Here is a 142669-nt window from a genome sequence, read left to right as displayed (position 1 = left end):
GTCTTACAGCCACTTGTTTAATGCTTCAGTTCAGTAAAAGAATACTGACCTCCTAACTAACTTGATCTTAAGGGTCAACACTTTCCAGATTTCCAGTTAATTAGATCATCTGATCTTTACAAAATAAGTACTTACTCCCTCCGTATTTTAATGTATGACGCCGTTGACTTTTTGATTAACGTTTGACCATTCGTCTTATTCAAAAAAGTTATGTAATTATCATTTATTTTATTGTCACTTGATTTATCATAAAATATTCTTTAAGTATGGCATAAATATTTTTGTATTTGCATAAAAATTTTAAATAAGACGAATGGTCAAACGTTGTTTAAAAAGTCAACGGCGTCATACATTAAAATACGGAGAGAGTATATGATTCTGAATATTGCAAAACAGGACATGAAGTATTTAGGGATACTACTGTACTCGAGGAAGAACTAAAAGTTGATGAAAACTAAGTTGTCATTACTGAGGAGTCAAAAAAAAAAAAACTAACACTTCTCTCTTTTTCGTTAAACAAAAGCTCCAGATATGATAAATGACAGTGTATGAAGTCTTTTACTCTATTTTTTCAGACAAAAACTCATTCTGGCAAATGAGTCTATTGTCTGAAACAACCTAAACTCAGATTCTCTCTTCTGTGTTTCCTTTTTGAGATACTTCATTTTCTTGGTATATGCTTAGAATCAAGGACAGAATCCTCAAATTACAAAACTATTCCCTTTTCCTGTGACACGATTTTGCAGTCCACACGAACAGGCCCATCTGGATATTGGGCCGTTTACAGGCCGTGTCCTTGAAGAGGCCGTGCTGGCGCGGCCCGGCCCGTTTTGGCACGAAGCAATGAAGCACGATGGGCCGTACGGCCCAAGTCACTTCTGACAGCAGCTGGCTATATATACAAAGGTAGCCGGAAACGCGTCTTCCCTTTTCCGTTTGAGCGGTCGAGTCGCAAATTCCCCATCCAAAACACCACTCTCCTCCTCCAGTCCAGTAAGCCCCTCTTCTCCTCCCTTCCCCCAATTCCATCCACTGCTCTCAAATCTCAATACTACTACTGTTCTATCGAATCGATTCGAAATCCACACCGCTACTACGGCTAATTACGCTCTCTTTCTTCTTCTCTCGCATCATGCCGCGATTTTCGAATTTCCCTAGATTTTTTCCGTCTCAAAGGTACCGATTTATTTTATTTTTTTTTCAATTTTTTGATCCTGATGATGCGTTAGATCTGTAGCACGCGCGTTCAATTCGTCTCTTGTTTTGAGGATTTGTGTTGCTTTTTGTGGGTTGGTGGTTTAGGATTTACGTTTTCTTTTATCTTGTTGGGGGTTTCTAGGGTTAGGGTTTTGGGATGGCGGATCGGCAGCAGTCGGAGGAGCCGGAGGAGCAGGTGGACCTGGAGGGGGACGACGACATCATGGACGACGACGACGGGTACCGCCGCCACCGCCGCGAGGACTCCGACGACCCGGAGGAGGAGGATCCCGATGAGAGGCAGGGGGAGGGCGACGGCCGTCGGGAAGACGCGGAAGGGCCGGGGGGTGCGGGTGGGGATCCCGCCGCGGGTGGCGAAGGAGGCGCCGATGTGATGGACAAGGTTGGCGGCGATGCCGGGCCCGAGGACGAGGAGGAGAAGAGGAAATGGGACGAGTTGCTCGCTCTGCCGCCTCAGGGCTCGGAGGTGTTCATCGGTGGTCTCCCACGTGACACCACCGAGGATGACCTCCATGAGCTATGCGAGGCGTTTGGCGAAATTTCTGAGGTATCTGAATGATCTAAGGCTTTTCCAGTAATTTTTGCATCCCTGTAACACATAGTGCAATAACCTGAAGCTCTGGATGACAACAGGTGAGGTTGATGAAGGATAAAGAGACGAAGGAGAACAAAGGATTCGCATTTGTCACCTTCACCGGCAAGGATGGGGCTCAGCGTGCTATTGAGGATCTGCATGACAAAGAACACAAGGTATTGTGGCTCTCTGGGTTGCCACAGAGGTTCTAATTGCATCACGTATGGTGCACTTATGTTGGATGGTATGGTCCGTGGTGCAGGGGAGGACACTGCGGTGCTCATTGTCACAGGCAAAGCACAGGCTATTTGTTGGCAATGTACCCAAGGGGTTGAGTGAGGACGAGCTGAGAAACATAATCCAGGGGAAGGGCCCAGGTGTTGTGAACATTGAGATGTTCAAGGTGTGTCTGTGATTTCATGGTTGTACTTTGCACTAGGAAGGCCCCGAATTTGCTAATTGAGACCTTGTTTTGGTCCTGCAGGATTTACATGATCCAAGCCGTAACCGTGGGTTCCTCTTTGTTGAGTATTATAACCATGCTTGTGCAGACTATGCCAAGCAGAAATTGTCAGCACCAAACTTTAAGGTTGATGGTAGCCAGTTGACCGTCAGCTGGGCTGAACCTAAGGGTTCATCATCATCAGATTCTTCTTCTGCAGCTGCCCAGGTATACACTGTAAATGAAAAGTCAGCGCTTTCTATGCTCAACGGATGCACTGCAGCTCTGCAAATTGAACTAGGGTCCCTTGGGAAAAAAAACTGTTTATATTGCTATTTTATTGGGGTAACTCACTTGTAAAAGAGGAATTGGATTTGTTTCTTTTGTGCCATAATTTGCTAAAGGAACTGGCAAATGATCAAAGAAACATGAAATATTTTGTAATTCTTATGTTAATCATTTCTCATTCACATTAGTTTTTGTTATCTGGAACTACTGATTACCATTGTTGAACCAAAATAACCATCATTTTATTGATGTATTTCCAGGATGCAGCTGCATCATGATTTTAGTTTCTACATGGCACTTTAAGGATTGTATAACTGACAACACTTTGTTGTATGTAGATTAAAGCAATCTGACACTTTGTTGTATGTAGATTAAAGCAATCTGAAATACTAGTTAGATTGAGTGTTTGACTTGGAAGTTATTCTACTCATTCAATACCACTGCCCGCTGGCTCAACCTGTGCAAGGTTGTTTCTGTTATGGATGGATTGTCCTATTCGTACAAGGCACCCTTAGCTTGTTGATTTTTTTATATTCATAGAGATAATTAGCTTGGAAATGTCATATAATTTTGTTTTGTTGAGCCCTAGGAACATTTGTCTGATTGGCCTTTTCTTTTACAGGTGAAGACTATATATGTGAAGAACTTACCAGAGAATGCTTCTAAAGAGAAGATTAAGGAGATCTTTGAAATTCATGGAGAGGTCACAAAAGTCGTTTTACCGCCTGCTAAGGCTGGGAATAAGAGAGATTTTGGGTTTGTTCATTTTGCTGAAAGATCAAGTGCATTGAAGGCAGTTAAAGGAAGCGAAAAGTATGAAATTGATGGTAATGTTTTCTCCATGTTGTTATCCTTTATCATTATTTATTAAACTTGATCTTAATCTAGGTAGGTGCTTTGTGTGGAAAGCAGATGTGATTTGATCATTTGCTGCAATGATTTTATGGGACCTTTGCAGTTACCACCACTACTCTGTATATTAGTAACTTCGAAATATGGTTGATTAGAAATAATCTTGTGCTAACTGAATCACAGGGCAAGTGCTGGAAGTATCCATGGCCAAGCCATTGGGAGACAAGAAGCCTGATCACTCGTTCAAGCCTGGAGGAGCTCCAAATTTTCCTCTTCCTCCTTATGGTGGCTACATGGGAGATCCATATGGTGCTTATGGTGGTGGTGGTCCTGGATTCAACCAGGTAAACCAAACTAAACCAAGTGGTGCTTATGGTAGGGTTGGTCCTAGTATACCTAAATACCAAACACATTCTGCGAGAAAATCCACATATAAATAGGTATAATACATATGTATAATCTTGTTGGGTCAAATGCTTCGTTCTCTGGCTCTTTTTGTCCATCCACTAAACCCTCAGTCCACAAAATGACCCATTCTTGAGCATCGCCACTTCAGCTACAGTCTGCCTATAAGGCCCAGTGGCCCACAATGCCCAACACCAAACCCTAGTTAACCAATATCCAGCATCTCTATTCCTCAATTCCCCATTTCCAGCTACCCAGCTGGCAGCATGGGTGCACGGTCACCCAGGCATGGCATGGTTACTGCGGTCCCAAGTGCCAAAGCTGACAGGTGCCCAGGGTGGCAGAACGTCGCATTTGCCAGGAGGAGCAGCTGAGCAAGTAGTGTGCCTGTTGCGCACTAGTTGATCTCTGGATCCTGTACAAGGACATGCAGGTAGATGGAGGAGCTAGCATGTGCGTCTTGATTCTAAATCCTAATCTTCTCTGTAATATGTGCATCTTGATTCGAAATTCGAAGTTTCTTTGTTGATACGTAAATGTGAAATCAAAGTATGGTACATTGTTTTTTTATGGAAAACTGTGGACTGTAGACACCAAAACAAAAATAGAAAGATCTGTAACCACATCAGGGCATGTTGTAAGAACACTAACATTGACCTGTGACGGTGTATCAAAGCAATCCAATAGACTGTTCACTTCACATGCTCCCTTGATTTGTATGTAGATGATGAAGTTCTTAGTGTTGTCTAATGATGATAAAGCATCATATTCTGAAGTTGTGAAAAATGCCTTGAGTCTGTTGAAGATTAGTCAACATATATTGATAGTCTGTTAATGTTCTTTTATACATGGATCATGATTTTTTTGCATGAACTTTCCATTTAGTTATTAGATACTACCTCCGTCCCAAAATATATCTATTTATAGCATAGTATCTTGTCCCAAAATGAAGCTATTTCTCCACCTACCTCCTCTCAACTAATTAATATCATTCTCCTTCACCCACTTTCTTTTTTCAATCTATCACAACCTTCCTCCAATCATTCCCATCTACTTTTTATTACTTGTGCCAACCTAAAAAAGCGCACATATGAGCTGTTTGTTAATTGTGGGGCTAAATTATACTCCCTCCATCCCAAATTATAGGGCGCCGCTGCCCCCTTTTTAAGGAAAATCAAACTTGGTTGCTTTTGACTAATAATCATACTAACCATATCTATACTAAGTATTATGCATGTTATATCACTAGATTTATATTTTGAAGTACTTCTATGTGATGCTAATTTCATATTTGTTGGGATCATAGAATGGAATAAAATACTAGTCAAAGTATATTATTGAAGACCGTGTAAAAAAAATATAGGCCTTATAATTTGGGACAGACGGAGTAGTTTTCTTTAATGATTTTGTAACACCTTTAAATTAAATTGCATTGTCATCTATTGTACATTGATTTTGGTAGTTCATATACTGTCCTTTTCCATGAAATATGCTTTAAGTAACTCTGAATACCCATGCTAGAAATCCTGCATCCACCACTGCATATTGACAATTTAGTCATTGTCTCTATCAACATTTTTGTTACAGCCTATGATATATGGTAGAGGACCAGCACCAGCTGGAATGAGGATGGTACCAATGGTGCTCCCTGACGGTCGTCTGGGATATGTTCTGTAAGATAATGCTGTCCTAGAGTCACAACTCACAAACAAGTCTTACCATACATCTTCATTTCCTAACAGTTCTGTTTGTAATGTCTTGACAGGCAACAACCAGGTGGAATCCCTCCTCCGCCCCCACCGCGTCGGGGTGACCGGAGGGATGGTGGCAGCAGAGGTGGCGAAGGGAGTCATGGCCGGCGATATCGCCCTTACTAGCTTTTTCGTTCCCTTGGTCCTGCCGCCATCCAGCCATCACGCAATGTGATGGATTTCTTAACCTAAAGAAACAAGATAGAAGCTTGTAACCCTGTTCCAGCATAACACCTGCAATTGCGCAAGACATGTACCGTCTTCTTTTTTCAGTTATATTTATCTGTCATGCATGTGGTGCTTGTGACTTGAAAACAGTGTCTTGAAGCTTTGTATCTCGCGGTGGCGTCTGTAGTGGTAAACCGATGGAATTGGAAAATTATCTGCAGACATACAGTTGGACCTGTCTACCTCTTTACATTTTTTTCCCCAATATGTTAATCTTGTGCCAGTTTTTTCGGTGGGTGCGTGATTTTGTAACCTCATCATTGCTGGTCTGTCCAGGACTCCAGGTAGAGCATTATGCTCCTGGGTGTGCTTGGCTGCTTGCCGAGATTGTCATGTGGGGATTGCATTGTGCACGGCGCCGTCGCAGAGTTCCGCCGACACAACCGTGACGAGGAATAGTAATCGGTTTAGTCTGTTCAGTTTAGGAGTTTGTTAGTCATCTTTATCTCTTGAGTTGTTAGGATTCTATCCCTTAGCTCCCTTATAAATTGTAAGCTGCTTTCGTTGGAAGTAATCAATCAAAGTTCAGATTAATCTAGTATCAGTTCCTGCCTTGCCGGTGCGGTGCCGAACACGGCTCCTCCGCGCCGACGAGGTCCAGGACCACGTTCTGTTACAGCCTTTAAATACTTCCTCCGTCGCAATCCTCCTTCCAATCTCCTCGTCCGTGACAACTTGGTATCAGATTTCTCTGGTTCCGTTCCCATGGCTTCCACTCAAGCACAGCTCGACGAAATCGCCAAGAACCTGACATCCATGGCGGCCCAAATCTCAGACTTGGCCAGGAAGATGAGCGTCCTCGAACCTTTGGTTCCCCTGGCGCCCAAGCTCAGCAGTTTGCCTGACCGCGTCACACAAGTCCAGGCGTCCGCGTTCGAGTACTCCGAGCAAGTCCGCGCCCTCAATCTGGCCGTCCAGCGCGTCGAGGCCAGCCATCGCTCGTCGCCCGTGCCAGAGACGTCGGGGTCCGCTACGCACGCGCCGCGCGGCGCTCCGCCACCCACCGGCGACAATGACAAGCAGTCGGGCGACGACTCCACCGTCGACAACAGTTTTCTTCCTCGTGCCAAGTTGGAGTTTCCAACTTACGACGGCAAAGGCGATCCGCTTCCCTGGCTGAATCGCTGTGAGACGTTCTTCCGTGGCCAGAAGACACCGGAGTCACGTCGCGTCTGGTATGCATCTTTGCATCTTCTCGGTGATGCTCAGTTATGGTACTACAGATTGTAACCCAATTCCGGCGAACCATCGTGGCAGCGCTTCGTCAAGTTGGTGCACACTCGCTTTGGGCCACCCATGACGGACAGCCCGCTCGGCGAACTCACGACACTTTGGCGCACCGGCACAGTGGACGACTACATCAATAGCTTCCTCGCCTTGGCTTGCCGCGACGCCAAACTATCCGAGAACCAGCAGGTGCAATTGTTCACGGCAGGCCTCGTCAATCCCCTCAAGACAGATGTAGCTCTCTGCCGGCCGAGTTCACTGGACGACACGATCATGCTCGCCCGGGCGTATGAGCAGCGGGTTCAACTCGGCACAACGGACCCCGTGCCGGCTCGCTCTGGCCGCACACCACGGCCTTCGCTCCCTGCCCTGCCGGCGCCCGTGTCCGCCGCATCTGCCGCGTCTACGGCGCCGGACGCCGCGTCATCGGCATCGACCAGCAAACAGCCCCTGGTGTCGGCTCTCCCTCGCAAGCGCTTGTCGCCGGCGGAGATGGCCCAACGCCGTTCCGAGGGCCTCTGCTACAACTGCGACGAGAAGTACGTGGCGGGACATCGTTGCAAGAAATCCTTCGTCGTCGAGGTCATCAGCTTCCCAGAGGAAGCTGAGGAGAACACCGACGGCGCATGCGCTCACGCTAGATGAGCCTAGCATCTCGCTGCATGCTCTGGCCGGCGTCCGCACGCCCACATTCAACACGATCAAGGTGCAGGCCCGCATCGGCGCAACGGACCTCGTCGCCCTCCTCGACTCCGGCTCCACACATAATTTTATCAGCGACGTTGCCGCCCGCCGCGCCCGTGTTCCCCTGGAACCGCGCCACGGCCTCAGCGTCGCAGTTGCAAACGGCGATCGCATCACCTCGCCAGGCTGTTTTCCGTCCCAGCGTGTCACCATCGGCGACCACACTTTCGTCATCGATTTCTACGCGCTTCCTCTCGGCGGCTACGACGTCGTCTTGGGTGCCCAATGGCTTGGCTCTCTCGGACCGACGCTCTGGGACTTCGCCAAGCAGTCCCTTGCCTTCGGCTCACCCAACAATCGCGTCATCTGGACCAGCATAGACGCACCTGCACCACCTCTCTAGGCGGCCACCATCGACGGCGCGACGGGCGAACTCATGTCCGAGCTGCTCGACAGCTTTCAGGACCTCTTCACCGAACCACAAGGCCTACCTTCTGAGCGCCATCTCTGCCATCGCATCCGCCTGGAACACGGCGTCTCAGCCGTCGCGGTGCGCCCGTACCGCTACGCCCACATCCAGAAAGATGAGTTGGAGCGCCAGTGCGACACGATGCTACAGCAAGGCGTGATCCGCCCGAGTTCGTCGGCGTTCTCCTCCCCGGCCCTACTGATCAAGAAAAGGAATGGCACGTGGAGGTTCTGCATCGACTACCGCGCCCTCAACGACAAGACCGTCAAAGACAAGTTCTCGATTCCGGTGGCTGAGGAGCTGTTCGACGAGCTGCGAGGCGCCAAGTTCTTCACCAAGCTTGACATGCGTTCCGGCTACCACCAAGTGCGGATGCACCCGGAGGACGTGCACAAGACGGCGTTCCGAACGCACCAAGGCCTATTTGAGTTCTTGGTCATGCCGTTCGGCTTGACGAATGCGTCGGCCACATTCCAGGCTTTCATGAACGACGTCCTCTTTCCGTTCCTCCGCCGGTTCGTGTTGGTTTTCTTTGACGATATATTAATTTACAGTTCGTCATGGTCGGAACACCTTCGCCACGTGCGCACCGTGTTGCAGACACTGCAGGATCACCAACTCCGCCTCAAGCGATCCAAGTGTGAGTTTGGCCTCTCCTCCATCTCGTACTTGGGACACGTTATCTCAAGCGCCGGCGTTGCCATGGACCGGAGCAAGATCCAGGCCGTCCTGGACTGGCCGCTGCCCAAAAATGCGTGCGCAGTTCGGGGCTTCCTCGGCTTGGCGGGCTACTACCGCCGTTTCATCCGCGACTCGGCACCATCGCCGCGCCCCTCACGACGCTACTGCGGAAGGAAGGCTTCCACTGGTCCGAGACAGTGGCATCGGCGTTTCGACAACTACAACACGCACTCACGGCAGCTCCAGTCCTCCAGCTCCCGGATTTCAACAAGGAGTTCATTGTGGAGTGCGACGCATCGAGCTCAGGTCCGGGCGCTGTGCTTCATCAAGGCGCCGGGCCGGTCGCATTCTTCAGCAAGACGATCGCGCCGCGCCACGCCAAGCTCGCCGCCTACGAACGCGAATTGATCGGCCTCGTCCAGGCGGTGCGTCATTGGCGGCCATACTTATTGGGGGCGCCGCTTCCTCTTAGACCAGCGCCTCTCCACCGTCCCTCAGCACCAGTGGGCTAGTAAGCTCCTCGGTTTTGACTTTGTCGTGGAATACAAGCCGGGCTCCACAAATGTGGTGGCGGACGTGCTTTCACGACGGGACGAACACTGTAACACCCTGAAAATTCGACCGACAAAAATCTAAACTCTAGAAATATGGGCCTTCAAAAACTTTTTAATAAATTGCATCATGCTGATTTTGTTCGATCATTTTATTTGATTTTGATTTCGAAGTTTATTAATCGTGAGTAAAGGATAGTTAATTAGAAATCAACCCTAAAAATAAATTGGTAAAATGAATATAAATTAAAAAAAAGGATTAGGTGGGGATAGAAGTAAATAAAATATTGTCGCGACCATATTTGGATCAATTGAATTTAAATACGATAATTAACCCTAATTAAGACTTCAAATAAATTATATAAATAATATATGAGTAATATTAATCTAGGGTGAATCCATTGGTTGGAATAACACACATGTTGAGTAAATGCATATATGCAAAAATTAGGAATTTTGGAATCAAATTTATATGGGAAATACACTAAAATCAGTTTAATAGAAAAAGAGCACTATTCATCGGCCGCCAGGTGTTCGACGTGGCCCTAGCCCAGCCCCTCCTCTACCCCTAGCCGCGCGCCGTCTCGTCGCCTCGCGCCGCGCGCCCGCCGCGTCGCGCCCCGCGCCGCCGTCGTTTCATTCTCTTCCCCCTTCCCCTCTCTTTCTTCCTCTCCACGCCCTATAAAAACCCCTTCCCTCCATCCCCAAGCCTCCCCACACCCATTCCCCATCTTTCCCCTCCCTCTCCCCTTCTCCACGCACCGCCGCCGTCGTGCCGCCGCGCCGCCGTCCTCGTGCTGTCGTGCCGCCGCTTTAGTGCCTCCGCGCCGCCGCCCAAGTGCGCCGCGCCGTGCGCCGTCGTCACCGCCGCCGTCGGTGAGCCGCTGCCCCCCCTGTTTGTTGCCGTGCCGCCGGGTAGAGAGAGAGAGCCGAGAGAGAGAGATGTAGGGAGAAGCCGAGGGAGAGAAGAAAGAAAGAAGGAGAGAAACCGAGAGGAAAGAAAGAGAGAGAGAAAAGAGAAAGAGGGAAAAAGAGGAGAGAGAGAAAAAGAAAAGAAAAAAAGAAAGGGAAGAAAAGAAAAATAAAAAGGAAATAAATAGGAAATTAGAGGGAGATTAGGGAAGTGTAGAAAATTTAAAATAACTAGAATTTGATTATAGGATTAATGAAAATATCGTTAGGTGAACTCCTACTATTTAAATACCTAAAGTACTAGAATTTGATTATAGAACTAATTATTTACGAATTAAACAATTAGATGAATCCTTATAGATTGCTATAGATCATTTTTAGTAATATCTATAGGAGATCAATTCGCGGTAATAATTTAGATGTAATTAAATAAATATAGGAATTATCATAAATTATTATAGATTATTTTTGGGTAATCCCTATAAGTAATCGATTAACGGTAGAAACTAGGGATTTTAGCCGTGTATCATATTTAGTCATTTAGTCATAGACTAAATTAGGTCTTATAATATTTCTAGGATTTCGTCCGTTTTTTAGCTCGCGATAGAAATTTCTAACCTATTATATGGATGTAATGCTCGGGTAGATTAAATTAAAAACTTATGACAACAAATATTTATACCCGCAAAATAGTTTAATTCGAAATTGGGTTTGCTTTAGTTCGCGAATAGTAAAATTAATATAAAGGAATTGACTTTCGCTTTCGACTTTCATTTGGATTTATTTGGGTTTTTATTTGAATTCTAACCGAATTCAAATCAATTTTCGCACGTAACTATAGAGCCCGAGGGAGCCGCGGATCCAGGCGAAGGTCAAGACCTACAAGATCTCGAGCAAGGCAAGTCATCACTATTCCTTGATCACGTTGATCCCAATTGTGAAATTAATTTTGTTTACAAATAAGATTGCATGCAATGATGAACATCCCACTTGTGATTATGCCATGCCTTGTTATTGTTTATCTTCAATTCCTTGTAACCATAATTACGTATGAGTCCCTAGTCAATTATGACACTTGCTTAGAGAATGCTATTCTAGAATCTTGCATATTCATATTTATCAAATGCTATATGCTTGGGCAATTACCTTTGGGAAGGTAATTGAGATGCGGCATGTGGAGGCATGAGCACCACATTGCCATGATAATGGTGACAAGAAAGGAATTAAAAACCTATGTTTTAGACCGGGGCGGATGGTGGATTTGGGTGGTATCCGGGAAAGGCTAGTACCGTCCCCGGTCAATTAAGGACCGAGCCATGAAGTTAAGCATGAAACGACCTCGTACAACCACATTTCTCGAATGGGGTTAGACCTAGCGGAGTAAATAGCCGAGCGGAGGCAGTATCCATGCATAGTGGTTTCTCATGTGTATGGCAGGGGCTCTACAATGGTGTCGCCATTGCTAGGACTGTCGTGTGTTGAGTTGAGCCTAGTTATAACTTAATTACATGGGTGTAAAACTTCCCTTCCCGGGTGCGCCAGAACTCCTCTCATTGCTAGAAACCGTGTACGCCTAGAGTGCATGAGGATGAAAAGTTCATGGAGCGGGTACTGCCAATGCGAGGTTATCGAAAGGCTTTGCCGTGACGCGTCTCATGTGTTGAGACAAGGCTCATGTGTTGGGCAGTCATGGAGTGTGGGTAAAGTGTACATCCACTGCAGTGTGAGTAAACCAAAACTATTCGAATAGCCGTGCTCGCGGTTATTGAGCACCGGGACATGTATTACACTTGGCTAGTCTCTGAATTCTTAACTTGTGTGGGATATGTTATTGCATGATGAAATTTCTATGCTGTTGGAGTCACTTCTTGAGATAGGGGAAAGTGGACGTCCTCAGAAAACCATAACGACTCAATGGCGGGAAGCTATCCTTGGGATCACAATGGATGGTGGACAGAACCGTCGTTGTTTAAATACAAACACTGGTACTAAAATTTGATCAGTCAATGCTAGGTCTTAAGTTTGTGAAAAGAATTATAAAACTTGCTTTGCACAAAAGAACCAAAGCCATCCTTTGAAATACCCCTATCATATGTATTGTTGATGTGGCGGCTTGTTGAGTACGGTTGGTACTCACCCTTGCAAATATAAAATTAATCAGAAGCGGGAGATGAAGCTTCGGAGAACCCCTATGCCTACTACCAGGAGGGAGAAGAAGACGATGGTGCCCAATAGGTCTTAGTACGGTCGTTGCCTGTGCAATGGCATGCCGCTGCCTAAATTCCGCTGCCTTATCTAAACTCTGCTTTTGGTTGTATTCCGGACCGCTCGGTCCGATGATTTAAGATAATGCCTGCGGGCTTATGTTGTAATAATTCGTACTAGACTCTCGTGTATGAGCATTTGGTATTTCAGCTATAAATTCGTGTGTACCAGACTACTTGATCCAGGGAAATTGTACGGTTTACACGATTGATTTCTGTTATAAAAATGGGGGTCCACAAACACTTGGCGGCGGCGTTTGCATTATCGGCACCCCAATTTTCTCTGTTCGACGAGCTGCGTCGTGAGGTGGCCGCCACACCTGCCCTAGTTGCCATCCGCGACGACATCGCCAAGGGGGTCAAACCGATGACCTGGGCGTTCACCGATGGCCTCATCACGTTCAAGGGGCGTGTCTTCGTGCCGCTGTCGTCGCCGTCACTGCCGGCCATCCTCAAGCTCGCGCACGGCAGGGGACATGAGGGCACGTAGAAGACTCTCTCTCGCCTTCGCGCGGACTTTCATATCGCGCGGGATAGGGCGACGGTGCAAGAGCATGTGCGCGCGTGCCTCACGTGCCAACGGAACAAGATAGAGCATCTTCAGCCAGCCGGCCTCCTGCAATCATTGCCGGTACCGTCAGCGGTCTGGGCTGACATTGCAATGGACTTCGTTGAGGGGCTTCCACGAGTTCGCGGCAAGACGGTCATTCTGACGGTGGTGGATCGCTTCTCCAAGTTTGCTCACTTCATTCCGTTGGCCCACCCGTACACGGCGACGGTCGGTTGCGGCCGCCTTCTTTGCGGAGATTGTTCGCCTGCACGGTGTGCCGCTGACCATCGTCAGCGATCGCGACTCTGTCTTCACCAGCACATTTTGGCGAGAGATCTTCCGGCTCGCTGGGGTTCAGCTGAATCTCTCCTCAGCTTTTCATCCCCAATCCGACGGCCAGTCCGAGGTGACAAATAAGATCATTGCCATGTACCTACATTGTCTCACTGGCGATCGTCCTCGACAGTGGCTTCGATGGCTGCCATGGGCAGAGTACTGCTACAACACGTCGTACCAATCGTCACTCCGGACGTCTCTGTTTCGTGTTGTCGACGAGCGCGAGCCGCCGACGCTTCGAGCTTACGAGCCGGGCTCCACAAGGTTGCCGGCGGTACAACAGGCGCTCCAAGAACGGGATGATTTTCTGCGCGCCATCCGTGATCGTTTGGAACAAGCTCAACAAACCTACAAGACAGCATATGATGGCAAGCACCGAGCGCTGGAGTTGGCAGTAGGCGCTTCGTTTGCTTCACTGACCAATTGCATCTCTAGCTGTCAAGAATCGCGGCATGTTGGGACCAAAGTTTTATGGGCCATATCAGATTACGCAGCGCATCGGATCAGTGGCCTATCGCCTGCGGCTGCCTCCAGGTGCTCGCTTACATGATGTTTTTCATGTTGGATTATTGATGCCTTTCCGTGGCGATCCGCCGGACCATGCGCCGCCCCTGCCTCCGACGCATCATGGTGATGTTTGTCTTCAACCTGCTTCTGTGTCGCAAAGTCGTTTGGCACGTGGGGTTCGAGAGGTTCTTGTTCAGTGGAAAGACAGGCCGGCGGCTGAGGCGTCCTGGGTCGGATTGGATGATTTTCATGCTCAGTATCCAGATTTTCAGCTCGCGGACGAGCTGCTTCTCCAGGGGGGAGAGATGTCATGTGGGGATTGCATTATGCACGGCGCCGTCGCAGAGTTCCGCCGACACAGCCGTAATGAGGAACAGTAATCGGTTTAGTCTCTGTTCAGTTTAGGAGTTTGTTAGTCATCTTTATCTCTCGAGTTGTTAGGATTCTATCCCTTAGCTCCCTTATAAATTGTAAGCTGCTTTCGTTGGAAGTAATCAATCAAAGTTCAGATTAATCTAGTATCAGTTCCTGCCTCGCCGGTGCGGTGCCGAACACCGCTCCTCCGCGCCGACGAGGTCCAGGACCATGTCCTGTTACAGCCTATAAATACTTCCTCCGTCGCAATCCTTCTTCCAATCTCCTCGTCTGTAACAGAGATTCGATGGACCGTTTGGATAATGGGAAAGGGAAATGATTTTTTACCTATGAAGGGGTTACTTTGAATACTACCCATCCATTTTCTCCAACTTATTTCATCATTGTCCTTCATTTAATCTCAATCACGCTCCTCATTTTCTATTATTTAAACATAGCCGAGGATATAAGATAAGCACTATCGTTATGTCCCATTTAAAGGGATTATAAGGGTTTAGTTGTGGGCCATTTAGAGAACGACTGCGTAGTAGAGAAATTTTAAGGCAATCGTTAATCAACAAGATGGTAAACAAAAGATTGCGACAAATTTATCAATCTAAACTCTTAAAGTGGCCTTTATACTGCTAATTTATTTATTGGGGGATACTACTAATTTATTGTTGGGGATGATTCACTTGTAAAAGAGGCATTGAATTTACTCCCTCTATCCCATAATATAAGAGATTTTGGATTGATGTGACACATCCTAGTAGTTCAGATTCATTATATTAGGATGTGTCACATCCACCTAAAATCTCTTATATTATGGGACAGAGAGAGTATTTCTTTCGTGCCATAATTTGCTAATGGAACTGGCAAATGATCAAAGAAACATGAAATATTTTGTATTTTTTATTAATCATGTCTCATTCACATTAAAGTTTTTATTATCCAGAACTACTGATTACCATTGTTGAACCAAAATAACCATCATTTTATTGATGTATTTCCAGGATGCAGCTGCATCATGATTTTAGTTTCTACATGGCACGTTAGGGAATGTATAACAGACTACACTTTGTTGTGTGGAAGTTAGTCTACTGATTCAATACCACTGTCCACTGGCTCAACCTGTGCAAGGTTGTTTCTGTTATGGATGGATTGTCCTATTCGTACAAGGCACCCTTCGCTTGTTGATTTTTTTTTATATTCATAGAGATAATTAGCTTTGAAATTTCATATCATTTTAATTTGTTTTGTTGTTCCCTAGGAACATTTGTCTGAATGGCCTTTTCTTTTACAGGTGAAAACTATATATGTGAAGAACTTACCAGACAATGCTTCTAAAGAGAAGATTAAGGAGATCTTTGAAATTCATGGAGAGGTCACAAAAGTCGTTTTACCGCCTGCTAAGGCAGGGAATAAGAGAGATTGTGGTCAAGTGCATTGAAGGCAGTTTAAGGAAGCGAAAAAAAATATATGAAATTGGCGTGTTGTAAGAACACCAACATTGACCTTTGATGGTGTATCAAAAGCAATCCCATACACCGTTCTCTTCACATACTCCCTTGATTTGTATGTAGATGAGGAAGTTCTTAGTGTTTGTCTAATGATAATAAAGCATCATATTCTGAAGAGAAAAATGCCTTGAGTGAGTCTCTTGAAGATTAGTCAAATTGATACTCTGTTAATGTTTTTTCAAACATGGATCATGATTTTTTGCATGAACTTTGCATTTAGTTATCAGATATCTAGTAAATTTGTGAGATATATATGCATTTGAGCTGTTTTCATCCGCGGGGCTAAATTATTGTTTTATTTAATTAATTTCTAGCATCTTTATATAAATTCTATGAAACATGATTTAATTAACTCCGAATACCCATGCTAGGAATCCTGAAGCCTCATCTTTTCGCTGATGCTTATCAGCTAAAATTTGAATTTTCAACCTTAAATTTGGAGTTGATTTTGAAATTTTCTCATTGAAGTTTATTTTTCAGCCTTTGTTTTTAGATTTGCTAAGAACACACATGTAAAAATTATATTCACAAATAATTCTTCGTTTGCAATTGCTTCGTCTGCATCTGCTACTGCATGTTGACATTGTAGTTGTTTCTATGGACATTTTTGTTACAGCCTATGATATATGGTAGAGGACCAGCACCAGCTGGAATGAGGATGGTACCAATGGTGCTCCCTGACGGTCGTCTGGGATATGTTCTGTAAGATAATCTCTGCTGCCCTAGAGTCGCAAACAAGTCTTACCATATACAATATCTTCATTTCCGTTCCCTTGGTGCCGCCAATCCAGCCATCACGCAATGTGATGGATTTGTTTAACTAATTATGAAACAAGATAAAAGCTTAGACGCTGTTCCAGCATAACACCTGCAATAGCCTAAGACATGTACCGTCGTCTTCTTTCAGTTATACTTATGTGTTACGCATGTGGTGCTTGTGAATTGAAAACAGTCGTGTTCAAGTTTTGTATCTCGCGGTCGCGGCAGCGTCTGTAGTGGTAAACCGATGGGATGGAAGAATTATCTGCATACAATTGGACCTACCTGCCAGTTTTTCTTCTTGTGATTTTGGGCTCATTGGTTGCTGATTATATAAGCAGTAAGCCAGTAACGGCTTATTTTTAGGGATAAAAAATGATTTGCAAGTAAAAATTACTACATGTGTCCTTAGTGTGACTTAAAAACCAAAGCTAAAAAATAAAACTACATTGAAAAACAAAACTTCAAAACCAACTTTAAAATCAAGTTTTGATAAGCCATAGGACGAATGATGAGGCTCCTTTTTACCCCATCATTGCTCGGAAAAAAATTACAAATATACTTATTTTTTCAATAATTTACCATTATATACATGCATAGAAAGGAATTGAAAAAAATATACCCTCCTGCCACGGTTCCGTAGCTCCAAAACGCGCGGTCCCGCGGGACGGTCCCGCAGATCCAAAACGCGGGACCGCTGACGGTCCCACGCGACCAAAACGCGGCACCGCGGCTAGAGCGAATTTATTATCCGATCGGACTGTTTAGTACTGTTTTAAACACTGTTTAGCACTGTTCATTAGGCAGTCCCGCAGACCCATTATTGTGCGGAACCGGCATGCAAACAGTGCCAACTAGTTTGTGAACAGTGTCAACACATTGATAAAAATGGCTGTTATGGCGCTGCCGCGTTTTGGTCACGCGTGACCGTCGTGGTCCCGCGTTTTGGATCTGTGGGACCGTCGTTTTCGTGTTTTAGAGCTGTGGGACCGTCGCAGGATGGGTATATTTTTACAAATCCTTACAATGCAGATATATAAACGTAAATTATTGAAAAAATAAGTATATTAGTAAATTTTTTTTCATCATTGCTCCTCTGTCCATGAAGAGTATTGTAGCGTGCTTGCCGATATGTAAGGCAATAGGTATAATTTTTGGTACAAACAAATTTGGTATAATTTTTTTAAGGCAATCAATCTGAATAAATAAACTTAAGTCGACCAACAAACATTTACATCGTCTCGTTTGACATTTAAAGTTGGTTTTGATTTTTTTCAAAAGAATGTGAAAAAATTGTGAATCTGAAGTCGGCGAGGCGCCTCCCCGTGAACCAACCACCGGTGCTCCACGGCGGCCTTTGCCGTCAGCCTCTTCCTGTCGCCATCTCATCAAAGGCAAGCAGCCGAAGGTTAACACACCGCCGCCGAGTCTGCACCCCTCGGGCCGCCCTCCCTCCGTGGAAGGCAAAGGAAATCACACATGAAGATGCATGGAGGCGGCGTGTCACGCCCAGAAATTCCCGAATAGAATTTCAAGCAGAATGTACATTAAAACCCTGTTCAGGACCGGCCAGGGTACACAAACGACAAAGTTGATATACAGATCCACGTTTTACAAACATTATAAAAGTCTTACATAAATGCAGCGGAAAATAAAAGATAACTGGAGCTAAGCCTTGACTTGGTTTGCAGCGGGAACACCACTCCACAGGCATCCTCGACGGCACGGACGAAGTCTACTCCTCGGAGAAACCACCATCGGACGCATACTTGAACTCTGAGGGTTGGGAGATAGAGCAAGAACTACCCACTGTACTCAGCAAGTCCTACCGGAATGGAGGGTATGATGCAAGGTATAACCAAAGGACAGCTAAAAGAGTTCATTTGTATAAAGCTAGCATTTATAAACAGTAATTGAAAGCAGTAAAACAGTTGTAATAATTAGCCAATATTAAACCAACCACTGCTCAACGCTACACCACGTTGAGATATGCCCAAACCACCACCTGAACTAATCAGTTCCATTAAACTTAACCGTGGACACGGCTATTCGAATAGTTTTACTATAATCAGAGATGTACAATTGTACCCATAAGACACAGCCCCACGACACGTTCCCATGCGTTGACATGCCACCACGACGTACTAGAAGGAGGCCGTGACAGGACTCTTCGCATAACCCCCTCTAACCAAGCACACCACACCTCAGGTTTCACCCCCACTCCTCGCAAGGCAGCGGGCAGTCCCCTCTCGTGCCTAGGTGAATCCGAAAGCCGCATAGGCCGTCGTAGGGCCCATCCGAACTCCATCACGCCCACCCTTGCCTGGATGCGTCAGCTAGAGGGAAGCTACACTACAAGCCCAGCCGTTGCCCATGCTGGCTTGTGGTAAGTACGAGGAATTTTTCCAGGGTTTCCCGCGAACCGGTCATTAATTGCCATGGGCGCATGATGGCGGGTGGTGCATGGTGCTAAGGCGAAGGAGAGCTCGGGAGCGGATGGCGAAAGAGGGAAAAAGGTGGAGGAGGAAGCGGTGGTGCTTTATATAGGGCTGGGGAGGTCGGACGTGGCCGAGAGAGGCGGGGAGTGGCCGGCGAAGTGGGGGAGGTGTGGAGAGAGGGAGAGAGAGGTGGGATTCGTTTTCGAATCCCAGCCATCTTGGACGTGGGTGCGGGCTGGAAAGTGGGGCGGCGGTTGCAGGGGAGTGCGGGGCGAGTGCGGGGAGTGGGCGACGTGCGTGGGCACGCGTGGGAGAGGCGGGCGGCGGCGGTTGCGGGCGCGGGCGGCGCCGGCCGGAGGTTGGGGATGGGCCTGACAGGTGGGCCCCACCTGTCAGTGTCTCGGAGGGAGGAGGGGGCGCGGGGCGGCAGCTAGGCCGCTTGTTGGGCCTCGGCCTCGGGCCGGCCCAGCTAGCGCGCGGGGAGGGGAGGGGAAATGGGCCGACGGCCCATTTAGGGAAAAAGGCGGGAAAACGAAAAAGAAAAAAGGAAAAGGATTTTCCAGGGGTTTAATAATTGCTTGTGCTCAATTTTAATTGGTTAAAATTATTTCTAGAGCTCTGAAAATTTCACTAAAAATCCTGTTAGCATATTTTGACATGTAGAACCCAAGAAAAAATCCACATACTATTTCCAATTATTAATTGCATTTATTAAATTAGGGTTTCTCTCTTGCCATTACTCAAACAATTTCTTGGGGTCATTTATTAAAATGATTTAGGCTTGGGAGAAGAACTTCAGGGTGTGACACGGCGATACCCTGAACCCTCTGATGGCTATTGCGGCTGCTGCTGCTGTTGGTACCATATATACACTTTGATTTTTTTCCTATGTTAAACTTCTTTAATTTTAATCAAATTTATAATGAAATATAGCAACACCTACAATACCAAATTGCTTTTATTAAATCTAGAATTGAATATAATTGGTTTTATTAAATTGGTTTATTTTGTGTTGAAAATGTTACTATATTTTTCTATAGATTTGATCAAATATATAGAAGTTTAACTTAGAAAAAAGTCAAAACATTAGAGGTAGTATAATGCTAGTGCCACCAATAATGATCATCGGACTCCAACCGTCGAACGCCACTCATGGTTGGGGAAGTCAACATTAAGTCATCCCGTGCTGCAAGGTGAGTAATGGCGATCTACCTGCCTTCTTAGTTCGATCTCTATGTTAACGTTCCTTCGTTAACGCTCACGCCTACATGTGGTGCTTGCTGGCAGTCATGCTGTGAGAAGTCTACATGGTATTGGTCTCCATGGTGATGATGTATATTGGATCTGTTCTTGCTGGACGTGCCCGTCGCTATGAAGTGGTCTGAATGTTTGCTCTCTTTGAGAGAATTTTGTAATAAGTGATTGTAGCTTATTTGAAGTAAAGGCAGGAATTTAATCCATTATCCAAAAAAATCACCTTATCATTTTCAAAACTATATTGACATCGAAATCGTAACCTAATCATGTGATTTTTTATAATATTAGTTTTTCTTGTTGCAATGTATGAGAAGATGAATGAGCGAAGGGTTGATGCAATGCACTCAAATTTTCTGGGAAAAATTTTCGCGAAAAGTTTTAGTTGTGCTCTTCTCGACTTTTCCTTTGAAGCAACCTTACTTTCTTTTAATCTCTTTTACTTTGGACCTAAATTTTATTTGTAAAGTTAAATGTTCTCTTTTAAATTTTATAAAATCCTTATTTATTTCAAACTTTATAAAACCCTCCTTTTTATTTCTTTCGACTTTTACAAAACCCCTCCATTTATTTCTCTAGCCTCTAACCGTTGCTCTGGGATATATTTCCTTTGGATCCTTTCCCAAACATCTCTAGAGTACATGAAATACCATCTCCCTAGAGTCAACACTTTTCCTTTAGAGCTTACCATTCTACCACCAATTCTGTTCATATAGAAAAATTCTTATGATTCCCCATCCACATTTATTTCCAAATCTAGATTTATTAAATGTTCTTACTTATTGATGGCGCGTGAATCACTGATATATCAGTGTTGTTAACACGTGGATCTATATTATTTTATCATTTTATCTAAAAATAAAGTAATGTAACTGCTATAAGAAATATATATCTAAGAAATTTCTTTACAAGCTGCAATCATATTTTTTATTTATGCAGTTTGTGTTTTCCCATGTAGGTACACCTGGAAACCAAGATTTGTGAATATCTTGAACACTAAATTATATAATTTACAAAGAAATCAAAACCAAAAAAATATAGAAATATAAAACACCAATTCTAAAGAAAATGAAAACATAGTTACCAAGCATTCTAGTTACAGATGGGAATTGAGATGGCACCTGCAAATCGCGCATCTGCACAAGTGGCTGAAAGTAAACTGTCGGGCTTTCCACCGTCGGAAACCTGATAGCCGAGGGTACCGTCGGCCATTCGCTAATTACTGACCACTGATCGCCGATGGGAAATTAGGCCGACGGTTTGCCATTGGTCACTAGTATTAATTACCGTGTGTTTTTGTGTATAGCCTACGGTTATCTCACACTAGGCCAAAAAAGTAAGAAATCTTGAAGTACTTGGTTCAGAGTCTCAATTATTTTTTTATATTATTTACTAATTCAAAATTTGGGGAGAAATTACCAAAATTGTCATGATTGTTATGTACCTATATCTAACAATAGAAAGAAAATAAGAAGAAAAATAGAAACGGCAAGCAAAATGGTCATTTGGCTACCATGGGGGATGAATAGTCATGGCAATATTATGTTATTTTCTTAAGTCGAATTCTCTTCGTAAAGCCATTTAACAACCTACGATTTTTCTGATCGTATGGAGAAAATTGTCTATAAAATCATCAATGCAGGATTGGATAAATAGTATTGATCAGGACAATATAATTTTCAGCAGACATTTCATTTGATGATGAAGCAAATATTAGTTAGCTTTGTAGCTTGTCAACAAACGATTTAGATCATTAGATATATAGTGTTTACTATACAAATAAAAAGCTTCTATACACATTCCAAGCTACTTTAGCTCTATGAAATTCTTGAATGTGATCGAAGTCGTGCATTACATGTATACAACAATATCTAACATGGTCCAAGTTCCACACTACAGAAAATAGATTACACAATCTTGTGCTACAACAAACTGCATCTCTGTCATAGCTAGAAAACATAGGTAGGAGATGCATGCTTGAAGACATAAAGTTATTTCAATCAATGGATACTAATTTATAGGATAGGTACGCTGCACATACCAGAAGATAGATTATATATATAGCTTATTTGCTTCACTTCCAGTTGTTGATCTATAGCTTGTAGAGTTCTTTGCGTTCTGGAGTGCATGTTGCAGAAAGACTCACACTACTATTTGTGCTAAAATCAGCACCAAAACTCGTAGGAGTTGTTTCAATACTAATCTCCTCATGGTGTCTAGGACTCAAATTATAGCTTCCTTGTCCATGCTTTCTGGCTCTTCGCAACATCACAAGTCGTTCTGCTACTTCCTTCATATCAGGTCGTTCTTCAACCTTTTCTTTTAGACACTCCATTGCCAACTTACCAATTTCTTCCAAGATAAAGATATCTTCTTCCACCGCGATCTCCTTATCAAACATTGCCCTCCCACTGTGTACTTCATCATAGGCCTTCTGGAACTCGATGATGAGGCTAAAGTTCTCGCCATATATAGTTGGCTTTCTACTAATGAGCTCTAGCAATACAACACCAAAACTATAAACATCACTTTTCTGCGTTAAACGACCAGTCTTATGGAATATTGGGTCTATGTATCCCATGCTCCCAACAACAAACATGGTGAAGTCTTTATCTACTGTAAGAAGCTTGGATGTCCCAAAGTCTGAGATCTTAGGGACGAACTTGTCTGTTAAAAGTATATTGGCAGGCTTGACATCACCATGTCGTATGGTACAATTTGTGGACGAGTGCATGTATTTTAGACCTTCTGCAGATTCAATTGCAATGTCCAAGCGTATGTCTAGTGTGAGAAGGAGTGAGCGATTGGCATCACCATGGAGAATGTCTTGCAGACTCCCATTAGCGGCAAACTCATACACTAACATTGGAACATCCACCTCCAAGCAACAACCCAATAGCTTGATAATGTTATTGTGCATCATTCGCGATTGTATTATAACTTCATTTGTGAAATCCTCCTTCCGAGCTTCATTTACCTCAATTGAAGTCTTCACTGCCACCATTGTATTATCTTCAAGCGTCCCTTTGAACACTTTACCAAAACCTCCTTGGCCAATAACGTGTGAATTGTTCTTTGTGATTTTCTTTAGATCATCTTTGGAGAAAATCATGATATTGTCCACTTTCTGTAGAATTGAACCACCATTCTTTTTGAAATACTCATTAATTTTTCTCTTTTGGAGCATCATTAGAGTAAAAAGTGCAGCAACTATCAGGAAAGAAAATCCCAGGCTTATGCCTACAAAGATCATAAGTTCTCATTAGCAACGATAACAAATACATTTGACTTGTGATTTTGTTGTTATCAACTTATAATAGAAAATAATAACGAATGCTCACTTGAGATGAATATATATTACTATATATCAACAGTGTAATGTTTATATATATTATGCATGTACGACTGACATGCAAAAGCTAAAGAATTGTTTTTTTTCCTACGAATGAAAAATATGAAAATAGTTAGGATATTTGTAACTCACTAAAGATCATATATGGTTACCAGGAACATATTCTATGTACACATGTTTCTCGTGCGCACCAACTAACAAATATCACGAAAAATTCTATAAAATTAAACATTTACTCCTATTAGTACTACACATATATATAAAGTCTCATATTCAAGTTCATTATATTTTAGCCGTAACAAAAAAAATCTGACAGTTTTCTAGGTAATTAAAAATGTGTCAGAATTTTGTCTTTTTTATTACGACCAAAATATAATGAATTTGAAGATAAAATTTCACATATAGGTGTAATATTATTCGAAGTATGTGTATAATGTTTTGTAGAATTTTCGTGGCATTTGCTAGTTGGTATGCACGGAGTGTGCATAGGATATGTTCCCGGTTACTAGTGCGAATACTTTGCTCCAGTTGATCCATTTGTCCATTGAAACTATCCAGGCATATTTGATAAAAACCCTAACGATATGTGAAAAAGCTTCCATATCCATTTCTGAAAATTTTGTGTATGAAAAAAAAAAATTCGAATGGTTCAGCTCCCTGCCTTTTCATTTCAACCAACCAATTAAAAAAACAACGGTGAATTGCATTTATCTATCGAACTTGGCTTAATTAATTTAGCATTTGTGTGCTCCACGCAGTCCTTTAATTTTAGAGGGCTGCTACAAAACGGGATCCCGTTACAACGGGATAGACATATTAACTATTCTCTTGCACGAGTATCACAGGTATCAGGTCCTAGGTATCATAGGTACCAGATAACAGGTATCGCAGGTATCGGGTACCATGTAGTTGATACCACAACATGTATCAGGTATATGTACTGTCTCATAGAAGAGTATCCCGTTACAACGGGATACCGTTGTCTAGGTTTTCTCTGTTAATTTTATCTATTTGCTACCATGGATGTTTCAGCCTTTTTTGGCCTATTCCAGCGGCAGCAACCCCAGCCCATCGCTGTCAACTCGGACGACAAGAAGGTGCTTAATTTCCTGGATGGATCCACTGACAGATATAGATGGCCAAAAGGCCCGAGGCCCGATGGCCCAGCCCATGGCACGGTATTTTGGCCCGGCCCAAGCACGGCACGGCCCGACGGAGGCCGGGCCCGTGCCGGCCCGGCCCGGCACGGCCGGGCCGGCCCGGCACGATGGGCCGGCAGCTAGGCCCGATACACAAAAAAATAGGGGAGTAAAAATAGACATTATATGCCATGAACGAAAGCATAGGGATCTAAAATAGACTTTTATTATCTATACATATGTCAGCCAAAGAGGAGGGACAGAAAATAGACTTATTTTAGCTATACACATGACAGCCCAAAGAGGAGGGACGGAAAATAGACTTATTTTAGCTATACAAATGAAATAGCCTAGAGAGGAGGGAAAAAAAATAGACTTATTTTAAAAAGGCCCGATGGGCCACCCATGCCTTCGGGCCAGCACGGCACGGCCCGACAGCTGGTAGGTCGTGCCTGGGCAGGAGGTGCAGCCCATGGGCGGGCCGTGCCGGCCCGATGGCTGCTGGGCCGTGCCCAGCCGTGCCTGGGCGGGGCCGTGCCGGGCGGGCCCTTTGGCCATCTATACTGATAGAGAACAAAGAGATACAGCTGACTTGTAGGGTTCACGAGGGGTAAGATAAACATTTCACACGTCTTGTCCACCGTGGGAGTGCAGGCTGGCATGCCATGCATGTCAGCAAAGAGTGAAAAATTACTTATCATAAAAGTAAAAAGTTTGGATTTTGGTTGAAATTGGAGATGATGTGACTGAAAAGTTGTGTGTATGACAAGTTGATATGATGAAAAAGGACTGAAATTTGGATCCAAACTTTAGATCTAAACACAGCCGTAGTATATGAGTTGTGACATTTTTTTTAAAGTGACAAACAGTTAAAATATTCCCCATATTAAATGTCATTGAAGTGCAGCTGGCATATTTTCCACTAATCCGCTGTTATAAGGGGCTGACACTGTTCTATCGAATGTGTTAATAATGTTTGACTGAACAAATGTCAGTTCTGCTCCTGACGTTTCTCTACAAGCAATCCCTCACTTTGGGGCAGGTGACATCCTAAAACGCTAATGCGAGATCTACATACGGCGGTATGGGGTACTTATTCTGAACGTATACATACAAAAAAAATTATACGTATATTATATGTGTATGAACTCCTATTTTTTTATACGCCCCAAATATATGTGTACGTGTGTGTATGTATGACAGCTCTAATCTACACCTCCTATAAAATTAAGTATTTGCAAACATATATTTATCATATGAATTTTGTTGTTTATGTTTCACTCGTTGATATATATGTAATGTTTTGTTGTAATATGTTTATATATTTCATTCCTCTTAAATAATGAGGTGAGTTGAAACATTTGCACACGTGATAGCATAATTTTCTATAAATTGTGAAACAATGGATAATTCTTTATCAAAGTATAATTGTGTGAGATCTTTCTAAAATGTTTTGATTATAACAAATATAATAATGTAATCAAATGGTAGATTGGTAGATTGGATATGCACTTTTCGATACAATATTATTTAAAATTTGATATAAAACAATGTATACGCATAAGAAAAGTGAAAAAAGAATGCATGATAGATAGGTCGGGTGGGCTCCATGCACAATGCACAACATCGGGCCGTGAGAAGCAGTGGCGAAGCCACCGAGGGTGCCAGGGTGGGCCTGGCACCCCCTATCCCCATGCGCTGCATGCAAACCTTCGGGTGATTAGCCATCTAATCAATACAATTCGCTCATTAATTAGTTGTCTATATCTAGCTATCCACCTGAGTTAATTGACATAGCTAAGGGATGTGGCTGCAAGTCTCCAAAACTAAAAAGGATGAATAGAAATGATGTCATGTCATTCAAGTACTGAGTAGTGTTGGTGCTATTTAGTGACATGGTTTAAAAATGATTCTTTTTATGCTACATTAAAGTATATTCGGACTCGGACATACACTCTCCATACTAAAATAAGTTTAATTTTATATATAAATCTAGAAGAACATGTTAAAATATATCCAAAATCATATCAACAATCATTTTATGTATATATTAATGCAAACGATCGACAAATAACTACAAAATTCAAAGTATAATCATACGAGGGGCGACTACGCATATTAGAGTGAACAAAAGGCGATTTGGTGAGGCCAATCTGCCACTCTGCAGGATCTGAGCCCAGCCGTGCTTACCATATATATGCAGGCTGGGTGGGCGTCCGATATAGTTTAATGCGGAGTCATCTCCAGATGTAAGCTAGGAGTTGAAATAGTTGACTACGTGAATTTACCGTTAGTTTCTTTTCAGGAATGACTATATTACACCTTCCTTGTACATCTCATAGAAAAAGATGCTCACTGTAGAGTATTGAATTAAACAATTTTGTTTTTCATTAATTGATTTTATATACTCCATTTGTTCACTAGTTCATGTTGTTTTGGGAATACATATACAGCCTGCCGCATAGTTTGATCTTGGCTCAATCTTTTCCATCCTCTTAATTAGGGTTTTGCTTTAATTATTCCTTTTATGCTCTTAGTTTTCTACTTTTGAATAAACATTGAACAAAAGCGTTAAGCCGCATGAATTAAATGGATATATCAAGTATAGTCTTGCGAGTATATATATGCAAGGGAGCATCTTTAATTTAGTACACCGTTTTCAACAAATTATTTTAGGCGTCTAGATATTTCAAATTTTAGAATGAAACAAAGTACTTTGGTTCCTCCTATAAAAGAAATACTTTGGTTGGAAGGCACATACCGAGAGCAATTTGTGCAGGTAGAGGGAACTTTTGGCTGCACTCGTCTATCTTGGGACCGCCTCCTCTAGGCTGGTAACCTGTGCGACATTTGCAGTGATAATCTCCTACGGTGTTTCTGCAGTCCCCGTGGCAGGGATATTCATCCGAGCGAGCGCACTCATCAATATCTGCATATATACTGTTCGATTCAATGGCGGGTGTACAAATAACTTAATTTGAATTTTTTTAAAAAAAATTGTATTGGTAAACAGACATAGATGGCATGACTAGCGTGGGATGCACAATAGTGCAAACTCAATACTCCCTCTATTTCATAATATAACACATTTTGATTTGGTATTATAAATGTTGCTATTTTTTTTAAACTAATTTTGTCAAACGTAAGAAAAGTTTGACTTTGAAAAAATTAACAAAAATACTATAAAATGGCAATACCGTTCAAACGATATAGTTGAAATCAGTATGTTAGGTAGGTATCATGATTTGATACTTATGAGATATCATGTTTGATACCCGATATCAAATCTAGTATTGTAGGTACCATACTGACGTTATTATAATACCCAGATATCAAAGTATGGTATCTATGAGTATCGTGTTTGGTACCTGTGGTACCTAAGATATCGTCAGCACATATGAGCTATTTCATTAGAACTGTGTAGCATTCGGTAGTAGGCCTAAAAAATTAAAATGTCTAACAATATGAAAGATAGCGAGTAGGAAAGAGTAGATTGTTTGTCTCGTGTACGTGTTCTTACCGTTGCAACCTCCGACTAGGTAGGGGTTGCCCTCGTAGCCTTTGCTGCACTTGCAGTAGTATCCTGGGCCATTGGTGGAGTTGACGCATTCGCTGTTGTCGCTCACACAGGCGTACTCAGGCGGCATCTTCTCCCTCACCTCCGGCGCAGGGCAGGACGATGATGCGGAGGAGTTGCCGCCGTCGCGGATCGCCCAGTCCAGCCACACCGGCTTGGTCCGGTTGAGGTCCTTTTGGAGATCTGACCTCTGGAAGTTGTATTCGTCCTTGGCGACGAGGAAGGCGTAGTTGCAGGGGTTGAAGTCCACCTGGAAATAGCGTGACCACTCGCCGAAGGTGACGACGTTGTCACTGAGGCCCGGCGAGATGTCGACATGGCAGCAGCCGATGCCGGCGCACATGCCGTCCTGCGCGCTCGACGAGTCGTTGCAATAGGAGACGCAGCCGGTGTAGTAGAGGCCGGCGTAAGGGCCTTTGCCATGACTGTCCCCGTTGTTCGTGTAGGCCATGGTGTTGCAGCCGAGGACGACGAACATGTTGCGCTTGTCGGAGATGCGGTACACGCCGTTGTTGTTGAGGTCTACCGCGCCGAAGAAACTCTCGGTGACGCTGTCGCTGGAGTTGTAGCACTGGTACGCCACCGGCAGCATCACCTTGACCTCCGGGATCGGCGCTACAAACAGGCTCTGCACATGGATGGTGCCATTGGCGGCGGCGAGGGTCGGCACCAACTCGCCGCTGCCGTTTCGGGTTCGGGTATCGCAGGCGATCTCGAAGCCCTTCCCATGGGAGCAGTTGGGGCCGATGCCGAACGGGTAGGGGATGCTGACGTCACCGCACCGTGTCTGGCAACCGGCGGCAGGCCGGCCGGAGATGCTCTCCGCGGCAGAAGCCAGAAGAATCAGCAGGTCTGCAAGTAGCCAGAATGCCATGAACGCATGTAAGTTGTACAACATTAACTGGGAACTTATTTCCTAGATATATGAGTAGGAGTAGCTGCAGCTCTTCCTTTAATTAGTTTCCCTTCAATAAGCTCCAATTGTCTGTGGCGCGTGTATTTATAGATAGCAGAGCTGTGTTTGTCCACCTGCTACGATCTACTCTTTCCCTCTTAAAATACTATATTATAGCTATATATATTTGGTATTCAAATTTTGTTTTATAATATAACTAATTCTTCACCTACCCGTTGATCTAATATAATTTTTTTTAAAACAAGTAACATGCTTTTTCAAAACAAGTAAAACAAATATGTGCACTCGAAAAACGAGGGAGGTGAAGTTGGGAAAGTGAACTTAAGAACGCAACATAAGTTCGAGGTTGAGGAGTACAAAAAAGTACCTAAGGTAGTAAGTGGTCAAACTGAAAGTATAGGCCAAAATACAGAGGTCCCATACTCCAATGGGAAGCATTGGTAAATAAATGTGTCCAAAATCTTAAAATTGCAGTTCGTTCTTATTTTTTTTAAAATTATAATTTCAAAATTAATTCCTTTTCCCATCAATAAGTAAGTACACGGTACACATGACCTCTACGCCGCTCGCTTGACTCGATCTTCGTGTACTTACTATACAAACTGCAGTCCGCACCCGTTCACCAGACTGGAGGTAGGAATGAGTACATATATACATTGAGAAATATTAGGAACTTAACTTTGAAGGGAAGAAGCATATGTATATGGATATATATAAATGAGAGATTTGCAAAATATATCAAGTCACTTGTTTTTTTATATCAGGCAAATACATTAGGGTTAATTGGATACATGCCAATAAAAATTTATCAGTTTCGAAATATGCCACTTGTATTCATGTATTTGGAAATATATCATTATAATTTTACACATATTTAAAAGATACCACTACTTACCCCTCGGATGCATTTCCAGAAAAAATTGGACCAAACTACCCCTTTTCCCTCTTCTTCTTTCTTCCCCTTTCTTCTTCCTCCTCTCTTCCTGCTTAGCAGCACGGCGGCAAGCAGCAGCAGCGGCGGAGCGTGAGCAGCGTGGTGGCAGAGCAAGAAGCACTAGTGGAGAAATGGTCTTTACCCCCAGTTCCTAACCCCCTATACTCCTGGTTTTGTAACCGAGAATAGGAATCCAGGACTAAAGATAGGAATCTTTAGTCCTGGGTGAAATAACCGGAACTAAAAATCCATCTTTAGTCCCTATTAGTATTACCAACCGGGACTACAGATATATAGGGTCACGTCCCAACTGTTTTATTTATTTATTGTTTTTTTGCTGCCTGTATCTATTTTCCTACCCAACCGGGACTAAAGATCAAAAAGTGACGTCAGGTCTTTTAACCGGGACTAAAGATATTTTTTAGTCCCGGTTCCTATTTAAACCGGGATTATTTTGGATTTTGGGCAACCGACCAAAGATGGTTTCTTCAGTAGTGAAGCAACGTGAAGAGAGAGGTAGAAGATAAGAGAAGAGAGAGGTAGAAGATGAGGGTATTTTCGTCCAATACATGCAAAATACGTATCTTAGAGGCACAACTGAGATTACAAACAAGTAGCAGTGGCATCGTTACAAATGCGTAAATTGTAATGGTATATTTTGAAACCAGCAAAATTTTAATGGCACAGATCTAATTAAGCTAATATATTACTACCCGGCTTTGTAAAAAGCCCAGAAGAAAATTAATAGGTTCTTACAGAATCTTACAAAAGTAGACAGCAATAAACAGGGTAACAAAAGGCTTCGCGACACTGGGGTCCCCAGCTTTCCATGAAAGGTGCAGACCATAAAAAAGTCCTAAAACGTAACCTCCCTCACTAACCACATCCTGTATAGGGGTGGAAACGAGCCGAGCAGAGCCGGCTCGGCTCGGCTCGTGAAAGCTTGGTACAAGGAAAGCTCGTCTTGGCTTGGCTCGCTACAAACAACGAGCTAAAAGTGCAGCTCGGCTCGGCTCGTTTATGGGCTCGAGCTAGCTTGGCAGGTCTAAGAGAAATGAAGCAACATTTTACCACATAGAATGTGTAATAAAGTGATATTTTTCTTTAATATGTCATCACAACACATAAATAGATAATATGACAATCAAAATTATCATTTTCAACAAATAAATAGTTAGAAAAGGTGTAAAACTTTTGCATATGACACTATTGTACTGAGCCAAGCGAGCTCACGAGCGGCTCGTGAGCCGGCTCGGGCTTGGCTCGTTTCGGAAACGAGCTAGGAAGGAGGCTTGGGCTTGGCTCGTTTGGCTTTCGAGCCGAGCCGAGCTATGTGAGCCTGAGCCAAGCCTGAGCCGAGCTCACGAGCCCAAGCTTTTTTCCACCCGTAATCATGTATATACGCAACTGGAACAGAAAACGACACACTCTCCCAAGCTACCCCAAGTCTTCGGTAGATTGTCAACCACCCGCAAACCGTCCAGAATGAGCATTACTTTCTCATGGAAATCATCCAAGTCAGCGCAGTTTTTTATTTTAGTAGCAGCCTCCATCTTTGCATCAGGGACAGAGACATGTACAGACAACTTGCAAAGGAGTTTTGATTAGTTTGTTTTCAAACACCCACTCATTCCTTGTAATCCATAAACCCCACAACATCCCAGCAAACAGTACCATACCCACTTGAGATTTCATTTTTGTTTTGATAGCTCTCATACCATCCCAGAAAGATAGAGAGACAGTATGTAAATTCAACACCATGGCAATTACATTCCAAGCAAAATGAGCCAAAGGACAAGTAAAAAGAACATGCCCTGTGCTTTCCTCATTTAAAGACAATTTACACTTCTTATCAAGTGACTTGTTAATCGCCACATGTAATAATCCATTATCAGATCATACTCAATGAGGGGTTTGCAAAATATATTACTCCCTCAGTTTTATATCATAAGCCGTTTTGATATTTTTTAAGTTAAAATTCTTTAGATTTGACTAAGCTTATAGAAAAACTTAGCGAAATCTACAACAACAAATTAGTTTCATTAAATAAAATAGCATTGAATATATTCTGATATTTTGTTTTTATGTTAAAAATATTGCCATATTTTCTTCACAGGCTTAATCAATTTTAAGAATGTTTGATATGAAAAAAAATAAAAAATAACTTATAATATGCAACAGAGGAGCGAGTATAGTCAATTATTTACTGCAGCTAGCTACCACACATGCACGAAGTGAAAATAATTAGTATGTTCCAGTTTTCATTAAGATACAAATTGTGTCCTAGTTTTTATTAACACACTTTTCAAACTAATAATCGGTACGTTCTGTGAAAAATATTTTATATAGAATTTGAGTTAAAATATTAAATATATCCATTTCATGAGTTTAAAATAATTAATCAAACATCAATGGTTTCCTCGTTTCGCGTGCCTAAGCTTAGTAGGACTGCCGAACGGGGCCATATGTTGCGATCAGAGTTAGGAAACGGAAAGCTACATACATGGCGTCGGGCCGTCGGCACGTACGGCTGCAATGTGGAAGGCCTCGGCAAAGTCGTCGTCGGAGGTCGTAAGGGCAAATTTCGCCGACGGAAATCGTCGTTGGTGGTGCCCGCATGCATGGCTGCATTATTAATATTGTACAATAGGAAAACTGCGACTGTTACGGTTATGCCATCTCAATGTCAAAGGGAAAAACTATACTAAAAAAAAATAGCACAACCCAGGTCGTCACAGTATACTACTCCATCAGTCGCATCCCTCCGTTCCAATTTAACAGCACTTATATGTTTGGGGCAATTTCGTTTCTACCCCTACTTTGATGTCTAATATTAATTTTACCCCTACTTTTTAGGGTTTTCGTTTTTACCCTCGCTTTTTTTAACTGAATGTTTGTTTTGCCCCTATTTTGGATGGTGAAGTTAACGGTGTTAAGTAATTGATAAAATAATGTTTATACCCTCTCATGCATGTTCATTAATTGTGTTTTTTCCCCCATTTTATACATGTAGCTTTGGAACTTTATTTTTGAGAGTATATTTTAAATTAGATGACGCACATTGACTAATATAACAATTTGGAAAAATTCTGAATTTGATGGAATTTTGACAAAATTTCAGCATTTTGATAGAACTTAAACAAAAATTTGACAACATTTTGTAAAATGTAATTATCTGTTCCCTTTAAATATTAGTCAATGTGCTTCATGTAATTTGAAATATACTCAAAAAAATAAAGTTCTAAAGCTACATGCATAAAATGGGGACAAAAACAATATTAATGAGCATACATGAGAGGGTATAAATGTCATTTTATCAATTACTTAACACCGTTAACTTCACCATCCAAAGTAGGGGCAAAACAAGCGTTCAGTTCAAAAAAGTGAGGGTAAAAACGAAAACTCTAAAAAGTAGGGGTAAAATCAATATTAGAGATCAGAGTAGGGGTAGAAACGAAATTTTCCCTATATGTTTTCATGGTCAATGTTTGTCTATCTGTTTTATTTGAAATTATTTTATTAATATTATTTTATTGTTATTAGATGGTAAAACATGAAAAGTATTTTATGTATGAGTGTATGACTTATCATTTTAAATTTTTTCATAAATTTTTCAAATAAGATGGATGATCAAATGTTGCACTTCAAATGGGACAGAGAGAGTACCTTGGTCATTGACTTTTGGACGTTAAATTCGTCTTACTCAAAAAGTTGGTAATTATTATTTATTTTAATGCGAATTGTTTTATCACTAAAAATACTTTAACACTACTGCATAAACACAAATAGGTGCCGGTTGAAAACCCCCGCACAGGTGCCGATTGGGAAACCGGCACATAGTAGGTGGTACTAATGAGAGAAATCAAAGGTAATGGTTCTAAAACCGGCATCTTTGAGGCCCCAAGACAAATAAAAAAAGCCGTTCGATGTAGCTCCCAATCACCCCTGAATCAATCAACTCGAACACAATCGCACAATCAACTTCCAAAAAAAATCATTATCCACATCAACAAAAAAAAATCCAAGAAAGATCCGGTTGCCGCACTTGAGCCACATCTCGGCCAGATCTAGCTGTGCTCGACGCCGTCGTCGTGGGAAGGTGAGGGGAGGGCGCCGCCGCCATGGGGTGGTAAGGAGGGCACCGTCGAGGAGAGGCGGGCGAGAGGAGGGGGGCAAGTCGATAAGGCCCCCTCTCGGCGTCTTTTGTGAGCTAAAAAAGTATCCTCGCTTGACTCGGTTTTTCCGTGTGTCAGTTTTCACCTATAATATAATATATTATAGGTGTCGTTTTTTTATTAACCGACGCCTATAACATATTAAATGTGTCAATTTTCTTATAAAACAGGAACCTAAAGTATAGGTGTCCGTTTTTCTCTAGAACCGGCACTTATAGTCGTACCTTTTTTTTTTGTATTTCAGCCTGCAAAGGTGGGAAAAACACTATAGGTGCCAGTTTTCGCTGGTTTTAGCTATTCCAGCACCTATAATGCCGACGTATATGTGTCCTTTTAGTAGTGTAAGCATGATTGATATCTTACACATTTGCACAAAACTTTTCAATAAAATGAATGGTTAATCATGTGTCTAAAAATCAACGGCATCATCTATTAAAGAACAGATGGAATAATTAACTACATGGGATCCCATGCATTGCTGCAGATGTTTTATATGACAATAGTAGAAATATAATTGTCAGGGTTCGGATAAGGCATATCTTCTATCCTAGGAGTCAAGAGATATACGGATATGGTATAATAAGGCATACCTTCTATCCTAGGAGTCAAGAGATATACGGATATAGTATATCCTCAAATATATGGAAATGATCCTATTGAGTTAAGGAAATTGATAAGTTCTTACGGAAATAATCGGAGATATCAGAGTCATACTCGGAGGGGATAATCTCTACGAATAGGAGATATCAGAGTCATACTCGGAGGGGATAAGGATGTTGTCATATCGTGTGGGGTCTGTTGTCTTCAAGTTCTACTTGGAGACCAAGATGATATGTGGTATAAATAGACACCCCAGAGAGGTACAGGGCACTGAATCTTAGTGCAAGACACCCACCACCACAAAATAAATCCAGAGGACTTTAAGCCAATTCGTCAATAGATCTCGTCGAAGTTCTCACGACAAGGATCTCGTCAGTAATCTCGAAGTTTTGTTGTTCTCTGTTGTACTCCGTGGTTTCTTCTATAATCCCATATAAACTAGATTAGGTATACTACCTTGCGAGTGGTCTGAACTAGTATAATTGTTGATATTTCTTAACGATATTACTAGAAATATAATTCCCAGTGCTGACACTAAAATATTCTTGGTATATTTATGGTTACAGATATGATCCGCAAGCACACGGATATTCTATTGTAGCATTTCACCTTGGAGTAATCTAAGGTATCGTATTTATTTAATTCCAAGGGAAGATTTGATAAGAGAGTACTATTCTAATAATTCATATATTACTTGTATAAACCAAAGTCTAAGCGTGGGTTAATCAATTCTGGGTACGATAAGGTTGACACAGAAGAAAGAACTAAGGATTACTCTGCTAAAATATAATATAAGCTAAGTGGAGAAAGAATAAGAAAATAATCATTCATATACTTCTAGTATATAGATATCAGTAATTTACACTTACTAGTATACAATCATGTAGCCAATACCCCCTAACTATGCCACCAGACACTTACTAGTATATAATCATGTAGCCAATACCCCCTAACTATGCCCTCCTGGTGTTTCGAGAGACCACCTCTGATTATCGAGTTCCTTACGACAATAAGTCATGGATATCTGATCGGAAATGAATACGGAGGAGTACCCATACCACGAAAATTTCTTAGGATTATATACGAATGTGGAGGAATACCCGTATTGAGTTGTCACCATCAGTGGCCCACCTCTACTGACCCGTGGCATATAAGCCCAAATAGTGAAATCTGATAATCTAAGCACCGCACTTACATTATTAAATACTACTCTACACCCTTGCGATCGATATAGAGCAATCATTTGCATGAACATTAAACCCACACCATTTGTTGACGACCAAATTTGGTAAATTGTGAACCAGGTTTGACATTGGGATCGAGGCGGATTCGAAAAAGAGATCGATTCGAAGAACATAGTATGCATCGGCTGCGAAGGCATCGGCTGGAGTCTGCATCAGCTGAGATGGATCGGACAGAGGATAGCCGATACAACCGATAGAGGTGATGCAGCCGATTCCGATGAAGATGGTTTCAAGGTTGTTTCTAGAATCGTTCAAAGTGCTTCATGAGGATTGCCACGATGGAGATAAAGCTCTCGGATAAGGCAATTGTATCTATTAATTAGGATATTTCATGTAATTTCCTTAGAGATATATTTGGGCAAAAGTCTGCCGCAAAGACTTATGGTATCTTAGAGTTTGTTAGAGATAAGTGTCATGTCCAGCAAGGACATATTTTGTAATCTCGGGTATAAATAGAACCTGAACCCATGTAATCAAACAACAATCGTTCAATACAATCTCCGCGCATCGCCACCCTTTTTACTTTCGTTTATTTCGACGAGTTCTTGCTTTCAGGTTGAGCTGCATCGGTTTCGATCTTCAACTAGAGGTAAAACTTGTCATGGCGGCTTGCGTTCTCGGGGTTAATGCTTCCATCTTTATGACACTTTAATCATGTTTATGTAATTCATCGAGTTATCATATGCATGTTGCAATCTATGTTAGTTGCGCTATATAACTTGTTATCGGCTGGTTTTTATTGTTAGGAAGCAATCGGTAGAGTTATGTTTTGTTATTAATTTAGATTGTATCGTGTATCTACCATCTCTTGTAGGTTTTCATCATCTTGCCTAGATTTCATACTTGTCTTTATGCTTAATGCTGCATCGGTTAGGTTCGATCTATTAAGTAATATCTATAATTATGATATTTGGCTTGTTTTATGATCATCGAAAGAGATAGTATCGGGTTATCAGCCGATCTTACCTGATTTAGCTTTTTATCCTATATGCTTAATTGATATGCTAAATCTGCCCTTTATATTAAGATCTTATCGCAATAAAGTATATTAGGCTTCTGTCTGATATATTCTATCTGTTTTAATATCTTAATATAGAGTGGTATCAGAGTATTAGCCGGTACATGCTAGATCTATCTGATCGGCTATGCTATAAGCATTTATAATATTTATGTTAATGTATACTTCGATCTAAGTGATTTATACTGTCTTGGCATGGCAACCGATCTATCCCAATCACTTGGTTTAAATATACATCGACAGAAGGATTTTATATAGTGTTAATATCTACAGCCGATTGAGTAGATTTAGTCTTATCTTGCTTATTTATAACTGCCGATTGATTCACATATGACATCGGCTCGAAGATAAATGATATGTCATCGGCGACTGGCCGATCGGCTATCGTTTATGGATTTAACCACGGTTTCTTTTGTCTTTCTTTCTTGTTGATTACAGGATCAAATCAACTGGCACGCTCACGAACCTAAAAGCAAGATTTTGGATCTGCACTGAAGTTAAGCAGATCTTCCCAGCCAGTGTGTGTTTTTTCGACTCAACATGCTTTTGGCACGCCGAGTGGGACCGATAAGTGACAACGATGTCAACAGAAAAGCAATCTCCGTCGTCGGCAAGCAAGCCGCCAATTCCTCCGAAAACCAAGCTTCCGAAACCTCCAGGAACTAATCTACCATCAACTGGGGTTGAGTCTGAGGTCAATGAGACAAACATTATTCCAATCACACTAGACAAACTGACGTCCGAACAGAGGCATGAGCTTGAACAGATGATGAGTAGCGTAAAGGACAAGTTCATGAACTCATTCAAGGAAACCCGCCAAGGGATAATTGTTCAGAAATACAAGCTGAAAGTGGTTGCTGCTGATGAAGTTGGCTCAAGCTCATCTCAAGGTGGTAAATGTGTTGTAGATGCCTTGGGTGACAAAGGTGACGGGCTTCAGGATGGTGTGGTTGAAGATCTTGGCGAAGATGGTGCTGAAGTGCAAGAAGAACCTCCTAGGTGCACCAATTTCCATGACCAAGTTGATTATGCGGTGCAACATGCCTTGATCAACCAATCTGGAGAGATCGTCAATACACTAACAAATATGTTCAAATCTGTGATGGTTGGCACGATAGCTGAACATCAGAACACAGGGCCAGTCTACTTGCCAAGTGGTGTCTTCCCAAATTACAGGAACTTGGTGATAGGTAACCAACAGAGTACTTCCAATGCACCACCAGTTCAGTCGACGGCAGCAGCTTCGACTCCGGCACCAGCTGCGCCATCATCGGTGCAAAGGCAGACAATTAATCCTCGTCTCTTTTCTAGAGAGCAACCGCAACATGCTGGTCAGAATATTAGTCGGCTGTCCCAAGACTAGATTGCCTCAATGTTCCTACCAACTCAGCCAACTGCCGGACCAGTGTTGTCGACGCCGACTCAACAGCAGACAGTTCAGCCGATTCAACAGTAGACGGTTTCGCCGATTCAACAACAAACGGTTCAGCCGATTCAGCAGCAGATGGTGCAGCTGATACCAACTGGGTTGAGAACACCTGATAATCGGCAAAGACAGCAGAATGTGGCTCAAGTTATTCCTGAGCACTTGGTACATAATGTACAACCAGATCAATCGGTTGCAGCCCAAGTTGTTCCTAAGCATTTGATGCATAATATACAGCCGAATTTCTAGAATTATCAAGAGGGTAACTTGAATTACCAATACCAACCTCCTTCGCCTCGCATCCAGTACCAACAAGGAGGATTACCTCAGCCCCAATATGTTCCTCAACTCAATCAGTTCGAGCCGATACAACAACAGGTGCAAGGAGTACCTCAACAGAGGCCATGGGCCGACTTGATTGCAGATGTCATGAGGGAACAGTTTAGACTTAAGCCAAAGAATACCGGAAATTTGTATCGGCACCCATACCCTGAGCGGTTTGAGAGGGTTCCACTGCCAAACCGATACAAAGTTCCCGATTTCTCAAAGTTCTCAAGACAGAACAATGTTTCGACATATGAACATGTCAGTCGATTCTTGGCTCAGTGTGGAGAGGCATCGGCGGTTGACGCTTTAAGGGTTCAGTTGTTTCCTTTGTCTTTGTCCGGATCAGCATTCACATGGTTTTCTTCATTGCCTTACAATTTTGTTCAAGGTTGGGTCGATTTGGAGAAGCAATTACATAGCTACTTCTACAGTGGGACCCATGAGATGAAGCTCTCCGATCTGGCAGCAGTTAGGCAGAGGCATGATGAAACCGCGCAAGATTACATCCAGAGGTTCAGAGAAACATATACAAAAGCTGATAAAATTTTTGACTTGCTAATTCGGGAGAAACATATACAACTTCCTGCTAGCCACATAATACCATCGGCTGACCTAAGCCTTGACTTGGATAGCAGCGGGAACACCACTCCACAGGCATCCTCGACGGCACGGACGAAGCCTACTCCTCGGAGAAACCACCATCGGACGCATAATCGAACTCTAAGGGTTGGGAGATAGAGCAAGAACTACCCACTGTACTCAGCAAGTCATACCGGAACAGAGGGTATGATGCAAGGTATAACCAAAGGAGGGCTAAAAGAGTTCATTTGTATAAAGCTAGCATTTATAAACAGTAGTTGAAAGCAGTAAAACATTTGTAATAATTAGCCAATATTAAACCAATCACTGCTCAACGCTACACCACGTTGAGACAAGCCCAAACCACCACCTGAACTAATCAGTTCCATTAAACTAATCTAGGGTGAGACTAATCACGGTGAATCTGGTTGACCGCCCATAACCGCGGGCACGGCTATTCGAATAGTTTTACTCTGATCAGAGGTGTGCAACTGTACCCACAAGACACAGCCCCACGACACGTTCCCGTGCGTCGACATGCCACCACGACATACCGGAAGGAGGCCGTGATAGGACCCTTCGCATAACCCCATCTAATCAAGCACACCACACCTCAGGTTTCACCCCCAGTCCTCGCAAGGCAGCGGGCAGTCCCTTCTCGTGCCTAAGTGAATCCGAAAGCGGCATAGGCCGTCGCAGGGCCCATCCGAACTCCATCACGCCCACCCTTGCCTGGATGCGTCAGCTAGAGGGAAGCTACACTACAAGCCCAGCCGTTGCCTATGCTGGCTTGTGGTAAGTACGAGGAATTCTTCCAGGGTTTCCCGCGAACCGGTCCTTAATTGCTATGGGCGCTACCATCAAAACCATGCACCCACAGCCCACCATTTAATATATTTTAATTAACCAACACCACAGCAGTGGCACTAATCCAACATCTGGAGTCTATGCATTAACGTAATTCCCCCATTGTGTACTAGTTGAACTAAGAATGGCTAAGCATTCCCTAATCCAACATCTAGTCATGTTACAACCCAAACTAGCAAAGCAACAGGATAACAAATGATATGGCTGAGACAGTAGGTAATCATCCCATTGTAACATTATAAAACGATGCAATATTTAAAGGAAAATAATAGAGCATTTGCAATATGGGATCAATATGTTCAAGTGACAAGCATGACTTGCCTTGCTCTGCGGCTGGAGGAACCTCGACGACTATTTCGAAGTACACCAGAGCGTCGGGAGAGCCGGAATCTATGCGACATACAAAGCAAACAATGCAAATAGGCTATAACACTACTGAAACAGAGAACAAAACCATTTTTAATGGATTCTTTGCATTTTCTTGATTTACTGAGACTTGAATGGGCTTAAACGGAGCACGGATGAATTTTCTATGATATTTAGAAGATTCACTATGTTTTTACTATAAAAAGAACACGAGTAGATCTGACGGCGAAGGCGGCGCATGGCCGAGAGCATGCGCGAGCGGCTTAAGCCAGCCCAGCGGTCCTGGCGAGCGGCGGCGCGGCGCTAGCGGCGGCGGCGCGAGGCCGCGACCGGCGGCGAGCGGCCGACGGTGGCGACGTGGCTAGGCGGCGCAGGAGAGAGGGGAAAAGGGGAGGGGTCTCACTGATGACGATCGACGACGGCGAGTGATGGAAAACGACAGCGACAGTTGGACGGGCTCCGGGGCAACCTAGGGAAACAACCGAGAGAGATTAGTGAGGGAGAGCGAGGCGGGCAAAATCGCCGGCCGAAGGCCGCGGCCATGGCGAGCTCACCGGCGCGCGGTGGAAAGCGGACTCCTACGGCGGAATTGGATGGGGAAGGGGTGGACGGCGTGGCCCGCGGGCTTGCGAACCCGACGACGGCGACGGTGAGGCTCGGCGACGGCTCTAGCGGCGACGATCGGCGGCCGAAGGTGGCTAAAGCGGCGGCGGCGGGTGGTGCACGGTGCTAGGGCGAAGGAGAGCTCGGGAGTGGATGACGAAAGAGGGAAAAAAGTGGAGGAGGAAGCGGTGGTGCTTTATATAGGTCTGGGGAGGTCGGACGTGGCCGAGAGAGGCAGGGAGTGGCCGGCGAAGTGGGGGAGGTGGAGAGAGAGGGAGAGTGGTGGGATTTGTTTTTGAATCCTAGCCATCTCGAACGTGGGCGCGGGCGGGAAAGTGGGGCGGCGGTTGCAGGGGAGTGCAGGGCGAGTGCGGGGAGTGGGTGACGTGCGCGGGCGGCGCCGGCCGAAGGTTGGGGGCGGGCCCGACAGGTGGGCCCCACCTGTCGGTGTCCCGGAGAGAGGAGGGGGCGCGGGGCGGCGGCTGGGCCACTTGCTGGGCAGAAAGGGGAGGGGAAATGGGCCGACGGCCCATTTAGGGAAAAAGGAGGGGAAAAAGAAAAAGAAAAAAGGATTTTCCAGGGGTTTAATAATTGCTTGTGCTCAATTTTAATTGGTTAAAATTATTTCTAGAGCTCTGAAAATTTCACTAAAAATCCTGTTAGCATATTTTGACATGTAGAACCCAAGAAAAATTCCACATGCTAATTCCGATTATTAATTGAATTTATTAAATTAGGGTTTCTCTCTTGCCATTACTCAAACAATTTATTGGGGTCATTTATTAATACGATTTAGGCTTGGGAGAAGAACTTTATGGTGTGACACGGCGATACCCTGAACCCTCTGATGGCTGCTGTGGCTGCTGCTGCTGTACCATATTATACACTTTGATTTTTTTTCCTATGTTAAACTTCTTTAATTTTAATCAAATTTATAACGAAATATAGCAACACCTACAACACCAAATTGCTTTTATTAAATCTAGCATTGAATATAATTGGTTTTATTAACTTGGTTTATTTTGTGTTGAAAATGCTACTATATTTTTCTATAGATTTGATCAAATATATAGAAGTTTAACTTAGAAAAAAGTCAAAACGTTAGAGGGAGTATAATGCTAGTGCCACCAATAATGATCATCGGACTCCAACCTTCGAACACCACTCATGGTTGGGGAAGTCAACATTAAGTCATCCCGTGCTGCAAGGTGAGTAATGGCGATCTACCTGCCTTCTTAGTTCGATCTCTATGTTAACGTTCCTTTGTTAACACTGATGCCTACATGTGGTGCCTGCCGACAGTCATGCTGTGAGAAGCCTACATGGTATTGGTCTCCATGGTGACGATGTATATTGGATCTATTCTTGCTGGACGTGCCCGTCGCTATGAAGTGGTCTGAATGTTTGCTCTCTCTGAGAGAATTTTGTAATAAGTGATTGTAGCTTATTTGAGATAAAGGCAGGAATTTAATTCATTATCCAAAAAAATCACCGCATCATCTTCAAAACTATATTGACATCGAAATCGTAACCTAATCATGTGATTTTTTCTATAATATTAGTTTTTCTTGTTGCAATGTATGAGAAGATGAATGAGCGAAGGGTTGATGCAATATACTCAAATTTTCAGGGAAAAATTTTCGCGAAAAGTTTTAGTTGTGCTCTTCTCGACTTTTCCTTTGAAGCAACCTTACTTTCTTTTAATCTCTTTTACTTTGGACCTAAATTTTATTTGTAAAGTTAAATGCTCTCTTTTAAATTTTATAAAATCCTTCTTTATTTCAAACTTTATAAAACCCTCCTTTTTATTTCTTTTGACTTTTACAAAACCCCTCCATTTATTTCTCTAGCCTCTAACCGTTGCTCTGGGATATATTTCCTTTGGATCCTTTCCCAAACATCTCTAGAGTACATGAAATACCATCTCCCTAGAGTCAACACTTCTCCTTTAGAGCTTACCATTCTACAACCAATTCTGTTCATATAGAAATTCTTATGTTTCTCCATCCACATTTATTTCCAAATCTAGATTTATTAAATGTTCTTCTGATTCTTCGTGAAAATACCAGAAGGACACCATTGATTCTTCCTGATTACATTGTCCTCTTGGCCATGATCTTGATTCACTGGACCCAATCTTTGATGAACAGAAACTCTTGTCTGCCTTAGTCGATTACCCCTATTATATGATCGGCTTGAGCTCTCAACGATATCACTGCACCCAGGGCAGTTTTCAATAGATGGCAATCTCATACCTTCATTCCAGCAGAATCTAAAGAACTCACAACCCCAATGGGGATCAAAACCATCATCGTATTCTTCATGATATTTGTCGATAATCTTAGCCGAATTCGCCTGAAAACCCCTTGCACGGACCCTATCGGCTATTTGGCCAGCTGTATGCACCATATTAACAGGAAAAGGGTTATCATCGACCTTCATCGGCTTTTTGGAATAATCAAACCTAATCTTGCCCCCCTCAATGGCCACTTGAATCTGCTGTCTAAAAACCTTGCAATCGTTAGTAGAATGAGACCTAGAATTATGCCATTTGCAATACCTCTTTTTGCCTAATTCTTCAGCCGATGGGATTGTATGACCAGCAGGAAGTTGAATTTGCTTCTCTCGGAGTAGCAGATCAAAGATCTTGTTAGCTTTAGTAATATCAAAGTCATACTTCTCCTCTTTTCCAGAACTTTTTACCCATTGGCATGGTATGACCTTTTTACTCCTCACCCATTCGGCTGCAGCTATTTCAGAATCATCCTCATCATCATCCGACCCATACATGTACAGACAAACATGATTAACCTTCTTAGAGCTTTTCCTAACTTCCGCAGACCTATGCTCATGCAAGGTTAGCTTCTGTATCAGTTGTGACAAGCTATCAAAGTCTTCAGACGAGAATTTCTCCCTAATCGGAGCAATCATACCCTGAAAGGCCAGATCGGCTAACTGGGCATCAGTTAAACTCAAGCTGAAGCATTTGTTCCTCATCTCCCTGAATCTCTGAATATACTCCTGCACAGGTTCATCATGCCGCTGCTTAATCGCTATCAAGTCAGATAATTTCATCTCATGAACCCCACCGTAGAAATAGCTGTGGAATTGCTTCTCCAAATCGGCCCAACTATTGATCGACCCATACAACAAAGAGGAAAACCAAGTAAAAGCCGATCCATATAAAGATAACCGGAATAACCTAACCTTCAGAGCGTCTACAGCCGATGCTTCACCACACTGAGCCAAGAATCGGCTAATGTGCTCATAAGTTGACACACCATCTTGTCCCGAAAATTTGGAGAAGTCTAGAACTTTGAACCAATTGGGAAGAGGAACTCTCTCAAACCACTCAGGGTAAGGCTGCCGATACAAACTTCCAGTCTCTTTTGGTTTAAGCCCAAACTGTTCCCTCATTACGTCAGCAATCACATTGGCCCACGGTTGTTGCTGAGCTGCCCCTTGTGACTGCTGTTGCATGGGCTCGAACTGACCGTATTGAGACGCAAACTGAGGTTGAGCCAATGCCCCTAGCTGATATTGGGCTTGCGGGGAAGGAGGCTGATATTGATAATTCAAGTTACCCCCTTGGTAATTATGAAGGTTCGGCTGGATATTGCGTACCAAGTGCTCAGGAATAACTTGAGGCATTACTGTGCCACCCGGCTGTACGTGGTGAACCAAATGTTCTGGGACAACTTGGTTTAAAAATTGTTGTACAGGCTGACCACCAGGCGTTGCAAACCCGGCCGATGCGCTTATTGAACCTTGGTGCTGGATCGGCTGAACGATTTGCTGTCTTAACAGCGTCTGCTGAATCGGCTGTAGGGGCTGCTGCCTTGGTGGTGTTTGCTGAATGGTTGCATGACCTGTTGCCGGATTGGTTGTACAACCTGCTGAATTGGGGGTGTCTGTTGAATCGGCTGCTGATGTATTGGATCAACAACAGATTGAGGTGGCAGAAACATGGCAGCAACCTGATCTTGGGTCAGCCGATTCACAACCTGCCCGCCATGCTGTGGCTGCTCTCTCATTAACAACCGAGGGTTCACCGGCTGGCCTGGCGCCATCGCTGATGAAGCAGGTAGGGGAGTTGTTGCCGGCGCCGTTGGCTAAGTTGTTGGTGCAACGGAGGTAACCGCCTGAGTAGATGGCTGAACATCGGTAATCAAAGACCGATAATTTGGGAAGACACCTCCTTGCAAATAAACCGGGCCTGCAGCCTGATGCTCAGCTATTGAACCATCGGCTATTGACTTCATCATGTTTGATAAGCTATTGACTAACACCCCAGACTGATTGATCAAAGCATGATGCACAGCGTAATCAACCCGATCTTGGAAGTTATTGAAAAAATCCTGTGCCACATCACTATTCTGATTAAGATTTCCTCCCTGCAGCCCCTGAGCACCATCACCTTGAACTCCATGCACCCCGTCACCTTGTACTCCATGGACTCCTTGAGAATTGTCGCCTTGATTTCCTAGAAAGCCGTCAGTAGCACCTTTGATACTCGGCTGAGCCGAGCCGTCTGGAGCTTGTTTCCCATCTCCATCCTTAAAAGAACTGGTCCCAGGATCATCAGCAACCACTTTTATTTTGTACTTCTAAACAAGTGTCCCCTTGCGGGTCTACATGAATGAGTTCAAGAACTAATCCCGTACTTGCTGCAACATTGCTTCAAACTCTTTCTTCTGCTCAGGTGTGAATTTTTCTGGATCGATCGGCACGACGTTTCCTTCATTGACGTCAGTCAATCCTAGCTTTAGCATCTTGTCCTTAACAAAGCCTGGGCTAGATGGTGGTGGTGGTTGTTTCTCGGCCATGAAGAAGAATTGTTGGCTGACTTCTTAAATGTCCCACCAGGCGTGCCAAAAGCGTGTTGACAGAAAACACGAAGCGTGGGAGATCTGCTTAACTCCAGTGCAGGTCCAAAGCTCGCCTTCGAATGTATGAGCGTGCCAGTTGATTTGATCCTGTAATCAACAAGAAATAGAAGCAAACAAACCGCGGTTAAATCTATAAATGATAGTTGATCGACTAGGTGCCGATGACATACCATTTATCTTTGAGCCGATGTCATATGTGAATCGATCGGCAGTTGTAAATAGACAATAAAGAACTAAATCTATTCGATCGGCTGTAGATATTTCCAATATATAGTTCTTATATCGATATATACTTAAATCAAGTGATTGGGATAGATCGGTCACTATGCCGAGACAGTATAAATCACTTAGATCGAAATATATATTAATAATAGGACTATGTATGTTTATAGCATAGCCGATTAGATAGATCTAGCATGTATCGGCTAATACTCCGATACTACTCTATATCAGGATATTAAAACAGGTATAATATATCAAACAAAGGCCTAATGTACTTAGATACAACAATATCTTGACATAAAGGGCATATTTAACATGTCAATGAAGCATATAGAGCAAATATAGTTAAATCAGATAAGATCGGCTGAAACTCTGATGCTACCCTAATCGGCAACCAGAAGGCAGGCTAGAGATTGATATTCTAAGCACGACTTAATAGATCAAACTCAACTGATGCAGCATTAAATATGAAAAGAAGAACAATATCTAGAAAATCAAGCCGCTGGAAGTTTCATAGAGTGGTAGATATCTTATATAATCTGAATCAACGTCAAAATCTAACCTAATCGGCTGCCCTCTTCGATAGATCTTAGCCGATTGTAGGTTAGATAGCGATATTGCCAGAGATTATGTAAGATATATGATAACTCGACGAATTACATAAACAAGATTAGAGTGTCATAAAGATGAAAGCACTAATCCCGAGAATACAAGCCGTCATAACAAGTTTTACCTCTTGTTGAAGATCGAAACCGATGCAGCTCAACCTGAAAGTAAGAACTCGTCGAAACAAAACTAAAGCAAAAGGGTGGCGATGCGCCGAAATTGTATTGAACATGTGTGTTAAAAGTTACATAGGGCTCGGGTCTATTTATACCCGAGAATTACAAGATATGTCCATAACGGACATGACTACTATCTCTAACAAACTCTAAGATACCATATGTCTTTGCGGCAGACTTTTGCCCAAGCGTATCTCTAAGGAGATTACATAAAACATCCTAATTAATAGATACAATTGCCTTCTCAGGACTCTATCCATGTGCGGCAATCACCTTGAAGCGCCTCAATTCAACCCAATATCATACATCAAGTTGCATTGTCGGAATCGGCTGTACCGGCTTACCTAGTCTGACTCAGACCCAGCCGATCCTAATCGTAGCCGATCTGGACTCCAGCCGATTCTTGCTCTGTTTCCGAACTCGATCTCCGCCTCCGCTTCGCTTCGATCTAATCTTCTTTCCTGACACCGATGATTCCAAATTTGGTTGTTAACACATCTTTATATAAATTCTATGAAACATGATTTAAGTAACTCCGAATACCAATGCTAGGAATCCTGAAGCCTCATCTTTTCGCTTATGCTTATCAGCCAAAATTTAAATTTTCAATCTTAAATTTAGAGTTGATTTTGAAATTTTCTCATTGAAGTTTATTTTTCAACCTTTGCTTTTAGATTTCTAAGAACACACATGTAAAAATTTTATTCACAAATATTTCTTCGTTTTCAAATGCTTTGTCTGCATCCGCCACTGCTGTTACATTGTATTTGTCTCTATGGACATTTTCGTTACAGCCCATGATATATGGTAGAGGACCAGCACCAGCTCGAATGATGGTACCAATGGTGCTCCCTGACGGTCGTCTGGGATATGTTCTGTAAGATAATCTCTGCTGCCCTAGAGTCGCAAACAAGTCTTACCATATACTCCCTCCGTCCCTAAATATTTGACGCCGTTGATTTTTTTAAGACATGTTTGACCGTTCGTCTTTTTCAAAAAATTTAAGTAATTATTAATTCTTTTCCTATCATTTAATTCATTGTTAAGTATACTTTTATGTATACATATAGTTTTACATACTTCACAAAAGTCACTACACCATGACCTGAAAGCTGCAACAGCTCATCTATCGGTAAATACCACCTTTAGCATCATCCTGTCTGTCGGTAGAGAGTTTTCCGACAGATTACGTGTATCAGGCGAAAGCCTGTCGGCAAAGGGCTTTTCCGACAGATAAATCTTTACCGACAGATGAACTGACCCCTATATTACCTTCAACGACAGACATGTCTAGCGACAGAAACATCTTTACCGACAGACGAGTTGATGAAAAAAGTAGATTTGCCGACACACTGTCTGACAGCAAGCTCTGCTACCATTAAAAAGAAAACTATTTCACATTATTGTCCATTACACCTGTTTACATGAGCATACCAATTTCAATAGCTAATGACATTCACAATGACAACCACCCTCAAATGTCTGATTCATTTCATTCATTCATTCATCATGTACATGACCAATTGACCATTCTCCTCAGCATTTTAACAGAGGATTGTGAATTAAAAAAAAAAAAGCTAAGAAAGAATTTGTACATTGACGATCCTAAGGGTGGCAAGTCCTTTTTGGCTTCACATAAATCACTTGATTAAGAGGTGATAAAATTGAACTAAGGAAAAACCAGAGGCAGTAGCACCACCCTTAGCAGTTCAGACCTAATCATATGCTACAGCCCCATATCCACCAAGGTTAAGGACACTATCCAGTATGAGGAATCTGAAAACAAGTGAGGTACATGCATTAGTTCTTGAACAGTGCATGTTAAGATAAGATTAAAGAAAAGGAAATACAAAAGCAATTAGTGTATAATCAGATGTTTGCTGCCCTCTAATAGTCATGGTTTGCAAAACCAATAGCCAAACAGCACAGCCTCCAATCCTAACCAAAGTCCAAAATAGCTAATCATACCAGAGTAGCTGTGCCAGTTAATCAGAGCATAGCAGATGCCGCAACTAGAACAGCATGCATGGGTAAAAAGCAGCACAGGTTGGCCAAACAAAATAGCGTATGTATACCGAGTAAATCAGAATTTATTCCCTCTTTAAACTCAGCTGTGAAATACTAGTTTGATCTTAAAAAACAAAGGGGCAACACATTAACTGGATGCACTGAACCTCATGTTCTTTTCATTCTGGATGGCAAATAAAGAATTTCCTTAACACAACAGTTTTCTTTTCATTGTGTATATTGCTAATTTACTAAAATCTATAAACTGAGGTGGCCTAGTAGTGCAATAAAAATGTGAATACATACTAGAAGATTCAAAAATACTAACCTGCCCACATTCAATGTCCTTTACACTACTATTCAATATTGCAGCAGGAAGCCTTAGATGATTAGATCACCTCATCATACAGGAACTAAAGATTATTATGCCCCCTTAAGACAAGACCGTCTAAATTGCAATACAGGAACTTAACATAAAGTATTTTGTCACAGAACATTAAGCAGCTAAAACATAGCTAAACAACAGAGACCACTCACTCCATCATAGCCCAAATTAAGATTTATCTTATCCAAATGCGTTTGCCACCATCACTTCTGGAATTTTTAGTGATCAAAGGAAAGTATAGAAACCGAGAATTATTATATGTTCAAGAAGCAAAACCACTGAGTACATGATGAAACAAGATCTACAGGAACTAACCTGCAAAGCATTTTTCTATATATATAATTTTGACAACGGAAATAGGAGTTTATTTCAGAGAAAAGAAGTGCTAAGATTTTCCGCACCTAATGATCAGTGATCTCAACTGGATGCATGCTCTTCAGAGGTACATAGATGGATTGCATTAATTAAAGTCCAATTTATTTCAGGCTAAGAAGATAAGGACACAAAATGGTAAAAGTGCAAATCAGTAAGTATAAAAATGCCAACTTGAATTAATATACTCATACCGAATTTCTGTAAAATACTTTAGTTTGCATATATTCAGAACATATGAAGTACTTGCATTCTCTGCATTTGTAAATGCCCCTAAAAGGATTGGAATGAACATTAATCCACAAATTTTATATACTTAATTTAGTAGTCTGAGTAAGTAATTATCCAAATTCTATAGTTCAACATATAAATTTTCTGCTGAGCTCAACACCTATAAGGTATGTTCAAGACTTCTAGTGGAGTAACATCCCTGTCTACGTTTCCTGATCAGGCAAGCAAAGATGACCGTGATGCACTATATATAGTCAAAATCTAAACTTTGTACAGGATTAACAAATTCTTGAATCAAGTTATATATCTTTCTTGAAAACTGATAACAAATGCATTTTGATCAGCAAAATAATTAAGTTAAAAAGATTTGTCAGAGTTATTTAAGATCCAAAGCAATGATAATTAATATACGAAACCTGTAAAGCTTGTATATTGAGGAGATGCGAGGGTCAGCGAGAATGAGTACCGCCGCAAAGGGGAAGTACAACAAGCCTGCCCACCCCTGGACGTGTGGCCCTCGCACCTGAGCATAAACGCATCAAACTAATCATGCTAGCTACTGCGCACAAAGTAAGAATGACTAATTAAAAGAAAATACCCGTTTATCACTGAAAATGGGGATCTGCAGGAGGACCATGCGGCGCTGGACGGATCCAGTCGCCCCAAGGTAGGGAACAGCCGGATCTGACAACCCCCATTCCCCTCCAATGTCGTGGCGGTTAGACCGACCAGGAGGATGGAGGAGACACCAGCTCCGGCGGCTGGCTATGGGAATGGAGTGCGGCGGCGCCGGCGCTGGCGCCTGATGACACAAGAGGGAGGGCAGCGCCAATAGCTAGATGGACGAGGGAGCCCGAATGGAGAGTGGAGACACGGCGATGGGAGAGCGGGCGTACGCGGGCGAGGGGGAGCCGGGGGAGAGCGAGCGGCGGCGCACGCCTGATTTTGCGAGGGCGAGATGCGAGAGCGGAGGAGGTGAGAGAAGTCTAGGGTTTGTCCGGAAGGGGATGAGAGATAAAGACCGGAGATTACTAAGCGCGCGCAGGGAAACGAAAATTTGGCCCCAGCCCGCGAACACATCTGATTTTTGGCCTGGCCTCCTCGCGCTCGCATAAACGGAGTTACCGACAGATAGTTAGTCCTAATTTATCAGTAACATTACCGACAGACTTTATGTCCTTATTTTTCTGAGAACTACCGACAGACCAGCTGTCACAATGCTTTCTCGACAGAACATATGACGTTGAATAGCAATATTTCCCAACAGATATCTGTCGCGAATTCTGGTACATGGTGTAGTGAGTTTTTAATAAGACAAATGGTTAAACATGTTTAAAAATGTCAACGGTGTCAAATATTTAGAGACGGAGGGAGTAATCTCTTCATTTCCATTCCCTTGATGCCGCAAATCCAGCCATCACGCAATGCGATGGATTTTTTTTAACTAATTATGAAACAAGATAGAAGCTTAGACGCTGGTCCAGCATAACACCTGCAATAGCCTAAGACATGTACCGTCGTTTTCTTTCAGTTATACTTATGTGCCATGCATGTGGTGCTTGTGAATTGAAAACAGTCGTGTTCAAGTTTTGTATCTCGCGGTCGCGGCAGCGTCTGTAGTGGTAAACCGATGGGATGAAAGAATTATCTGCAGACATACAGTTGGACCTACCTGCCAGTTTTTCTTCTTGTGATTTTGGGTCATTGGTTGCTGCTTATATAAGCCGTAACAGCTTATTTTTAGGGATAAAAAATGATTTGCAAGTAAAAATTACTACATGTGTCCTTAGTGATTTAAAAGCCAAAGCTGAAAAATAAAACTACATTGAAAAAAAAATCAAAAAACCAACTTTAAAATCAAATTTTAAAATTCAAGTTTTGATAAGCCATTAATTGGACGAATGATGACGCTCCTTTTTACCCCATCATTGCTCCTCTGTCCAGGAAGAGTATTGTAGCGTGCTTGCCAAGATGTAAGGCAATAGGATGGACGAATTTCTTCTGTTACAAACAAATTTGGTATAAAATTTTGAAGGCAATCAATCTGATTAAATAAACTTAAGTCGACCAACAACATTTAAATAGTCTCGTTTGACAGATTACAATGCTAATCAAAACAATGTGAAAAAATTGTGAATCTAAAATCAGGGAGGCGCCTCCCCGTCAACCACCGGTGCTCCACGACGTCCTTCGCCGTCAGCCTCTTCCCGTCATCATCTTGTCAAAGGCAAGCAGTCAAAGGTTAACAGCTGCCGCCGAGTCTGCACCCCTTGAACCGCCCTCCGCGGAAGGCAAAGGAAATCACATATGAAGATGCACGGAGGCGGTGATACCCTGAACCCTCTGATGGCTGTGGCTGCTGCTGTTGTACCATATTATACACTTTGATTTTTTTCCCTATGTTAAGCTTATTTAATTTTAATTAAATTTATAACGAAATATAGCAACACCTACAACACCAAATTGCTTTTATTAAATCTAGCATTGAATATAATTGGTTTTATTAAATTGGTTTATTTTATGTTGAAAATGTTACTATATTTTTCTATAGATTTGATCAAATATACATAAGTTTAACTTAGAAAAAAATTGAAAACGTTAGAGGGAGTATAATGCTAGTGCCACCAATAATGATCATCAGACTCCAACCGTCCAACGCCACTCATGGTTGGGGATGTCAACATTAAGTCATCCCGTGCTGCAAGGTGGGTTGTGGCGATCTACCTGCCTTCTTCGTTCGATCTCTATGTTAACGTTCCTTCATTAACGCTGACGCCTACATGTGGTGCCTGCTAGCAGTCATGCTGCGAGAAGTCTACATGGTGTTGGTCTGAGTGGTGACGATGTATATTGGATCTGTTATTGCCGGATGCGCCCGTCGCTATGACATGGTCTGAATGTTTGCTCTCTTTGAGAGAATTTTGTAATAAGTGGTTATAGCTTATTTGAAGTAAAGGCTTGAATTTATTCCATTATCCAAAAAATTCACCGCATCATCTTCAAAACTATATTGACATTGAAACGTAACCTAATCATGTGATTTTTTTAATTATTATATTAGTTTTTCTTGTTGCAATGTATGAGAAGATGAATAAGCGAAAGGTTGACTTGATACATTGTAATGCATGGGCATTTTTGCTGGTGTATGGGCCTGTTTGGCATGGCACCACCTCTTGCTCTAGCTCTTGCTCCAACTTGTCTTGGAGCTGGAGCCCAACCAAAAGGTTTCTGCTTGACAAAAAAAAAGGATCGGAGCTAACTAGAGTGCTCTTATAAAATAAACTAGAAAAGTTGAGCTAGGTTTAGGCTACTCCACAACTCCACTCTATATCCAACTCCTGAAGTTAAATTTAGGAGTTTAAGCCCAACCAAATGGGCCTATGTATAGAAATATAAAATATTTTGAGAACAAATGTTAGACATTTCCTTCTTGGCACATATTGGAACCCAATAATGCATAGGTGGCAAGCCAATCTATCTCTGTAAACTATGCAAGATTACACTAAAATCTTTGCAAGGATAATGACTTTTTTTACTTTAGATATAGCTAAGCAATGTTACAGTACATGCACATCAATGAAATATTTCCAAGCCACGTGCTACAATCAAAACAACCATAGACAATATATAACATGACCTGAGTTCCACACAACAACAATAGATTACACAGTTTTGTACTACAATACACAAAAATCGATTCAAATTACAGAAAACATAAATAGGAGATACATACTTGAAAAACACAATTTACTTTAAATGAAATGACACCGATTGATAACATTGATTATATCATGCCTACCACAAAATACATATTTTTGTTTGTAGCTCCTATCTTCCTATTGTCCACCTTCTAGTTAAGTGGAGTGGCTGGTGCAGAAAGCATCGCACTGCTTCTTGCACTGATGCTGGCACCAAAGTGCTTAGGAGTTCCCTCGATAGTAATCTACTCACAGTGTTGAGGACTTACACTATAATTTCCCTATCCACACTTCCTTGATCTTCTCAGCATAACAAATCGTTCTGCTACCTCCTTCATATCAGGTCGCTCTTCAACCTTTTCTTTCAAACACTCCATTGCCAACCTGCCAATTTCTTCTAGGATTAGGATATCTTCTTCATTTGCAATCTCCTTGTCGAACATTATCCTCCCACTGTTCTCTTGATCATAGGCATTTTGGAACTCAATGATGAGGCTACAATTTTCACCATATATTGTTGGCTTTCTACATATGAGCTCTAGCAGTACAACTCCAAAACTGTATACATCACTCTTTTGTGTTAAATGGCCGGTCTTATGGAATACTGGATCTATGTAGCCCATACTTCCTACAACAAACATGGTGAAATCTTTGTCTACATTAAGAAGCTTAGATGTTCCAAAATCTGAGATCTTGGGGATAAACTTATCTGTTAAAAGTATGTTGGCCGGCTTGACATCACCATGTCGTATGGTACGACTTGTTGATGAGTGCATGTACCTTAGACCTTCAGCTGATTCAATTGCGATGTCTAGGCGTAAGCCCAACGGGAGAGGGATGTTGGCATCACCATGGAGAATGTCTTGCAGATTCCCCTTAGCGGCAAACTCATACACCAACATTGGAACATCCACTTCCAAGCAACAACCCAAAAGCTTGATAATGTTATTATGCATCATTTGCGATTGGATGATCACTTCATTTGTGAAATCATCCTTTCGAGCTTCATTTACTTCGATTGACGTCTTCACTGCAACCGGAGTATTGTCTTCAAGAGTCCCTTTGTACACCTTACCAAAGCTTCCTTGACCAAGAACTTCTGAATTATTCTTTGTGATTTTCTTTAGCTCATCTTTGGTGAAAATCTTGATATTGTCCACTTTCTGTAGCACTGAACCACCATTCTTTTTGAAATATTCATTCATTTTTCGCTTTTTGTGCATCATTAGCGTGAAAAGAACAGCAACAATTAGGAAGGAAAATCCCAAAGTGATTCCTACGAAAGTTAAAAAAAACTTATTAGCAAACATAACAAATCCATATATGAGTTGCAGTATTATTTTTTAATAGAAATACTCCCTCTATCCCAAAATATAAGGCTCAACCACTCATAACACAAAGACCAAGAAATAATTTAATCACCTTCTTGATTGGATCACATCCATACATGCAAGCAATTTGATTGGAGGATTTAACGGTAGATGATTTAAAATAAACCAAATTTAAAGAACCAAGAGGTGATGGCTAATGTATGCAAGCCTTATATTGTGAGACATGGAAAAAAAGTGGTTGTGCCTTATATTTTGGGTAGAGGGAGTATGAATGAAGGCTCATTTTATTTGATAAATATTATTGTGAACAACTAATGTTATATTAATATTGGCGTGCACAATATATTGCTGTAACTAATCTTTAGTGCAGTTTCCTTACACAATATACAATTTTCTGTTTATGTTTCAAAATTTCTTGCATGTATTTTTTTTGAAAAGTCATTCTATGTGGCATTAGAGAGAAATCACTTACAAACAAAATAACAAAAATATTTTGTGTAGCACATGAAAGATGATTTGTATAAAAATATACAAACGATGCAGAAAAGTAGTCTATGTAAATAACAGACATATTATATTTTACAAAAAATAATAAAATGCAAAAAGCATGAAACTTATACACACTTATATTCTTATATCATGTGCTAGGAGGCTAATTTTTTAAAATTGTTGTTTTTCTTTAGTTTTTTCAATTAACTGTCAACCCTTATATTTTTAGGCATTATAAGAAATTCTTTGTTTGGTTGAATGGTATATTGTAGAAACAATTAAAAACATAGTCAATGGGAAATCATTGAATTGGTGTAAACTCAATGTGACATATATATAGTATATTATTTTATATTTTTTTAAAAAAATGCTGAGGTGCATATGTACCAAGGGCAAGCCTTGCTGCAAGAGGGAATTTTGCGCTGCACTCTTGTTTCTTGGGGCCTTCACCACTCCACTGGTATCCTACACGGCAGTGGCACTCATAATCCCCTGGGATGTTGTTGCAGACGCCGTAGCAGGGATATTTCTTCTTGTTGGACACATCACACTCGTTGATGTCTGTGCATATAAAAAGGATCATATATATTAGTCGTTAGATCAACTGTCACTAGTAAAAAAAAATCGTAGGCTTAGGCTTCTTTTTATTTTCTCTTGACAGGCAACTCAAAATGAAAATCACCTGTGTGAAGATGGCTTCGGCTGTCCAGGATTATAAACCACGTATAAAATATTTTTTAACTGGCAAATTCTTAGGAAACCGCCTATAAAAATTGTCGCTCTTCACGAAATCTACATTGAAACTTTTTTTCAACATTTTGGATAATACGTTTAGATCTATTTCTTTTACAAACTCTCAGATCTATTTTTGAAAACGAACTTTTGAGTATTTCAAACGATCTTGGATAAAGACATTCTATATTAAAATTGTAGAGCTTAACTAGATCTACAACTTTGTAGTAAATATCTTTATAAGCTCTAGTATCTATTTTTGTATAAGCAGTTCTTTAAGAAATCAAAATTTTAGAAATTTATAGATAATTCATTTTAAGTCCTATTGAGGTAAACTAAAGTTCTCCGAGATCGTTCTAGTACTTCTTATAGTAAAACTTAGTTAATATTTTTCTTAGAACATTTCTTTTAGTATGGTCATTCACTAATGTCACGTTAGATAACATACCAACTCATATAGAGGTAAATGATAAGTAAACAATTATACTAACAGAAATATAAATAAAAAAATATTGTAAGGGTCATATATAACTTTGGTTCACCTCATTTGAACTTAAAATGAACTTTCCATAAATCTTTAAAGTTTAGACATTTTCATAGAATTACAAGTTTTTTCAGATGGGCTTCCTACATAAATGTCATTTTTTGGCAATTCTTATATGGAAAGGCACGCAAAAATTAACTTTTGAGGCGGTTCTCTTGAAAATACCACCCTTAAAAATAATAGCACTACTACAATAGGAAAGGAGTAGTATCTTGATATATATGAAGTCGTATGATGAAAATCTTTTTATGAAAATTGGAGAGCTCTACAACTATATAGTTGAATGTTTTTTCATTCGAGACTTTTTACGGGTCCTGATATTCGTTACAAAATCTCAAATCTATTGTTGAATAAACAAACTTTTATGTTTTTAAATGAACTCAGATGGAGCTGTGCTCTATATCGAAATTGTAGAGCTCAATGTGATCTACAAGTTTGTGGTTGATAAATTTTCCTTTTGATATCATTTATAGTGCAATTTATATATTACAAGTTTTAGAGGGGCGAAGTCAAAAGAATAAGCATCTCTCCCGCATGCACAAAGTTCTTTATAGGTGAGATGGTAAGGACGCTACTTGAAGAACAGGTTCCCGTTCAAATCCTATATATCACACACACGCAAAATTACGCAACTTGTGAAACTTGCAACACACGGCCGTGTATATATAGATGCTTACTAAAATACACAATACGTTTTTTCACTTTTTTTGCGCCTACATCAAATAGTGAAAAGATCAAATGAAACCTGGTAAAAAAAAATTAGTTAATGAATTTAAACACCAACAGGGTTGGTGCACACAACGAAAGGTAAAAATAAAATGGTGGCACTATATATTTAGCAAAACTGTTAACTAGGAGTAATAAAATAAAAACATTAATCTTACCCTTGCAACCTTGGTCCTTGTCGACGTAGGGGTTACCATCGTAGCCTTGCTTGCACTTGCAGTAGTATCCGGGACCGTTGGTGGAGTTGACGCACTCGCTGTTGTCGCTCATACACGCGTACCCAGCCGGTTTCTTCTCCTGCACCTCCAGTGGAGGGCAGGTAACGGAGTCGCGGATGGCCCAGTCCAGCCACACCGGCATGGTTCGGTTGAGGTCCATCTTGAGGTCGGCGCTACGGAACTCGTACTCGTTCTTGTCGACGAGGAAGGAGTAGTCGCAGGGGCTGAAGTCTACCTGGAAGCCACGCTTCCAGGGCCCGAAGGAGACAACGTTGTCACTGAGGCCCGGCGAGATGTCGATGTGGCAGCAGCCGACGCCGGCGCACATGCTGTCCCGCGCGCTCGACGAGTCGTTACAGTAGGAGACGCAGCCGGTGTAGTAGAGGCCGGCGTAAGGGCCTTTGCCGCCGCTGTTCCCGTTCTGGGTGTAGGACAGGGTGTTGCACCCAATCACGACGAACATGTTGCGGCTGTCGGAGATGCGGTACACGCCTGTGTTGTTGAGGTCTACCTCGCCGTAGAACGAGTCGGTGATGCTGTTGTTGGAGTAGTAGCACTGGTACGCCACCGGCAGCATCACCTTGACCTCCGGGATCGGCGCTACCAACAGGCTCTGCACATGGATGGTGCCATTGGCGGCGGCAAGGGTCGGCACCATCTCGCCGCTGTCGTTTCGGGGATTGCATGCGATCTCAAATCCCTTTCCGCGAGAGCAATTGGGGCCGATGCCGAACGGGTAGGGAATGTCGATGTCGCCGCACCTAGCCTGGCAACTGGCAGCAGGCTGGCCGGCGACGCTCTCGGCGGCGGAAGCTAGAAGAATCAGCAGGTCTGCAAGTAGCCAGAATGCCATGGACGCATGTAAGTTGTACAACATTAACTAGCTAGGAATTTATTTTCCTAGATGAGTAGGAGTAGCTGCCTCTTCCTTTAGTTTCCTTCAATAAGCTAGCTCCAATTGTCTGTGGCGCGTACGTATATTTATAGATAGCATGGAGCAGAGCTGTGTTTGTCCACCTGCTACGATCTACTCCCTCCCTCTTAAAATACTATTATAGCTATATTTGGTATTCAAATTTATTTTAAAATATAACTAATTCTTCACCTACCCACTCCTCTAAACGCATCAATCATCTTTCGTTTAATTTGTCAACCAACTTTCTCATCTCAACACTCATCCCTATTCGATTCTAGTACACACTTCTTAATCTCAACATAAAATTCCAAAGGTTGCTATATTTTAAAATGGAAGGAATATACTAATCTACTTCTACTTCTATCTCATAATATAAGATAGTGGTAGAGCCAAATAGATCATCTGGCACGGCTCATCAAGTTAATACCCTTAAGACATGGCTGCTAAAATATTTTGTGACATGCCGACCCACGTGCCAATGCCTGAGCCCAAACACAGCCCAATCAGATGGTAGGCCTTGCTGGCCCGGAATGGGTGTGATAGTGGCCTATAGGCTGGTCACGGCTTGTGAACACGTGCCACGGCTGAGGGAGCGAGAATAGCAGGAATGGAAGAGGGGCCAATGGCCGCACGAGTTGGTGTGTGTGGAGAAAAGAGAAAATAGTTGAAAGAAAGGAAAAGGTAAAGAAGTGAGAGGGGAAAATGGAAAAATAACATGGGAAAATAAGGAAAGATATGAAAGTATAGGAAATATAGCAGAAAATGGGGGAAAATATGGACATAGTAGGTTGTGCTAGGTGACACAAGGCCGTGCTAAAGTGTCAGCCTAACCACGATACAGCCCCCAACCTTTGTGCCCATGTTGTGTCGAGACTGGGCCAGCATAGCTAGACCTGGCTACTACTACACAAAAGGATTTTGGTGTCGATTGAGAGCTCTCTCTATAGGTGCCGGTTGTTTCAAACGGCACCTGCTAAGCGGCACTGATGAAACCCCAAGTCATTGATGTAAGTTTCACAACCGACATCTTTGATGTGCACGCGAGGCAAAAGAAAAATAGCTTGATGCATTAGATTGATTCGACTCGATGCTTTGAGCTCATAACTGAATCCGAAATCATCACAAATTTAATTCAAAAACTAAATCCTAATCCAATCGAAAATCACATGATCATTCCAAAATAAATCACAAGACAAGAGACAATCCAATCAGAAATCACAAAATAAATCACACATGAGATGAGAGGAGAGGCGAAAATTACAAAATAAATCTCACAGGAGATGAGAGGAGAGGGACGGGCGAGCGGGAGGCCACTGCCGCTCCTAGCCGAACCCCCTCCTTTCCTCCTCGCTGCTGTGGAGGTCCTGAGCTCGGGGGCCAAATCCCGCACCGCGGGGTTGCCGGTAACCAGCCACAGCGCCACGAAGATGCTGAGAGGGAGATGGAGAACGAAGACGACGACGGCAAGGCCGAGGAGGCATGGCGGAGACAGGTGGGAGGATGTAGCGGGTAGGGGTGGTAATGAGGAGGTAGGCGTGCGGCGACAGTAGGGGCGGGTGTGAGTGAGGCGGCGGGAGCAAGTGTGGAGGAGGAGGGAGGAGGAGGAGGAGGAGACGGAAGAGGAGGTGTGGTGATAAGGATGACTAGACAAGGGAGCAGATAAAGTCGTTCGGTGGCCGGTTTTTCTATAGGTGTAAATTTAAAAAAATAACAACACCTATATTAGTGCCTGTACTTTAAATTGAGACCTATAATATATTATAGTTGTCGGTTCTTTAAAAAATCGGCACTAACAATATAGGTGCATGTTTTTATTTAAAATCGACATCTATCTCTCCACAAAGGTATTTGTTCTAGCCGATGGCGCTATGCGGACCAGCCTTGGGTGAGAAAAACATTATTGATGTCGGTTTTAGTATTTTCTGTATATATAGTCTGTATATATAGTGCTGTTATTTTTTTTTGCATTTCGGTAGTAGTGGGCCTTTTGGCCACCTATGATACCAGGAATACTAGTTTTTTTGAAGAGAGATTAGGCTGCATTCGGGAGTGCTAGTTCCCAACCCTTCTCACCCGTTTTTCATGCGCACGCTTTTCAAACTGCTAAATGGTGTATTTTTTGCGAAAAATTTCTATACGAAAGTTGCTTAAAAAATCATATTAATCCACTTTTAAAAAAATTAGCAAATACTTAATTAATCATGTAATAATAGGTGGTTCGTTTTGCGTGCCGGGTCCTCCGAACACAGTCCCTTGAGCGACTACAATCGAGTACTGTTTGAACACATCAGTAAGATCGAAAGTCAGATCCTTACCCGCTTTTCTCTCCTGGTCAACACTTTATTTCTAAAATTAATTCTCAAGTGGATTTTTGTTCAGATTTTTTTTTCATACCGGTATTCACGTTAAACTCCTGTCCTACAATTTAACAACGGACCTACTTTTATTGCCTTTTTTCTATTAATTTTTGACCCCTTTGCCTTGAACAAGGCACCACCTTCAAGCAAATGAAGGATGTTAGAAGGTAGTGGAAGCAAGAGGAAGGTAGTGGAGGTCAGGTTGCACGCTAAGACTGTGTTCGGGAGGCACGTAAAACGACCTATACATTATGATTAGTAAAGTATTAGCTAAATAAAAATTGAAAAATAGATTAATATGTTTTTCAAAAACAACTTTTCTATATTTTTTCAAACAACACATCGTTTAGCAATTTGGAATATGTGCACGTAGAAAACAAGGGAGGTGAAGTTGGGAAAGTAAACTTATACCTTGTTTAGTTCCATTTTTTTTTCTAAAAACGTCACATCAAATCTTTGGACATATGTATGGAGTATTAAATATAGATAAAAAATCAATTGCACAGTTTGCATGGAAAGTGAGATGAATCTTTTGAGGCTAATTAGTCTATGATTAGCCATAAGTGCTACAGTAACTCACATGTGCTAATGACGGATAAATTAGGCATAATAATTCGTCTCGTGGTTACCAGGCGAGTTATAAAATTAGTTTTTTCATTCGTGTCAAAAAAAACCCCTTCCGACATCCGGTCAAACGTCCGATGTGACACCCAAAAATTTTCTTTTTGCGAACTAAAGACACCCTTAAGAACGCAACATATGTTGGAGGTTGAGAAGTATAAAAAAGTGCCTAAGGTAGTAAGGGGTCTAATTGAAAGTATAGGATAGAATAAAGAGGTCCAATGGGAAGCCTTGGTAAATAAATGTGTCCTATATCTTAAAACTGCAATTCGTTCTTATTTTTTAAAATTATAATTTCAAAATTAATTCCTTTTCCCATCAATAAGTACTTACTATGCAAATTGCAGTCTGCACCCGTTCACTAGACTGGAGGTAGGAATGACGTACATATATACATTGAGAAATATTAGGAATTTAACTTTGAAGGGAAGAAGCATATGTATATGGATATAAATAAACGAGAGATTTGCAAAATATATCAAGTCACTTGTTTTTGTATATCAGGCAAATATATTACCCGGCTTTGTAAAAAGCCCAGAAGAAAACAGGTTCTTACAGAGTCTTACAAAAGTAAACAGCTAAAACAGGGTAACAAAAGGCTTTGCGACACACTGGGGACATCCAGCTTTCTATGAAAGGTGCAGACCATCAAAAAGTACTAAAAGCCCCCTCACTAACCACATCATGTATATACACAACTGGGACAGAAAACGACACAAAGGGCCTGTTTATTTGGAAAAATATTTTACCCTTGCACGTCACATTGGATATACGGTATTTGAAGTATTAAATGCAGTCTAATAATAAAATAAATTATAGATTCCGTCAGGAAACTGCGAGCCGAATTTATTAAGCCTAATTAATCCGTCTTTAGTAAATGTTTACTTTAGCACCACATTATCAAATAATGACGCAATTAGGCTTAAAAGATTCATATCGCAATTTCCTGGTGAACTGTGTAATTGTATTTTTTTTTACATTTAATACTTTATGTATGTGTTCAAATATTCGATGTGACTATGTGAAAAATTTTGTTTGGGAACTAAACCATCCCAAACTCTCCTAAGCTACCCAAAGTCTTCTGGCAGATTGTCAACCGCGCGCCGGCAAACCATCCAGAATGAGCATGCTTTCTCATGGAAATCAGCGCAGTTTTTTCTTTTAGTAGCAGCCTCCATCTTTGCATCAGGGACAAAGACATGACAGACAACATGCAAAGGAGTTTTGATTAGTTTGTTTTCAAACACCCACTCATTCCTTGTTATCCATAGACCCCACAACATCCCAGCAAACACTACCATCCCCACTTGAGATTTCATTTTTGTTTTGATAGCTCTCATACCATCCCAGAAAGATAGATAGGGACAGTTACATTCCAAAAATAAATTCAACACCATGGCAATTACATTCCAAGCAAAATGAGCCAAAGGACAAGTAAAAAGAACATTCCCTGTGCTTTCCTCATTCAAAAGATAATATTGTCAAGTGACTTGTTAATCGCCACACGTAAGGTAATCCATTATCAGATCATACTCAACGAGGGGTCTGCAAAATATATTACTCTCTTAGTTTTATATCATAAGCCGTTTTATATTTTTAAGTTAATTTTTTTTAATTTGACTAAGCTTATAGAAAAACTTAGCGAAATCTACAACAACAAATTAATTTCATTAAATAATATATAACATTGAATATATTTTTATATTTTGTTTTTATAAATGTTTTAAAATATTGCCATATTTTTTTACAAGCTTAATCAAATTTAAAAATGTTTGATATGAAAAAATAAAAATAACTTATAATATGCAACTTATAATATGCAACAGAGGAGCGAGTATAGTCAATTATTTACTGCAGCTAGCTACCACACATGCAAGAAGTGAAAGTAGAGTACATAGGCCATGTTCTTTTCCTATTAAGATACAAATTTTGTCACAGTTTTCATTAACACACTTTTCAAACTAATAATCAGTACTATCCGTGAAATTATTTTCATTGAAATAGAGTTAAAATATCAAATAGATTCATTTCATGAGTTTAAAATAATTAATCAAACATCAATGGTTTCCTCGTTTCACGTGTCTAAGCTTAAGATTGTTGTAATTTAGATTATTGAACCAGATTACTATAAGCTGAATTATAATAGGCCGACATATAATAAGCTGTGAGCTGTTTGTTTTCCTGGATTATAAGCTGTTTGTTAGTTGTTAGCCACCCAATAATAAAAAAAGCATCTTTTGAGTGGATTAGATTATAGTAATTTGCTTTATAGATTATAATAATCTATCATAATATGTTATCGGTTTGTTTTAGCTTATTTCTAATAATTCAGATTATAATAACCCTAAGCTGAATTAAACAGTACTGTGAATCAAACAGTACTCTAGAAGTACTACCGAACGGGGCCATATGTTGCGATCAGAGTTTGGAAACGGAAAGCTACATACGTGGCGTCGGGCCGTCGGCACGTACGGCTGCAATGTGGAAGACCTCGGCAAATTACGGCTGCAATGTGGAAGTCGTCGTCGGAGCTCGTTAGGACAAATTTCGCCGACGGAAATCGTCGTTGGTGGTGCCCGCATGGCTGCATTATTAATTGTACTATATGCAAACTGCGACTGTTACGGTTTTGAATTGCCATATCAATGTCTTTGGGAAAAACTATACTATAAAAAAACGGCACAACCCAGGTCGTCGCAGTATACTACTCCCTCCGTCCTATCTTAAGTATTTTATATGTTTTCGTGACCAACATTTGACCGTTCATTTTATTTGAAATTTTTTTATTAATATTATTATTATTATTTGATCGTAAAACATGAATAATATTTTATGTATAACTTATTCTTTTTTTATAAATTTTTCAAATAAGACGGATGATCAAATGTTGGATAGAAACCCATAATTTTTTTTAATAAAATTTTCAAATACATCCCTGTTCTTTTCTCCAACAAAAGTTGGATTAACTTTTGGATACTCGTGGCACACTTTTCAAACCGTTAAACGGTGTATTTCGTGCGAAAACTTTCTATATGAAAGTTGTTTTAAAATATCAGATTAATCTATTTTTCAAGTTTATAATAATTAAAACTCAATTAATCACACGTTATTACCACCTCATTTTGCGTGAAACACTTAATCTTCATCTTCATCTTCATCTTCAGGAGATTCAAACACCACCTCAAAAAGTTGTTAAATTTGGACGTTAAATTTGTTTTACTCAAAAAGTTGCTAATTCTTATTTGTTTTATTGTGAATTGTTTTATGATTAAAAATACTTTTAACACTACTACAGAAACGCGAATAGGTGCCGGTTGGAAACCCCCCACACAGGTGCCGATCGGGAAAACCAGCACATAGTAGGTGGTACTAATGAGAGAAATCAAAGGTGTTGGTTCTATGTCCCAAGAATAATAAAAAAAAGGTGGCTCGATGCAGCTCCCAATCACCCCTGAATCGATCAACTTGAACACAATCGCACAATCAACTTTAAAAAAAAAATCATTATCCACATCAAAAAAAAATGCAAGAAAGATCTGGTCGTCGCACTTGAGCCACATAGGTCAGATCTAGCTGCGCTCGACGCCGTCGACGTGGGAAGGTGAGGGGAGGGTGCCGCCACCATGGGGAGGTGAGGGGGGGGGCGCCGTCGAGGAGAGGAGGGCGAGACGAGGTGGGGGGGGAGTCGATAAGGCCCCCTCTCGGCGTCCTGTGAGCTAAAAAGTATCCAGACTTGGCTCGGTTTTTTCGGGTGTCTTTTTCACCTATAGTATATTATAGGTGTGATTTTTTATTAACCGACACCTATAATATAATAAAGGTGTCAATTTTTTTTTAAAAAAGGGTTTTTCTCTACAACTGGCACTTATACTCGTACCATTTTTTGTACTTTCAGCCTGCGAAGGTGGGGAAAACACTATAGGTGCCGGTTTTCGCTGGTTTTAGCTATTCCAGCACCTATAATGCTGACTTGCATGTGTCCTTTTAGTAGTGTAAGCATGATTTATATCTTACACATTTCCACAAAACTTTTCAATAAGACAAATGGATAAACATGTGTCTAAAAATCAACGTCGTCATCTATTAAAGAATGGATGGAGTAATTAACTACACGGGATCTCACGCATTGCTGCAGATGTTTTATATGATAATAGTAGAAGTATATTTGCCGGCTATCAAGGGGGAGGCCGGGAAGTTTGAGGGTAGTAACTCCCCTCAACCTTCGGTCACTAAGCCAAGAGGATCTAGCGACTCCGTAGGGAGAATGAGGAGCTTAGGGAACGTGACACGGAGCGTAGGAGAGAAATAGCCGACCTTAGGAATGAATTTCAATTGCTTAGCCGTGCATTATGTTCCAAGGTCAAGCATGCCTTTAGGGAGATGGGGAAGGAGGAACTTTATTGTGCTAACTAGAGGCCTTCCCCCTCTCATTTTATCATGATAGGTGCATTAGTTTATTTTCATTTCAATTTTGCCTTACTCAATGTAATAAGGCACCTATCTCAGTTTTAATTCAATAAAAGTTTGGCACATTGGTGTTTACCCCAATGTTTGCCTTTCTATTTCCATTTTTTGTGTCCAAATAAAGTTGTAGGTTGAAAATAGGTGTGGGGGGAGACCTTTCGGACTCCTGACATGCAAATTCAGAAACTGCAGCCACATCTCTGAACCACTGAACATTTCCAAGCACTGCATAAAAATGCAGGTAAATTGGGCGTCCGAGTGGTTCGGCCGAACACCTGGTTCGACCAAACCCACACTAGCCCCAATTCCTGTCATTTTCTCCTGGAAGACAAGTTTGCACATCTACTTCCTCATTTTCTCCCCCAAATGCCTAGTACATGAGCAGAAAATTCAATGACAATATGTTCAAGCTTAATGAGAAGATAAAAATTCCAACTAATAGAATTTTCCTATGATTGATCTTGTACACATTTTATTCTTGACTAGACTTGTTACTTGTGAACAACTATCTATGTTAGGGAACCTTATGCATCTAAGTAGATGATAATTGAGATATAGTTGAGATGAAGGAAATTCTTGTGTTCTATCTCATGACAATTGGGGATTTGTTTTTAAAATCAAAAATTTATTTGGAACCTTACTCCTCATATGACTTTATTCCTACCCAACAAGGCCATACACCAAGCCATTAATGATGAACCTTATGCATGTGTATGACTACCTGTAATTATATTGAGCTTTACCAAATTTTTGTGACTCGTGTTAGATGTCTCTCATGCTCTCTCGATCAAGGTTGCACAACCACTATGTTATCCATATAAGATGCTAAGCTTCTACACTGGAAGTTGGCACCATTCCATCCATTTCGACTACCACTGAAAAAGAAAAACCAACTTTGATGAATAAATTCTCCATTCAATTTATCCCTTCTTCTCCTAAGAAAAATCCTTGGAAAAGAAAAAGAAAAGGAGGGAAAGGCATGGCTATTAAAAAAATATTTCTCTTCAAAAATATAGAGCAACATGGAAAAAAAAGAAAGAAAGAAAATGGCCATGCCCCCTCTACAATTATGAAGGAGAAAATTGGAGAAGCAGGTATAAATAAAGGAGAAGCATTTTCTTTATTTTCCATTTTTCCACACATATCATACACTTTCCACCCAAAAATTAGCGATCTTTGTTTCGAGAGTATGATCGATTATCTTCTTGAGTCCATGTATTTGATTTTGTAATATATATGATGAAGGTATGTTCCGAATTATGCCTACCAAACTCCACACATACAGCCTTTAGAATAAGGAATAATTTCAGCAAAATATGCCTTGGTAAGGATCCACAGACATTACAAAATATCCGAGTGATCGAGGGTAAGTCATTATGATGAGAAAAGCTGGTTTGGGAAAATTTATAAACCCCCAAAAGTCTGAAGTAGAATACGAGGAGGACCAGATTCAAGACTGTTCCATTTATCAATCACCCAGGATAGTAAGATAGCCACCGCTGAAGTTCACAGGTACAAGAATAGTTTTGAATAATTTATGTGCTTCTATTATATATTGGATAATTTTATTCTGAAATTTATCTCTAACCTTTACTCAAGGACGAGCAAAGAGCTAAGTGTGGGGAGTTTGTTGGCGGCTATTAAATGCCAAATTTATGCCGTCAATACCTGCATAAACAGAAAGAATAAAGTATCCAACATAGTGATTAGGTTTATTTCTAACATATTCCACGAGTGTTGGTGCATATGTGCCTGCAGGTAATAAACCGCCGAAGTTGGGATGAAAATCAGACTTAAGTGGAGGTGAAATCCTATCCATACAACGAGTGGGCCAATAACTACACAAAACATCAACAAATGGTCCTTCCACTCGAAGAAATAGATATGGGAGGCTGAGGAGGAGCAACAGGCCGAAAAGTGGGCCTATTGGGCCATACATGGGTTCGGCCGAACCACTCCCACAGCTGTCTGATATGCGGCTTGGCAGGGACAGTCCAGATGACTCCCTAATGGCGGTTGGAGGGTAGAATGGACATTTCACATCTTCACTTCACTCACACACTCCAAGCTTGAGCTGAATTATAAGAGGCTCTATTGTACTTTATTGTATACTAGATTAGAGAGAGAGTAGAGTAGAAGAAGTCAGAGGAGTTCCGGAATTGTCGGTAATCCTCTTCTTATTTCTTTTGCTTTGTTTAACTACTCTGATTATAATAGAAATATCTTTCGAGTAATTTAGTTTTGCTTGGTGAGAATTATCTCTTGGTTAGTTCCTAATCAGCGTACGAGATCATCGTTCACTATAATCCAGCAAAATATAGTGATTGCTTTAGTGTGTACCTAACATTAAAGTAAGTTATTAATTGCTTAGACGCTGTGTCTAGGTAGTTATTAATCGCTCCGTATCCCACAGTAGGTGTGGGGTGGGTGTAGAGGTGGTGACAGCCCTCAAGATCACTGAAGTCCTCCCTAACTAGGTACGTAGTAGAGCGATATCTGGGAGTAGTAAGCTGGCCAGTGCCCGAAGTATCGTATTAGGATTAAAGTTAAGCTTTCCATAGACACTGTTTCTCACCGGTGAATCCACTCTATCCTTTGCTTATCCTTAGCTTTATGTACTTGGACGTACCTGGTGAAGAGCCGACACAGACGTTCCCTGTGGAAATCGATACCTGAGAATACTCCTGGGTGAAGTGTTACATCGGTATATCTCTATAAGGTTAAGAAATACCAACATGGACCCAGTCATGTTCCCTGAAGCAGATTACTAGGTTGGACAGATACGATCTACAATAGCCAATCTAAACAATTCCTTCTTGGAGACAATTGGACCAACAACCTAGCGTCCTTCTTGTTCCCCATCTCAAGGAGAAGAGCAACATGGAGTTGGGAATGTCAATGTTGAAGATGTCCCTAGCGAACACCTGAGTTTAGACCCAGGCCGTAATCCCCATAATGCATTGCCAAGAAGACCAAGTTGGAAAACCCCACTTGCCGAGGTAATCGTGATCTTTGCGACCACTTGAACAGGCGGAGACGGGAATGACGAGAACAAGACGGACGTCGGCCATCACCAACGTTGTTCTCCACAACGATAACAGAACAGCGATGGCAATCATGAAGCTATCTAAATGAGGACCGAGACCGACTGGATTGGCAAAGCTGCAAGGACGAGAACAATCAAGGCTGGAGAAGTCAGGGTGACAATGGCCGAGGTCGAAAACACCACGATAACAACAGACGACGACGAGATTCACGTTCCCCCGGTTCTCGGAGAAATCAAGGACATTGGCATAGATCCAGAGGTCGTACTCCCGATTATAGTTATCCTTCGTTGTCTTCATCATCATCGATAGGTGGCTCTCGAAGGCCACGAGGACACCAACCACCTCTCGTACCTGGAGGAGGATGTAGATTAGCTAAGGTATCTACCACCTTGAAAATCAGTCAAAGGCTTGATTGTCTAGATGTTTATTTTCATACTTAGTGCTGCATCAATTGGGTTTGACCTACTAAGTCATGCTTAGAACCATGATTTCTAGCCTGCTTTTTGGTTGCCAATAAGGGTTTCATCGGGGTTTCAGCCGATAAGTTATCTAGACATTGCATCAGCTTATAAGGATTACATACAAGTTAGATTTAGCCGATCGCAACAAATGTTTCACTATTTATCTAATCGTTTCGATTTAATGACATCGGACCTCCAGCCGATGTATGCTTTAATCTTTGGATCAGTGCTTATCCTATCATGTCATTATTAGCCGATTAATTTCTACTAGATTATATTATTGTTTTATTACATTATCATCAGCCGATTGTCTTTATATCATTATTTTTTCAAGTATCAAAATATGCATTAGATATATAGCCGATTGTTCAAAACCGTATCGACATCAGCTCACATTGCTATATCGGCTTGTCAGCCGATCGGCTCTTTCTTGATCAATATATTTATCTATCTTGTCAGTTGTAGGATCAAACTGACCTGCACTGGAGTAAAGCAGATCTCCTAGGTCGTTGTGTTCGTCGATTTAAGTTCGCGCCAACACAGATCCGGCACCGTTGGCCAAGCACGGATTTTTCGTCAACAGTTTCATCCGAGAAGTTCTCCATCCAGAGTGGCTCACAAATCCAGTAATGTTTCGCAAGGCCAATGACAAGTAGAGAATGTGTGTGGATTTCATTGACCTCAATAAGGCGTGCCACAAGGATCACTTCCCTCTACCCCGCATTGATCAACTAGTGGACTCAATAGCTGGTTGTGAGCTATTTAGTTTTCTCGACGCTTACTCCGGCTATCACCAGATCAGTATGGCTAAAGAGGACAAGGAGAAGACAACATTCATCATGCCTTTCGATGTTTTTTGTTATACCAAGATGCCCTTCGAGCTAATCAGTGTAGGCAACATGTACCAGCGCGAGATTCAAGGGGCTCTTGGTGACCTGATCGGCCGAAATGTGGTGGCCTACGTCGACGACGTCGTGGTCAAAACAAAGACAAGCGACAAGCTGATTGACGACATGAGGGAAACATTCAACAATCTCCGACGACATCGACTGAAATTAAATCCGGAGAAGTGGACGTTTTTAGTACCATCAGGGAAGCTGCTTAGTTTCCTTGTCTCTAAGCGAGGTATTAAGGCAAACCTAGAGAAGATCAAGGCAATCGAGAACATGAATTCGCCCACAAGACTCAAGGAGGTACAGAAGCTAGCGGGATGAATGGTGGCACTAAGTCGATTCGTGGCTAGGATGGGAGAACGAGTACAACCTTTCTTCGCTTTACTTAAAAACCCGGACAAATTCGAGTGGACACAGGATGCCGAGAACACGTTCATCGCGCTCAAGTGGTACTTGTCCAACCCCTTGTAGTCGTTGCCCCTCAGCCAATGGAAGAGTTATTTCCTTATATTGCCGCCACACCCTATTCTGTTAGCACTGTCATCGTTGTCGAGAGGGATAAAGCACAACACCCGGTGTACTATGTCAACGAGGCCCTCCATGACGCCAAGGTCTGATATCCTCAAATACATAGACTGCTCTACGTTGTAATCATGACATTGCGGAAACTGCGCCACTACTTCCAGGCCCATAAAGTCACGGCCGTCTCTTCTTCCCCCCTACGTGCGTCGTGCCTGCCTGGCGCTGTCAAGGCCACATCTCTGGGTCATCCTGCAGCATGCCTACACATCGCCATCGGGCCTCGTCGTGCGTGCGGTGGTCGAGCATCGCCGTCGGGCCCCGCATCGACTTGTTGCTCTCCAGGTGCACGACGCACCTGCACCACTGCACGTCGCCGTCAGCCCCGCATCAACAACGGGATTTCACCGTTGATGTTGCTGCTGCTTCAAGCCGTGGTCTTCCAGCATCTTGCGAAGTTGCCGTCGAGGATGACGACTCGCTGGATATTGTCATCTCTGCTGCTTCACCTTGTTGGTTCCCACCATCCGCATGAAGTTGTTGCTGTAATGATGCCAGATCCTGCCGGCGTGGAAAGGGCAGCACGCCCGCTTCGTTGACTGAAACAATTAGCAAGCAGCTAGAAGAAATCTGGAGCAGCAAGCCGCTGAAAGAAATTTGGGATTTTTTTCCCCTTGTGTTTTCTGTTTTTTCTCTCTTGTTGATGCAGGTAAATGCAAATGATTTGTTTTATGGGATAGCTGGTTACATCGATTCTGGTTGGAGGACGGATCCAATGGTGCACTTGTGCCGAGAGATTTTTATCTTCATCATGGACATTTCTAGGTTAGACCAACCATCCAGAAGCCTATTAACATTTTTTTCATCTAACCTATAACCAAGCCAAGGGCATAACGGACATTTTCAAGCAAACTAACCAGTCAACTAAAGAACAACTAACGGTAGGGGTATAGAAGAGTTCAAGGTGAAAATTCGGAGGTATAGAAGAGATTGAGTATGATTCAAGGGTACAAAAGGGAATGATGAAATTTTTAGAGCATACAAGGGATTTTATCTATTATAAACCCATGGGTGTATGCATATTTGACAATGTAGATATAACAATATACCATGCACCTTTTGTAGTAATTTACATTTTCTGTATTATTTAATGTTAGGAACATATGGCATTTCGCGATGACGAACAGTTCCTCTTGGACGAGATCAATGAGAGTAGGCGTCAATACTGGGTGGATGAGGAGGGAAACGAGGACCCAAACCAATACATGAATGAGGAGAGGAGCGAAGAAGTAGACGAGGAGGGAAACGAGGATGAGCAACAGGACAACCAATCAAACATTGGATCGAAGAGGGTACGCGGACAATGGGGTCTCGCAAGGAAGGTCGAGGGGAGACGATTATAACAGCAGTTATAGCAGACGACGAACCAGTTGCCCCCGAAGATGCCGCAAGGAAGTTTGTGTCACACAGCGGTTGGGTCGTGAGGGCTCACGTGCCCATCAGTATACGGAATTGGCTCAAAACAAGGTCACACGACGATGTGGAAGAAACATATCTTCCAAATACAGAGAAGGACATGTTAGGGACCACCATGCTCGAGATCTTCACGATCCCTCAAGTAGAACAGAACAAAGTAAAGGATTGGACTCTAAAAAAGATGGCCCAACAACTCAACTGCTTCAAGAAAGATTTGTACAACAGATATATCCTGAAGGATCTAACACCAAATTTTGAAAAATCCCTAAACTGAGGGATCATTGAAAAATCCATGCCCCGTGGATGAAATCACGCAACAGACACCATGTTAGCTGCATATTCCCTTCAAGGACCTATCAATCAAGGTATGCTCATAGTTTGCACATCCTGCTTTGTAGCTTGCGAAAATTGGTGCATATGTTACTAACTAACCTCGTTTCTCGTGAAGATGGCGGAGGGCATAGCCATACAAGTCCAGCAAGACGCGATCCACCTCGATACTCAAAGATCGAGGTGGAGTGGGTCTGCTAAGGATTTGACGATCTTGAGCTGGACATCCCTATAGGAGATGGGTAGACAAATCTAGGAGAGATATCCCACGCCATCATATTATGGTGCAAGCGCTACATCGTGTTTCCCAGGTGAGCAGCGGCATCCATTCCCACCGCTGTAGCTTGAGAATCCTCGGACTCCACCATCTCCACTGTCTCCTCCGCAACTACGGTCTCCACCGCCACATCCATCTCCATTACAATCTTGGTCAATACCTTCTCCTCCGTCTTGTTGACAAAAAAATCCGCGCTTGGCCGATGGTATCTGATCTGTGTTAGCGCGAACTAAGTCGACGAACACAATGGCCTAGGAGATCTGCTTAGCTCTAGTGCAGGTCCTAAATATTGATGATATGCGGGCATGCCAGCCAGTTTGATCCTGCAACTGACAAGATAGATAAATATGTTGATCACTAAAGAGTCGCTTGGCTGACAAGCCGATGGGGCGATACCAGCCGATGTTGATAGGGTTTTGAACTGTCGGCTACATATCCAATGCATATTCTGATACTTGAGTAAATAATTATATAAAAACAGTCGGCTAATGATAATATAATAAGACAACGATGTAAACCGGTAGAAACCAATCGGCTAATAATGATATAATGGAATAAGCTCTGATCCAAAGGTTAAAACATACATCGACTGGAGCTCCGATGTCATTAAATCCAAACGATTTGATAATCAATGAAAATTTTGTTGTCATCGGCTAAATCCAACTTGTATATAATCCTTATGAGCCGAAGCAACGCCTAGATAACTCATCAGTTGAAACCCTGATGAAACCCTTATTGGCAATCAAAAAGCAAGCTAGAGATTATAGTTATAAGCATGACTTAGTAGGTCAAACCCAATTGATGCAGCACTAAGTATGAAAAGAAACATAATATCAATTCTTTGACTGATTTTCTGGGTGGTAGATACAATAGCTAATCTAGATCGACAAAACAATTTAGCCGATACTGGCAAAACCCTAGAAAAGATCTGACCGATATAAGTAAATTTAAATAATCGACTTAGATTAACTAAGATATATGATAAATAGGTAGGCAAATATATCAAATAAAGCACGGGCTTCAATTGGGAACTGTCCAGTTTCAGCCTGTGCTAATTTCCAGATTGCTGTACAGTAATGCATATTTGCAGGGACATGGACCTCTATTTCAGTTAGACAGAGGGACAAAGGGTTGCTACAATTTCAAAAGGTTCCCAATTACATAGCCAGGATGAAGAGCACTCTCTTAGTACTGCTATGAATAAAAGCAGGCCTTTTTCTTAAGAAGTTTTTTGCAAGTCTATATGACAGAAGACACACCTAAAAGTTACACTGATTTAGATGTTATGCGGGTGACTAAAACCAAGCACATGTGAGAAACTACCGTGGAAAAACACCATTGGATCCCCAAAGAAAAGGTTGTTCTCCTTCAATAAAATTAGTAAAAAAACATGACTGAAGTCATCAAGTGAAGATTGTTGTCAGCACAGTTATTTTGACTGGTTAGTTTTAATGTTCTTTTCCCTCGGTTTCTTACAATCCTCACAAGGTTTTCTCCAAGTAATGGCATCAATTATTTATCAGAGTTGGCACTGACCACTGACTGAATATATTAGAGATCCTCCCCTTCAGAACAAAAATCAAACATTTTCTATACCTTGACAGACAAAAAGACTAGATATAACAAACGAGGTTTATCAAACTTTTCTTTTTTGTATTATAGTATTATTTATATCAAAATTCCTGTTCCAACAAATGAATTCGGCTATGATCAGGACTTCAGAACTATCAATTCCAGCCTTATTGACATAGACTTTCTTTTCTCTAACTGAATACTTGTTTTGCTGAAGACTCACAAACCAACACTGACGAAACCATTATTTATTGAACTGTCGACTTGTTTGCTCCGGCAGGACCTCAAGCAACTCGCCGATCAGCAAAAAAACTCTATTCTGACAAATGGAACCTATTGGCTGAAACAACCCATATACTAGTTCATATACATAGGTCACACTGTTCTTTTTATTTCTTTGTCAACGTTTCCCTCTGAATGTTTGCATGACAAACCAATAATCCTATTCCTTTAATTCCCCTCTGTTTTTCCTTTCTTCCTTTTTATTTTGAACATAAGTTTTTTCCTGCTATATGCTCACAAACTGAAGGGAGGATGAAAGGACACAATCCATAACTACTGAACCAGTACTTCGATTGAAGATTAACAAGCAAGCACATGAGGATGAGGCCGGACTCAACATGCTAATAATTAATGAAACAAACATGGCCTTGAATTTGTTTCAAATTTATTTGAGCATGCTTAATACTACACAAGTATGCTTGCAATGCTGCTATTTGCAGCGAGCACACGGTATTCTTTAGTAAAAGGCGAAAGAATAGTTCGCTCTGTGCCCACTGCGCAGCTGCCTATGCTTGCAATGAATAAACAGAAGAATAAGATTCCCCTGATTGCAATTCCAATGTACTAATGCAATCACCAATCCTGAGACTATCGATTCTAATATTCTATGCTAGTCCAATGCCTATATTACAAAATGCAGAGTACTCTGCGTTCTTCTACCTTTTCTGCCAAAACACTGATTCTGACAAATGATTTCTACTGTGTGCATTATGGAACTACCCAAATACATGTCTTCTACTCGTCATTTTCCCTTCTTTTGGAGGTCACTATGTTTTTCATTTTAACACTCCTATGTACTGAAAGATCAAGGACAGAATCCACAAACTACAAAACTAGTCCCTTTTCTGAAGATGAAAAAACAAGCAGTCATGAAACAAGATTCAACAAGCTGATAAAGCTGATAATTTGTAGGCCTTGAATTGTTATGTACAAATTGAATAGCATTACATAAATATAAATACGATTGTAATGAATAATCAGAAGAATATAAGATCACAGAGTACATCAGTCCTAACACAAGTGTTAGAGTGCGTAGGCCTGACCCACCAACCGTGGGCCACCCAGGTTACATTGGACCTGCTCCACAACTTTAGGTTTTTAGCCTACACAACCCAAAAGACTAGTTTGATGGGTGAAGACCACCCCCACCTTTTAAGTCGTGCTCCCCCGTCATCAAATACCGATGTGGGACTAAAGCCAACAACAAGACTCTGACTAATCATCAGTGCAAAGTTACACACAGACTGACTACCTTGTTCAGTCCTCCAATTCTAACCTAACCAAACAGAGGCACGAAGACGGCGAATTCTGCTTTCTTGGTCGCGCGCCAAGATGAACGAGTATTTTACTCTTTTGTTTCTTTGAGAGGGAAGTATTTTTACTCGGGTTGACGTCTGAGTGGGCCGTGTCCGTGCAGTGCGGCCCATTTGGCCACCACTGTCACTCTTATTTGTGCTCCCTTGTGGGCTTGCTTGTGGCTCACTGTCAGCATCCTTAACTTGTCCAACCTCCCCAATTTTGAATAATTCTTTTGTAACTTTGTCTTAGGATTCTCTGGTGCTTTTTTTTTTTTTGGCATATGCTAATACATGACCATAGATGGAAGTACTGTTAGCCTTAAGTAGTCGAAGAAACAAATTGCCCTTTTCAGTTCTTCGATATTTTACTTGCTAGTGTCTATCATTTCATCGTAGTGGTCTGTAATTTGCAGAGCACCTATTCCTTATGTTCTTTTTGGTTGTCTACCATTTTTTTGTGCCTCATTATACGCTTGTGTTGTTAGTCTTTCCTGGTGATGGTCTATAACTTATCCTTCTTAGGTGCCTTATCGAACGATGATGAAATGATTAAGTTTTTTTTTTCCAGTTTATGTTTCAAAACTTCTGCCCTGGCAAATTAATTAGTATGCCATTTTTGTTTGGTACTGACAGTTCCTGTGCAGGAATTGGCAGTTTATTACTTCCTTCGTTTCACAATGTAAGTCATTTTAGCATTTTTCACATTCATATTGGTATTAATGAATCTAGATAGATATATATGTCTAGATTCATTAATATCACTATGAATGTGGGAAATGTTAAAATGACTTATATTGTGAAACGGAGGGAGTATCTTTCAACAAAGTTGCATAAACATCAAATGCAGGTTCTTTGCTCTTGTATTCCGGTGATGTAGTCCATCGGTCCATGTGAAATATCATCATCGAGATACTAATAAATTTGAGATTAACTAGTTAATACCTCATCTGTTTCACGCTATAAGATGTTTTGGTTTTTAATAGATTCGTACATGAATCCATGTATGTGTTTCATATATTTGTTCAAATTTATATAGTATGTTAGTAAATCTAAAAAAGATAGTGGCGGACGCATGATTTCGATTGTGGGGGTACAGACCTACAAAAGCATCGTCCAGTGAGAAAAAAATGAAGTGCTAACATGGATTACTAGTGCAAATAAAAATGATTATTATAGAAAATAAAAAAATAACTAAGAAAAAAATTATAATACTATTGGAAAGCATGATTTTGTGCGTAAGAATAGGTGTTTTGAACTATCAGACAATATTATACTTGTTAAATAACAGTAGATTGTTAAAAAAAAATTGGGGGTACAACTGTACCCCCATGTCCTACCGTAGGTCCGCCACTGAAAAAAGGAATGGAGATGCCAAAATGTTTTACTCCCCCAGTCCTAGAATATAGCAACCTAGAACCGGATGGGACGGTATCCTAGTACTATGAATCTAGATTCGTAGTAGTAGGATACATCCTATTCGGTACTAGGTTGTTATATTCTGGGACGGAGGGAGTATAATGTGAAACAGAGAGTATTTTCCAATTGATTTGGTTCCAGATGTACTACATGGTTGTTATTTGCTTCAGTTTTTTTATGGTATTAACCTGCTAATATTTTCCAATTGTCCTGGTTCCAGGATTTTAAGTACTTCCAGGATTTTAAGTACTACGTTGCCTCAATTTGTTTTATGGTATTAAGTCGAACCCAGTCTATGTCATCTGAGTTTATTCATCAGTTATTTTGTGTCTAGTATACCTGGACTTTGTTCTTTCCCCTTGTCTGTTTGTTTCTTTATTTCTTTTTATCATATTTACCTCAAATGTGATGACACACTGGTGGATAGTGACATAATGGCTTCTGTCTTATCTTGGTATTTCCTGATCTTCTGTTCTGTTTAATACATTTTGTTACCATGGATTTGGGAGGCAGAACCTGTTTTGGCCTAATTTATGAGAGGCTACTGATCCCAGTTTGGTTTTGTAGATCACCTCGTACACAAACAGGAGATCGACGTCATTGTTGCAGGGAGCTTTTGGTAAGATTCAGCATGATTCAGATATGATTTTTACTAAATCGTATTCGTTCTGTGTTTTCTTTAATGGATCTAAACTGATCAAATTAGACTTGCATGCACTCTGACATGACAAAGTCATTTGGGTCCATTGAACAACAAGGGCATGTGGAGCAATTAAGAAGTATATAAGGACTTTTAGGAAAAATCAGATTTAGTTCTGTAAAAAAAGGGCATAAAATCTGATCTAAAGACACCCTAAAACAAATGAAATCAAACTACAAACCATAAACAAATCAACCAATTTTTTTTTTAACAATATTGTGTTTGTTCAGAATCCAGATGGCTCATTTAATTAATGGCAACGATATGATGCATCTGCTCCATCAATTCGCTTGTCACAGCCAATCCATGGGACCATTCTTTATATAATTATACATATAGGTTCATTGCTCAATTAAGGATAAACAGTCGCCTAAAAACATTTATAATTAGTTGATCCTGACTTGGTTTTGCTGTTTCATCAATCTGTTCGGCGCCTTATATATATATTCACCTAACACGAGGCTGCATGTGCTTTTGCTTTTCTGCATATATAATCTGGACCTATATATATATATATATATATATATATATATATATATATATATATATGGCTATTAAATTCATGGTGAAAGGCGACAATCTGATTAAGGCAACACAATGCAAATTTTGATAGCAACTCCTTCTCCTGCTTCAATGCCATTCATTGCAAGCTGCCAATACGCAGCAATTCTTGGTTGGTTCATGCAGAAGTGGATTATTGGTTGCATGGATACATCTGTCGTGCGCTCTCTTCCAAATACTAACACGTTCGTGCTTTCCAACTGATCGGACCATATAATATCATTAGAAATTTGTTATTTTAATGAATTGAGAAAAATGGATCCTAAGATGGTTAGGTAAACGCGAAGGAGCGAGACCATGCCCACACGCATGATAGGGGAGAGGATAGGAGGAGGACTATGCTTAAACATTGACAGAAGTAGAGATGTACAGTTTTAAACAGTTTACTACTATATCATGTTGTAAAGTTAGATATTGTCTCTATATTTCCACGTCATTATCACTAAGAATTATACTGTAGACAACTCATGTACAGCAATAAACATAATTAGCAAATAATTCAGGTTGACTTAATTAATACATAGTACTACTTGTGCTAGCTAGCAATTAATTCGGGAAGATATATACTCCATCCGCTTTTAAATATTTAACGACATTGACTTTTTTAAATATGTTTGATTGTTCGTCACTGGTAGAGAAACAATCTTTGGTCGGTTGACCCAAATCCACAATAGTCCCGGTTCCATTAAAAACTGGGACTAAAAATCATTTTTAGTCCCGGTTAATAAGAGGAAAATCTTTAGTCCCGATTGTTGTTACCAACCGGGACTAAAAATCATCTATAGTCCCGGTTGGTAACTCCAACCAAGACTAAAGTTCATTTGTACTCCCGGTTGATTCCATGTCAGGCCGTGTCAGGGCCCTAGGATCTTTAGTCCCGGTTAGTAACACCAACCGGGACTAAAAACCTATTAGTCCCGGTTGGTGTTACTAACCGGGAATAAAAATCAAAACACACTATATAATCCCTAGTACCGATCCCCTCTTCCCGTCCACACAGCAAACTCCTGTCTCTATCTCTTTTTTTCCTCTTTAACTTCTTATCTCTTTCCTTATCTCTAACTCCCCTCCTCTCCTTCATTTTTTCTTTCATCCACAGTGCAGAAGCGTGCAGGCGCCCGGCGCAGCGGCGGCGGCGGCGGGTGGCCGGAGCGGAGGCGGCGACGCGGGGGACGGCGCGGAGGCGGCCTGCGTGGCGGCGGCTGCGGGCGGCCGGCGCGGCGGCGCGGGAGGCCGCGCGGCGGCTACGGTGGGCGGCCGGCGCGGCGGCGCCGGGGGACCGCGCGGCGGCTGCGGTGGGCGGCCGGCGCGGAGGCGGCGCGGGGGGCCGCTCGGCGGCGACCGGCGCGGCGCCGGCGGCGGGCGGCGGCGGCGCGGCGCCGGCCGGCCGACGCGGAGGGGAGGAGGGGAGGCGGCAGTGGCCGCCGGCCGGATTTTTTTCTTTTTTTTTTGAGATGTGAATCTGTGATGTATTTTTGTGTGAGATATGAATCTGTGATGAATTTTTTAGAACCCTGTGATGTAATTTTTTTTAAGAGTTTGTGATGTATTTGGAGATGATTTGTTTGAGGATTTGAGGATTTGGAGATGTTCTGTGATATGTGATGATTTCGATATGGGAGGGGATGGTGTGAAATCAATATTCAATATTAAAAGCAGAAAAAAAAAAAGAAAAAAACTTTAGTCCCGGTTGGTAACACCAACCGGGATTGATTTTTAGTCCCGGTTATTTGAACCAGGACTAAAGATAGCGATCTTTAGTCCCGGATTCGTAGTCCCGGTTGGAAAACCGGAACTAAGGGGGGTTACGAACCGGGACTAAAAAGCATTTCTCCACCAGTGCGTCTTATTCAAAAAATTTAAGTAATTATTGATTCTTTTCCTATCATATGATTTATTTTTAAATATACTTTTATGTATACATATAGTTTTACATATTTCACAAAAGTTTTTTCATAAGACGAACGGTCAAACATGTTTAAAAATGTCAACGGCGTCAAATATTTAGGGACGGAGGAAGTATATGCCATTATGTCAGCAGAAATGCAATCTGTCACTGCGTGAAAATTGAATAAATTGTTGCTGTACATGCCACTAGCTCTACCAGTTGGGCCCATTTTTTATAGCATCCCAATTACTAGTCATTTTTATTTATCCAGTTAAAAATCTGACAGGTGAGAATTGAATTGACTGAAGAGTCTCAATTAATCAACTGTAGTTCAGATTCTCATATATAGTTTCACTGTTTAAGTGTGGTCACTCCTGTAGCTGGACCTTTCTGAATAATGTATAGGCCGAGCAGTATATGGATCATCTGAGTTAATCTGTCTGTCATTGCAATAGGAATTATATTTTGGCAGTGTTTGAATCTTCTAAAGATGAAGATGAATATGAAGATAAAGATTAAGTGTTTTACGCAAAACGAGGTGATAATAACGTGCGACTAATTAGGTTTTAATTATTACAAACTTAAAAAATGGATTAATATGATACTTTAGAACAACTTTCATATATATAGTTTACGTACGAACTGATATATAAATGGATTCGGAAATAGATTCGGAACTAAAATGGATTTGAATAAGTTTAACAGTTTGAAAAGCGTGCCACGAAAATCTAAATTTTCATTCACCTGTTACAGAAGAATCTAAATTTTATTGTCTGCTTGAATTCTTGATGCATGATTGGCATGGGAGTAGATAGGGAAGTCATGTAGAGGATCAACTTGATGCTTGGTTCGTTGTGGAGTTTAGTTCGATGGCTAGCTAAGGGAGGTGAACCAGTACTCGTTTAGTTAGATGGCGCTAAGGGAGGTGAACCATTACTCGTAGATGAACAGTAAGTGCAGACAGAGCATTGAAATTGATATCAGAATTGCCAGAAGAATGAGATCTTGGCCACCTTAGTGAAAAAATATTAGAAGTCTTTAAAAAATGTAAATAAATGTGAAAATTGTTCTACTATTTCATAAGTATGCATATGTTTAGTGTTTGCTGGTAGAATCCATGTCACTCTGTTGAATTAGAATGTTCATGAAATTAGGATGCGTACTGTATAAATGGAGTAGAACTTGACAAACTCCAAACTATAGGACAAGAGAGAGAAGTCTAGGAAAATACATAAGATTCTACGCTGTGTTAGGAGCCTGCCGTAGATATTTCATGAATTTCCATGTTAAGTTGCTTCCCCTCTTAAACTGAACAACCCAGCCAATTCCAGAATTCTCATGAACATGCATTTACTAACTTTTTAAAATATGGAGTCTATATAAAATTTTAATTGTTGAATTCTTGTTTGAGGTTTGTTGGTTTTACTATTCACTGCTATGAAAAATATTGTTTTTAAGATATGCTGAAATTAATTTAGAATTTAAATAACGGGTTTTATGTGCTACAATCCATAATTCGGTGGCTTTCTACATTGAACGCAAAATATATAATATAGGGTTTTATGAAATTTATCCAATAAAACCGTTGACAAATGTCTTACTTCAAAAAAAATGCCATTGATGAACATAACTTTCTAAAAATATCATCGTACGAACCAACTTGTCCTAAAAATGCCATCGCCGTTCGTGTTACACAAATTTCTTTTTTTGAAATACCCAAATTGCCCTCGGTACAAACTGCCCACCATTTAAGCCTCCCAATCCTCACATGAGACCCACGTGTCATTTTCATCTTCTTCCTCTACTCTCCCTTCACTCCTCTATACCCCATCTCATATTCTCTCTCCACATCTCCCCCTCTACAAGCCTGTCTGCCGCGCGATGTGCCTCCCATCATCTCATATTCTCTCTCCACCTCTCCCCCTCTACAAGCCTGTCTTGCCGCGCGATGTGCCTCCCACCAGATGGGATGCACACCTTTGGCAGTGCTCAAAAACTTGTGCCAAAATTATTGGAAGTGAATGTTGTCATGAACTTTATTTGGTAAATTTTTAAGGTTTTTCTCATGTGCAGTTTTCTGTGAAAAAAATAATTTCACTTAAAATGGCAAACCGTACATGAATGTTTTTTCCTGGGGGCTTGGGTTGTGTGTGTGAATGTATACCAAGCGCTCAAGCAGAGAAACCAATGGTGCCTACTCTGCTATGACAGGCAAGCACCACCTGCACGAATTGTTTTAGGTTACAACCAACTTTTATTTCTAAAACTTAGTAATTTTTAGACTAGTATAGATTTTTTTTAGCCTTGCCTTTTTAAACCACTATGAATATATAGGTATATATGTCCTCCCTAAAATTAGGCTGTGTTCGATACCATGAGTTGGGAAACCAAATCCTCCGCACGAAAAACGGAGCGGTCCATTAGCACGTGATTAATTAAGTATTAGCTAATTTTTTTTTCAAAAATGGATCAATATGATTTTGTTAAGCAACTTTCGTACAGAAACTTTTTTTAAAAAACGCATCGTTTAGCAGTTTCAAAAGCATGCACGTGGAATACGGGAGAGAGGGGCTGGGAACCCCTCATCCGAACGCAGCCTGGTTGCTTCAGGCACATATCACGGCTTATAATAACCACTACCAAGCTAGTAGATTCTAAGAATCAAAAGATAATCATTTTCTCTGATTAATAAAATTTTGTTTTCATGAATGATAACCCTTGAGGGACTATTCATACGAGTTACCCCAATGTTTATACCCTGGACATGTAAAGGATTTGCCAATATAATATAATGGTACAGTTCTATGTTAAGGGGATGAGCCAAGTTTGTCTTGCAGCAATATTGGAGGTTTTGGCCATCCGTCCCAACTACGAGTCTACGCTGGGGCCCTATTTGGTGGAACTTCTGCTGCAAACGCTCCTAGGAATTTTTTTTTGACCCATCTAAATAGTTTAAATTCTAAACTTAGACTTTGACACTCATCGGTACATAAAAAACCGTTTGTTTAGGTGGTCCATAATTTATATATATGGATGTTTTTCCACCTGCCTATAACCAATAACCCGTGAAAATCAATCATTTAAACAGGAGCAAAGTCAGTCACCCGTGAATAAATATTTTCACGGCTGGTTTTTTTAGAGTTGCCAATAAAAATGAATCTCCAGTTTTTGATTTTTAGGTGCAAACAAAATAAAAAATCATTTCGAATTTTAGTTCGCATTTGTATATACACATTCATACGATTAGGCATCAAAATATAGTAGCCTAGTACTAGCTGGTGTCTAATCAAGTATCCCGTTACTATATTTTGAAACAGATGGAGTATAACCTTTTCCTCCCTTATTTCAGTCTGCTTGACAAACTTGACTGTAATGCACCAGTAAATTTGAGTTATCCAAAAGTACCAGTGAAATATATATTCCCCTACAGTCGAACTGTTTGGGAGAAGAATAAGTAAGGTTCATTGCTGATCCAACAGATGAGTATGAACATGCATCAAAACAAAGCGTCAACTTGGAGCCACAGAATTTGATGAAACAATATAGAATTCAAGTCGAATCACATTGTTCATCAAAATTTCAGAAATAGCAGCCTTCCTACTGTCACGCCTAGAAATTCACGAACCAGAATTCCCAAAGCGGAATGTGCATAAAAACCCTGTCCATGACCGGCCAAGGTACACAAATGACAAAGTTGATACACAGATTCACGTCTTACAAGTATTATTAAAAGTCTTATATATGTAGCGGAAAATTAAAGTGAGCTAAACTATATAACTTGATGCTCGCAGCGTGGCGACTCCACTCCACGGACATCCTTGACAGCAGTTATGAACCTACTCCTTCGAGTAATCGTCTTCCAAAAGTACACTGGTTCTGTGGTTGGGAAGAATAGAAAGACCGAGTACTTGCTCACTTGAAATTTTTACATTTTGGTCCTTTTTGTAAACTTATTTTACAAATGGACCCTTGGAAAAACTTAAATCGAAAATGGTCCTTTTTAGGCACCAGAGTGGCTGGCGCCGTCCCCAAACATGGCGGCGCCAGCCACCATGGTGTCGCGCCCATGCCACTGTGGCAGTAGGGTGTCGTCGTCGTGCTGACTAGGCCAAGGGGGGCGCCAGCCACCTTGGCGCCGCCCCTTATAACACGGCGCTAGCATGGCTGGCGCACCCCTCCACACCCTTCTCCCCCCCACCTTCTTCCTCCGGCCGACGGCTGGCGCCGCACAGTGGCGGGCCCACTTCAATTCATGGGTATTCAAATGAATACCCAAAATTTTTGCACAAAAAATACATATATGAAGTATATATTCCATATGTATATATAGGAAAAAAGAAAAAAAATACTTATACCCATTCAAAAATCAAAAGAAGCCCAAACTGAACCCTCCCACCACCCAGCATTTCAGGCCCATTGGCCCAATAGCAAAGAAAAGCCCACTTCCTTTCTAACCCTATCTCTTCTCCTCACCTCCCTTCCCATCCCCTTCCCATTCCCAGCCGCCACGCCAGCCGCCGCCAGCTCGCTAGGCCGACGCACGCACCGTCGCCGCGCCACGGCGCCAGCCCGGCTTCGGCCGTCGCCCGCGGCGGCGCGGCCCACCGCCCGCCCGCCGACGCCGCCTCGACGCCTCCTGGCTCTTGCCCAGCTGCGGAGCTGCCCAACTTGTCTCCTCCCATCCTCGACAGCAGTCAGCAAGACAGCAACCGAGCAACGGTGAGTCGGTGAGCCGGTGAGGAAATACTAGGATATCGATTAATGAATTATGAGGATTGAGGATATTGCTTGAATGCTTGAATGAGGATATTGCTTCAATGCTTGAATGACTAATGAGGATATTATTGTTTGAATGCTTCTTCAGACTGAACTGAAGTGTATTGATTATTTGAATGATTGCAAGAAGCAAGATGGGGCCAGAATATTTGAATGATTGCTTGGTTACATTCATTGAAAGAGATTTCTTCTTGCAAGTTAAGAATGAAGACATGATCAATCATTTTCAAAATATCAAGAAACGAAAAGTTCTCTCTAAATTGTAAGATTTTTTTTATCATTTTGCCATTTTATGTGCTCTATAAATTTGATTTGTTTTGTCAATAATAGTTTAGTAATGTACTCTAATATGCTTAACGCATTCAATTTATGGTCAATTCTATCTATTTATGACTTTATAAAATCATGCTTATACCGTTACATATTATACAACTATTAGACCTTGGGTTAGAAAATTTTTTCTCTTACAATTTCGAATACCCAAGTTGAAAAACCTGGGCCCGCCCCTGGCGCCGCGGCGCCAGGGTGGCTGGCGCCGCCCCCCTCCACCCCCCGCCCTAATTCGAAAAAGTGTGGCTTCTTTGAGACCACACTCCTAATTTCTGTTGGAGTGGCCCAAATACAAGGAGAAGGATTTTAATCACCCGAGTGAACGTCCACCTGTTCATCACATGTCAACTAAATAGTTCTGAAAAAATTGATAAAAAGGTAGATTAATATGTAATGCATCACTTCACAAATATGCAAGTTTAAATTTGACTTATGCGCAAGTTATAAAAAAATAACGTATTAAACTTTAATTAGTATACGTTTATTTGCAGTCAAATTTATTATTTTTATTTTTGTTACAATTTGCAGAAGCCAAATTTATACTAGCATGTTAATTTATAGAGTAATATATTCATGTCATTTGTTTAAAAAGATTTTATAATCATTTAGTCGATATAAATTAAACAATTCGGCGTTCACCCGTAGCTTAAAAAGTTTTCCCAAATAGTACAACGGTAAATTTAGTGTGTTTTAGTCCATGTATCGAAGCAGCTTTTCTGGGTTCCAATATGGTAAACATATTATTTTACACTTAATTGACCAAAAAAAAAAGTTCAGATTTCCATGCAGGCCCTAAATTCTGGTCACAACCGTCTTGCCACCGCTGCCATGACTTATCGTAAGATCAAGTACCGTACGTTTCTCTCGGCCGAGCCCAGTAGCTTGAATCAAGCTAAGGTGAATGCTAAATGGTGAATAATCAGTCGTCCCACCAAATCTGGCTAAATGTAAATAAATTATTTTACCATATATAATTTCATTTGGGAGAGAAAAATATGCAAATAGTACAAACATCCCTGCTGATGCCCGATAATCAAGTACAAATTACACTCCTGTGCTGAGCAGGATCATCATCTGCGGCATGATCAAACATGCTAATGTCCATCCAATGCAGATCATATTCATCAATTCTTCGCCGGAGGGCTCGGGTTGTGGTACTCAGGCGCAGGCTGCGGCTTGGGCTCTGGCTTGGGCTCCGGCTTGGGCTCTGGCTTGGGCGGCACGGGCTTCTTGTGGAAGTGATCGAAGAAGTGCTTCTCCTTCTTGTGGATGTGGTCGAGGAATGGGTGCTCCGGCTCAGGCTTGGGCTTGGGTGGCTCCGGTTTTGGCTCTGGCTTGGGTGGCACCGGCTTCTTGTGGAAGTGGTCTATGATCTTCTTCTTGATGGGACCGCAGATGGTCGCCGATGCGCACAACGCTGATGGGTAGTGGGTCTGGCCGGCGACGGCGATAAAGGTGCCCTCTGACATTGGCACGATCTTGGATGGCTCTTGTCCGGGGCATGGCTCGTTGGTCGCGCCATGGAGCTGTGCGACGCAGTCGGAGCTGTGGAGGTCGGCGTCGAGGGGGATGCTGAAGACGCCGGTACCGTCGAGCTTTCCGGTGGCCTTGCTCTCGTACTCACCATTGCCGTTCTTGCACTTGATCGCCACCTGGAGGTCTGAATAAAAGAATTCCAAATAATATTGTCAATCACTTGTAATTAGCTATATCTTTCTGATCCTGATGGTGTATAGCTGATCAGCTCAGTGAATTCCAGATAAATTGTTACGTACTCTTGAAAGCATCCTCAGCTTTCATGTTCTTCCTGGTGCAGTCGGCGCACTTGGCCGTGCCGACGACGACCGACGCCGCCTCTCCGCCGACGGCGACCGCCATCAAGACGGCACAAACGCCGAGGAGAACTAGTCCTCGAGGAGCACCTGCCATTGCTGAGCTAACCCTAGCTTAGCTCTGTGTAGCTATTGCTGATGTGTAGAGATGGATGAAGTGAAAGGTGAGGCAACGCGTGGTTTATATAGGCGATCAATATACACAGCTTGCATTGTTGATCGATCCAACTATGATCTACCAGCTATGAGCAAATTAAAAAGACCAAGTTGGCGCCGTATTTGTAGATGGGCGAATTGATGCCGTCCAAACTGAATGATCTGATCACTCAGTAGTAAATCTGTGAAAGGATATGGTATAACTTAATACAATAAATCTGGACATGATGATATTCAGATTCGTTATACTAGACTATGTAACTGTAAAATTAAAGGTGTTTTTGATTGTTATTCTGTGATGAACAATTGGCATCGGAGATTATTGGTTTTGATATTTAGAATTTATTCACGAAGTGGTTTAGGAGATGATTGGATTTCACAGGTAAATCTACAGGTACTGCTGGAATAGGTCCGGTCAGACCAGGCATGTGCTACCGGTCAGACCGGCGTGTATCGCGCAGTCAGACCGGTGCAGCCCGCGGTCTGACCGGCGGACTCTGTGTCGGTTTCGGTTTCGGGTTGTTTGTTTGGATATCCGTGATTGTTTCATGATTATGGCTTCTAGATGGATACTATACGTATGTAATACTGTTGTTTGCTACTAATGAGTCAAGGTTGGAGATAGCTTGGTCTCGGAATATGATTTCTTTGTTTGTTCTATGTGTAGGTGACTCGGATGGCAGGAGAGTATTTGCGGTGATGGACTAAGAGTCGGCTTGGGGATAAGACGACGTCCGTGGTGGTCAGAGATCATACGGGATACTACGGCTAGAGTTCAATACACATGGTTGGTGAAGATTCCATATGGTATACGATGGAGGTATTGTGTGTGTATGGAATGCGGAGTCGAATTTGAAAGGAGTCCAAATTTGGTATGAGTGGTTATGTAAAGTTTGTTTCTTGTACTAGAGGGTTTCCTAAGTTGTATAGGACTTCTAGTATGAGTTTGTAAACACAGAGAGAATCAATAAAGTAGTCACCCACTTTAAGAGTTCTTCGATTTGTATTTCACCGGATTTCGGCGGTCTAACTAGCGACACACCGGCGGTCAGACCGGCGGCATCACGGCGGTCAGACCAGCGGCGTAAAGGCGGTCAGACCGGCGGCGTAAAGGCGATCTCAGGGCGGTCAGACCGATCGTTCTACACCGGTTGGACCGACGGCACAGGCGCGGTCAGACCGGCTGGACAACTGCGGTCAGACCGATCTCCGTCGAATTTGGGGGTCATTTTTATTTCCGCTAAAAGTTTCGGTTTTTTGGTATACCAACCATTCACCCCCTTTGGTTGGCTTAGGCCCTGTTTGATTCAGCTTAGGATTATTATAATCTAGATTATTAGGAGTAAGCTAAAACAAACAAGTAGATTATTATGCTAGATTATTATAATCTATAAGCCAGATTACTATAATCCAATAATCTCCTCTAGAGGAGCTTTTTCCAGATTATTAAGTGGCTAATGACCCACTACCCTTAGATGACTCTAATAATCTAGAGAAACAAACAACTCGTAGCTTATTTTATGTCAGCTTATTATAATCCTGCTTAGAGTAATCTGATTTAATAGTCTAGATTACAATAATTTTAAGCTGAAACAAACAGGACCTTAGTTGAGTAGCATCTTATATCTTAAGTTGGTTTGTCCTGAGACGAAGAGAATATAAATGATAATAACCTATCCATTAATGGCTGGCATACGTAGGATCCACGCACCGCTTTATGCATGCATGACAGCATGAATCATCGTTACAAGTACAATAATCGAACTGGTCCTAATGTAAACTACGGGTGAGAACTTATAACTTTGTGCAATGTGTACTGAGAGATGATTAATTGAATAGAAGTACCACATAACTACAGTGAGTAGTACATGTTATATCTGAAGTACTTTGCCAATGTCCTGCATTTTTTTATGGTCGGTTTTTTTTGTTTTACCCAGCATTTTTTGCCTTTTTTTCGTTCCGGTACGAATCGGACGTTTTTTTCCCTGTTTATCTTTCATGTTATTTTATGGGCGTTTTCTTTTTCCGTGTGATTTTTTTCGCCCTTTTTTAAATTACGGATTTTGAGGAGTAGAGATTAAAACCGAAACAAGAAATTAAAACCGACTCAAGCACGGATGACTTACCAAAATACCAGAAAAATATCTTCAATTTTATGATAGTAGAGATTATGATTATATTTTCAACAATCCAAAAACTTGACAGGTCTTTTTGGTAGTTGCCTTTGCTGCATCACTTAAACCTCATGCAATTGATGGTTCAAATTATAAGAGATAGAAGGCACGTGCACTATTGTGGTTGACGGCTATGCAATATTTCTTTGTTTCATAGGGCAAGACGATCGTACGGTCTCTCCCCTGTGGAGGAGGCTAAGTTCGAGTTCGCGAATTGCTTGTTCCGTGGAGCATAGATAAGTGTATTAGCCAACAAAAGAGTAGAAGTGTACATGCACATGCCTTCACGAAAGGATATGTGGGATGCACTTGAGGCCATGTTCGGAGTCTTCGATACTGGCAGTGAGTTGTATGTCATGAAACATTGCTATGAGTATAAGATCGTCGATGACCGTTCTATAGTAAAACAAGCTCATGAGTTTCAGGCACTACCAAAGGAACTTGAGAACAACATCTACGAGTTGCTAGACAAGTTTGTGATAGATGACATATTGGTTGGACTTTGCTACTTGTCTAAAACACATGAGGCAAGTGTTCAGTGTTATTGATCTCATTGCCTCTTTGGGTGTTGAGGAGAAGGTGATAGCAAAGAACAACCGCGACAAAAAGTTTGAGGGAGGTTTTAGCATTTGGTGCAGAAAAGGAATGCTCAAGCATCCCACAACAAGGCTACAACTAATTTTATGAAAAAAAGTCATATATGATATCAAACCCAAGGCTATAACCAATTTTAAAAAAAAAAGGCAAGAGAAAGGCAAAGGATAACTGCTTTGTGTGTGTGTGTTAAGTCGTCATTGGGCCAAGTATTGCCCTGATCGCAAGGTCAAAAAATCTGCAAACATGGTTATTAGCGATGGAGGAGTAACATCTTGGTATGGTAATTTTTTACCTACAGTTCGTTATGTATTTCATTCACCTAAGTGGTGGGTTGATACTGGTGGTTGTGTGTTGATATTTCCCTGTTTTATTTTTATCAGGTCAGGAGAGATTCCTCCTTGCTGATGCAGAACGGTTCGCATGTGTTGGCACGATCAATGTTTAAAATTTTAAACTTGTGTTTGAGTCCAATAAATGTGTCGTGTCTAAATATGAAACATTTGTTGCTAAAGGTTATGACAACGGAGGTTTGTACCGCTTTTCTGTGGATGACACATGTAATAATGTTGGATGACGCATGTAATAATGTTGTGAACTATGTGAGTAATGATGATGAGTCCAATGTTTGGCATTCACGTCTGTCATGTGAATTTTAGTTGCATGTTGTGCTTAGCTACAATGAGTTAATTAATTCCGAAATTCACTTTGGTAAAAGGTTCCAAATGCCATACTTAGCCTTACAAGGCATCAGAGACAAGAAATTTGGCACTGCTAGAAATTGGTCATTCTGATTTGTGCGAAATGTATGGTGTGTTGACTAAAGGGGAAAAAGAAATACTTCATGACACTTATAGATAATTGCATTAGATTTTGCAAAAGATGATGCATTGCATTACGTGAAAATGTATAAGGCTGAGGTAGAAAACCAACTTGAAAGAAAAGTTAAACGGTTGAGGTCTGATCGAGGTGGAGAGTATTTTTCAAATAAATTTACTTCTTTCTATGAAGAGTCTAAAATTATTCATGAGAGAACGACTCCCTTTTTTTCCTAGTCAAACGGGTTTGCCGAAAGAAAGAATCACACTCTAACTGAGTTTGGTGAATGACATGTTAGACATTGCAGGGCTTTCCAAGGAATGGTGGGGTGAGGCTATATTGACCGTGTGTCATGTGCTGAATAAATTCCTACTAAGAATAAAGAAGTAACACCGTTCGAGGAACTGGAAAGGAAAATGTCGAATCTCTCATACTTGCGCACATGGGAATGTTTGGCTAAGGTCAATGCGCCTATAGTCAAAAGGCACAAACTTGGACCAAAAACCATAAATTGTGTATTCCTTAGTTATGCTATCCACAGCGTGGGATAAAGATTCTTAATTGTAAATTCTGGAATACCTGATATGATTGTTGGTACAATTCTTGAGCCTAGAGATGCTACAATTTTTTAGAATGGATTTCCTAGAAATATGTACCTAGCACTTCTAGTCAAGAACTTATTTTATCCCCGAGTCTTTTGTGCCGATAGAACACGATGAACAACGCCTGTGGAAAAATCTTGAGGAGGATAACACTATAGCTACTCGAAAGAGTAAGAGATAAAGGACTGCAAAGTCTTTTGATGATGAATACATTGTATACCTTGTGGATGATACTCCAAGAACCATAGAAGAGGTATATTCATCTCGGTATATTCATCTCCTGATGCTGACTATTGGAAGGAAGCGCTATGCAGTGAGATGGACTCAATTACGTCTAATGGTACTTGCGAAGTTGTCGAGTGTCCATACGACTGCAAACCTATAGGATACAAATGAGTTCTCAAGAAAATAGTTTAGGCCTGATGGTACAATTGAAAAGTATAAGGCAGGACTTATGGCCAAGGGTTATACCCAAAAATAAGGCAATGATTTTTTTCGGCACTTATTCATCAGTTGCTCGCTTGACCACAATTTGAGTATTATTTGTTCTGGTAGCCTCTTATGGTCTTATCGTTCATCAGATGGACGTTGAAACAACTTTTCTTAATGGGGAGTTGGAGGAGGTGAGCTATATGGACCAGCCATACGGGTTTGTGACAGACAATGCATCGAGTGAGATGGGCTTGAGACATACTTGAGCTACACAATAGTGGTAACCTGTCCTATGTGATCAAAGATCTGGTAAATTAGGGTGGCGAAACATCCTATTAGGTAGCTGGGAGAAGAGACCTTAAAAAGGCTTCTTTCTTTGATGTAGTTCTCTCCTGGTCTGTATGGCAAGTTGGAGATACATTAATGTGATTGAGTGATTTTTCTTAAAGTAGAGATGTTGGCCTATAAAACATCTTAGAAGGAACACACCAATATGAGTCCGACTGCTAATCACAGCCTATAAAATTTGGCTGATCTCTAGATACTTATGGAAAAGCCAATAGTATGACTTAAATGCTCCAAATAGAGGGGATGCTAATGCCAGCCTAGTATCAGTTAAGGAATTGAGTAAAGCCTGACTGAACAAGACTGATAATTCAAGACATAATCCATTAATCAGTTGTGGTCAGGTGTAGTTCTTTTTCTGGGTGAAAGTTCAAGTTAACAGTCTCAACCAAAACACTGGTATAACAAACAAAAACAAAGCTGAGAACATTTTCTATGAGCCTTAAAATTCGGTGGGAATTGTTAGAATTAAATGATATCGGCCTAAAATTAAACCTAGTAATTCCAAAGGCCAACAATTAATGCTATGGGATTAATTAATACTACCTTGGAAACCAATGGAAAAAGACCTCATCTTAAATTGGCTGTTAACTGAGAGCACATATTTAGCAGTTGATATGGTGGTGGGACTGCACACGCGTGCGTGCAGTCACGCCGAGCCGGGGGAGGCCATGGCTGTGGAGGAGGCCGAGGAGAGTGTGCGAGCAAGAGAGCGAGGCGACAACGGCTGCATTCCTTCAGGATGTTTCATTTTTATGTGTAAAAACATAACTGACGGAGACTTGTTCTGTTGTAATGGGCGGAGCACTCAATCGAAATTAATCCCTCCCATAACGTCTCCCTCTCTCTCGTTATCCTCCAAGTATAGGCAGATCTCTCCTCTAGTTCTCCGTGAGACGACACACTCTATTCTTCTGTTTCTATGCAGCCTACGTGCACGGGTACTTGGGACACGCCTCCAGAACTCTGTCCACCTGAGTACCTGGATAGGTAGACGGACAATCAAGTTTTTAGGGAGCACTTTTTCACGCTACTGCTCTTGGCTTTGCATCCTATACGTCACGTTCTCTTTCCTCTACATAGATAACTTGGATCATGTCGATCAGTACTAAGAACGATGCCAGTGGAGAAGGGAACATTAGCAACAGAGGTAGAGGAGAGAACAGCGACGACAACAGAGGCAACACATCAACAATGACTCATCTGAAATCTGGAGCGGTCTTCAAATATAATGCTCTATTCAGTTTATTGCTAAACATGTTACTACATGCATGATGCTAGCTATTACTATTACATATTAATGTTTAGCACTACATTGGATCATCATTTCATTCACATGTCATGTTTACTGTCATGTTTTTTTATTAAAATATGTCGAATTATGACTATATTTTTAACATTTTTTTTAAATCAAACATCACCATATTAATTGTTTGTAGCTTTTTTTTAATAGTCGATCAAAGATAAAATTTATATAAATGAAGCATATGAAGTTATGTTGTCTACCTATCTACATATCTTGTTATTTCTACTATTATCATATAAAATTCTAAGAGTGAACACGCGTAATTTCTTACATCTAGGTTCATTGCTTAATTAAGAGTAAACATTAGCCTAAAATCGGGTATATAATTAGTTGAGCTCGAGGAGGTTTGGCTGTTTCATCAATCCGTTCGGCGCCAAATTCACCTAACACGAGGCTGCATGTGGTTTTGCTTAATTTCTGCACAATATTAATCTGATTAAGGCAATGCAATGGAAAGGTGATAGCAACCCTCCTGCTGCATGCTTGATTGAGTGACATTCATTGCAAGCTGCCAATACGCAGCAATTCTTGGTTGGTTCCTGCAGAAGTAGCTAGATTATTGGTTACATGGATACATCTGTACTGTCACTCTCTCTCTCTCTCTAGGTGCAGCAAGTATTGAACAGTTACCACTATATCATCATGTAAAGTTAGATGTTGTCTTTATGTTTTTGAACGTCATTATCCCTAACAATTATACGGTAGATAATGCTTCTAGACATTTTTAGATAATGAAAGCTTCATTAATTAAACTCAGTGAACTGAATCAAGATAGAACCGTAATGAGAGCACCTATCAGTCGAAACACACCCACGAGCTAGATATAAAAATCTAGGAAGTATAAGAAATATTGAGTAAGACTATCAATCCATGAAATAGATTGCCATCTTTAAAATAACTCCCGTAGACACATAGCAGTCAATACAACTTAAGGGGCCTCTTATGCAACAACATACGAAAATCGATTTTCACATACAGCCTCTTAAGGATCCGCCCAAAGTCTGAGTTACCTCCTCATTTCTCTCCTCAACACTTCAAAATTTTTCATCCCTATCCTTTCTCACTTCCTCTCCTCATTATTTCAACCTTATACTCTCCTCTCTTCTCACTCTCACCTCCTCTCCTCTCTAACTCACTGGCAAGCGGCGGCGGTGTTAGCGGCGCATGGTGGTGGCGGCGGGCGCTAGCGGGCGCAGCGCACAGTGGTGACGGATGGCACCTTGGCGGACGGCGTGGACGGATCCGCCTCCGCGGGCCCCGCGACTACCGGATCCGCTGCCACCGGGCCCTCAACAGACGGATCCGCGGGCATCGGCCCCGCGACGGCCTGCGGTGGACGGCGGATGGCTCCGGCTTCCTTGAGCGCTCAGGCGGCAGCTAGCGCGGCACACGACAGTGGCGAATGACACCTAGGGCGCGGGGGCAAGCGGCTCGGTGGACGACGGTGGACGGATCCACCTCTGCCAGCCCCACGACAGCCGGATTCGCGGGAGCCGGCCCCGCAATGGCTCGATCCACAGGCGCCCGATGGCCGGATCCGCGCCACGCCGCCTAGATTCTAGGGTTATGTTTATTTTTATTTTAATTTTTTTATTTTTATTTTACTTGTGAACGACATAAGCATCCGCACGCGAAAATTGGATTTTCGCGTGCAGGTGCACATCCCATACGTATAAATCAGATTTTTTTTCAAATCATTTGCGGCAGACAGGCCGACCTTCCGCATACGAGATTAGGTTTTGGGCCGTCTAGAAAAAAACCTTTTTGTACTGGTGACTAGCAGTTAATTCAGATTGATTTGGTACTACTGATACTAGCAATTCATTTAGGAAGCGATGTCAGCAGAAATCCAACCAGGCACAGCATGAAAATTTAATAAATTTTTGCTGTACAAGCCACTATCAGTTGGGCCCATTTTTCTAATATCCCAATTGCTATTTGGTAGGGTCATTTTTATTTGTCCAGTGAAAAATCTGACAGGTGAGAATTGAATTGGTTGAATAGTCCCAATTAATTAACTATAGTTCAGATTCCAGAGTTTCACTGTTGACTGTGGTCACTCCTGTATCTGGTCTTTTTTAGGCTGAGCAGTGTATGGATTGTCTGAGTTAATTTGTCTGTGATTATAATAGGAAGTACTTTACTGTCACCTTGAATTCTTGATGCGATGGGATTGGCATGGGAGTAGATAGGGAAGTCATGTAGAAGATCAACTTGATGCCTGGTTGATTTTGGGGGGGGGGGGTGGGGGGGGGGGTGGTGAGGGTATTAGAGATGGCTAGCTAGGGAGGTGAACCAGTACTTGTGGATAGCAAGTGTGGACAGCATTGAAATGGATGTCAGAATGCCAGAAGAATGAGATCTTGGCCACCTCGGTGAATGCATCAATCACCAGAGTTGACAAAAAGTTGCCAAATTGTGGAAGAAGTTAATGTCAACTGGCCATACCAGAGTTATTAAAAAAATGTGAAAGGTCTTACTGTGGAATTTGTTCTACTATTTCATATGCATATGTCTACTGCTGGTAGCCATGCATGTCACTGTTAAACAGTTGAACTAGAAATGTTCATGAAATCAGGATGCATGTATAACTGACTGGAGATCAATGTGTAAGACATAAAACTCTTGACAAATTCCAAATTATAGGACAATAACTAGCATGGGGGATTTTTTTGCTGTTCAATTTTTTGGTTACATTTTCTGGATTAGATGATTTTGTTTTTCATTCATTTTAACTAAAACTAAAAAATTATTAAAAAGAACTTATATAAGAGATACTAGTCTAGGAAAATCCATAGGTGCGCGTACTGTACATATATTTCATGAATTATTCATCTTAGGTTGGTTCGCTCTTAAAACTGAACTGAGGGGGAAACCAATGGGGGGTACGACAGACAGGCAAGACTTGTTAGTCAAATAGTTATAAGGGTAATAATATGATTGAAGTATGTACTTGGCAACTCATCAGTTTAACTCTCAATTTAAAAAAATTCAATTTATATTAGTATACATGTTTTTTTATCATTCTCTATGTTTCAGCCATAGCTTATAAATAAAAGTTAATTAAGCACCAAATTATTTTGGTTGCTTTTGGGCACGTAGCACGTTTTGTAAGCCGCAACCAAGCACATTCTAAGAATTAAAAGATACTACCAGCAACTAGATTACTTATGATGGCCAAAAATCACTAGGATAAAGCAAAAAAACGTCTCGAAAATTATTCGTGACGTATCAACATCAGGAAAATTCCGTCATTGGGACTAGTTTGTCAGATAAAAATAACTTTTTCTTTAACCAATGCTAACCTCTTACGATCCAATGGCTTTGGCTGATACAGTGAATAGTCCGCCACAACAGTACTGATTAAATATAAATAAATTATCTTACCATATATAACTGCATTTGATAGAGAAGAAATAGATACAAGTACAAATTAAAACTCCTGTCGATGAAAGCTAATGCATGACTTCGATCTCAAACTGTTATTATGCAGACAATCTGACAGGGGGCAGGACGGCATGATCAAACGTCCAGTGCGGATCATATTCATCAGTTCTTTGCCGGAGGGCTCGGGTTGTGGTACTCCGGCGCAGGCTGCGGCTTGGGCTCTGGCTTGGGCTCTGGCTTCGGCTCTGGCTTAGGTGGCACTGGCTTCTTGTGGAAGTGGTCGAAGAAGTGCTTCTCCTTCTTGTGGATATGGTCGAGGAAGGGGTGTTCCGGCTCAGGCTTCGGCTTGGGTGGCTCCGGCTTCGGCTCCGGCTTGGGTGGCACCGGCTTCTTGTGGAAGTGGTCTATGATCTTCTTCTTGATGGGACCGCAGATGGTCGCTGACGCGCACAACGCTGATGGGTAGTGTGTCTTGCCGGCAATGGCGACAAAGGTGCCCTCCGACATTGGCACGATCTTGGATGGCTCCTGACCAGGGCATGGCTCGTTGTTGGCGCTGTGGAGCTGAGCGATGCAGTCGGAGCTGTCAAGGTCGGCGTCGAGGGGGACGCTGAAAGCGCCGGTGCCATCGAGCTTTCCGGCAGCCTTGCTCTCGTACTCACCGTTGGTGTTCTTGCACTTGATCGCCACTTGGAGGTCTGCATAGTAAAATTCCAAATAGTATTGTGAATCACTTGTAACCAGCTGTATCTTTCTCTAGATGATGCAGTTTGCATCATGCATTGTGAAATATTACTATTTCTTTTTCATATTATAATTCGCTTTGAAATTATTTTTTTTAAGTTTGACTAAATTTATAGATAAAATAGCAATATCTAAGACATTAAATTAGCTTCATTAAATCCAATATTAAATATATTTTGATAAAGTTTTTAATAATATGTTTGTTTTAGGTTGAAAATGCTACTATTTTTCTATGAACTTAAAGAAATTTAACTTTTAAAAAAATCAAAACGACTTATAATACGAAACTACATAGGGAATACGTACTCTTGAAAGCATCCTCAGCTTTCATGTTCTTCCGGGTGCAGTCGGCGCACTTGGCCGTGCCGACGACAACCGACGCCGCCTCACCGCCGACGGCGACCGCCATCAAGACGGCACAAACGCCGAGGAGAACTAGTCCTCGAGGAGCACCTGCCATTGCTGAGCTAATCCTAGCTAGCTCTGTGTAGCTAAATATTGCTGATGTGTAGAGATGGATGAAGTGAAAGGTGAGGCAAACGCGCGGTTTATATAGGCATCGATGAATACAAACACAGCTTGCTTGCATTATTGATCCATCAATCGATGGATCGACCAGCTAGCTATGAGCAAAAAGGGCCAATTTGGCGCCGAATTTGCAGATGGGCGAATTAAGGCCGTCCAAACTGAATGATTTGATCACGTACGTCCAATCCTCTCTGCAGCCCAGCTACGAGAAAATAATGATCTATCCATCGGTTGGTATACGTAGGATCCACGCACCGCTTTATTTATGCATGCATGTGAAATCTTAACAGCAATAAGTACAATAATCGCACTGCGTCTTAATTAACTTCTTGTAAACTGAGTCTGAGAGATGATTAATTGATCAGGAGTACTACAATGAGCCGTACATCGTATCTGCAGTATATACTTTGCAAATGCATTGGATTGTTATTGGATTGGATCCTTTGAATATATGATCGCTTAACACATGCAAATTTAAAGGTAATTTATTGTCTGCATGTATATATGCACTTAGTACATATGTGCAGCACAAAGTACTGACAGATAAAGATTTTGAACATTTGAGATTAATTGACAAAGCAGGAAACATAATTAAGGGGTTTTTGGCAGAAGGAGACATGGAAAAAAAAAAGAGGACAGAGAAAATTCTTCTTTGATTGTGCGGTCGATCAGAATCTAGATTACAACTTATATATATTGATTGGGTATACGAAGTATGAGATTGTAAAAAAACAATATGTAATTACTTATTACAGATCCAATAGAAATTAACATTCATAGATGAGAAATGCCCGTAGGCTTATATTCCCTCATCAGCTAATTGATTTTAAAAAATAACTTCTATACTTTTGAGGCCTATGGCCATTTCTCATCTATGAATGTTAATTTTTGTTGGTTCTGTTATAAATATTTAGAGATGAATATCACTATAATTGGCAAATATAAGCATTGTACCATTGTGCATATGGGTTTCCTTTTCTTTTTTTACTAAAATATGACAACCAGACCATATTATGAGCCGAAACAAATTAAATGTGTTGTACTATGCATGTTTGTCAATTTTTTTGGCAAAATTGGTTAGATAGCATCAAAAGTTCACGTTTTTTTGTTTTATAGCACCGAATGATATCGGTTTACTTTAATAGCACCGAGTGATATCGGTTTATTTTAATAGCACCTAAAGTTCACCACATTCCCATTTTTAACACTTCCGTCAATTCTCGATCGTTTTCCGTCTGCCTTGATCGCTATTGACCCAGCCTATGAGGGGTAGAAACGTCATATCGCGTGCGTGACTGGGTCAATAGCGATCAAGGCGGACGGAAAACGATCGAGGATTGACGAAAGTGTTAAAAATAGGAACAGGGTGAACTTTAGGTGCTATTAAAGTGAACCGGTATCTTTCAGTGCTATAAAACCAAAAACGTGAACTTTCGATACTATATAACCAATTTTGCCTTTTTTTAATTCTTGTTATCTAGTCTTAGTTCTTAAAAGATAGAAAATTTCCAACATATACTAAATATTTAAACCAAAAGAATTAATGAATAGGCTTTCCTTGACAGCAGGTATATATATTTATTTTAATTTGAAGGATCCTAATTGATGTTATTAATTTGGGCAATATCAGGTGAATTAAACCACTGGTTGTGTGAAATCGTGGAAATTAATTAGCTACTTCATAGACTCTGGGCAGCCTTTTGAAACGATTCACAAAAATTCCCAGGTGTAGACGAGATCCTATCATACAACTAAAGAAGTAAATTCAATACATATGTACTTTATTTTTCGTTTGGAAGATAAGACATTCATAAATTGCAAAATTCACATATTGAAGTTAATTTGATTTTTTTTTCTGCACTGTAATGTTGCCTGTTTGTCAATGTGTCATCTTCCAATTGAAATCGAAGTGTGCCTTCAACTTCACAGACATATATACCTTCTGTATATAGTTACAACCCACTAAGCAAGAAAGCAACTAAAGCTTAACAAGGAAGCATACTAAGCATACCATAGTGTCCCATTAAACACATAAAACTCAACTTGCAAGTATGCTAAAATTCATTACATTCTAAACCTCAGCATATATACAAGCTCGCTAAATTATCATTTCTCCCATTATTTCAACTCAAACCAAATCTATTTATCATTTTTATAATATTTAACATATATTCATTTGGTATTCATCTATATATCGTGTAGTAAAACATAGAATGTCGTCTAGTATGTATGATAGTGATCCCCCATCATATGAGAGAACTGTTTCGGCAAATTTGATGGCACATATGACCCTTTGAGTCAATGATGTGTTATGGTAAATCGATCTTCAAATTCCCAATCAAAAGAGTGAAAAATCATCAAATCACCCAGTTTTTAAATTTTTTCCCGATCGAACTGCAATAATTTTCACTTATTAACAATTGATTTTGGCCCATTTTTCTAGCTATAATTAATGCATGAGCATATAATTAATTTAAAATATATTTAAATTCCATGCACGCCACTTTAATTTACAGGTAGGCTAGTACGTTTGAATCAATGCTTTCCCCATTTAAGGCTGGAGATCAAGGACAGCACACTCGCACTGCTTATTCTCGCTAGATGGCCAATAAATTCATAAACGTGCACAGCGAATCCAGAGTCAATATTTCATGTGAATTTATGTTTGTCCTTTGTGGTTAACTTCATTTAGGTAGAGAAATAAAAACAACAGGCAGATATTACAGTACACATCGTGCCCTGCTAATATGCATGCGATATCCAATAAATGAACCCGGTCACACTTTAAAAAAAAAACTCCTGCGGATGAAAGCTAGCAAGTACATTATATTTCAATGTATAATCTCACACGGGGGTAGAAAGCGTTATTCTGCGGACACACTGATATGGCACGAAATCATACAAGACCAAACGTAGATAATGTTTAGTGCTTCGCTGGTGGGCTAGGGTTGTGGTACTCAGGCGCTGGCTGTGGCTTGGGCTGTGGCTTGGGTTCCGACTTTGGCTCAGGCTTGGGTGGTACGGGCTTCTTGTGGAAGTGGTCAAAGAAGTCCTTCTCCTTCTTGTGGAAGTGGTCGAGGATGGGGTGCTCTGGCTCTGGCTTCGGCTTGGGCGGCTCTGGCTTGGGATCCGGCTTCGGTGGCACCGGCTTCTTATGGAAGTGGTCGATGATCTTCTTCTTGATGGGGCCGCAGATGGTCGCCGACGCACACAAAGCCGACGGATAGCTGGTCTTGCCAGCGACGGTGACAAAGGTGCCCTCCGACAATGGCACGATCTTGGATGGCTCTTGCCCGGGGCATGGCTCGTTGGTTGCGCTGTGGAGCTGGGCAATGCAGTCAGAGCTGTGAAGGTCGGTGTCGAGAGGGACGCTGAAAGCGCCGGAGCCGTCAAGCTTTCCAGCGGCCTTGCTCTCGTACTCGCCATTGCCGTTCTTGCACTTGATCGCCACCTGGAGATCTGCACAAAGAAATCCACAAATGATTTTAGAATTCTAGTTTTCTTTTGTTTTGCATTGGTATGTGTGGAACGTGTGAAAAATAAAATTATTTGGGAACGGAGGAAGTATAACGTAGCTAAGCTGCATGTAAGGTAAACTGCTACATACTCTTGAAAGCATCCTCGGCTTTCATGTTCTTCCGGGTGCAGTCGGCGCACTTGGCCGTGCCGATGACGACCGACGCCGCTTCGCCACTGACGGCGAGCACCATCAGGACGGCGCAAACGCCGAGGAGAACTAGTCCTCGAGGAGCACCTGCCATTCTGAGTTCTATATATGAATTAGAAGAGCTTGCTAACTCTGAATGGATGAAGAGAAAGACAGGTAACGCGCGATTTATATAGGCTTAGCCTCTCGTGCTCATCGATCATCATCGATGATCGATCAATAGTTGAATACAGCTCGACCGATCGATCGGTCGATGATCAGCAAAGCGGCTGTAAGTTGGCGCCGAATTTGCAGATGCTACGAATTAAGGCCGTCCAAACTGAATGATTTTGATCACGTACGTCCAATCTGGATCCTTGTCACATTCGATCACGACGTTGCCTAGGTACGACGCGGTTCTTCAGCCGGTTGGTACCTATACGCAGGATGCATACACCTTTCTATGCGGTGTCCACATGAATGCATTGTGATTAATTAGGAGTAATGTGATAGCATCTTTTTTTCGTCCTTGTAAAGTGCGCGTGACTTGCACTACCATGAACTCAACTAGCCTTGACAGCCAAAAACCATCAGCGAAATACAAGTGGACGTACCGAGCAAAGAAAATTTCAATTAACGAACAGTAGGTGCTTTTTCTTCCTTGGCCCATCTCAGTGATATGTAGGCTCTCGGCCCTTACTTGAATCGTCTTTATGTTCGTCCTCCCTATAGAAAGAAAGCGATTTTATGCCCTCCCGAAGGAAAACGTTGTTCTTCGGCTTGAGAAAGTTGCAGCATATGATAATTGGTGTGAGGAAAACGTTATTCTTCAGCTTGAGAAAGTTGCAGCATATGATAATTGGTGTGAGCCTTGAAGCTAGACAGCGAGATGTTTTACAATAGTCTTACTCTTAGTACAGATCAATATAGGCCTTTCATCTTTTTTAATTTAATGGTTCTCGTATCTATTTATACTACTGCCACTATTGGTACTAGAATTTTTTTATTAATTGTAGTAATGATAAATCAAGGTTTGAGATCTCACTTCGATCTACTAGTGATAATACTGATAGTGGTAATACAACCATCATAAAGGTGCACTTTTTTTATCTTAAATAATTGTTGGCCGTCCAATAATAGGATGTTTAGTGTTTGAGTTATTCTAGCTTTGTTAGGTCCCTTTTATCATTTTGTAATTTTTTGCATGTGGTTGTAATAATAGTGTGGTTGTGCTTTCTAAATGTATTGCAATATTGGCATGTTGTACTTTCTAAATGTATTGCATCCTTCATCTTTAATTCCACTTTACCCTGCTTCAATCATGATTTTTCACCATTCAAATCTTCTCACTTTAATTCCACCTTTATATTTTGGGACGGATGTACACTACTACAAAAAACATTTTTCCATGCGGTCGAAATGATTTTCCCGTGCAGAGGATTTGCCCGTCTGCACCCAAGTGTCTTGAAAAATCAATATTTTCGCGTGCGGGCAGCTCTACCGCACGGGATAATCAATTTCCCGTGCGGTCGTGTTAAGTGGACCGCACGAGATAATCGATTATCCCGTGTGGTCAAATTATACCGCCTGCACAGAACCGAAAAAACCAAAATTTTTTTTAAAAAAAGCGAAAATCGCCGCCGCCCGCCGGACCGCACGCACCCGGCCGTCGCCGAGCCCGCCACCGTCATCGCCGTCGAGCCCACCCGCCGCCGCCACAGTCGCGCCAAATCCGGGCAGGGGCCGCCCGCTCACCGCTGCTTCGCTGGTGTACCGTGGAAAGGGAGGCACGACGAGGACGACGACCGTGGAAAGGGGCCACCCGCTCGCCGCCACCTGCTCTCCGCCGCTGCCTTGATGACGCACGTGACGACGGCATCGTCGTCGAGGGACCCGAGCGACAACGTGCACGACGAGGATGACGACCAGGAGGAGGGTCCCACCATGGTTATCTTTGGACGGAGGAATAGACGAACGGACGACGACGCCTCCGCCTCGCTGCTCAGGACCTCGCTCGGTCGCCGCCTCACCCGGCCACCGCCATCGTCGGCCTGACAGAGGGGAAGGGGAGTAGGGGAGGGGGAGGACGAGTGGAAGGGGCCGCCACCGACGCCCGCTGTTGACGGAGGAGGGGAGGGGGAGGAGGAGGGGAAGCCGGGAAGGTGGGGAGGAGGTGGGAAGCCGGGAAGGCTGAGAAAGGAGATAAGGTAGAGAGAGAGGGGGGTGGTTGATGGAGAATAAAAGGGAAAAAGGAAGGGAGAGGATGTGAAAAATTTGAAGTGGGTGGGAGGGAAAGGTGGGAGGTATTTTCCTGTGTGGTCCACTTAAAAAGCCCGCATGCGAAAATCGATTTTTCTATACGGTCATCTTAAGTCGACCACACGGGATAATGACAATTATCCCGTGCGTTCGGATTAAGACGCCCGCACGGGAAAATGCATTTTTCCATGCGGGCGAGAACCCGGCGCCGGTCCCCCTATTTTTCCGTGCGGTTCCACTTACAGACCGCATGAAAACAAAAGGGGGCGGTGTCCAGGAGAATCTATCTTTGTAGTAGTGGTAGTAGTAATTTAGAATTACATTCTTTTCAGAACAAAATTTGAATGCTATGATTATATATAGGGACAATTTGCTTATATATATATTGTCTTTTGGACGAATGTAGCACGATATGAATGCAGTACATTTGGAAAGTGTTGCAATAAGTAGCCGATCACTGTAACTCACTGCTGAAACAGAGGTCAACCGCAGTTTACAAGGAGTTAAGACCCAGTTCGATTATTGTACTTAATTATTGTTATGATTCATTCATGCATAAAGCGGTGCGTAGATCCTACGTATACGTACCAACCGATCGATAGATTATTATGATGTCGTAGGTAAAGCTGCAGAGGCGACTATATTGGACGTACGTGATCAAATCATTCAGTTTGGACGGCCTTAATTCGCCCATCTGCAAATTCGGCGCCAAATTGGCCCTTTTTGCATTGCTCATAGCTAGCTGGTCGATCCATCGATTGATGTATCAATAATGCAAGCAAGCTGTGTTTGTATTCATCGATGCCTATATAAACCACGCGTTGCCTCACCTTTCACTTCATCCATCTCTACACATCAGCAATATTTAGCTACACAGAGCTATCTAGGATTAGCTGATCAGCAATGGCAGGTGCTCCTCGAGGACTAGTTCTCCTCGGCGTTTGTGCCGTCTTGATGGCGGTCGCCGTCGGCGGAGAGGCGGCGTCGGTGGTCGTCGGCACGGCCAAGTGCGCCGACTGCACCCGGAAGAACATGAAAGCTGAGGATGCTTTCAAGAGTACGTAACAATTTATTTGGAATTGATCATTGAGCTGATTTACATCGTCGATCGAGAGGAAGATACAGTTGATTACAAGTGATTGACAATATTATTTGGAATTCTTTTGTGCAGACCTCCAGGTGGCGATTAAGTGCAAGAACGGCAACGGCGAGTACGAGAGCAAGGCCACTGGAAAGCTCGACGGCACCGGTGCCTTCAGCGTCCCCCTTGACGCCGACCTCCACAGCTCCGACTGCATCGCTCAGCTCCACAGCGCCACCAACGAGCCATGCCCCGGCCAGGAGCCATCCAAGATCGTGCCAATGTCGGAGGGCACCTTTGCTGCCGTCGCCGGCAAGACCCACTACCGATCGGCGTTGTGCGCGTCCGTGACCATCTGCGGCCCAATCAAGAAGAAGATCATAGACCACTTCCACAAGAAGCCGGTGCCACCCAAGCCGGAGCCAAAGCCGGAGCCACCCAAGCCCAAGCCTGAGCCGGAGCACCCATTCCTCGACCACATCCACAAGAAGGAGAAGCACTTCTTCGACCACTTCCACAAGAAGCCCGTGCCACCCAAGCCTGAGCCTAAGCCCGAGCCCAAGCCGCAGCCTGCGCCAGAGTACCACAACCCTAGCCCTCCGGCGAATTAAGCAATGGAAGTTTGCATGCATGCATGGTTCGTTTGGTTAGTACGTTTGGTGTTGTTGCATATGATTTCCTGTCATGTCAGTTTGTCTGCAGAATAATGGTTTTCTTTGATGCATTAGCTTTTACTCACAAGTTTAATTTGTGTGTGTGTGTCTATTTGTTTGGTATCAGCAAGTAATTAATATAATCAGGGATGTGCATAATATATGTGCAACTTGTTTGATCTCAATTGTAAGGTACAATACTGTCTGATCCTGGCAAATCGTCTAACGTGGTTCCCTAATTGGAGACTAGCTATACAGTTAAAAAAAACTCTCTTTAAACTTTTGAACGTAACTACAATACGATTGTATACAATGTAATTACATTATAACTATAATATACTCCCTCCGTTTTTTAATAGATGACGCCGTTGACTTTTTCTCAAATGTTTGACCATTCGTCTTATTCAAAAATTTTATGCAAATGTATAGGATATAAATCACACTTAAAATACTATGAATGATAAAACAAATCATAACAAAATAAATTATAATTACGTAAAATTTTTGAATAAGACGAATGGTCAAACATGTGAGAAAAAGTCAACGGCGTCATCTATTAAAAAACGGAGGTAGTATATAATATATATGTCAATTCTCTATAAATTAACATAACTTTAATGTATATATATATAGTAAAAAACAGTGTGCGGAATGGGGGCTACCGTTGTGCGCCTGTAAGTACCCCGTGGCACAATTTCGATTCTCCATCACTAAGAGCCCGTTTAGGGCCTGTTTGGCACAGCTCCAGCTCCACCCCTCCTGGAGCTGGAGCTCAGCCAAACAGTTTCAGCTCCACCAAAACTGGGAGTGGAGTTGGGTGAAGCTCTCTCATAAAATATACTAGAGTTGTGGAGCTGGGTTTAGGGCCTGTTTGGTACAGCTCCAACTCCTAAAATTAACTCCAGGAGTTGAGTATGGAGTGGAGTTGTGGAGCTATCTAAACCTAGCTCCATAACTCTAGTATATTTTGTGAGAGAGCACCACCCGACTCCACTACCAGTTTTGGTGGAGCTGAAACTGTTTGGCTGAGCTCCAGCTCCAGGAGGAGTGGAGCTGGAGCTGTGCCAAACAGGCCCTTAGTCAGCTCCACAACTCCACTCCAGACTCAACTCATGGAATTAAATTTAGGAGTTGGAGCTGTAGAGCTCAACTCCTAAGGCCCTGTTTGGTACAGTTCCAACTCCTAAATTTAGCTCTAGGAGTTGGGTCTGGAGTGGAGTTGTGGAGCTGCCTAACAATTCTAGTTTATTTTGTGAGAGAGCTCCACCCAACTCCACTCCCAGTTTTGGTGGAGCTGAAACTGTTTGGCTGAGCTCCAGCTCCAGAAGGGGTAGAGCTGGAGTTGGAGCTGTGCCAAACAGGCCCTAAATTTAACTCTAGGAGTTGGGTCTGGAGTGGAGTTGTGGAGCTGCCTAGCTAAACCCAGCTTCCACATCTCTAGTTCATTTTGTGAGAGAGCTCCACCTAGCTCCACCTAGCTCTAGCTAGGCTAGACTCTAGCTCTAGAAGAGGTGGATCTGGAGCTGGAGCTATGCCAAACAGACCCTAAGCTAGAGCACAAAAAAATTTTACCACTCCTATCACGAATTTAAAAGTACGTCCGACGGATGAAAATTCAAACCACCAACCCCATGAGTTTAGTTTAAGAACGGATGATTTGAATTAGCCTCCGCTGATAATCCATTTCTAAAGACGGGACATGATAGGGGTCCTCCACCATACTATATATACAAGCACGTCGTTGAGGCAGTGTGAAGTAGGTGACCGAAAAGGCTCCTAGAAATTAAGGCCCACAAATTTTTCATATTTTAATCCATGCAAATGTGTTCCAATGTGCTTAAAAATTTTCACTCCTACTCCTCATTGAGGTAAAACAAGCTTGGTTTCTTCTGCTCCTGATTGCGCATCCAAGCTGATCATGGACAAAGTCCACCATCAATTTTTTTGACCTGGAAGTTCATAGCGAAAATTAATTTTGCTCTAAAATTTTTGTGGCATGTCCTTGGTGTAGCACATTAATTGATTTTGTTATTGCGATATCTACCTGTCTTCTTTTCATAAGAGAACAACCTGTAAATATTACCCCATTTTTATCACCTCTAAAAATGATTTTTTTAATCCATAGAAAAACCGCTGGTGGAAATAAAATGCCCCGTCTTTCAAAATAGATAGCGGTTGATAATCCTGAGGCGGCCTAAGCCATCCTCACAATTGAACTTACTTTTGGGGCGCCCTGTGAGAAGAGCATGGGGCATGTGAAAATCGTTTTATAAGCATTGCATGCCCATCTTGGCTGCATCAGGTGTGCAAGAGCAGGAGCATGATGAGACAAATATAGCCACCCCACCCCTCCTCTCCTCGCCTCTGCTCCCGTGTGGTGGCACCGGAGACGGCTCTCCTAGCTTCCGTGCTACGGCGGTGACAGAGGCAGCCACCCCGCCCTCCTCCTAGCTTCCTATATTTCTATGCGATGGCTCTAGAGTTGGCCTTACCGGCTCTCATGCATGCAATGGCTGATATAGATGGGGTGGGTACTCGCCACCGGAAGAGAAAGGGGGGATGCATCCAAAGTGAGGCTAACTTATCGGTCCCATTATTATATTGGAGAGTCTAACACATAGGCTGATGAAGTGAGCACCAAATCTCACTAGGCAAGATTGTAGGAGAGCTAGCCTGCATTTGAAAAACCACACGAGATATGTCTACTTGGGTGATCACTAGAATGTATGTGCGTGTTCACTAAAGCGATGTAAGTGTTGAGAGACGAGGAGACAAGGAGACGAAAAATAGGAAGAAAAAGAAGAGGAATGATAATTTTTTGGCTAGCAGTTTAATTAAAATATGATTTTTGCGAGAGATGAGTGGGAGATTCAAACTAATTTGCATTGGAATGGTAACTACAATATATACTCTGTATTTATTAGAGACAGGTCTAAATAGATCCCTCTTCGTTATATATATATTTCATTAGAAACAGGTAAGAACCACCTATGACATTCGAAACAAGTAAGATCTAACTATATATACTCACAGCCTAGCTAACAGGGTAGAGGCAATTTGAACCGATGATCCCAAAGCTGGAAATCAAGGACAACAAAAACGCACTGCTACATCTTGATGGATAATAAATTCATGAACATGGACAGCGAATCTGACAGACAAGATATTGTGTGTTAATTCATGCGAATTTATGTTTTCTTTCATGCATGGTTATATCTATCGCGATGTACACAAGATAAAACTGCTTTAGGCCGCCTTAGGAAGTAGTAGAAACTAGGCCTGTTCTCATCCTTTATTCCGTCTTTTTTCAATAGCACGCTTTTCGAATTGCTAAATAGTATATTAATCCATTGAAATTATCTATTTTACAAGTTTTTCTAGTTAATAATTAATTAGTCATACGTTAATAAGCTACCCGGTTTTACGTGCACAGAGGAGGAGATCCCAACCACTTTATCCGAATGCATACTTAGACACTTTTGTAAAGTATTTACTTTCATAAGAAACTAACCTTTCTTTGTCATGTAAAATATAAACAAACCGGCAAAATACTAAATATATAACTGACAAAGTTAACTTGAATTTTGGTGAAGCGATAGATCGATAACTACCCTCTATATTATATACTCCCTCCTTCCATTTAGGGCATATTCAATAGTAAAGACGAGTATGGTCTCTTAAACAATATAAGATTATTTAGAGACCGTGTCTTTACAGTAGTTAAGACGACAAGGCTTTAATCATTAACTCAGAAAATATTCCTTTTGTTAATATTCTTTCCATTTTTTTACCCTCATGCAACCATATTTCCATATTATAGTAATTAAGAGTCGTTGTTAAGACGTTGTTATGCATAACAACGATGTTTGTCTCTCCCTCTTTCTCTTTCTTCTATGTTAACAAGTATTACTAATTAGCAACGCTAAGAGAGCACTATTGATAACCATTGTACATGCCCTTATATATGATATTGGTTTGAACTAAGCAACGTCATATAACCAATTTCATATATAAATGGAAGGAGGGAGTACCAAATCTATTTATTATATACTAAAAGTCCATTAAACTTTCTACAAACACTCTCAAGCCGCCACATGGCACTCTATAAATACTCTCAAGTCGCCACGTGGCACTCTAATAAAATAGAGAAATCTAACCATTGATTTTCATTTAAATCGGTGGACCCATTATTTAACACCGTTAGATCCTCCCACCGTCCCCGCACGTAATGATTTTTATGCCATTTCTCTGTTTTCTTATCGAGATGCGCTTCGCTCTCCCACTAAAAAAACTGCACGAATTTTAAAGATAAGTCTAAGATTAGAAGGTGCTTAACAGTTTGAAAATCAATTAGAAAGGGTATGTTCGTCCTCGGAGATAATTAAATAATCTCGCATGTGATATCGGTTCCTTCGGCACCAGCGGCCAATACGCTACTACCGTTACTTGATCATAGCCCAGACCAAGAATGCAAATCAGAATATAACTGGAAGAAAAATTAACAATGAATAGGATCATCAATGGTCGCTTGATGGAGCATTCAACCTGATATATATATACGCACTCATATGGGGCACCATAGTGCCCGGGCACCATGCTATCTAATGCACAAAATCACTCAATTTTTTTAAAATTTTCAAATTGTGAGTATATACCTAGTTATAATAATTCGATTCATACTTATACCTATCAACAAAACAACTCAAATTTAACTTTATTTCACAGTCCATGATTACATACATATCTAATTATATGTATGGATGCTATATACCTATAATCAAAATCTAACAAAAACAAGTTAAAATTCAGTTCAAAATTGCTTTGAACTAGTTAGTAAAGTAGTTAATGTTAATACCTAAGTAATTGAAAAAGTTTCATACTCATTTGAATTGGGTATATACTCAATTTCAACAATATATATATATATATATATATATATATATATATATATATATATATATATATATATATATATATATATATATATATATATATATATATATATATATATATATATATATATATATATATATATATATCATCCATCCATCCTGCGGTTCCTGCTCCTCATCTCCTCATCTTAAATAATGAATTTAAGGCTATTAACTACCCAGGCCAAGATTAAAACTACCATTTCTAAATGAATTTAATCTGATCCTTTCATCTTATTTATAATACATACAGTTTTCCATGTGAAAGCATATCACAATTAAAATTAAAATTATCTTCATGGGAAAAAAACCCACAAATAGACATCATATGCATTAAAATCCATTAAACATCCTATAAATATTTCTAAACCGTTGTGTGGCACTCTAAATTATAGAAACATTCAATCACTGGTATCCACTTAAATCAATGGACACATTATTTTACGTCGTTATTATTTTTTTTCTTTTCGAAAAAACAACATCCCAAACTTTCTTCCCTTCCACTCCATCCCTATAGACATTAAAGCACATAAACGCTATGCTAAGCTACTATTTGTCCCGCTTAAATTATAGAAAATCCTAATAAATCCGAGAAAAAAATAAAACATTCGACCATCGGAACACATTAATTTAGGTTGTTAGATCAATCTTTTTTTAAGAAAAAAAACATCCCAACCCTCCCTCTCCATTCCCATCCCCCGTGTGCGGTGTGTTACTTTTCTATATTTTTTTTATTTCTTGACAATTAAAATTAAAATTATCTTAGTGGGCAAAGAGAAGACCACAAACGAACCTCCACCTATTAGGTATAGCCACCATATGTCTCTTATGATATGTTTGAACTATCACATTATTTGTTAAGTGAAATCAATAATTTAATAACCATATTGACTATATTTAAATGCTAACAAAAAAGTTACAATCTACAACCCGCATCCATATTGAGGCCTCCACTAAGTATAAGAAAATACTAAAATTTCTCACTAAAAATAAAAAATATCGCACCTTAATTTTTCACAAAACTGGTAGACCCATTACCTATATCCCGTTAGACATCTAACGACTTTCTATCGACTTAAATATTTTTTGCTCAACATGTATATAGGAGCTATTCATCCATACAATTTGATGTTGATGCTTTTATCAATAAATGATCTTTTTAGAGATAAATAAATAATCTTAAAATAATCATAGCATCTAAATTATATATGTGCTCTATGAAGTCACGTGGTCAGTTGAACATACCGATCGTACTAAGAACATTGGTGGAATCTTAACAGCGAAACAACCATGATGTTTCCATAGGAATATAAAGGGCAATTTTAGATAGTAATTAAAAGATCATGTATATTTCTTTCTTTTTTTTTTGTAAAACTTGCTCCGGTACATCGTGAATTCCTGACATCTAGCATAGAACAATAAACATGTTTTTGTTACATGACACTCCAATTTAGTGGTAATTTGCCAAAAAAAATACTACGACCTCTATTTTAAATTTTCTTACTTAATTAGAGAGATATAATTTAGAACAGATGTCTTTACCCCGTGCCAGGTTGCAGGATAAACCCAGTTATATTTTCATCCCAAATTGTAGATATCAAAGCATTTTAAGGATGCCTCATAGAGTGGAATTTCCCACAAAAAATAAAAGATGAAGATGAAAAGAAATGAAATGAAAATTGAACAAAATTTATCTAATACTAAATTTTTTTGCTGGGCTCAAAACCCATCTTAAATAGAAATATTCAAACATTTTGATAGGACTAATAAAATGAATATATCTAAAATTTCAAACAGAATCTAACAAAAAAAAATGGACATTCATAGTAAACACATCTATTGTTTCGACACAAAATTTTATTATTAATTAAAAACTACACGGTTTAAAGTAATTTTAGTTCAGAATTTATATGTTGCAAGGGTAATTAGAAGAAAAATCATAACCATCATTCAAAGTACATTAAGTAAGTTCAATTTTAGTTTAGGATAAAGTAAAAGAATATTTTTGATAGAAAGCCACCCACACATGGACATCCGTAATAAAGTTTCATGCATATTAAATAAGATGCCCGCGCATATGCGCGGGCTACCTTTCTAGTTTTGTAAAAAAATATCGTAACAGTTTGCATTACATTTGAGAAAGAAAATACACATATCATTCCCTTGAGGGATCGATTAATGGCTAGAACTCATCTTCCTTCGGCAGACACGCATGGATTGCGTAAAAAAAACTTCAAAACCATTTGCTAGGAGTAGATCCATACATGTGGGTGATAGTACTGAGGATCTTGTGGCGTTGTGCGTCTGCCAGCTTATTGATTTAGGCTAGGGAGATGTGACCACCACAAGAAAAGGTGACCAGGTATGTAAAAGGCTGTTACAACTAGAGTATATAAATACAAAGGTACAAATAAATGACTTTGGTAGAAAATAGATCCAAGAATATGACCTGATCGATCTATATATAAACTGACCCACAGATACCACAAACCGTACCTCCTTAAATCCTTAATTAATTACATAACCATAAGAGCATAATTCGATTTTTCATATTTATCACAGAAATTATGTTGCATTATAAAGACATTATTTAATTATTTAGTTATTTGGGCTTTTATACAAGGAAAAAGTATGAATTACCTCCTGAACTATTAAGCTAGTATGAATTACCCCATAAGCTACAAAACCAAATATTCTACACCCCAAACTTTTCATACCGAACAAATAACCCCCTAACTCAATCCAGAGCGACTTTAATCTACATGTCGCTTATGTGACAATCCAGTCAACCTAAAAAACAATAAGATTCAGTGGGCCCAATATTTTGGGTTGCGAACCGGGACTAAAATCCCCTCCCCCCCCCCCTCATCAAAAAGAAAAACAGTGAGGATGCATGCAGCCCAGCATAGGTAAGTGGTTTTTGTGACGGGTCTATATGTGCGCCCGACAGACAACACCTCTGACGAGCCCGCATATAGGCTCGTCACAAGTGACCTGTAACCTGTGACAGGTTAGTACTATGGCCGTTAGTGGCAAGTTTAACTTTCAGCTCTATACATGTTGTCTATCTAACCCGTTAAAGATGAAAAGTCAATCTCCAAAGGTTTTTTTTCACCCTGTCACTAATAGAAGCCACCAATGATAAATTCATTTTTAATCTCTCTCCACCCTTTCTCTTTCGATCTCTTTCTTGACCTCTCATCTCTCTCTCGAACTCTCGAACTCTCAGCCCACTCTCTTCCTGTCATCATCCTGTGGAGTTAGCGGATGACGATGTTTACGAAGGCGGTGCCGGCAGGTGCACGGAGCCGAAGGCGGTGATGGCATTGGCGTCGGCATCGGTGGGAGGTCGTGGTCGAAGGTGGAGGCGGCAGTAGATTTGGGACAAAACCAGAGCCTGCAGGTGCGTAGGGTCGGAGGCCGCGCCGGCACCTACGGGAACTCGGGGTGAAGGCTGCACTGCTTGGTGGTGGAGGGGAAGACAAAGATTGAAGCGGAGGGCGAGAAGTCCAAATCTGCCTAGCTCATCATCACCAGAAGGGGAGATGAGGAGGGAGGCGCACTGGGTGAAGGATGAGGCTGGGTGGAGGGCCGAGAGCTCGCCGACCTCGTCTTCTCCACCTCCGCTGTTAAATGTGTGATCCGAATTTTAGATCCACAATATATTTGGATTAGTTATCTAATAGGACTCTATTTTATAGGATTAGTTTCCTAGTATGACTCTAAGTCTTTCCCCCACTAGGACTTCTAGATTTCTCATATATATATCCCTTGTAAGCCGCACGGGGAGGGTGCGACAACCCAATGTATCCCCTGCGTTTGTATCCAATTCCTCTATAGTGATCATTGCTGGTCGGCGCCCGTGGTTTTTTCCCACAAGGGTTTTTCCATATAAAATTCGTGTCTCCGTTGTGCATCTATTTTTATAGCATTAGGGATCGATCTACTAATCACACAGCCACCGGTGTGATTTTTCGGATCGGAGTATCGATCTGATTGGCCTCGTCGTCGATGCCGCCGGGGAAGGAGCAGCAGCGCACGTCGCGGAGAATCGGCCACAGCAGCAACGCGTCGTCATCGTCGCAGAAATCAATTCGGTGAGATTGAATCACCGGTGAAGCAAACCCGAAGCGGTGTCGACCAGATCGATTTAAGCAGGTGCTCCAACACATCGATCTGAATCACGTCCATCAAGCAACGCAGGAGAAAATCAGAAGCAGCAGCAGGGTTGAAGCCATTGATCTATTCCGCACGCATCCCGAGGAAGGAGAAAAGTCCAAGCCTTCAGCAGCCTTCTCGGTTCTGTTCATGTGAATTAAATTTCACGTTGGAATTGTTACGTGCACACGCCCTTCGCACCAGGGATTTAAGCCTTGCATTGTTTTGGTTCTGTTCAGGGGGACACAAATTCACGTTCCAGATTGCTATATTCACAAGCCAGTCTACCAGGAGCTTCTGCACGGAGATCAACTTCGTTTTACGCACCCAGAGTGTTTCGCGTTTCTGCTAGGGTTTGACAAATTGTACCAGCAGATTCAGGATTTTATTTTTAAGGCGAGTTTGAAGTTTGATCTACTGCTTCTGGATTGAGATGTAATATTCTTGTTATGGCAAGTGAGGTTGCAAGTTGGCACATCTTTCATGGAGGAGGAGCTAATACTGTCGTGACCAGTTTATCAGCTGCGCATACATATTTCAGGACACACAAGCAAAGTCGTCGAGAGGGAGCTGCAAGGTTGCTGTCCAAATCACGTGGAGATGGTCAAATTTCCGGCGGAATTGCTATGTCCGTTTGCCCAGTATATCAGAAGGTTATAGGGAGATGTGGAGATCTAAGTACTTCGTTTTGAGCACATCAGTTTCGCGTTTCTACTAGGATTCCATAAATTAATGCCAGCAGATTCAGGATGTTATTCCCATGGCGAGTTTGAAGTTTGTGCATTAGTTTCGCGTCTCTGCTAGGTTCACACCGGTTTATACTAGTAGATTCAGGATCTATTCCCAATGCCTCTTCTGGATCAAGGGTGTTATGATTATAGTCCAAGTGACTATTTGGCGCACATTGATTTTATCATCATGAGGTTGTTTGGAGATTGAAGATTTTTATGCAACAAGGGAAATTCGTATCAAGGTGGAGATTGTTAAATATGTGATCCGAATTTTGGACCCACAATATATTCGGATTAGTTATCTAATAGGACTCTCCTTTATAGGATTAGTTTCCTAGTATGACTCTAAGTCTTTCCCCACTAGGACTCCTAGATTTCTCCTATATATATCCCTTGTAAGCTGCACGGAGAGGGTGTGACAGCGCAATGTATCCCCTGCGTTTGTATCCAATTCCTCTATAGTGATCATTGCCGGTCGGCGCCCGTGGTTTTCTCCCGCAAGGGTTTTTCCATGTAAAATTCGTGTCTCCGTTGTGCATTTATTTTCATAACATCCGCCATAATCTCCATCTTCGCGGTGGCTCCCGTGCTTTGGGCAGCCAGATCCGGCGGCCCCCAAGCTCAGGGTGGCCATCGGCTAGAACTTAGGAGCCGTTTGAGATATAGTTACCAAATACGGGCTAGAACTTAAAAGAGTCGTTTGAGAGATAGCATCCAATGACGGGCCAGAACTTAGGAGCTGTTTAGGAGATAGTTACCGGTGATGGGCCTTCACCTGTCAGAGGTGAGGTGGACTTACCACTAACCACTTATCTCTAACGAGGATAGTACCCATCACAAATGACCATTTGAGCCTGTCAGAGATGATATGGACCAGTCTAGTGAGTACATTTATTTCGATAGGTAAGTTGTGCATTCCTGTATAGCTCTGCCAAAGGGAACCATTGCACGTGCTTCCTTGCCGAGGTTGAATTCTTACGTATGCAAAATAATTTTGTACCACATTTTATCATCGCACTAGTCAAGTTATTATATCAGTACGCTTTTTTTAAAAAAGTTTTTGATGGATCGCACGTAGCTATTAAATCTTATATCGTGAGCATAATTTACGCCCTTTTTATTACTAAAGATATTAGGTTTCATTCGCCATAAAAGAAATATTTCTTTGTGTAGACGAATTAAAGTAATCTACCTGTACTGATCTTCTGATGTATACGTACGTACGTATCCGTCATTATTGTGCTATCAATTAGTCTCACCAATGGTACAGTTGGCAATTTCGGGGGGACCAAATCCCAAAATTTTTGAAAGTTCGAAGCAAATAAATAATATTTTTGAAATTGAGATTTGAACATATTTTAGCTAAATTTACTCGTAATAACTTTTGGCTAAATTCAAAGATTATGGGGTGAGTATAACTCAATTGGTTATGTTCTTTATAGTGTAATCAATCCACCCGAATTTTATTTGTACGTGACATCGTACTCGTTGATTGTGAGGTGTCTATTGAAACTTCGTCAATTTTAAGTTATGTCGGTTCGTTTTCTCAAATGAGAGAGTGTGTGTGCGCATCTTGTGTTTATAGTATGTTTCTAAAAAGGAAAAATCAAAGATTAGCTTAATTAGCCACAATTCTACCGGGACCCACCAAAGTGTGATTTGCGAACCCTGACCAGTACACTGATCGACTGTACATCTCCCTAAAGTCAAGCTAGCTGCCTATCATGTCAGAGAAGAACCACATTCCATATGCTTTCGTTCTAGTACAAGAAGAAACTGGAGAATTTTTCGCTTCATAATTTTAATTTTACTCACTATAATTCACTACGATCCACGGATCCAGCATTGATGACAAGCAGTGAATTCGGCGCGAAAGTTGGCAGCTCCATCGATCTACAGATCTACGTACTCTGTACCTTTCACCGCCCGCAGATCAAGTGAGCTGTATCATCAATTCAATTTATCAACATCCATGCACACAGTTGCAGCTAGCAGGCGATCGATCGATCGATCGATGAAGCCTATATAAACCCATGCATCTCCAAACCATCTTCTTCATCCATCACCTCACTCACCTAGCTCGATCAGATAGCTACTCTTTCCATCTCTCCACACAGTCCAGCAATGGCTGCAGCAGGTAGAGTGCTAGCTCTCCTCGCAGTCCTCATGGCGGTCGCCGCCCATGGCGAGGCGGCGTCGGTCGTCGTCGGCCTCGCCAAGTGCGGCGACTGCACCAGGAAGAACATGAAGGCCAAGGCCGCCTTCAAGGGTGCGTGATGATTAGATCGTGTCCCCGTTCTTTTTCGGATTATTTTTTATGTACGAATTATTCGTGCCATGTTTTTAAAATTGTAATTTCTTTTGAAAAAATTATACATCAGCATTACTTAGCATTACCTAGGTAACTTATTCTAAATTATTTATTACTCACTCCATGTCTAGATAAGTATAATTTTAACTAGTCAAACACACACATCTTAAGGAAAAGTTATAAGATTATTATGTCCTTTTATTAATACAGGGAAAAAACGAGAAGGGGTGAGAAAATAATTAGGAGGGAGTTTTATTGGGTCAATGGTTAAAAAAGAGAAAAATATATATAATAGTATTAAAAAGATCTAGTGGACCAATGTAATATTATACTCTTTTATGGACAAATTCTTATATCAAAACTACACTACGTTAAGGAAGAAGAAAGTACATTTATAATAATATATAATATATAATATCGAGGACAGCACATATCTCAGCTGGCAGGGAGCTGCCAGGAGAAGCGTGCTGGTTCGAATCCATTTGAACGCAGGTTTTCTCACTATTTTCTTAGTATTCCAAACATTTTCAAATAATAATATATAATATCAATTTGTCCCTCTAATCAATGCATCTTCTATCATTGTTCTATTGTTAGCTTATTAAGGCCCTGTTTGATTATCACTATTTTCTTAGTATTCTAAACATTTTCAAATAATAATATATAATATCAATTTGTCCCGCTAAGCAATGCATCTTCTATCATTGTTCAATTGTTAGCTTATTAAGGCCCTGTTTGATTCAGCTTAGGATTATTTGTTTGTTCTATTGTTAGTTTATTAAATTCAGCTTAGGATTATTAAATCAATACAGCCTACCTATCTTATTTGATTTGCCATTGTTTTTTTTTTTAGAAAAGGCAAGCTGCCAATTTCATTGAATAGAGGAGTAAACTGTACATTAAGTGAGATTTATATATATATTTGCGCGCAGGTCTCCGTGTGGCGATCAAGTGCAAGAACGGCGCCGACGGCGAGTACGAGACGAAGGCAGCCGGGAAGCTCGACGGCGCCGGCGCTTTCCGTGTGCCGCTCGCCGCCGACCTCCGCGGGGCCGACTGCGTGGCGCAACTCCACAGCGCGGCGCATAACAACGCGGCGTGCCCGGGGCAGGAGCCGTCGAGGGTCATGCAGCTGTCGGAGCGCACCTTCGTCGCCGTCGCCGGCAAGACCCACTATGTGTCGCCGGTGTGCGCGTCGGCGACCATCTGCGAGCCCATCAAGAAGCACTTCTTCGACCACTTCCACCACAACAAGCCGGCGCCCGCCGCACCGTCGACCAAGCCAGCGCCCAAGCCGCACCCCGACCAGCCGCCGCACCCTAAGCCGACGCCGACGTACGGAACACCGAGCCCGTACCACCCGCCGGCGAGGAACTAATTGAGCCGTCGATCGAGCTCACACATTATTATGATTCTTTTTAAATTTCTGCTCTGCGTTAGCTTAATGCCATTATGATATATTGTTGTCAAGGTTGGAGTAGCGCAGACAGCTTTGTGTTAGTTGATTTTGAGTTTCTTGGGTCGATCGAATAAGGTTTCAGGTTGATTTGTGAGGTTTGAGTCAATACAGGTGTGTTAGTATCAGGTAGATTTGTCTCAGGATTCGTTTGCTTGTTTGTTGGAATTAATTTAATTAATATGATATTTATTTGTGTATTTGTGTTCTTTCCACTTCGTAATAAGATCCCATAAATTAGTATTCACCCAATCTAGAACCGAATTAAAGACATTCTAATATTATGCACTAGGATGTGTTTAATTACTATGGTCGTACGTTGCTATACAAAGACTCAACTTGGCCCTATTAACTTCCAGAATTGCATAAGAGGTACAATTCCTGGGACGAAAAGGGGAAATCGTAATTTCCATGAAATTTTCTAATCCAGCTGATTTAAGGTCAACTTGAACAAATTTCCACTAAATTAATACATATTCAAGATATTTTTGCTAGATGCACTTCCTACAAGGACTTACTAGTAAACCCAAAAGTTTAGATATTTCCTGATTATACTGTACATGAGGATTGTTCTAAGCTGTTTCTTGTTTCTTGCTGAGCCTTAGGGAGAATAGCTACTTTATCACTAAACTTTCTCTGTAGGATCAGTTTAGTCTCTAACTTTTTAAATGGTTCAAAGAAATCCTTAACCTTTGTCATAAGGCCTAGAATAGTCCTTGGATCCACCAAAATCATCCTATGGATATGCCATGTCATTATTCATACAAAATCTATGATGAATTGTCTAATTTAGCCTTACATATATCATAGAAAAATAAATATAAGGGTGAATTAGACATAACCATAGGAAAAAAAATACTTCTTTTTTCACCCTTTTGAGGTATATTTTTACTCTTACATATACCATATATTTTTTTTAACTTTTTCCTTTTGTTTTTTATTTTCCTATGCATAAGGGTAAATTGGACAAATCATAAAGATTTTGCATAGGAAGGTGACATGGCATGTCCATGTGGCGATTTTGGTGGGACCAAGGACTATATTAGCTCACATGACAAATTTAAAGGACTTGTTTAGACAATATGAAAGATTAAGGACTAAAATGACCTAGGAGCGAAACTTTAGGGACCATATTAGCTATTCTCCCCTGAGCCTTACAGAGGTAGAGGGTGTAATAGCGTAGCTAACCAGCCCACCACTCAACCCAACCCAACCGTAGCCCAGTTCAAACCCTTGGGCCAATCCTATTGGGCTGTGCTCATATGTGCAAATGTGCACCGCTTATAACAGGAAAAAGAAAAAGTCTATCACTTCGGCATAAAACATGTTGAAGAGGGGAAAAATCATATAGCCTGAATGTTTCTCTCCATACTCCACATGGTATTTTACAACCCGACAAACTGAGATGTACAAACAAGAAACGAAATACCTTAACACAAATAATAATAGTTTAACCTAACAGTAAAAAGCATCTACTATTGGTAGGACATATTGCTAGCTTAAACTTTATTATTTTCGCACAAGTGAAAAACATTAAAACAAAGTACTAAAAAGGCATAAGATTGGAACTTTCAGATTCCATGCAAGGGTTGCTATAAAGCATAGGCACATTTTCAGACGGCTGAATAGAAACTACTATTACACTACAACTCAATATCTGACAAATTCTCAAGTCCAGCACTACCAATAATTCTAGGGGAAATTAGAAACTAACTTTCGTTGCATTTTCCCAGGTAAGTATAATGATAGCAAACAGTTTTCAAAGTGGTCCACTTCAATACAAATCAACTTCACTGTGTTTTCTTGGATTCTGCTTGGGGCTTCCAAAGACCAAGACGATACTTGTGAGCGAAACTCAAAATTAATTTCCTCTGCATCACAAGTATAAAAGAGAAATAAGAGAACTTAATAGATCCCCTAAAAATTATTTTCACATACCTCAACAAGGAACTCAGAACAGATAAAAAATAGTTGATAAATAAAGATACTGTTATCAAGATGATTCCACCAGCCTAATCCACAACCATGTTACAAGTATCGACTAGCTTAGGTGAGCACCCTACCTTTTAAGTTCCTGGGCGGGTGATCAACCTCAATATTAGTAGCAATGTTCAGAGTTTTACTTGAGATTTAAATAATAAAAAAATATGCTTGTGCTGTAGGTTAGGAGAAGCAATATTACCGACAAACCTACAAAGGTGTTCTATTTCCTAGAAAACATCATGACATGCTAATGAAGATTCCAGTCTCAATATGCTGGCAGCAAATAATTCAAAGGGATTGGCTTAAGGTATTAAAAAAAGGGACGTACTATATTTGATTTGACTGCTTTCTAAAGGAAACATAGTAAGTTTCCAAACAATGCATTAACAGCAGACAGCCAAGATCATCCTTAACTGGACAAATACAAATTGGAGAGAGAAGAAACTCAAGGAAGAAAGGAAGAATAAGAAACGGTAAAAACAGAGATCGGGAGGGAGACAAACATGGCAAGGAGATGTCTAACTCATCTCCAAATTTGTATACAGTTACTAGTTAGCCAATGTCTTCACATTGTCTGCAAAATGGGATCAGGTTCCCATTACTTAACAAAAGGAACTGAATATTTCCTTCAGCATGCAGGTCATAAGCCACATGTGTGTTCACTTCAGAATATCATGTAAAACTCAAATTGTATATTTCACAACCAAGAATCCAGCCTAAGTACAATGCAAAACCATGGAACTTTCTTGGCATCCAAATATTACAATTGTCTTGAAGGAAAATTTGTGTTATTTTGCACATCAAATTCTAGACACCTTAGCATTGTCAAATTCACTAAGGCATCTAAAAAAGCATTAAAAAATTGATTAATTTCATAGCTTAATTAAGTAAAAATGTATCGCTCTACGAAAAACATGGTTCGGAATACCACATCTCGCTGTTGAGTAATTCACTTGAAGTCATTCCCAATAACAAAAGGGTAATATATCAACATCTCAGATCAGAGAGGTAAGTTCCCTTCAAGTTCAAAGTATGAGACTATGCCAGAATTACTTAACTTTCACTACTTGGATGCTGAAACTTGACCAAACAAAAGAAAATTATCCACATAACACTTATCTATATTCCTTTAGAAAAAACATTAACACTGACATAGCTTATTAATCAAAAGAAAAAAGTTTAGTTTTAAAACATAAGGGTTTCCATGGTCAAATGCTTATCCAGAGCAGTCTAGAGAGAAATAAGCAACCTAGTACAATACTGATTCGTTCAAAGCCAAGAGTTAGATAACACACAGACAAAATTACCATCAGAAAACGTTAACCTCAAAGCATGCCGAATTACATAGCATTAGCTAATCTGTTAACTAAAAATAAGTTGAAATCCACTCAGATGAAATAACAAAAACATTCCTGAGAAAGCGACACTTATAGTTGTTAAGTGCCGAGTGCCGAAACCCCTGTGGTTTTTGTGCAACTTGGAACACAAAGCATATGATTCTGTGAAATTTGCTCAAAATTTAATCATGCATCCAACAATTTCTCAAACAAAAATGTAGGCATAATACAACGAGCCATTGTTATAAGCACACATATGGATCAGTTCGCTTCTATGAAACAAAAATAACGACGACATCTAATAACGGCAGCATCATACAACGAAATCTAACCAAAACATATAATCACATTCCGAAATGCTGAATAGCAGAGGAAACTAGCATAATCACAATCCGTTGCTCAATCTGCACATACAGAGATGAACCAAGAGGCTCGACTGAAGGAGATTACCTGCTTGCAGGGGATGCCGAGCTTCTTGAGCCGCAGAGTGCGGGCGTGGAGGAGGCTCTGGAGGTCGCCGCCGACCGCCTCCTCCACCTTGGCGGCGTGCGTCTCCACCCCCTTCCCGACCCCGTTCAGGAACTCCACCACGCCGACCTTGGCTGCCGCGCAGGAATCACGCTCCAAATCCAATTCAATCACCAAGAAAAGAAAGCACGGAAGAAAATCGGGGAGGGGGTATACCCACCTTGGTACGGATGCGCGTGGAAGGATCTCGCCGGAGCTCCGGCTCCGAGGCGGCGCAAATGAGACGCACACGCGAGGGCCATGGTGTGCGGCGGTTGGCGGTGGCGGCGGCGGCGGCGTTGGAGAGGCGCGAGGTGGACGAGGTGATCTGAGAAATGGGCCCCATGTGGCAGGCAGGCTGGCTGGCGTTCTGGAGTGGGCTGGGCTGCCTCGGTGGAATTCAGCCCAAAGCTGAGGGGAAAAAATGGGAATTTGTTTGTAACATTAGCCTATATATATATTTATGGGCGCCATAAATATAATTACTCCCTGATATATTTTAAAAAAAAGGGAAATTATAGCCCAACAGTTGTCCCGTACTACTTCCAATCCTATATAAATAGTTACGCTAACGCTTTAATATTATGAGAACATTGTTAAATATTGTTGGTGCCATTCTAATCACAATAATATATTTTACCAATTCAAATTGAACCTATAACAATAGTATGATACATTTGTAATGAATGTCTTAACCTTTGTGGACTATGGTTATCAAATAAATTGACACATGCATGAAAAGCTAACATATTAAAGTCATGAATAGAAATAAGTAAAGACTTTAATTTCTCAGTTACAGGAAGAGATAGTCATTTCTGTTCTAAACAATCCAACGGATGTCATGAACTACATGTGCGTTTCAAAAATGATCCAATGGTTAAGTTTTAAAGGGTGATGTGTCTCAATGCATGTTGAGCTTTTGGTCCCAAACAGAAGCCCCAAACTCTTCCAAAAAAAATCACTCATTCTCCTCTCCTTAAATCTCCTTCTCCACAAATCAAAGCGGCCATCGCTCCTAATCGCCGAGTTCGTACACTAGGAGGAGGTATATACTATGGTGAGGGAAAGAGGAGGATATGACTCCTATTATACTAGTATCAGTATAGAAATTATTCGGCTTTTCCTAGTGGACCGATTTTCGCTAAAAAAAACACTGATGTTGGGAGGGGTGGTTTTTTTAAATGGAGAGGTACTATGTGACCCTGAAATAATTGAGAAAAGAAAAGGAAGAAGAGCAGGAGTTGGGCCACGTTAAGATAATCGGGTCTTGGGTTGCTTTGTGTTGAGAAGCTAGCTAACGTGCATGCAGTAGCAGTTGTAGGGCAGCGAATGAAACAAGTCCACTTTGACTCCCTAAATATAGGTCCAATCTAATTTGTATCCTTAAAATGTAATATTAGATATCTTAACACCCCAACTATTAAAATTGGTGTAATTTCACTTGGTTTTGAGAGTAGTTTTTCTCATGTGGCACATTAACCTAGTCTAACCGACTAAGTCCGCATGTGAGGCCCGCCAGTTGTCCCTTCCTTTTCCTCCTTCGCTCTTCTCTGTTTATTTCTCCACTCCTCCCTTATGCGGCAGTTAGGAGAAGCCGATAGGATTCCCCACCGTCTTTTCAACAGATGGCAGCTAGCAAAAGCAAGGCGACATCAATGAAGGAGATGGATGGCAGACATCGCCAAGTGCCTCCTCTGCACGCACCGCCTCACCGCTTGGGCCAAGCTTTAATTTGCCACCGGGCGCCCACGTGGCTCGGGAAGGAAAAGATAGAGAGCGTCATGGAGTGGCCACGCTCCTCGTCATTGCTATGACTTTACTACACTACTACGAAAACTTTTTAGTGGCGGCCATTTTGGATTTTCGCTGGCGGAATTTGCAGTCGTCACAAAGCAAAGGCCAGCAAAAATCCATTTGGCTACTCATTTCCAAATTCAAACACAATACAAAATTATCATTAGCACAAATGTACACAGATCAAACATCACAACATGCACAGAACAAATGTACACAAATCAAACATCACAACATTCATCAGGAAACATGCAAAAAAAAAAAATTCGTGCCGTCGCCGGTCTCTTGTCGTCGCCACCTCACTGCCGCCGTGGGGAGGGAGGAGGCGCCGGATCCGCTCCCCGCCGCCCCCTCCCCCGCCGCCGTGTCGGTGTCGGCAGCAGATCCGGCCACCCCCGTCGTCGCGGCGGCCGGATCCGGCCTCCCCTGTCGTGGCAGCTACGGATCAGGCCTCCCCCAGCCGCCACCTCCAGGCCCCTTCGTCGTCGTCGCCCGCCGGCCTCCCCCGTCGTCGAGGAGGCGGATCCGGCCTCCCCCAACCGCCGCCGTCAGGCCCCTTCGTCGTCGTCGCCCGCCGGCCTGCCCCGTCGTCGAGGAGGCTGATCCGGCCTCCCCCGTCGTCGCGGCGGCCGGATCCGGCCTCCCTCGTCGTCGCGTGGCCCGCGGCGGAGAGGTGGAGGCCGTGCCCCGCCGCCGCTCCCGAGGCCCTCCCCGTTGAGCAGTGAGGCGGCGGAGCTGTGGCGACGGGAGCCGGCGGTAGGGAGGGAGGAGAAGGGAGAAGGGAGGGAGGAGAAGGGGGAGGAGAAGGATAAGGACGGAGTACTCAGCGCGGGCGGTGGATTTTTATTGGCCTCAATTTTTTTTGAAGCGGTCTTCGCTACCTGCCGAAAATCACGTTTTCGCTGGCGGACACCTAAGAGGTCCGCCTCGAAAAATAGAGTTTTTTTTATGGCGGACCTCTTAGCGTGGCCGCCAACGAAAGTCGGTTTTCGCTGGCGGTCCATGGCTCCCCACTCCTCGATATATTTTTGCTGTCGGTTTTCGCGTATGGCCGCCGGCTAAAATAATATGCCAACCGCATGAAAAATCATTTTTCTAGTAGTGCTTATAGGAACGGTGGCGGAAAAGAAAGGGGAGAGCACAGTGAAGATGCGGCAGGGCTGACGGTGCTCATGCTAGCTAAGCGGAGATGAACAACGCCGGTGATGAGGATTGAGGATGGGTCAAGGAAGAGAGTCGGGACTCACTAGTAGGTGGATGAGAAGCACCTGTATCACCCCTCCTTCCTTTCGCCTCCCGCTCCATGTCCTCGACCGCCGTAGGTGCCTCAGCGTCGAGCTCCATGACGGCGCAACCTTGCTGGCGGCGAGCTCTGGTGGTAGAGTTGGTAGTAGTGGCTCGTCGGGGAGTGGTGCTTGGAGTACTACCGCTCATCTACCACCTTCCGTCGCCCTACTACATCCCACCACTGCACTGTTGGCATTCTGCCACCGAGAGGAAATATTGGAGAGGGAGAGGAGTGGTAAAGGAAGAGAAGAAATAGAAGGGTCACTGACATGTGGGCCCCACATGCTAACTTAATTTGTTGGACTAGGTCAACATGCCACGTCAGCAATAACGGCTCTCAAAATTATCGAGGGAGTTAAATTACACTAGTTTTAATAGGTAAAGAGTCAAGACGTCTGCTATTGTGTTTTAGGAATACAAATCGGATTACCTATACTTGAGGGAGTCAAAGTGTACTTTACTCCCTAACAAATAGAGTAGCCAGGCTTTGGGCTAGCTTGGGCCAATTAGTGAGCAGCAGCAGTACATCGAGCAAAGCAATTAGCAGCACTGTAGCAAGCAATAATACGCCACCTCACCAAACTAGCTGGAGTAGTAGTTTATAAGGATAGATGCCCATTGACTAGCAATACCGAGTTTAATTTCAACTTTTTGTATGTGCGAAGTGGACGAAAGCACAGTCAATAGCTTACATGCATACAACGAATAACACATTAGATATGCCAAACAATAGAGATACAACACATACATCGTTCTCACATAAATCCATCGATCGATCTCTCACACAGTCACAGTACTCCTCTCACATCTCACAACTTTCATTTATTCTGCACCAACAAGCTGACCTGGGAAATCAACCATGCAAGAACCAAAAGAATTAACCATGCCATGAAATCAAACAAAAAAGCAAGTGTCGATATTGATGGAATGGACGAATTAATTAATTCAGCTGTGATATGCCGGCCGGAGGGCTGGGAGACGGCGCCGCAGCTCCGCCACCGTTCGCCGCGCCACCACCGTTCGCCGGCGTCGGCTTCGGCAACGGCGTCGGCTTGGGGCCTTGGGGTCTCTTGTGGAAGTAGTCGAAGAAGGGGCACAGGAACGCCGAGTTGCACTCCGCCGACGACGAGTAGCGCATCCTCTTGCCGGCGACGGCGACGAAGGTGTTAGCCTTATCACCGCCGTTGTCCGTTGTTGACGACAGCGGCACGATCTTGGACGGCTCCTGCCCGGGGCACGGCGTGCTGCTCTCCGCGCTGTGCAGCTGCGCAAAGCAGTCGGCGGCGCCGTGGAGGTCGTCGGCGGCGAGGGGCACGCTGAAGGCGCCGTCGCCGTCGAGGTCGCCGACGGCCTTGCTCTCGTACTCGCCGTCGCCGTTCCTGCACTTGATCGCCACCTGGAGACCTGAACATCACCAAACAATTAATCGACGACGGTGATATATCGATCGCAATTAATTATCGATGAACATATTATCAATTTATCATCATCATTATGATATATATACCCTTGAAAGCATCCTGCGCCTTCATGTTCTTCCTGGAGCAGCCACCGCACTTGGCCAAGCCGACGACGACCGCCGCCGCCGCCTCGCCGTCCGCCGCGGCGGTGACAGCCATCACGACGGCGGCGCAGACGACGACGGCGCCGAGGACTAGTGCTCGTGCTACCGCTGCCATTGCTGAATCGATCCTAGCAAACTCTACCGCTTCTACTCGTTGCTGATCAGTGGATGAGCAAGAAGCAGATCAACCATGCGTTTATATATGATCATGCAGACGAAGATCGATCGAGCAGAAGCTGGATACTAGTACACAATTAGCATTTGGCGCCGAATTTGCTGGTTTAAAATGAATTAATTAACGCCGTACATTATTTGATGATTTTGATCAGGAACCAGCTTAGCTGCATCGATCGATTAAGAAGAGTAGCATGCATGCACACGGGCACTGTGTACGTAATGCTTCCCATTGGTGGTGTTTAGCAAGCAAAGGTAAAGCTTTAATTAAGTACTCGCCTGTCTCTAGTTAGGTGAATGCAAAGCTAGTACTGTAGTACTAGTTTGTTTTTATGAAAAAGGGAAATAGTAATAGCTTGCTGCCTGCACAGCCAAAGTACTGCATGATTGAATTGTTCTTAATCTGTTTGTTTTCATTTGGCTTTTGGACCATTATTATATATATTACCAGGTTTTGTCTGTACATATAGATGTGATGTTAGGCTAGTTTGTTTTCTACAAACAAAAAAAATTATGTTATAGATATTTAATATCTCTTTAAGAGATACGCCTTTAACCATATGTTTCTATTTATTAGTATAATAATGATCTTGTAAATTATGAGATCAAAATTATACTAATAAATAAAAGAATTATGGCAAAAACCAGCCGTATCTAAGTGGTTGTTGAAAGAAGGGACACAAGTTTTTTAAGTGAAAAAGTTTCAAATGTATCTATAACATATAATTGAAACACAGTTACACCATAACAATACTATAACTATATTATAACTTTCATATAACTTGTCTATAAGTATTAAAAAAACATGTAAATTCACATACAAGTTAATTATATAGAGATTCATAGTTATAGTGTAACTACATTTTTTTTACCAGGTATAGTGTAACTACATTACAATTATACAATAGTTAGGATATAGTTACATTGTGGTTACATACAATTACACCGTAACAATACTATAACTACATTATAACTTTCATATAACTTGTATATAATTATTTAAAAAACTGCACCTAAATTCACATAGGTAGGTTGGATTGATGGGGACATCGGGTCCTCTGAGGGGAGAAGTATGTGACATACAGGGCCAATTAGGATATACCCTATGTTATCCATGAGAGCTATGTGTATGTTTACTACCACATTACTACCACATTACTAGTTTAGTAAGGGTAAAACCAACTTATAAGGGTTTGTCGCTCTAGCCATATCACTCTCGGGTTTACCCCTTTACACGAAACAATAACGGAACCGTAAGTGAGGTGGTATGTGTAAGTGGGTCGTCCATCCATCGGATGGCCTAGACTGCGTGGTTCTGTAGAGACAGTTGTTACACATCATTTGGATAAATAATTTACCAAAAGTCCATGATTGAACACAACCACACAGGTTCCAGGTTTCCAACTTCGAACTGATCAACCTATATTCCAACTTCGAACTGATCAACAATAGGTTGTAATTAAAGTACATAGGTTCATTATAATAATCCATACTTCAATACATCAACATTTAGCATAACTAGTAAAACTGCAAAGCAGAAAGGGCACATGTCCATCATTTTTCATCGAGCACAATTACATATAATAATTCATACTTCAATACATCAACATTCACTAGAACGGATACCCTCATCTCAATCGGGCGGTAAGCCCCTTCTCAATCGGGCATGACGTCCGTCACAGGCTAGAAGTCACTGATGTGAAGAGTTATCTCAATCGGGCAAACGGCCGTTACGGATGAATCTATCTCAATCGGGACCTAAGTAAAGCCCGTCACCGATAGCTTTGACCCAGACGACCAGTCAAACTATAGCCCGTCACAGATGACCTATCTCAATCGGGCCACAACTAGCGCCCATCACAGATGACCCTTATCTATGACGGGCACTAATTATAGCCCATCACAGATGATAGTTAATGCCCGTTACAGATGAGTATAATCCAAAAATAAATACATTTTATTTTTGGCTAGCCCTCACTCGTGGGAAGTGCAAACTTCTCGGTCGGTCACCCATCCCGAAATTGCTCTAGACTAAGCACGCTTAACATCAAAGGTCGGTCACCCATCCCCAAATTGTTCCAGACCAAGCAAGCTTAACATCAAAGTTCAAGCAAGCTTAACATCAAAGTTCTTTGGAGATTGGCTTCCGGAAAAGTAGTTGTAACTTATTGGTATGAGTATTCTATTAATCCTATTAAGCCCTATGCCAGGATATCAAATTGGGGTTATTAAATGATTTCAAATGGAAAAGTCACCAAAACCAAAGTTGTAAAACTCATCGAGGTGCAAAATTTTTATTTTGGTCATTTCTCCATCTGACTCTATTTAAACAATTTGAAATTTGAAATTCAAAGTTTGAAAAGTTCAAATAGAATTTTAGATCAGTGAACGACTTCAACTGAAAAAGCCATCAACAACAAAGGTGTATAACTCATCAAAATCTATAACTTTTATTTTGGTCATTTTTCTATATAACATTTTTTGAACCATTTGAATTTGAATTTGAAAATATGACAACTTCAAACAGCATTTTCAAATACTATATGATATCAACTTAAAAAGTCATCAACAACAAAGTTGAATAACTCATCAGGATCTAAAACTTTTATTTTGGTCATTTCTTCATACAACAAAGTGATAGTAACATTGTTCACAAAATTGACATATCTCTTATCTGATTCTTTTATAAACTATAACACATATATGTAAAATTTGTGAATAATATTACTAACATTTTGTCGGATGAAGAAATAACAAAAATAAAAGTTTTAGGTATTGATGAGTTATTCAACTTTGTTGTTGATGACTTTTTCAATTGAAATCATTTAGTATTTGAAAATGTTGTTTGAAGTTGTCATATTTTTAAATTCAAATTCAAACTGTTCAAAAAAAATATTATATTGAAAAATGACCAAACTAAAAGTTGTAAATCTTGATAAGTTATATAACTTTGTTGTTGAAATTTTTTCCATTTGAAATCATTTACTACCCGTAAAATTATTTTGACTCATAAAATGAATTATTATACTACACTTAATTATTTTGCTATAGTCAACTTACAAATATAAACATTTCATATGAAAAATAGAAAAATAGTCATCGGTGACGGGCTTTAGTTAATGCCCGATAGAGATTAAGTATATAGCCCGTCACTAATGAGTCATCTGTGACGGGCCTTGTGACGGGCCTAGTTGTTATCTCAAACGGGCCTCAAGTTGGTGCACGTCACGGATGATGGTCATCTGTGACGGGCCACAACTTGAGGCCCGTTTGAGATATGGAATGTTATTTCAATCGGGCCTAAAGTTGGTGCCCGTCACAGATGAAGATATGGAATGTTATCTCAATCGGGCCTAAACTACGGCCCGTCACTGATAGGTGTCATCCGTGACGGGCTTAAATTTTATGCCCATCTAATATGTCTGTGCGACCATATCTCAATCGGGCACTTTTCGGCCCGATTGAGATGACTTCCTTGTGACGGCCTGCTATTTCTAAGCATATTAGAGCCCGTCACAAATAGAAGGATCTATACTAGTGATTTAGAATAACTAGTAAAATTGCAAGGCAGAAAGGGCACATGTCCATCATTTTTCATCCAGCACAATTACACATAAATACAAGTAGCTTGACTGAAGCTAAAATAGAGTGAAGTTTAGAAGCAGCTTCACTTTCTCCCACCCCCCATGCACCCCTTCCCTTGTAAGTGTGCGGAGCCTTGTGCAAGCCCAGCTTGCACAGACAATGGCCTGGGCTCCACCAGCTGCACGCATCAATTCACCAGTGCCTAATTACCTTAGTAATCACTTTTCTTAGTCACCGGCAAGGCAGTACAATGCAACTAGTACAATCGCAAACTCGCTCAACACAAACTTTTAAAACAAATGTTCATATTGAAGTTATCTATGATCAAATTATATAGGCTTGTATATACCTCATTTGTTGTTAGACTTGCCCAGGCTCATGAAAATTTTTGAATCCGCCACTGCTTTTAACCTGCATGTAGAGAAATTAGTAAAGTGATATGTTGGATTTCTTTCTCTTTTGCTTTTTTGAAATGTTTCATATCGAAAGTGGAATACAGATTGCAGAGTATAATATATTGGGTCAAAATAAGAAACTTACTAGCTGTACATTGTTAATCTAAGTTGCTAAGTGCCTACATTGAATATAAACTATACTTATACTTACTAGTTTCTTGCCACCACACAATGGGGGAACTCCACTATTTCAATGTCATAATCTCCATCTTCTCCATGTAAAACCAGTCCAAAATAAGCAATTTATACAAAGACTTGACAAAGATAAGCAAAAAATAAGCATTACAATATATTACATACACAAGAAGGTGCAGTATTGTCATTTTTTGAGGTTCTTATCCAACTTGATGCATAAACCAAAGCATGAACCATGTCTCGCTTCAAAAAACTCCTGTAATAATCAAGAATTCTTCATCCAATGCTAAAAGTGGACTCTGATGATACAATACTAGCTGGAATAGTCAAGAACCTTCTTGCCTTGGACACAATAGGAAACCATGAGAGTGAGAAGGGGTCAAAAGGGGATCAAGAGCTAGGCTTTTGATGTTCTAGGGCCTTATAAGAATATGGGTTGTGACTTGCTGAGCTGTGGGCTACTCTAGCTCGTAAAACACACATTCCAGTTCGAGCTGGCACGTTACCCGTAACGAGCTAAAATACCAGCTCCATTTGCAGATCTAGGGGTGGTCCCAGGACCACCCAAAAAAATCCTAGCCCAATACATATATACACATGTGAAAAGAGAAAAAACAACCTAGAATACCTGGATATGGCAGTCAAGTGGCATATCCATATCAGATACGTGAACAGATATGGATACGTTTCCATATGTGCCGATACGTACGGGATACGTATCCAACAATTTCGTAATTTCCAAATAAATAAAACAAACCCTGATACGTCGCTGATACGTTTTACGCCCACCTCCGAATCCCTTTCCAAGCGCAGGGCTGCCGCCGCCAGACACAACACCCGCACCCATCGTGCATCATGCCCTGCCTGGCCGCCGGGGCCAAGACCGTCTTCCTTGTGCTCTCGCTCGAGGCACAGCATCCCCACACGATTACAGGCTTGTAGCGCCGCCGCCACCAATGCCGATGAACAGCGCGCTGCTACCACCAACGCCGATGAATGTAGCTCCACTGCAGTGATTCATTTAGCAGTCATCCGATGGATCTGAAATCTAAGTTTCAGAGCTAGTGCATCCATGCATCCAATGCTCCTATGTTGAGTTGTGATCCAAATTTGTTTGCACATAATAAAGGCCAGCTTCTGCTGGAGCGAAGCGGAGGCCGTTTGAAGCCGGAGGCTTGGGCCGGAGTGAAAAATATCTTCACTATTCGTTATCCTTTTAAGGTTTCACCTTCATATATATACCTCCTGTAAGCCACCATTTAGCGTCGTAACTTCACCCCGATATAATGAAGATATTTTGCTGGCTGGCGCCCGCAGTTTTTTTTCTCCTGCTTTGGGAGGGTTTTCCACGTTAAATCTAGTGTCTTCTGTGATTGATCTGTTGTTTTTTATCGTTTATTTGCCTATCGTTTCCTAACATCCTACCCTCGAAGAACTAGTGCAGCTGCTAGATAATAATGAAAAGAAGCCTCGGTGGATTGTGGCAGTCTGGCAGACAAGAGCGGGTATAGGAGAAAGCACATTGATTTTTCTGTGAATAATCAGCAGGTAGCAGTCCGCAAGTTTATTAATTTTTCTGTGAATGCATTGGTTTTCACAATATGTTAAGAGAGTTTATTAGTTTTTAATTTTTTATTACATATATAGACGTATCCCCGTATATATGTTTCTTGAAAAATGCCGTATCCCCGTATCGCGTATCCGTATATATCCTCGTATCCGGGTAACATAAAAAACAACTCCCAGTCACTGGTAGAGAAACCATCTTTGGTCGGTCGACCCAAATCCACAATAGTCCCGGTTCCATTAAAAACCGGGACTAAAAATGATTTTTCATTTTTAGTCCCGGTTTATGAGAGAAAGATCTTTAGTCCCAGTTGTTGTTACCAACCGGGACTAAAAATCATCTTGAGTCCCGGTTCATAACTCTAACCGGGACTAAAGTTCATCTTTAGTCCTAGTTGATTCCATGTCAGGACGTGTCAGGGCCCTAAAATCTTTAGTCTCGGTTAGTAACACCAACCGGGACTAAAAATCTATTTTTAGTTCTGATTGATGTTACTAACCGGGAATAAAAATCAAAGCATACTATATAATCCCTAGTACCGATCCTCTTTTCCCGTCCATACAACAAACTCCTTACTCTATCTCTTTTTTCCTTCTAACTTCTTATCTCTTTCCTTATCTCTAACTCCTAGCCTTCTTCTCTTTCCTTTTTTCCTTCCATTCACAGCTAGCGAAGAAGAGGGCGCGCGGGCGGGCCAGCGGCCGGCGCAGCGGCGCGGCGGCAGCCGGCCGGCGCGGATGGGAGGCGGCCGTGGCCGGCCAGCTTTTTTTTTTTTTTACAATTTATGATTTATCCTGTGATGTATTCGATTTGTGTGTGATCCGAATCTGTGATGTATTTTTTTAGAACTTGTGATGTAATTTTTTTAAGAGTTTGTGATGTATTTGGAGATGATATATTTGAGAATTTGGGGATGTTTTGTGATATGTGATGATTTGGATTTGGGATTTCTTGATAGGGGATGGTGTGAAATCAATATTCAATACTAAAAACAATGAAAAAGAGAGAAAAAAAAGAAAAAATATCTTTAGTCCCGGATTCGTAGTCCTGGTTGGAAAACCGGGACTAAGGGGGGTTACAAACGGGACTAAAAAACACTTCTCCACCAGTGCTTATTACTATATTATGATGCACCTTTGATCAATTTATACTTGTAACTCTTGTTATATCTATGAGATATATATATATATATATACACACACACATACATACATATATACATATATATATACATACATATATATATATATATACATATATACATATATACATATATATACATATATATATATATATACATATATATATATATATATATATATATATATATACATATATATATATATATATATATATATATATATATATATATATATATATATATATCACCTATATAGAAATCTTGCATATGCCATTGGCCAGCTTTGCTCATTAGAAAAATGAAATTAGCCAAGGAAGCAAACGAGCCATAAGCTTCAGGTCCATCCTATGTCAGAGTCGTGCATGCAGGCAGATATGCTAGCTGGAATGTACTAGGTTGCTTAGGTGGATTCGATCGAAGGAAGGGATTTTTTTTCCCATTATATAGATAAGATGCGCACCGTCACCACATGCACACACATCATACTCACACACTCATGACTATGTTCTTTTTTAACATACGGTAAAAGAGACGGAGACAAACAACAACAATTTACTTAAACTTCTGCAGGCTACTATTTCTGCAAATAATTTGTTATATATTTATCGATAAATTTTTTAAAAAAATTTGACATATGTAATTGTTATGTAGTGTAGTTACATTGTAACTTGTATGTAATTACAATGTAACTTTTACATCATTTTAAATTGTTAGATTCGTTTCAAGATTCGTGCAAGCGAAAAAATTACAGTGCATGCACATGTGAGAGGATTCACTCCTATGATGTCCATTTTATGGAAATAGCATGTTTCGAAGGGATTTTTAAAAGTTACATACAAGTTATATTGTAGTTACATGAAAGTTATGATGGAAATTACACCACGATTGTATTAAAATTATATTTATTAAATCGTTGGAAGAAAATTTATCGATAAATATATATGTGATCCCTTCTGCCAAATACTAGTAGGCATGTATATGCCGACAAATTTAAACATCAAATGATTCAAGAGCCAAATTAACCCACACAATATATATAAGAAAGAACAATAGAATCTTAATCATGCAATTTGGTTGAAGCTGTCCTATACTATTATCCTTTTCTATAAAACAGATTAGTAGTACTATGCTCTGCAGGAGTACTACTCGATTAAAGCATAACTTTGCTTGCTAAACACACACCACCGATGGGAAACAACAGAGCATCAAGGGTGAAACACTGCATATGCAATGTGCACGTTCACAGTGCACTACTCTTAAATCGATCAAATGTACGGCGTTAATGATTTTAAACCTGCAAATTGGGCGCAAATTGCTGATCATGTTGTAATATAATTAGCTTTTTCTTTCGAGGGAACGTAATATGATTAACTGACGCCTATATAAACCATGCATGGCCTCTGCTGCTTCTTCCCTCATCGACACAGCAGTAAGATACTCCAAATATCAAGGAGGAGTTTGCTAGGATTCATTCAGCAATGGCAGCTGTAGCACGAGCACTAGTCCTCGGCGCCGTCGTCGTCTGCGCCGCCCTCGTGATGGCTGTCACCGCCGCTGCGGACGGCGAGGCGGCGGTGGCGCTCGTCGTCGGCTTGGCCAAGTGCGGCGGCTGCTCCAGGAAGAACATCAAGGCGCAGGATGCTTTCAAGGGTATATATATCATGCATGATGATGATAATATGTTCATCGATAATTAATTGCGATCGATATATCACCGTCGTTGATTAATTGTTTGGTGATGTTCAGGTCTCCAGGTGGCGATCAAGTGCAAGAACAGCGACGGCGAGTACGAGAGCAAGGCCGTCGGCGACCTCGACGGCGACGGCGCCTTCAGCGTGCCCCTCGCCGCCGACGACCTCCACGGCGCCGCCGGCTGCTTCGCGCAGCTGCACAGCGCGGCGAGCAGCGCGCCGTGCCCCGGGCAGGAGCCGTCCAAGATCGTGCCGCTGCCATCAACGACGGACAACGGCGGCAATAAGGCTAACACCTTCGTCGCCGTCGCCGGCAAGAGGATGCACTACTCGTCGTCGGCGGAGTGCACCTCGGCGTTCCTGTGCCCCTTCTTCGACTATTTCTACAACAGACCCCAAGGCCCCAAGCCGACGCCGGCGAACGGTGGTGGCGCGGCAAACGGTGGCGGAGCTGCGGCGCCGGCTCCCAGCCCTCCGGCCGGCATATCACAGCTGAATTTTTAATTCATCCATTCCATCAATATCCACACTTGCTTTTTTGTTTGATTTCATGGCTTGGTTAATCCTTTTGGTTCTTGCATGATTAATTTCCAGGTCAGCTTGTTGGTGCAGAATAATAAAAGTTGTGAGATGTGAGAGGAGAGTGTGACTGTGTGAGATCGATCGATCGATGTGTGTGAGAATAAAATTAAGTTCGTGCAGAAGTGCTTGTGTAGTACCTCCATTTATTGGCATATCTAATACACTAGTAATAATATGTCCGTGCTAACGCAACGGTGATAATTTTGATTGAAACGCAACGGTGATAATTGATAATGTAAAAGGCAAAAGGTAATATTTAAGATTCACGAATAAAATAACGATAGAGAGATTTGTATTGTTCTCATGAATGTTATTACACTGTTAATAACTTCCCAAAATTGGCCATGAATAGAGTTCTGCAATATTTTCATCACTGTGAGTGAAACTTTTCAAAACACAAACAATAGCTCATGGTATCTAACTTTCTATACCACATATACAAATATTACCTGCACGTTCTACAGGTGCTATTTTTTCAAAACATGCATCGCCTGGAAACATTCAGCAACTTCTGCTCCTCACTGGTCACCTTCCTCCTTATAGAGCACCTCAAGAAGCCACATAAACTTCTCTATCGAACGCATATCAGGAGAAGCACCATATTGAAGACAGTGTATTCGCCTACCACGAGGCACACGCTTATAAAGATATATTCATCACTTAGCATTAGTAATTTAACTCCCAAAATATTTGGAAAAACATCCCGGTTTCTACTAAGGCAAAAATATGTAGCAAAGCAAATATATAGGCATTAAGCATTTAATAGCAAATGATAATAAATTATTTATTTTAACTGAAAGCGCTAGGCTTTTACATGGCTGCAATTTTGTTCGTGTAAATGAGTTGAAAAAGGTAAAATGGACATGAATACTATGTTAAATCTGCAGATAAACTTTTCGGATCATGGAAATGCATTTGTCAAATTTCATATGTTCAGATCAAATTTCATTATACCCTGCGAATACACAGGACGCATAAATCATCAATATTGCACAGCACCAAGAGCTAGGCACCACGGAAAGCAGTCCAAAAAAACCATAGGATGCATGCAACATTTCAGGAAAATTAAGAATGATATGATGTGGTTCAGGAGAAGGAGAAGGAGAATAATTCTCACTCATATTCTTGTAAACTATTTAATTCTGATATATAAGAAAAAATACTGAAGGAACATAAAGAGAATAAAATCCAGTATCAACAAACACTTTTGAAAGTGCAGTGTGACAGTAGAATTCTTCTGTTTGACCTTTTTTCAGTGAATAGTTTCAGCATATTTGGTTCAATTTTAAATGAACAACAATAGTCAGGAAACCTATTCATCTAGATCATAGCATTTTATAAACCTGCTGCGATCTCTCTAGAATCTCCCATCCAAGAAACTCTAAGCAATTAAACGTTCCTCTTCCCTGCCACTCACCAGCGATTCTCAGCCTAGCTTCTCCTGCGGTTGTAGAAGACAATCCAACGCATAATCACACACGAAAGGAACAAACAGCACCTAAGAATTCCAGATATACAGAACAGGTTGCATGTAATAATGTCGAGCACGCAACAAATTCTCCACAAATTGGATCAAGAAAGAGAGCAGGGAAAATAATGGAAAGGACCGGACCTACGCACTCGGCGGGGGGAGCAGATCCATCTCCCACCGCCTGACGTCCTCCGCCATCGAGAGGATCCAAACTTGCACGGTTGGAGGGGCTGCGTAGCAAGACCGAGGACGGCATTTGGGCACGAGAAAGACGATCTGTCCTACCAAAAAAGGAGTATTTGGTTGAGATTAGCTTTGTTAGAAATGAAAAGACAAATAAGATAAGCAAGATGATCTTGATTTTAGCTGCTAGAATTAAGGCCATGTAATAACAAATAGAAGAATTTCGAAAAATTAAATGATTTTTCCATTCAATCTAACAGTGTTTTGACTTTGTGATTCCTTCATATGGAAGGGCAGCCAATTTGTAACAAAGGCAGAAACTGGGACTATCATATCGTAAAAAATTTCTAAACTAGTGCATAATCTCGGAAGTGAAGCCTAACCTATTTTCCTTAACAGCTAAACACATTTGAAACAAAGGCAGAAGCTGAGACACCTGAACAGAACAATTTGTTAAGCTATTTCTAAATCTAGCAAATCAAATCAAAACTTTGGAGCTGCATTAGTTTGACTACAAATAAGCGTGCAGATCGATGCGTGAGACCCTGGGGTGCAGTGGCGATCGAACCTGAAATCTACTTCTCTTTTTTTTTCTGCAATGTCCCCTGTGCCGGTATGAAGTATGAACATGTGTGCCGACGTTCACCTATACAGCTCCAGCAATCATGTGCCATCATTTTTATTGATGGAAGAGTAGAAAAAAATCTAATACCATGGGAGATTGATTTATTGCAAGGAGCAGGGTAATCTGGAGATGGCAAATCACAATAGAAAATAATTCAACTTACCAGCCGTGACCAGATGAATTTCCAGCCACTATAGGAGCATCTCCAAACCTCCAATTCTGATATTTTGGCTATGATTATAGGTCTCGAGCAAGCAAACTGATGTTGCAATGATTTTAGCTTCATGGAAAAAAAATTGGGGACAGATCAGCAGCATGCTAAATATGCCATCAATAAAAAAGTTACTTAACAGGATTTACAAAATCATCAGAGAGCCATGATCTGACTCTATCCCTCCTAAGGTTGTGCTCCTGCAGAACAAAAAAGAGGCAATAAGCAAGTTTCACCAACAAAATGCGTGAAACGAATAATAACTCATTACACAGATTTCAGTTGGCAACTAAACATTGAAGTTTCCGGGATATAATTTAGGGGAAAACTTACTGCTAGCATATGGGAATTTACCTGTTCAATATGCCAGTTAGCGAGCCATAGCTTCTGGTCCATTCCTGCTCAACTCTATGATCTTGCTGCATGCACCAAAACAAAGCAAAAATCGAGTCAAACCAAGAGCACATAGCATCAAAAGCCCCAGCCACTCAAAGCCTCAACAGAAGGGATGAACTGATGCAAGGAATCAAGTTCAGGGACGTACTCCCTCTCCTCAAGAGCAATCTCATGAGGAGATCGGGATTAACAGAGAGAGATGGGATCTTTCCTTGACCAGCTGCGCGATTCCCTCCTTGCCCGCATCCACCGCACACACCGGTCCGGCAGGGTCCATGGGTGTACCTCCTCATTACAGCCCCGACCTTGGATATCGATCTCATGCCATTCATAGCCATCCTCCCGGTGCAGCGGCGCCGGCCGCCTCCGCCTCCACCGCTGGCAGTGCCAGGATGGCGACCTGGTGGGGAGCAAAGACGGTGGCCTCCATGGTGGCTCGTCTCAATGGAGGAGGTGCGGTGGCATCCGTAACCCGTAGTGCTGGGGGCGGGGTAGGGTTTGGGGATTTGGAGCGGCGGCGCGGCGGCGATAGGCGAGGGGCAGGGGCATGCCGGCGGTGGGGTAGTGTTTGGTGATTGGGTACGGCGGCGATTGGCGAGGGGCAAGAATCGCGGCGGCGATGGGTGAGGGGAACGGGCGAGAATAGCGGTGCGCGAGAGAGAAGGGGGCGCGTGAGAACAGGAGTTAGCGAGAGAGAGAGAAGGCGCGTCCGCGCGTGGGCGTGACCGCGTGGGGGAGGAGCGCGGAGGGGAGGGGGTCTCATCTGGCACGTTCGATCACAGTTAGATGAATATGAGCCATTGGATTTGATGAATGAGTAATGTAGGTGTAAGAGTGAGTTGGTGAATTATAGGGTAGATTATGCATTGTATGCATATAAGCTATTCCTCCTTCACTGTGCAACATTATTAAACATAATATAATTTAAGTATTTTACGAAAGGGAAAATAGCTTCTTTTATCTACTATAAAAAAATACCCGTGTGTTGCAATGGGTGAAGTTATGTTAATCTTATTATTGTTATAGGTTTAACTAAGGTAAAATTCATTGTGCGATTTTGCTCGATTTTCTTTTTTATAAAATCATGACCCGCAGTTAGGAGTCTGATTTTCTCAAGTTTCATGCAAGTTTTTTTAAAGAGATTTCTTATACAACTCCTTTTGTATTCTCAAAAGCGAATAAACTTAAAAACCGACTAAAACACGAATGACGTATCAAAGTACCGGCAAAAACATCTTCAATTTTTATAATAGTAGAGAAGTGCGTCAGGCCACGTCGTACCCCTCCCACTTGCTGTACCATCGGCCTAGGCACGATCCAATATGACTCGTGCTGTGCCGGACCAGCCTGAATGCATGAAGGCCCACCGTGCTCAACCTTGGAAAAAAATTATATTTTGCGTTCCTCATCTATTTGGGCCATTGGCTAGATTAAGTCTATTTTGCGCCGCAGCTATTTGTGCCATATATACCTTATATAGCCGGAATAAGTTTATTTTGGCTCGCTCATCTATTTAACTCCTTGATTGTTGGACCGGACCATGCCAAACTGGCCCATCGTGCCGAGGAAGAGGCCCACGCAAGGGCCCGACACTGCCAGTCGGACCGTGCCATGTTTAGGCTGGGCCAAAACCCCATAC

The 142669-nt window shown here is 41.5% G+C and overlaps 12 protein-coding genes, 2 long non-coding RNA genes, 1 other non-coding gene and 1 pseudogene across 29 annotated transcripts; 6 read left to right on the top strand and 10 right to left on the bottom strand.

Moving 5' to 3' along the window:
• Positions 1–938: 938 nt before the first annotated feature.
• LOC4348127 (heterogeneous nuclear ribonucleoprotein Q) lies at positions 939–5934 on the top strand. 6 transcript variants are annotated; one of them, XM_015759099.3, is made up of 10 exons: positions 939–993; positions 1159–1176; positions 1340–1765; positions 1852–1968; positions 2055–2195; positions 2277–2462; positions 3145–3349; positions 3558–3718; positions 5367–5452; positions 5545–5934. In XM_015759099.3, the coding sequence occupies exons 3-10, from the start codon at positions 1355–1357 to the stop codon at positions 5654–5656; spliced, it is 1419 nt and encodes a 472-aa protein (XP_015614585.1). In that variant the 5' UTR covers positions 939–993; positions 1159–1176; positions 1340–1354; the 3' UTR covers positions 5657–5934. The 6 variants fall into 6 exon arrangements, 2 of the variants coding, with proteins under 2 accessions (XP_015614585.1, XP_015614584.1); XR_010736995.1 differs by lacking the exon at positions 1159–1176 and having other exon boundaries at positions 3558–4212; XR_010736994.1 differs by lacking the exon at positions 1159–1176 and having other exon boundaries at positions 3558–4232.
• A 1088-nt stretch (positions 5935–7022) lies between these two features.
• Positions 7023–8072, top strand: LOC136353644 (uncharacterized; annotated as a pseudogene).
• A 14043-nt stretch (positions 8073–22115) lies between these two features.
• On the bottom strand, positions 22116–29206 carry LOC4348125 (wall-associated receptor kinase 2). The gene is made up of 2 exons (XM_015758041.2): positions 28276–29206; positions 22116–23504 (listed from the first exon to the last, which is right to left on the bottom strand). The coding sequence occupies exons 1-2, from the start codon at positions 29204–29206 to the stop codon at positions 22357–22359; spliced, it is 2079 nt and encodes a 692-aa protein (XP_015613527.1). The 3' UTR covers positions 22116–22356.
• A 19536-nt stretch (positions 29207–48742) lies between these two features.
• LOC107279002 (uncharacterized) lies at positions 48743–51263 on the bottom strand. The gene is made up of 3 exons (XR_001540369.3): positions 50874–51263; positions 50692–50798; positions 48743–49056 (listed from the first exon to the last, which is right to left on the bottom strand). It is a non-coding gene; the product is annotated as an uncharacterized lncRNA (long non-coding RNA).
• Positions 51264–53875: 2612 nt separating this feature from the next.
• On the bottom strand, positions 53876–60567 carry LOC4348124 (wall-associated receptor kinase 2). Of its 3 annotated transcripts, none has more exons than XM_015757974.3 (4): positions 60191–60567; positions 57954–58844; positions 56181–56354; positions 53876–55249 (listed from the first exon to the last, which is right to left on the bottom strand). In XM_015757974.3, exons 2-4 carry the CDS (start codon positions 58669–58671, stop codon positions 54255–54257), a joined length of 1887 nt encoding a protein of 628 aa, XP_015613460.1. In that variant the 5' UTR covers positions 58672–58844; positions 60191–60567; the 3' UTR covers positions 53876–54254. The 3 variants fall into 3 exon arrangements, with proteins under 3 accessions (XP_015613460.1, XP_025876475.1, XP_015613459.1); XM_026020690.2 differs by having other exon boundaries at positions 60205–60567; XM_015757973.3 differs by having other exon boundaries at positions 57954–60567.
• Positions 60568–75619: 15052 nt separating this feature from the next.
• On the bottom strand, positions 75620–75733 carry LOC112936751 (U5 spliceosomal RNA). Its single transcript, XR_003239175.1, has one exon. It is a non-coding gene; the product is annotated as a U5 spliceosomal RNA (small nuclear RNA).
• Positions 75734–85598: 9865 nt separating this feature from the next.
• Positions 85599–89180, top strand: LOC136353643 (uncharacterized). Of its 2 annotated transcripts, none has more exons than XR_010736992.1 (3): positions 85599–85810; positions 85956–86129; positions 88853–89180. It is a non-coding gene; the product is annotated as an uncharacterized lncRNA (long non-coding RNA). The 2 variants fall into 2 exon arrangements; XR_010736991.1 differs by lacking the exon at positions 88853–89180 and adding an exon at positions 86975–87834.
• On the bottom strand, positions 87146–88268 carry LOC4348123 (proline-rich protein 2). The gene is made up of 2 exons (XM_015759081.3): positions 87973–88268; positions 87146–87857 (listed from the first exon to the last, which is right to left on the bottom strand). Exons 1-2 carry the CDS (start codon positions 88124–88126, stop codon positions 87322–87324), a joined length of 690 nt encoding a protein of 229 aa, XP_015614567.1. The 5' UTR covers positions 88127–88268; the 3' UTR covers positions 87146–87321.
• Positions 89181–97721: 8541 nt separating the features above from the next.
• On the bottom strand, positions 97722–99186 carry LOC4348122 (proline-rich protein 4). Its single transcript, XM_015759080.3, has 2 exons — positions 98895–99186; positions 97722–98542 (listed from the first exon to the last, which is right to left on the bottom strand). The coding sequence occupies exons 1-2, from the start codon at positions 99175–99177 to the stop codon at positions 98007–98009; spliced, it is 819 nt and encodes a 272-aa protein (XP_015614566.1). The 5' UTR covers positions 99178–99186; the 3' UTR covers positions 97722–98006.
• A 2577-nt stretch (positions 99187–101763) lies between these two features.
• On the bottom strand, positions 101764–103027 carry LOC4348121 (proline-rich protein 4). The gene is made up of 2 exons (XM_015759082.3): positions 102724–103027; positions 101764–102575 (listed from the first exon to the last, which is right to left on the bottom strand). The coding sequence occupies exons 1-2, from the start codon at positions 102875–102877 to the stop codon at positions 102040–102042; spliced, it is 690 nt and encodes a 229-aa protein (XP_015614568.1). The 5' UTR covers positions 102878–103027; the 3' UTR covers positions 101764–102039.
• A 2770-nt stretch (positions 103028–105797) lies between these two features.
• LOC4348120 (proline-rich protein 4) lies at positions 105798–106940 on the top strand. The gene is made up of 2 exons (XM_015759083.3): positions 105798–106078; positions 106193–106940. Exons 1-2 carry the CDS (start codon positions 105925–105927, stop codon positions 106711–106713), a joined length of 675 nt encoding a protein of 224 aa, XP_015614569.1. The 5' UTR covers positions 105798–105924; the 3' UTR covers positions 106714–106940.
• An 11580-nt stretch (positions 106941–118520) lies between these two features.
• On the top strand, positions 118521–120542 carry LOC4348119 (uncharacterized). Its single transcript, XM_015759089.3, has 2 exons — positions 118521–118844; positions 119819–120542. Exons 1-2 carry the CDS (start codon positions 118700–118702, stop codon positions 120262–120264), a joined length of 591 nt encoding a protein of 196 aa, XP_015614575.1. The 5' UTR covers positions 118521–118699; the 3' UTR covers positions 120265–120542.
• Positions 120543–121820: 1278 nt separating this feature from the next.
• Positions 121821–124464, bottom strand: LOC9272546 (uncharacterized). The gene is made up of 3 exons (XM_015759096.3): positions 124351–124464; positions 124113–124264; positions 121821–122213 (listed from the first exon to the last, which is right to left on the bottom strand). Exons 1-3 carry the CDS (start codon positions 124430–124432, stop codon positions 122133–122135), a joined length of 315 nt encoding a protein of 104 aa, XP_015614582.1. The 5' UTR covers positions 124433–124464; the 3' UTR covers positions 121821–122132.
• A 3481-nt stretch (positions 124465–127945) lies between these two features.
• On the bottom strand, positions 127946–129066 carry LOC9270108 (proline-rich protein 4). The gene is made up of 2 exons (XM_015759087.3): positions 128758–129066; positions 127946–128654 (listed from the first exon to the last, which is right to left on the bottom strand). The coding sequence occupies exons 1-2, from the start codon at positions 128927–128929 to the stop codon at positions 128191–128193; spliced, it is 636 nt and encodes a 211-aa protein (XP_015614573.1). The 5' UTR covers positions 128930–129066; the 3' UTR covers positions 127946–128190.
• Positions 129067–137285: 8219 nt separating this feature from the next.
• Positions 137286–138301, top strand: LOC4348117 (proline-rich protein 4). The gene is made up of 2 exons (XM_015759085.1): positions 137286–137521; positions 137618–138301. Exons 1-2 carry the CDS (start codon positions 137350–137352, stop codon positions 138064–138066), a joined length of 621 nt encoding a protein of 206 aa, XP_015614571.1. The 5' UTR covers positions 137286–137349; the 3' UTR covers positions 138067–138301.
• Positions 138302–138408: 107 nt separating this feature from the next.
• Positions 138409–141684, bottom strand: LOC4348116 (uncharacterized). 7 transcript variants are annotated; one of them, XR_010736987.1, is made up of 8 exons: positions 140989–141684; positions 140784–140834; positions 140587–140703; positions 140367–140444; positions 139757–139891; positions 139562–139642; positions 138594–138765; positions 138409–138500 (listed from the first exon to the last, which is right to left on the bottom strand). XR_010736987.1 is itself a non-coding variant. In XM_066304705.1 (6 exons), exons 1-5 carry the CDS (start codon positions 141028–141030, stop codon positions 139757–139759), a joined length of 423 nt encoding a protein of 140 aa, XP_066160802.1. In that variant the 5' UTR covers positions 141031–141684; the 3' UTR covers positions 139241–139642. The 7 variants fall into 7 exon arrangements, 2 of the variants coding, with proteins under 2 accessions (XP_066160802.1, XP_066160801.1); XR_010736989.1 differs by having other exon boundaries at positions 139562–139585; XR_010736988.1 differs by lacking the exon at positions 139562–139642.
• Positions 141685–142669: the final 985 nt, after the last annotated feature.

The sequence above is a fragment of the Oryza sativa genome, chromosome 10 (assembly GCF_034140825.1).
Source record: "Oryza sativa Japonica Group chromosome 10, ASM3414082v1".
NCBI classification, from domain to species: Eukaryota; Viridiplantae; Streptophyta; class Magnoliopsida; order Poales; family Poaceae; genus Oryza; species Oryza sativa.
Note: the sequence above shows the minus strand (reverse complement) of the source record. Positions and strands in the feature narration are given on the sequence as shown.

Coding starts and splice junctions, on each gene's coding strand:
- LOC4348122 (XM_015759080.3), bottom strand. CDS start 99,177: ATGCAAGCAAGCTGTGTTTGTATTCATCGATGCCTATATAAACCGCGC. Junction 98,543..98,894: donor AGCTGAGGATGCTTTCAAGA/GTACGTATTCCC, acceptor TTTACTATGCAG/ACCTCCAAGTGGCGATCAAG.
- LOC4348117 (XM_015759085.1), top strand. CDS start 137,350: ATGGCAGCTGTAGCACGAGCACTAGTCCTCGGCGCCGTCGTCGTCTGC. Junction 137,522..137,617: donor GGCGCAGGATGCTTTCAAGG/GTATATATATCA, acceptor GGTGATGTTCAG/GTCTCCAGGTGGCGATCAAG.
- LOC4348120 (XM_015759083.3), top strand. CDS start 105,925: ATGGCAGGTGCTCCTCGAGGACTAGTTCTCCTCGGCGTTTGTGCCGTC. Junction 106,079..106,192: donor AGCTGAGGATGCTTTCAAGA/GTACGTAACAAT, acceptor TCTTTTGTGCAG/ACCTCCAGGTGGCGATTAAG.
- LOC9270108 (XM_015759087.3), bottom strand. CDS start 128,929: ATGGCAGCGGTAGCACGAGCACTAGTCCTCGGCGCCGTCGTCGTCTGC. Junction 128,655..128,757: donor GGCGCAGGATGCTTTCAAGG/GTATATATATCA, acceptor GGTGATGTTCAG/GTCTCCAGGTGGCGATCAAG.
- LOC4348121 (XM_015759082.3), bottom strand. CDS start 102,877: ATGGCAGGTGCTCCTCGAGGACTAGTTCTCCTCGGCGTTTGCGCCGTC. Junction 102,576..102,723: donor AGCCGAGGATGCTTTCAAGA/GTATGTAGCAGT, acceptor TTCTTTGTGCAG/ATCTCCAGGTGGCGATCAAG.
- LOC4348127 (XM_015759098.3), top strand. CDS start 1,355: ATGGCGGATCGGCAGCAGTCGGAGGAGCCGGAGGAGCAGGTGGACCTG. Junction 1,766..1,851: donor CGTTTGGCGAAATTTCTGAG/GTATCTGAATGA, acceptor GGATGACAACAG/GTGAGGTTGATGAAGGATAA. Junction 3,350..3,557: donor CGAAAAGTATGAAATTGATG/GTAATGTTTTCT, acceptor ACTGAATCACAG/GGCAAGTGCTGGAAGTATCC.
- LOC4348116 (XM_066304705.1), bottom strand. CDS start 141,030: ATGGACCAGAAGCTATGGCTCGCTAACTGGCATATTGAACAG. Junction 140,704..140,783: donor CATGGCTCTCTGATGATTTT/GTAAATCCTGTT, acceptor TTTTCCATGAAG/CTAAAATCATTGCAACATCA. Junction 139,892..140,366: donor AAAAGAGAAGTAGATTTCAG/GTTCGATCGCCA, acceptor TTGGTAGGACAG/ATCGTCTTTCTCGTGCCCAA.
- LOC4348123 (XM_015759081.3), bottom strand. CDS start 88,126: ATGGCAGGTGCTCCTCGAGGACTAGTTCTCCTCGGCGTTTGTGCCGTC. Junction 87,858..87,972: donor AGCTGAGGATGCTTTCAAGA/GTACGTAACAAT, acceptor TCTTTTATTCAG/ACCTCCAGGTGGCGATCAAG.
- LOC4348124 (XM_015757973.3), bottom strand. CDS start 58,890: ATGTTGTACAACTTACATGCGTCCATGGCATTCTGGCTACTTGCAGAC. Junction 56,355..57,953: donor CAAGGACCAAGGTTGCAAGG/GTAAGATTAATG, acceptor TTATATGCACAG/ACATCAACGAGTGTGATGTG. Junction 55,250..56,180: donor TGCAGCAAGGCTTGCCCTTG/GTACATATGCAC, acceptor TAACTTTCGTAG/GAATCACTTTGGGATTTTCC.
- LOC9272546 (XM_015759096.3), bottom strand. CDS start 124,432: ATGGCCCTCGCGTGTGCGTCTCATTTGCGCCGCCTCGGAGCCGGAGCT. Junction 124,265..124,350: donor CCACGCGCATCCGTACCAAG/GTGGGTATACCC, acceptor CCTGCGCGGCAG/CCAAGGTCGGCGTGGTGGAG. Junction 122,214..124,112: donor TCGGCATCCCCTGCAAGCAG/GTAATCTCCTTC, acceptor CTTGTGATGCAG/AGGAAATTAATTTTGAGTTT.
- LOC4348125 (XM_015758041.2), bottom strand. CDS start 29,206: ATGGCATTCTGGCTACTTGCAGACCTGCTGATTCTTCTGGCTTCTGCC. Junction 23,505..28,275: donor CCTAGTCGGAGGTTGCAACG/GTAAGAACACGT, acceptor TGATCTTTGTAG/GCATAAGCCTGGGATTTTCT.
- LOC4348119 (XM_015759089.3), top strand. CDS start 118,700: ATGGCTGCAGCAGGTAGAGTGCTAGCTCTCCTCGCAGTCCTCATGGCG. Junction 118,845..119,818: donor GGCCAAGGCCGCCTTCAAGG/GTGCGTGATGAT, acceptor ATTTGCGCGCAG/GTCTCCGTGTGGCGATCAAG.